Genomic DNA, 123,308 nt, shown 5'->3' with positions numbered 1-123,308 from the left:
CTGCTAGGGCCCCTCCCGGCGGGTCAAAGTTCCAGCGCCCCCTCGCACGCCCCCCCACCCCCGGCATCCCCGAGCTAGAGGCGCGGTCACTAGGCAGCAGGGTCAGAGAAGGAAGGCCCCCAGCACCCAGCGGGGGGACCGGGGGCTGACCCCTGCCGAGGACCACACTGCCTGCCCGAGGGGGCCGTGCCGGGAACCGGGGATCGGGGCAGGAGAGGAGCCCAGGGCAGCAGCGACGGGACGCACAGAAGCCCAACGGCAAAGGACCCCCTGAGGGTCTGGGAGCTGAGGGAGCTTGGGGTGTTGGGTGAGGAGGAGGCGAGGGTCCAGGATACTGGAGCCGCCGGCAGGGGGCCCAGGACGCAGGGCCGGCTCCATACGGTTGTCCAGGTTGTGCTCTGCACCAAACTAGGACCAGCGCCCCCAGGCTCCACCCACCAAGCACCCGGCCGCGGCCAGAGGCAAGTCTGCCTAGAGGCGGTGGCTTTTTCCAATCGTACAGAGGCACCAGGCGAGCTGGGCTTCCCTAGTAGCTCAGACGGTAAAGCATCGGTCTTCAATGCAGGAGTGATCCCTGGGTCCGGAAGACCCCCTGGAGAAGGAAATGGCCACCCACTCCAGTATTCTTGCCTGGAGGGTCCATGGACAGTGGAGCCTGGTGGGCTGCAGTCCATGAGGTCACAAAGAGCCACACATGACTGGGCAACTGAGACACACTCGGGGAGCTAAGCTGGCTGTAAAGCCATGTGGGTTAAGGATTTAAGATTTTTATCCTGAATTGAAGAAAAGCTCCAGGGAAACAGAATTAAGAGGATTTTCCCGCCCCCCCATCTGTGTGTGTGTACAGACATACAGAGAGAGAAGAGTTGGTCCATGATACTCCAGAGGCTGACAGGGCCCCAGGCTGCAGGATGGACTGGCAGGCTGCAGGCCCAGGAAGGGGGCACAGTCCGGCTCCAGAGGCTGGCTGCTTGCAGAACTCCCCATTTATTGAAGTCAGCCTTTTTGCTTTTCTGGCCTTCACATGATTGGACGTGGCCCACCACACCATGGCAGGTCAAGCAGATGACCATTTATTTCAGTTAGTCTCATCTAAAATATACCTTTACAGAAACATCTGGAATAACATTTGACCAAATCTCTGGGTACCATGGCCTAGCCAAGTTGACACATAAAATTAACCGTCACACTACTGAAGACTGCTCTTCCTAGGACAAGCTGGGCAGACTGGTATGAGTGATTGGCACGGGGAGGGTTGCAAAACAAGGGAACCACAAGAGACAGTATCCAGACGAAGGGTGACAGGACCTGAATTCACCCTGTGGCTTTGGGTGGGGAGGAGATGGGGGGAGTCCAGAGCTACCTGGGGGTGAGACCTGGCCTGACTCGTGAGTGACTTACTAAAGACGTGGTAGGAGGAAGGGGAGGAGCTGGGGTTTCCCAGGTTTCTGGCTTGAGCTTAGGGTCAGGTGAGATCATTTCAGGCCATGCGTGGTGATCAGGAAGGGCTGCAGGAAGGGCTTGGCAGCCACGGCATGGCCGCAGCTGCTGTGCCGGGTGAGACCGCCCGGAAAGGGTGCACAGGATGAAGAAGGACCAGCGGGTCAACTCCAGGAACGCTTAAGGGGGGAACAGGTTGTAAAGTACCTCCAGTGGTAAGCATTATTGTTATTTTTTTGTGGTTGTTACCAGTTTGGGCCCATCATTTTTATTTTTATAGTTGTATTATTTTTTCTTCATTAAACTTTTTACTTTGTATTGAAGTATAACCAGTTAACAATGTTGAGATAGCTTCAGGTGCACAGCAAAGGGACGCAGCCTAACATTTACATGTATCCCTTCTCCCCCAGACTCCCCTCCCATCCAGGCTGCCACTTAACACTGAGCAGAGTTCCCTGTGCTGTATAGTAGGACCTTGTTAGCTATCCATTTTAAATAGAGCAGTGTGTAATGTCCACTCCAGACTCCCTAGCTATCGCTCCCCCCAGACACCTGAGTTTGTTCTCTAAGCCTGTGAGTCTGTTTTGTAAATAAGCTCGCATGCGTCACGTCTTTGCGGATTCCCATGTAAGGGATGTACTAAAGTATTTCCCCTTCTCTGTCTGACTTACTCCACTCACTATGACAATCTTTAGGCCCATCCATATTGCTGCAAAGGGCAGAATTGAATTCTTTTTAATGGCTGAGTATATTCAGCTGTGTATGTGGGCCTCGTCTTCACCTGTTCCTCTGTCGATGCGAGTTTAGGCTGGTGAGCGTTATTGTTACTCACACAACAGAATGGTTTGTTGAGATGTTGCTTTGTAGCCCCACCACCACCGCCCCCCCCCCCCCAGTCACCTTAGTCATTTCTCTGGGTGGGACGCAGTGGCCTCCTGCAGGCTTCAGCTCTGAGCCCACTGGGACAATGCCAGGGGTCCTGAGGAGCGAGGGCAGGGACATGGCTTTGAGGGGAGATGGACTGTGAGCAGGAGCGAAGATGCCCTGTGCTTCAAGCACCCCGTGCCTCCCCGCGTGGTCCCCGGGAGAGGACAAGACCCCCACAGGGATGGGGGTTGGGAGGTGGGCCCCAGATTGCTGGCCTCCAAAGATTCTTGCCCTGCACCCATCCAGGGTGCAGGAGCCCCAGTTACAGAGACTCCGGCGGGCAGAGCAACTGTGAATCGGATGGCAGCCCTCCCTTGCTTCCTGGGCTCCCCTAAGCCTTCAAGGACATTGTATGAGAAAACAGAATTTTTTGCCATCCCAGCAGGCCCAGGACAGAATCAGACTGGTTTAATCAGAATAGGAGAAAAGTGGAAGCAGTGACAGCCTTTATTTTGGGGGGCTCCAAAAGAACTGCAGATGCGACTGCAGCCATGAAATTGAGACACTTGCTCCTTGGAAGAAAAGCTATGACCAACCCAGACAGCATATTAAAAAGCAGAGACATCACTTTGCCAATAAAGGTCCGTCTAGTCAAAGCTATGGTTTTTCCAGTAGTCACATATGGATGTGAGAGTTGGACCATAAAGAAGGTTGAGCGCTGAAGATTTTATGCTTCTGAATTACAGTGCTGGAGGACTCCAGAGAGTCCCTTGTACTGCAAAGAGATCAAACCGGTCAATCCTAAAGAAAATCTACCCTGAATATTCATTGGAAGGACTGATGCTGAAGCTGAAGTTTCAATCCTTTGGCCACCTGATGTGAAGAGCTGACTCACTGGAAAAGATTCTGATGCTGGGAAGATGAAAGGCGAGAGGAGAAGGGGACGACAGAGAATGAGATGCTTGGACAGCATCATCGGTTCAAGGGACATGAGTTTGAGCAAACTCAGGGAGACAGTGAAGGGCAGGGAGGCCTGGTGTGCTGCAGCTCAAGAGTCAGGCACGACTGAGTGACTGATAACAGCAACAGAAGAAATAAAGGGGGCACCCCGGGGGTCTGGTGGCGAAGGAACGCAGGGGGTGCAGATTCAATCCGGGATCAGGGAGCTAAGACTCCACATGCCTCATGACCAAGAAACGAAAACTTAGCAGCAATATCGTAACAAATTCAATACAGACTTAATTGCACAAAAGAAATAAAGTAGTAAGTGTGTCTTGAGAACCCGGATTTGTAGGTTGAATTTATAGCAATCCTGTCATCTTCCTTTACAGATAAGGAAACTGAGGCCGAGGGAAGCTGAATAGTTGAGTTAAAGGCACACAGCAGCCAGGGGCTGATGTGGGACTGGAAGGTGGGCGTCTCTGATGCGAGAGCCCTAACCTGTGGCTGTAAAACTCCAGACGTGTAAAGGGACCCGAGACGGAGAAGGCAGGGCTGCGGTCTCCAGCTCAGCCACTTGGCGTAGGGGGCAGCGGAGGGCAGGGCAGCGCAGCAGCGCCGGTGGAGACATGGCGAAGTCGAAAACTCAGGCTCTGTCTCAAGGGGTCCGGCACCGCAAACGTGGTCCCGAAGAAAAGACAAAGCGGGAAACGCACATTTCCCGTGTGAAATCAAATGGTACGCCTTCGGTTATCTTATTAAAAATCCAGAGGAGGCCTGGACCTGGGGGTGGGAGGTGTTGCTCCGCCCCGCCGCCCTAGGAGCCCCGAGCACCCGGAGACGCTGGGCTTGGGAGCAGAAAACGGGTCTCCCCGGGGCCTGGCCCGCTCAGCCGTGGAGGGAGGGGCTGCCGCTTGGGAGAGACCGCGAGCGGACCGTCCGCCTTCGTCCCCGCCCACGTGGGTGAAGAGGCGGGGCGGGCCTCCGTCAGATCAGGGGGCGCCTGGTGGCTGGGCGGGGCCCGTCTGCACCCCGACCCCTCCCAGCGCGCCCAGTGGAGGGGCCGGCGCGGCCCCGTAGACTCGGCCCTGCGGCCTCAGGCCCTGCGGAGGACGAGGACGGGGCTCGCCTCCCGCCCGCCACGGCGGCCCAGACGGTGCCCTGCGGGCGCCCTCGCCTAATCCTTTTGGAGACGCCAGGGTGACTCGGAGCCCAGGTCCCGGGTCGCCCCGGACCGCGTGCGGGGGCGCTGCCAGAAGCCGGAGCCCTCGCCGGGGAGTGACTCCGCACAGAACCCTCCTGGGGGTCAAGCCCGGGGGCTTCATTCCTTTTATTCTCAAGGGACGGGAACCGACCTGCGGCCGGACGCGAGGCAGAGCCGCTGCGAGTGCGGGGCCGAAGGGGCGGGGCCGGGAGGGAGCCCACCGCCCGGGGCGCGGCAGCCCCGCGCCGGGTCCAGGCCCCGCCCGGCCGCCGGCTCATCGCCGGCGCCGCCTCCCGTCCCCCTGCCCCCTTCCTCTCCCGGCCCTGCATCCGCACCGCGGGGTCTCAGCACCGCCTCGGCCCCGCTCCGCCCGCCGCGACCACCGGGGCCGACGGTTCCCGGCCTCCGTGCGCCGCGGGCGGAGCGGGATGGGGCGCCTGCCGGTCCCGGCGTGGGCTCAGCCTCCCTCCCCGCCCCCGGGACCCCGGCCCCCGGCCCCCGCCGCCCCTGCACCTGCCCTGGGACCACGTGTCCAGCCTGCCCCGCCGCCCTGGCCGCCCCCTCTCTCCTTTCTAGAGACCCGGAGAGAATTGGGAACTCGAAGAAAAGAGAGCGCGTTGCGTTAAAAGTAAAACAACCGCAGACATGAAGCTAAGCAGCAGCGCAGGGGAGGCGGGCGTCGCGGGGGTCTTTGCACTGGAGACCAGCCTCCAGCCCCCAGGACGCCGGGCCCTGGGGCGGGCCCAGAGGACGCTCTGCGCAGAGCTCCCCCCGTGCCTCCCGGTCTGCACCGGGAGCGCTGTCTGCGTCAGCCGGCAGCTGGTGGACCCTGTCCCTCCCGATTACTCCCGTATGGGGGCGGGGGACGTGGGGACAAGGCCCTGGGGGCAGACCCCCGCCACAGAGCCTCCGGGTGCTGCCCCAGGAAAAGGCTGAAGACTGGGCAGCTGGGCGGGGCGGGGGTGGGGGGAGCTGCTGCTGGATGTCGCCAGCACTCCAGGGACCTCCGCCTTTCTCAAAGGTCTGGGCTGGAGGCGCCTCTAAAATAGACTGGACGCCTCCCCCCACCCCCGCCCCCAGGGCTTTTCATCACTCCACCGCCAACTGAGCAGCTCAGGTTCTCAATTTAGGAGAAATGTTGAAATGCATGTGTTTTGGAGTCGAACAGCCTCAGTTTCTTGCTCTGTAGAATGGGGGTGATGGGATCACTCGTGTGGTGGTGATGAGGGTGAAGAAATCATGCGGATGAAGCGTGCTCTGCTCACAGTAAGGTCCCAATAGAAGGTGGTGATTTGTTAAAAGACGTTTTCTCAACGCTCCGGTGGTCTTGCCTGGAGAATCCCAGGGACGGGGCAGCCTGGTGGGCTGCCATCTATGGGGTTGCATAGAGTCGGACATGACTGAAGCAACTTAGCAGCAGCAACATTCTTATCTTGAAAAAGTTTTTCTTCTTTCTCACACTCGAGTCTCAGGAAAAAACTAACAATATTTCTGCACGATAATTGCATTTTCATGTTCCAAACCTGTTTACCGGTGGCCAGGTTTCACTTCCTCTGGTTTAGCAGCTCCAGGCTTCAAAAGGCAAGCCCCCTCCAATGACCAGGCCACCGGTTTGTGGCTGTGGCAACGGCTAGCTGAAAACAGGCTGGTGCGTCACCCGTTCGGCGCCTCTCAAACTACCCAGTGATGAGGAAGCAGGGGAAGGGGTGTTCTGAAGGGAGGGTGTTTTGAATTGAGGTCGAACGCCATGGAGATGGTTCTTGAAGGCAGCTACATGTGACCTTTGCCCTCCCGCCCCAGAGCTGTGGTCCCAGCTGCTCCTGCCCCCAGCCTCTATGACTGGGGGAGCAGGGCGACACATCTCCATCGATTTGTTCATATACATGCTCACCAAAGTGTTCTGGGTGGTGTGATCGCTCTGTGGGGGGCTTGTGGGTTCTGAAGAGTGGCGGAGAGGCCCCAGACAGGCCTAAGGGTGGTGACATGACATGTGATGAGCAGAAGCCCCCAGGCTGGGACCAGAAGGGGAGGATGTCCAGTGTGTTCAAGAAACCTCAGATGCTTCACTGTCGCCTTGGATGCTGAGTGGTGGGTGGTTGCCACGTTCTCACCTGCTGTGAGGAGCTGGGTGAGAAGCAGTGCCTGTGCGTCCAGAGGGCAGTGAGGGGTGGGGGACGCAGCGCCTGAGCTTCGCCAGGTCTGCGTGAGCTCGGGTTGCGAAAATGTACTCTTGTGTATGTGCAATTTCCGAGTAATTAAAATAGTTCAAAACCTAATGAGAAGATTTCCCAACGTTAGTAAAGCAGAGTCAATTAATAATATAACAAACTCCCATTTATCCATCATCTATACTTAGTAATTACTGGCATTAACGTTTGTTTCCACAGTTTATTTTGTCTTTAGTGAAATATTTTAAACAAAATCCCAGGCTTCGTAACTTATCACTTCTAAATGTTTCAGAGTGCATCTCAGGAAAAAAAACCAACCTGGACCGTTTTCTTCTATAGTTGTGTGACTGCACCACTGGTCCTCAGTGCCGCCCAACCACGTCTGTTCGGAGTCCTCCAGCTGCCCCACCACTGCTCTTTAAAGCCCGCCTGCTTGTGTCCAGATCCAGTGCGGCCTGCGCGTCGCATTCTTCTCTCTTAGGTTTGTGCGGGCCCCTCCCCGCCCTGAGCTTTTGCTCAGTGGTGTGAGTGGCCTTTGCTCCCCGCCCTGAGCTTTTGCTCAGTCGTGTGAGTGGCCTTTGAAACGACTGCTCCTCCTCGTGTTGCGCTTAGCTCGTTCCTGACCCCGCGTTTCCCTCAACGCGCAAGTTCAGCCTTGACTAGGATGCTGGCTTCTGTTTCGGGTGAGAACACCTTGGCAGGTGACCTACAGCCCCGAGGTGGAGCTGACCAGGGAGTTCCGGGTGACGGCGGTCCTCCACTGTCCACTGTTTCCCCCTCGTCACTGGGAGATAATCTCACTGTGAGGCGGCCTCGGGGCACCCAGCCACCCTCCAGCTCCTGTCAGCTTCCACCGCACGGCTTCAGTATCTGTCCATCTAACAAACACCCACCACTGTGGTCTGAGTCATTTCATTAGCGCCTGCAAAAGGAGATTTTCTATGTCTATTTAAAATAATTTTTTTCTCTTAAGAAGTGATAAGCTCCACATGATGTGAGCAATTGCCTTCTTAGTGGCCCGTTCCCCGTGCAGACTGTGACACAGGAAACCCCCCAGAGGACGTCCACACTGGTTTGTTACGTTTCACAATAACCTCCCTGTTTGCACCACACAGTGGGGCACCCTCGGCAGGCTCTGCTGATGTGTCTTTCCTGGCACAAGTCTGAGAACACGGGGTGCGTGTGATCTCCCGGTGTGGGACCCAGAGAAGCAGCTTCCTGAATGTCAGCATTTGTGAAGCGGCAGAGGCGTGAACTTTCTTTGCAGACCCCTTGTAAGTTGTTTGTCTTTCTCTGGCCTCCTGTAAGTGGGCTTGTTCATAGCAGTGGCTGGTATGCTTGAGTTTGTGTGTATCTGGAGAGTTTTGCCTTGACATTAATTTTTAATGGATGGATATATGGTTTTACCCTTTGCTGGGTGCATTTTATAAAAGTTTATATATTTAAATATATATAAGTAAATATATATCATACATGTAATAAATATATATTTAAATATTTATTTTTTAAGAGCAAAAACTAGGTAAGTCTCTGAAGAACAGGCTGGGCGCCCATTATGGGATTGTGGGCTCTGTGGGCTGACAGGGAGCAGAGGGGTCCCCTCACCAAGCCCCCCCGGGCTGGGTCTTGCCCACAGCTGCCCGGCTGTCCAGCAGTGGACGCAGCGCCTCGGCAGAGCAGTGGCCACAGGGAGGCCCTCTGTCTGTCCCACCGCAGGGGCCGCTCTGGCCTCTGCAGGACACTTCAGGTCCCAGGGACCACACGTCCTGGGTCTGCTCACAGGCTTGCCTGTGAAATCAGTGATGTACAAAAGTGACTCGGTCACAGGACAGACTGCTTCGTATGATTTTCAGTTTCAAGAAAAAGAAAAACAGAGCTTTAGCCAAGTTAAAGGTCCACACGATTTATGTCCCTCTTTGATGCCGTGAGTTTACAGCTCTGATCTTTCTGTGTATGGGGCGGAGACTCAAGGGATCAGCTTGTCCTGAGGAGGGGTGGGAGTCTTTAATTTCTCTAGTCCCGTGGTCTTGCACACAGGTTGGCACATGGTAAACGAAAAATAAAAACCCGTTGAATCAGTGATTTTGAGAAGAGAAATCCCAAACTGAGGTATGACTCACTTCTATCTAATGAATGTCTTTCTTGGGTTTTTTGTTCCCAATAATTACAGCAAGCGTACAGTGCTCACGCTGGGTCATACTGCCCTTCACAGATGAACAGGACTAGCTCTCACACTCCCTTCATGATAAAAAGCACTGGAGGTGAAAAGAGATGAATGGCAAAGGCGGTGAGGAGAAGACTGAGTCTTGGACCCACGGAGCAGCTGGTGTGTTTCATAGTCAGTACCTTGGGTCTAAAATAATAATAATTCAGATTCACAGTCTATTTGATTTTCTGACAATCTACCACCTATATGCCTGAAGAAAAGGAAATTGATTTTCTTGTGCAATAAATGAGACAGGGCAGATTCATCAGCCTCTACTCTGCTACTGTAAATGGATGACTTATTTCTACTCCTGCGATAGAGAAAGAGGAGGACCTGCCAGTTACCAGCGTTTTTATGGGTTTTTTTTTTCCTGGCTACAACAAATAAAGTTCCTGAAACAATAAACTGAAAATAGGCAGTGAAGCAGATGAAGCATATTAAGTCCCGACTATCTTTTCCTGAACTTTCCTTGGTTAGCAGCTATCTAGCTGTAGTTGTACAGAACTTCTTTTTCAAATTCACATTCTAGAACACAAAATTATACTTAATTTTTCTCATCATTTTATATGAATAAAATTTGAAATGAGTTTAAATTTTGGAAAACAAACAATAAAACACTGATGACAACTCTGATGAGCGCTTGGTTACGAGGCTGTTGTGCTACGTTTCAAAGCGCTTTGTTGTTGAAACTGCTGCTACCGGAGGAGGTGGGGGGGTTTCCCATTAGAAGGAGCAGGAGGGTGAGATGGGTCACCCCGGCCCGAGGGCGGGAAGCCCCGAGGAGGGCCGGCCGGGGTGGCCTCGGGACCCCTCACCCAAACCAGCCCTGAAGTGGGAGGAGGGGATGCCCACGGGCAGCAGACACCGCAGAGCGGGCGCGGCCCTGCGACCATCTGGCTGTGGAGCCCTGCTCGCTACACGGGGCAGCCTGGTCCAAACGCCACGGGGACGTCCACGTGGCAGCTAAGAACACGGCTCATGACACCTCCTGGAGAAGGAAAGGCAGAGACCCTTGCAATGGCAGCATCGTGACCCGGGACCATAAGGGAGGAGGGCCGGGGGGCAGTGAGACCATGAACACAGCGCGGTCAGGCTGCAGGGACCTGGGCCGGCTTTTACCCTGCATGGGCCCTCGTCTCTCGTCAGGGGGATCACAGGCCTGGGAAGGTCTGAGGCAACAGCTCCTGTAAAAACCAGAACTTTGAAAAGGCGCACTAATTGAGCCTGCCCTCCAGCCTGCTACAATCCCAGCTCTGTGACCCTGTGGGCACAGGACTGGGCATGGGGACAGCCTGGGCGCAAGCAACTTGCTTTAGGGTGTCTGGGCGCTGGGAGATCGGAGGGGAGACAGCAGTGCGTACACCAAAGACAGTCATTCTCAGAGCAGGGCGGCTAGATTAATCACCCCCCAACCCCCCACTGTCTGGCACCTCTTCCTGGGGCAAACCACAGCCTCGCAGACCTGCAGCTGCTTCGCAGGCAAAGCCGAGCACCTTCTCCCGCTCCCCCCCAACCCCCAGCGGGAGAGACCAGGGCAGCGAGGGGTGGGGTGGGGGGCTGGAGGCACCTGCCTCTCCCAGGCCTACCTGACCCTGCCCTCAGCACGCCTGGGACGAGGCCCACTGCCCCTCTTAGTCGGCTGCCCAAGCAGTGTCTCCTGGCGGGGGGCAGGGAGCGGGTTGTATTGGTTTGCGTTGCTCAGAGAAACAGGATATACACACAAGACACTTATTATAAGAAACTGCCCTCGCGGTCACGGAGGCCGGGAGGCCCCAGGGTCTGCACGCGGCGGGCTGGAGGCCCCGGAGGTCCCCTTCCCCGTCCGGCGGGAAGCAGGAGAGGCCTGGTGTCCCAGCTGCGCGACCGCCTGGTGGAGGGCCGTCCGCGCTCCTCAATCTTCGAGTCAACTGTCATCCGAAACACCAGAACAGCCTGTGACCATGCGCCTCTGGCCCAGTCAAGCTGACGCGGGAAGTGAACCGTTCCGCTGACCTTCTGAGAGCAGCGGCAGGTCCAGCGCGGTGGCCTTCCCCCCGGGGCACCCTCTGCTTCAGTGCTGACGGGTGAGAAGCAGGGAGGCAAAGCTGGCAAGCCAGTGGAGGCGGGCATGGGCGCGGGCGGTGGCCCAGGGTGTGGGCTTTGAAGTCCTGCCCTGTGCGTCTCTCTGTCGAGTCAGCAAACCTTGGCCTCTGAGTTCCCATCTGTAAAATGGGGGTAATGATACAAGTCCGCAAGGCAAGTTCCCCGAGCTTTCCAAGCCTCAGTTTTTTTGTCTGGTGAACAGGGAGAATGCTACTGTACCCGCCATAAAGTTGCTGGGAGGGTGATTAGGAGACCTAAAGCCCTCAGCACCTCTCCTGTGGTGTGTTCTCAGGAAATATTAGCCATTATTTTAACACCTACTTCAGAGCAATATTGTAATGATACATTGTATAACAAAGGTCTTTGAAACAATATGATAAGATGGTCATACTGTATTTTTTTTTAAAACTTGGGAAGACACCAAATTGGCAAATACTATTTTTACGATAATAATGCCTGCTGTTTGTTAAGGGTGTGGTGAGCAGGCACTCACAAGCCTCCAGAGAGAATGTAATTTTTTTCACAATTTGGCACAATGCACCAAAGTCTCAAATTGTTCATAACATCTGATGAATAATTTCACTTCTAGGAGTTTGTCCTGAAGAAAGAATCAGAAATGAAAATAAAGATTTTTGTACAAGAATGTTCATCACAGAATTACTTAAAAGAGTGTAAAATTAAAAAAAAAAAAACTTTGAGGGCTTGTTAAATAAAGGTGGTTATATTTCATATGTCGCCAAGTGCAGGCCACAAAATACTATATACACAGCATACGTTCAACGGGACTTCCCTGGTGGCAGAGACCCAGTGCTCCCAACGCAGGAGGTCCAGGCCAGGGAATCCTGCACGCAACAACTAAGGCCACATAAGTAAATAAAAATAAATATTTAAAAAAGATGTATTCAATAAACCATTACTGAACTCCGATTTTGTGCCAGGCACTCTTGGGCACTCAGCAGACCCAGTGTTGAGTCCCACATAGATTGATCACAATTTAGCTTGGAAAAAGCTTACCTGTGTTTTATTATAACGTAATGTAAGGTGCTCAGTCGTGTGTGACTCTGTGGCCCAGTGGGCTGCAGCCTGCCAGGCTCCTTTGTCTGTGTGTATTATTAAAATACAGAGAAAAAGAAGGTACATTTTCACGGTGGAATAATGAGTGTTTTCCATATTTTTCCTTTATATTTTCTTATGATTTCTTTTTTCAAAAAACAAAGAACCTGTATTACTTCAAAAGTCAGGAGGAAGCTTACACTTTTTAAGGGAAAGGCCAGGCCTAGGTGACCAGTGGTGTGAGCTGGGTGTCACACGGGAGGGGTGGCACGGCCGGGCAAGCCGGGATGAGAGACAGCACAGAGGCTTGAGCTGCCCTGTGCTTCTCTGTGCCGCTGACCGAGCTGCTTCCAAGCCGGGTCCCAACGAGGGTGAAATGAACTGATCACTCCTGCCTGCCCCCGGGTCAGGAGGACCAAGGAAGCCCCCTTTGTGTGCCTTTGACAAACACCTGCCGTGCTGCAGGACCCCAGGGTCGCCTTCCCCGGCCTGGCTCTCCCCATCCGCCTCTTGGAAGAAGCAAGCCTTGGCTGGTGATGGGCGCATGCAGGGGTCTCACGCCCACTCTCCCGAGATGCAAGATGCGAGGGCGCCTTCAGTGAGCCCTCCGGTGATGGCAGGAGGGAGAGCGGTCGGACCTCCTCACCTCCTCCTCCCGCCCACCCAGCACCTCTGCTTTCGGCTCCTGGGGGTCTTTCCACCCTTTGCCCCCTTGGACGGAGCTGGGGGTCTTGGCGGGGGCAGCAAGTGGTCAGTAACTTCTTGCAGGTACCCCAGCCGAGGCAGGGCAGGATCTAGACCCCGCGGCTCTGACAAGCGGGATGTCCCCACAAGGTCCAGAGTGGTGCGGGGCTGAGTCATATCACCGAGCCGAGCTTCTCCCGCCCTGCCATTCCCGTGAACTCTTCAGATCACTCATCCTGGGCCTGGCGACCACACGGTGCCCTGAGACAGGGCCCAAGAAAGCCCAGAATTAGTCACCAGCTCAAATCAGAATCACACAAGCCAACGTGCCCGGCCTTTGCCCAGAGGTTGACCTTAAAAAAACCCAGAGATGCTCCACCCCATCTCCGCTGCAGGCCACAGCTGGGGGATGGTGGGGGGCAAAGGGCGGGCAGCAGGCCGGGACCGGCTCACCCCGAGGGCAGGGCTCCTGTGGTCTAAACCCGCAGCTCACAAAGCGCGTTCGAGGACACGGCTTCGCTTGACCCGTGAGGAGCCCGAGCAGAGCGGACAGAAGCGTTGTCCTCCACGTGAAGAAGGGGGGCTGGGGGCGTCTGGCCGGGGTGCCCCAGGAAGGCCCCACTGGGGTCAGGCCAGCTCTGGCCTGGGTCCGCCGTTAGCCTCAGCCTGGGGGCACCGTGACTGCTCCTTGTTCACTGCCCTTAAAGAAGGCTCCTAGAGGGGCTTCCTGGGGGTCCAGTGGCCGAGAGTCCGCCTGCTGGTGCAGGGGACGTGGATTTGACCCGTGGTCCGGAAGACCCCATGTGCCTCGGGGCAGCGGGGCCCGTGTGTCCTGACGACTGAGCCGGTGGGGCTGAGCTCCGCCCCAAGAGAAGCCCAGACCGCAACTGCAGAGCGGCCCCCGCCCTCCGCAGCTAGAGACAGTCCGCGCGTAGCAGCAAAGACCCAGCTCAGCCGATAAGCAATCAATAAAACTGTTTAAAAAGCTCATAGAAAATTTCCAGACAGAGAAGTGGAGGGGCCTTCCTTTGCTGTTGCCCTTTTGCAGATCAGACAGGCAGTGCAGCACCCGCCCCCCACCCTTACCCTTCCCACCGTTTCTTACGATTTCATATTACAACGGGATCATAACGGTCACTCCCCCGACAGGTGCTTCATGCATGTCCCCTTCCCCACCAGGCACAGGGGCCACAGCAGGGGCAGACATCCTCCCTTGACTTATGGAGCTCACGTTCTGATGCGAGAGACAGACAGAAAACAGACGGCTTCCCGTTAGTTGAGAAGAGACACCCATGGCACTTAGCTTGTGCCAGAGAAAGAAAGAAACAAAAGGTGGTTTTACCCAAAGCACTCTGCGGTTCCTAATGTTTTGCACCAACAGCACCAATGCTAACAATGATTTTATGTCCTCCAGGCTTGAAGTGCGTGGGTGTGTGCTTAACTTGAGCAGTCGTTACCCTCTTTTTTGTTTCGCTTACCAGCATTTTCCAGTCTCCCAGCAGTGGGAGGGAAATGCTGAGTTTTGATAACTTCTGGTGAGGTAGGGGGTTGGAGGTGGAGAAGCTTCCTTTCCGTCTGTCTTTGGGGAGCTTGGTGTACCAGCAAATCGGGAGAAGCAAGGTGGCAGGCCTTAAGATGGGGGCTTCGTTGGAACAGCCCAGGAGAGCAGCTCTGCTGTGAGCTGGGGCCTCGGCATGTGACTCGGTCATTTCTTGTCTCAGAGAGTGACGGGGAGGGTCCGAAGGGCCACGGTGCACTGACCTCTCCAAGACTGAAGCGTCTGGAATCAGTCCTGCCAGCCCGGTGACCCCACGGCTGCAAGGCCTGCCTCCCTTGAGGTGTGGGGGGACAGGCCTGGGTGTGTTTCTTCCCAGTGTTACCTCCTAGGGCAGCAGATGGGCGGTGTGAGTCTGCTCTAACCCAACGGCCCCAAAGGCTGCCCTCCATGCCTGGAGCAGGCCTGGTGAGATCGGCTCTCCAGGAGAATTTCTGAGTTCTTTCCTGCACTGACTGACGTTTCTTTAGGCCATATCTGCTTAAAATATAAAGGCTGAATTCCCAACCCCTCCAGAAACCCCCAAGGATGCCACAGACTCAGAACACGGACGCCCTTCAGCATTTGTCCTGGACGGGCCCAAAGGGAGTGAGGAGAAAGCTCCACCAGGATTTGACAGCCACAACGCCACACTTCCGCTTTGAAGTGACACCTGGCTGGCAGCTGCGCTCCAGTCTTTTTCCCCTCCCTCTCTCTCTGAAACCTCCAAAATGGGAAACATCCTTTAAAATAGGAAGAAGAGAAGACAGGCTGCCCTCCCCGGGGGCCCACGGTGGGGCCACTGTTCTTAGCCCAACTTGACACCAAATCCCCACCGCTTTGAGGTCAGCCTCAACTCCTGGATTGAGTTTTGTCTGACCCAGTGATCAAGTGGCCCCCTCACACTCATTTCAGTCCCTTACACTCAAGTAAAGGCAGACACAGCTGTCGGGTGAGGGCAGCAAGTGTTTATTGAGAAAGGGGAACTCACACTGCGGGGCCCAGTGTCCCAGCCGGTCAGAGCATCCGAGTGCCCGGGGACAGATGCTGGAACCCTCTGTCTGCAGGGAGGCACCCGCCCAAGTCCTGGGTGAGTCCTGCGGCTTCTTGGGAGCTGGGGAGATGAAGGATGGGCCTCCTGGGGTCGCTGGCAGCAGGAAGGGGTGAGCGCGACAGCACCGTGCTCCCCACGTTGTGGTGAGTGTTGAAATTGAAGATGCGGACGCGTGACCCAGCACAGCCACCAAGACGGCAGAGCGCAAAGGTCCGGGATTCTTTGGAGAGGAGCCAGAGAGTTCGGCTTGGAGAAGGTATTTCTCAGCAGGCAATGGCAACTGTAGGGACCAAAGGTAACGGGCCGCCGAGACGAGAGTGGCCTCTGGGCGTCTCTCCCAGGGCGCAGAGCAGGGAGGCCACTTCCCTTTCCGAGCCCGGGTCGGTGTGGCAGGTCCATCTCGCAGGACGTTTACTGCGCTGGAGACAAAGCTCAGGTGCGCACTGGGCGGAGCAGGAGGAGAGCGGGTCTCGGGAGCCGGGCCGGGGGTGGAGGGGGGGGGGGACGCTGGAAGAGCTGAGATTTTGGGAAAGCTCGTGAGGGAGACCCCGGGAGGCCCCGCGCACCCGGCGAAGCAGTCCGCTGCGCTCGGGGAGGTGGGGAGGCAGGCGGCGGTGGGGGGCGGCCCGCTTCGCTTCCCTGCGCCACCCGCAGCCCGCGGGCCGAGCAGCTATGGGCCGACAGCCTTGGGGGCGCTCGCCGTCTGGGCTCGGCCGCCCGCGCGGGCCGGGCTCCTGAACGGGGAGCCGTCGTCGCCGGAGAGTGATGACGCCGAGCTGCTCCAGCGCGCCGGGCGGTCGGCGCGCCCGCAGGCCCCGCGCTGCCGCAGCTGCGCGCGGAACGAGCGGTCCAGCAGCAGGTAGATGAGCGGGTTGGCGCAGCTGTTGACGAAGGCCAGGCAGGTGGCGACGGTGAGGCCCCAGCGCAGCGCCAGCAGCAAGTGGCAGGGCAGCGGCAGCGCGCCCAGGCTCGCCAGGTGGAAGACGGCGCGTAGGGCGCAGAAGGGCAGCCAGGAGCCCACGAAGGCGCCCTCGACAGCCAAGATGATGCGCAGCGAGCGGCTCCGGGCGCGGCCCAGGTGCGGCGGCCCGCGCAGACGGCGCGACACGCGGCAGTAGCAGACGACGGTGACGGCCAGGGGCAGCACCAGGGTCAGCAGCAGCAGCAGCAGGCTCAGGCCCTGGAAGGCGTCCGACGGCTCCTCCCCGCACTGGCTGCCGAGGCCCCCGCCGGGCAGCGGCCGCAGGCGGCGGAAGGCCAGCGACGGCAGGCCGGCGGCCAGCGCCGCGGCCCACACGCCCGCGCAGGCGGCCAGCGCGCAGCGCCGGGAGCGCGGGGAGCGCGCGGCCAGCGGGCGGCCCACGGCCAGGTAGCGGTCCACGCTGAGGCCGGCCAGCAGCAGGGCGCCCGCGCAGCGCGTGCCGGCCAGCGCGAAGCTGCTGAGCTTACACAGGCCCTCGCCGAAGGGCCAGCGGCCACCCCGCGCCGCCGCCGCGGCCCACAGCGGCAGCGTGAGCAGGAAGCCCAGGTCGGCGGCCGCCAGGTGCTGCACGAAGGTGTCCACGAGCCGCCGCGGGCCGCGCGCCCCGGACAGCAGCCACAGCACGAAGGCGTTGCCCGGCAGGCCCACGGCGAAGGCCGCCAGGTAGAGCGCAGGGATGTAGGCGTGGCTGTAGGGCAGGTCCCGCGCCGCACACAACTCCTCCGGCTCCAGCTCGCCCGGTGCGCCCGACCCCGAGTAATAGTCCCAGGGCGCCGTCCCCGCGCTGGGGCTCCAGGGCTCCGTGGGGCGCATGGCCGGGGACGCCGGGTGGCAGACGCGGGGCCAAGAGGGAAGGTGGCTCTTCACGGCCCGTGCCCAGCCCAGCACCTCCCTTCCTGCCGCCGCGGGCCGAGGCGAATGGGTGGGCAGGAAAGGGTGGGGGCGGGGGAGGGGCGGGTGCCTGGGAAGAGAGGGGGGCGAGATTCGCGGTGGGGCGGAGGGCGGGGGACGTGGCTTCCCAGCTGGGTCTTTGGAAGAAAAGCTCTCGGCTGGATCTCCGCCCTGCCTCCCGTGGGAGCCTGACCTGTCCCTCATCAGTCACTGGTTTTATTTTAACTAGGAGTGTCAACGGTTTCAGGGCAGGGAGGCCCGGTAGAACAGGCGCTCAGAGCGTCAGTCCCTCTCACCCCTTCTTGGCTCCCGGCTACTGTCTGTCTCTATCTTAGGATTTTCCCCAAGGAGGTGCCAGCTGCCAAGATTCCCCTGGCCTCTTTGCAGAGCCGGCGGGTGGAGGGAGCCTGCACTTGGGGGCCTCCCTACAGTCAGGGGCTGAATACCAGACTCTCCGATGGCGTTAGCTCCCTGAGCTGCTGGGTCTGGTGTCTTAGCCCAGGGTGGCATTTCTGACCAGCTCAGGTTCTCAGGGAGCCACGGGGAGGGTTTGCACCTGAAGAGGGAGGGTCAGCCTGTCCAGATGAGGCAGCAAAGCCTGGAATCTAGACCCCAGCCCTTCCCCACCTTCCTTCCTGGGCAGAACCTACCTATGGAGCCTATGGGTGCTAGGCTCGGAGCGCAAGATGGAGCAGGACTCAGCGGCAGAGGCGTTGTCCTCAACCAGGAGTCGGGAGTTTCAGAGGAGGACAGGATCCCTTGTGGACCGAGAGGCAGGAAGGATTCAGAGAAGGGTGGGCATGTAGCCTGGCCTTGGAGGAGGCAGTGGGCCAGGGACAGGATGGGGGCAGGGTTCCCGAGGATGCTGGGCATTCAGTCGGGCCCCAGCTCCTCTTAGCACGTCCTCCCGAGAGCTGCTGCAGTGAGCTGTGACAGTGAGTCCTCCACAGAGCCGTGCCTCATTGTCACCAGGAGTGGATGAGCGGTTGGGTCATCTGGCGTTAAAAATTCGAGGCGGGTTATTTTTCCATTTTATTCCGTTCAGCCCTGTTACAGCAAGCGCCTCCGTGTGGCAGGCCCCGTTTCGGGTGTCACAGGAGATGCCGGTTTTGACCTTGGAGGGTCACTAATCAGGCCCCAGAGACAGATCTGTGTGTCCCACGTGCAGTGGCCGGCGTGCCAGAGGTCACACGTCCTGGTGTGAAGGTTAACGAAGTCCCCCTGGAGCTTGGAGGAGGGGGCAGCCCCTCTGATTGAGGAGGAAGTCCTGAGTCTTTCCCGGCACCCGGCACCCGAGGTGGGGACTGAGAGGCCCCTGGACACGCGGAGGGGGCAGAGCCCACCTGCGCCCCCAGGGCAAGGCAGTGCCAAGCTGTGGAGGGACACGCAGAGGCCACAGCGGAGCCCCGAGGTAGGCTGCCGTTGCGTGTGCAGGGGACAGGGAGTGTCAGACAGTGGACCGGCAGTGGGGACAGAGAGGAGCAGACCCACCCCAGAGGCCCGAGGCGCGGGGCTCTCGTAGCCGAGCAGGCGGGCAGGCCTGAGCGGCCGGCGGGAAACGACGCAGGCACCGTCCGCCCATCAGTCCACTGAGGCCGGGGCCGCAGAGAGGCGTGTGTGTGTGTGTGTGTGTGTGTGTGTGTGTTCTGTTCTGTGTTGATTGGAGATGGGTGACGGAATAATTCCTCCACGCCAGGCCCTTCTGAGGGCGAAAGCAGCATTAACGACCGTTGACCTGGGCCATCAGGCTGGCCTCGGCCGAGCAGACGGGGACATCATGTCTCCCTAGCTACAGCTCCTCTGTCTGTGAGACACCCGGGGGAAGAAAATGCCAAGGGGCAGGAGGGGTGTGAGCACACTGTCCCCAGCAGGGGTTACTGCACGATGGGAAAGGCTGTCGAGGGCCGAGGCCGGGCTCAGGCGGCCTTTGGCCTGCCCTCCCCACCCCCAGGCCTGGGTCTTCCCTGAAGACCCCCACTCGCAGGGTGGAGACCGGTGGGCTGCCTTCTCAGGTTTGGTCAGGCTGCTGGCGAAGGACACTCTTGTCCTGGGAGGCCCTGCAGCCTCTGCCCCTGGAAGGCCAGCCCCGGCTGCGCTGCCTCGCCTGAGTGGGGACACGTGGGGGCCGCCAGGGGCAGCTGGGGACAGGCCCCATGCCTCCTGGGCACACGGCAGCCCAGGCCCGGGGCGTGTGCGGTTCTGAAAGCTCGAGATGAACGCCCAGCTGCCGCAGGTGGACGAGAAGAGCAGCAGGGCACCAAGAGGGCCGTGGAAGCAGGGCTGGAGGGGGGGCAGACCTGGGCTGTTTATTAGAAACATCAGGCCTCACGCTTCCGGGGCCGTGGCCTTGTGGTCCCGAGTGCGCGGCAGATTCTCTCTGCTGGGGCCTGGGTGGCGGGCCTTTCTACCTTTCTCTGGGCGGCAGGAAGCCACGGGGGCCTGGCCTGCCACGTGCCCAGCCTGGCTTCAGTGATCAAAGCCAAATCCATGATGCTGGCCTCTCCGCCCCCTCAAGGGCTGGAACCAGTCCCCTCGTGGCGTCTCATCCTAGTGAGCTGAGAGTCCAGGCCCCTGCAGACGAGCATGGAGCCCGCAGGGAGGAGACGGCCTGCCTCTCTCCAGTCGCACCCCAGGGCCCTCCTAGGCCCCCGGGGCTCCGGCCGTCCAGAAGGAGAGTGGCCTGGTGAGCTGGGTCAGCCTTGCCCCGAGCACAGGCTCATCAGCTCCTGGGTTCGTGAACAGGGCTCCCTGTCACTGTGCTTGGCACAGGCCTGTGTGAGATGAGAATACAAACACAGGAGCATCCAGGGCTTTGAACTAGATGGTCTCTAGGAGGAGGTTTTTCCTTCCCAACCCCTTTATGGGCTGTATATTTAAGCTCTTACCACTGTCCCCCTTAATGTTGGTTTTTCTGTCCGATCATCTTTAACTCTTTGGGGAAAATTTTGAAAGTTCTCTCGCCTTCTTCATCACGAAAGCCTTGGTCACAGCGCAGAATGTGAAATAAGAAAAGGCGTTCTGGCCCTCCGGCAGCACGACACACCGGTGAACCTTCCAACCAGTGAAGGACATTTTCAAAACAGAATTCGTCTGTAGTCCCGTTGCTCTTAAGTTTTCCGTTTTGTCGACATCGCGTCTCAGATATCCTCCATGTCCGTATTCCTCGCACACCTGCTTCAGAGGCGAGTTTGCAGCCAGATGGTGCAGTTTCAGGCTGCCTGTCTCAAGTAATGCAAATCCACGGTTTCCTATGTTGCTGAATCTTCCGATTCCTTTGCTTTGGTCATTTAGGTTGGTTGTAGTATTTTTTTTGCAGTATTATTATTTATACAAATTTGTAATAAATAACAGCACTTACCACTTTTTTCTTCATACTGTTCTCTGAGTATAAACGCCTTTGTGAAGGACAAAGGCTATCAAATTTTTTGTGGCTTGATACAATTGCTTGCAATGATCGCTAATTGGCATCATAGGAGAGCATAGCTTCAACACAGTCTTTTAGAGATACTCATTGGTAAAATGTCTTTCCACTTTAACAGGTAATGAGGTAAAGTGGTAACTCACTTCAATTTACATTTCTTTGAAAACAGTAAGACTGAAAATGTTTCCAGATGTAATTCCTCTCATGTGAACTAATTATGTCCTTCACACATTTGTCTATTACAATCTTTTATGTGTCTAATAATTTGTATCAACTATTTATTTAGAATAAATCATTATTCCATTTGGTTCAAGTACCTTTCCAGACTTTTTCCCTTAGCTATTTAAAATTTTTGTTTTACTTTTTCATAGTGGAATTCGTTGCTCTAAGCAATTTCAGAGTTTAGAATGTTACTTTCTCTTTGATGATCTAGAAACAGTCACTTTATTTTTTGAATGTATTTATTGGGCTGCACTGGGTCTTAAGACGAGGCTTGCGGGATCTGGTTCCCGGCCAGGGGTGGGGCCTGAGCCCCCTGCACTGCGGGTGCAGAGTCAGCCACTGGACCACCAGGGAGGCCCCTTCAATCTTCTTGTTAGAAGTTTGTATCATCTTTTTAAATCCACATAAATGGTTTGTTTTTTTTTTAGATTTCTAACTTTTCCAACACCATTACATTAAAGCTATTTGTAGGAACCCCGCTGTGCCATGATGTTGAGTTCACTGTGCACACACCCACCATGCTGTGTCCTCGTGTCTGCGTGTGTTCAGTGAACAAACAGGTGGGGTTGTTGGTGGGAGAGGCTGGCGTCCATGTCCACTTTAGAGCTTGACTGCCACGTGCAGCTGGGCTCCAGCTCCCGTCTCAGAGCAGGCAGGAGAGGGCCTGAGTGACAGGGGAGGATCCCGTGGACAGCGGGGGGGGGGGGGGGGAACACCCCCACAGCAGCTCTGCACCCCAGTCCAGCCCTGCCCCCCCTGGGGAGCTGCAGGCTGGGCTGCCCTGTCTCCCCACTCCCCCGCCCCAGGTGTCTCTGCTTACAGTGGGTGCATGGTCTGAGATTGTCCTGGATACCTCCTGAGAGGTCATCCCCACCTGGGGGCTTTTGGTTTGGGCCAGCGCAGGTCCCTGGGGCTGGGGTCTCGGTGGTGAGTGCCACAGGTGAGGGGGCTTCTGCTGCAGAGCTGAGCGGGCCGAGGCATGAGCTGGTGGCAGCACGCGGGCCTGCGGCCCGTGGTGGCAGAGGCGGGTGTGTCCTCAGCCTTTGGACGGCGAGGGCGCTAGAAACGGGGGCCTTGCCTTCACTCATGGCCATTGACCGGGGGTGCTTCCTCACATACCACGCTCCCGAGCCCTCCGTGTATGTGCACGCGCGTGTGTATGCGGCTGTGCGCGCACGTGTGCCGGCATGTGGAGCGGGGAAGGGTGTCGGGGAAGGCCGGCAGTGGTCCCGCCCCCACCCCCGCCACCGCAGGCTCCCCAGCCCAGGGCCGGCCCCACCCTGGGTGCCAGGGGTGGAGCAGGGTTTCAGAAACTCTCAGGGACAAACGAGACCTGCGGCTGGGAAGGGGTAGGACGGCTCAGCGTCCCTGGGGAAGTGCTTTGGTGACTCAGAGTGAAAGTGTCTCAGGGCCGCAACCTCACTGCTGGCCTGGGGGCGGCGGGTCAGGGGTGAGAGGAAGAGGGTGGCTTTCAAGGAAAGTGAGATTCCATCTCCTGCTTCGGGGCTGGAGCCCGAGGCGGCAGGAACCCGAGAGGAGAGCAGCAGGGAAGTCCCCTGGCAGGACAGGGCCCCAGGGCGTGTTTGGAGAGGAAGTTGCAGGTCTGGGTGGTGATTACTCAGCCCACAAGGGTTGCTTGCCAGCACTTCCCAGTGGTCTCAGCCCGCCTCTGGTCACCGAAGCAGGACTGGCGGCTGGGAGGGGGCGCGGGGCGGGGGCCAGCCCCTTCGCTGCCGTGAGCCTGCCCTTCCTGCCTGGGTCCTGCCCGACCCTGCCCTCCCCACGCCATGCTGCCCATCCTAGCAGGGCGGACACCCCGCCTGTCAGTGAACAAAAGACAAGACGACGACGACGACGACGGGGTGCTTGCTCTCCAGCCGCCCCCACCTTACTGGGGAGCACGTTTTAGCGCAGACCCGGCACCATCCCAGTGCGGCCAGGTCGGCCTTGAGGCTGTGTCCGGGCACTGTGGTGAACGGGCGACGTCTGGGGTCACCCTCCCAACTCGGCACAAACGTGAGGAGCCGGGGAACCTGAGAAGGTCCTGATGGCTGGGTTTTTCTCACAGCGACTTTGTGACTTATCTCGAAATGCCACACATGCCTGAGTTTCAGTGTCTACTGGGGATTCCCCTGCCAGCTGCTGTGACCGGGCCGGGTAGGCCCGGGAGGACTTCAGTCACAGCCGGGCTGAGCCGGGCTTCTGCAGGGGTGCAGGGGCATCGGGACCCCGGTCCCCCCTGCAGAAGAGACGTCCTGGCGACTCGGGCAGGGGTTGAGGTGGATGGAGGCTAGGGGGGTGCAATGTGCGGGGACTCCTGGCCCGGGTGCCTCGGTGCTGGACCGGAGAGAAGGGAGGGAGGCCCTCAAAGGCTTGGCCTCGGTGGCTGGCGGCTGCTGGGGGCGAGGACCTGTCCAGAAGGTCGAGGACTGGTTTCTGAGCTGGCTGAGCTGTGGAAGACCGTGAACTTCTGGGTGAGGGGTGAGACAGACAGTGGTGGTGGGGAGGCCAGGTTGTATGGAGGTGTCTAGGCCTGGCAGAAAGCGCAGGGGCGGGCAGGGCCTGGGGCAGAGCCCTGAGACTCTGCGTGCAGGAGAGCTGGGGCCAGAAAGGAGGGGAGCAGCCCACCCTCAGGTAATAGCAGTCTGCAAGCTCGAGCTGCCCCCAGGCCCCAGGGACAGTGTGCGCCACCCAGAGGGCGTTGCACCAGAAAAGCCGCCGCAGCGCTCTTATTTTGAGGGCAAAACTATCTTTAGTTGGAAAGTAGGGGTGGGTTTCCCTGGTGGCTCAGGTGGTAAAAAAAAACCTGCCTGCAATGCAGGAGACGCGGGTTTTCAATCCATGGAAGACCCCCTGGAGAAGGGAATGGTTCCCCTCTCCAGTACTCTCGCCTGGGGAATCCCATGGACAGAGGAGCCTGGCGGGCTCCAGTCCAGAGGTCACGGGGTTGGACACGACTGAGCGACTAACGCTTTCCCTTCACACACTTGTTAGGTTTTTCTGTAAGTGCTCTGGTCTGAATGAGGAGAATCTGCAAAATCAAAGCGAAGCTTATGGAATGATTGTCGAGACCTGGCTCCCACTGCTGCCGGAGCTGGGCGAGCTCAGCAGACACTCACTTGTAGAGGCGCAGAGGGTTAATTCTGGCATTTTAATGATCAATTCACCAAAAAAAGGAAGAAATACAGGCAAAATTAATGCAAGGTGAGCACAAACGTTTCTGCATCACTGTGTAGAGCGTCTGAGCTGAGAACAGACAGCGACAGACTTTCCACACTGACTAAGTCAGGATTCAACTTCTAGTATTAATCACCTCTCCTGAATACCTCACTTGTTCAATTTAAACAGAGGTTGAGAGACAGGAAAACCAAGTGATGCGTTTGCCCAGGTTCAAATATTAGCCCCAAGACCCCGTATTTTAGTCGAGAAACAGAAAAGGACGTTCGGTGCCATGCTTTTATTCAAATGAAAGGGGAAGAACTACACTGCACCAGGAAGCAGCAAATGTGACAGTATCTTACAGCACAGCATCGTAAAAAACCTGTAAGCCACGCTCCCGCGCGGACAGGCAGCACACCAGACACTGTACATCGCCCCAAGTGTCCACGGAACCACAATTAAAAAGCTGGGTTTGGCTTTAAAAACAGCCAACTGAACTGTAACAGTCATAACACAACTGAGGGGGATGAAAAGCTTCCCAGCGCCTGTCGCACGGCAGAACCTGACAGGCCGCATTGGTGACGGCGACAAGGGTCTGGCAAACTCAACTGAGCAAGTATCCAGCAACGTGGCCTCCAATGAGGAGAAGCACCAACGTGTTTCCATAAGTTGATGACTATCTCCAGACTTTACGAAATAGCATAATTCTCATTTGTATAATTTTAAAAACATAATTTAAAAAAATCCACAGACTTAAATATATCCATATTCCTTCCGCATGAATAAAGTAAGCCATCATACTGAGAGCAAGGAACTCTTGTGGCGGTATTCACATTCTACCTTTAGACCTTACAGACGTCACTGGGCACACGCAGACTTGAGAACAAAGGGTGGTCCTGTCTGGTTTCACACAGTTACTTCCTCCATTGTCTTGCATTCAGTTTAAAAAAATTTAATGGCCAAGTAGTATCACCAAGAAGACTGCTTTGATAAGGGCAATTTCGTTGATTAAAAAGAACAAATTTAGTAATGTTGAAGGCTTGTTAACTCTCCTTTTGACTATTACCACATTTTGATTAGGTTCACTATTTTTTTAAACTAGTCAATCTATTTGACAATCATTTCCTTCTAATTGTGACCGAAATGGTGGTCTGAAAGGTAAAATGTGCAATCCCTCAGTTTTAATCTTCATATATTATATACACAGTATGTATACACTTAAAATAGAAGAGTTACATATATCCTGGTCTTGTACATGCAAACAGCAGATCACAAATAGTTCTGAGCTACACACATTATCTTCTTGCACAGGTACTGGAAAAAGATCTGTGAAATTTTCTTTTTTACAGTTTAAACAAATATACATAAATATAAGAACATAAATTACAGTAAAATATTGACAGCGTTTGAGAAGATGCTGATAGCCCAGACGCACTGACGCCGAAGGCCTTATAATAAGAGAGAAGTACAGTCCAGGAACACCTCACTCCTACTCTCTTTAAAAAATAAGTGGATACATCATCATATGAGATATTAGTTAATTTCTCTGAACTCAATTAGAGAAATGTATATATTTTTGTCTCTACTTCCCATTAAAGAAAACAGACTATGCATCTCATATACGCTACAATACTGTCTTTCCGTCTAAGTTTACATGTTGTCACAACACTGAAACATAACAAGGTCACAGAATCATTCAAGTCTTTTCCTGAGAATGAAGTTTTTCCCCAACTAACCCTCTGGTATGCACTGTTAAAGGAACAAAAATCACACAGGGAAGAGTTCAAATGTGTACTTAATCTAGGCTGTCCCACTTGAAAAGGATGAAAAAGAAGAAAAACTCAGAATCAGTGAAAGAATGTGAAGCTATTTTAAAATTAAAACGTAGCCCTTTGTACATGTTTAAAAACTCTAAATATAACTTTTGCATCAGTTATAAATACAACGGAAAGACCTCTCGAGAGCATGTGGCAGGAAGTCCTCCATCTTCAGGCTCAGACTACTCAAAAGTGTCGCTCATTTCTGCCAGCTTATAAAGTGACATGCTTCAAAAGAGACAGAAGGCCTTTTTGTTAAAAGAACAATCTAAATTATTCCGAGCTGGCCAGAAGTGGTGTAAAAACAGCTCTGATTTAATCAGCAACTTCTTATAACATCTTCTTGGTTAAGCTCACGTGGTTTCAAGTGAACTACAGCAGCTCTTTACAACTCCTCTTGTTTCATAGGAAAACGTTAATACTTGAGTGAATAATAAACACAGACCTGTAAGTGCTTCGCAGGGTCATTTGGCCAATGCGCTGACACTACTGAAGCACGGGACTAGTGTTTCTCTCCGAGTCCTAAGAACGGCGCGAGGTGTCTCCGCAGGCCTACTTCCTACTCTTGTGATCTCCACATGAAACCAAATACAAACGTCATCCTGGAACAAACTCCCAGGGGAGAAAAACAGCCAAATAAACCATCTGAAGACACTCATGTACATTAAAAAGTAAAAAAAAAACAAAAAACCAACAAACAAAAACACACAGCCGATGATCCTGGCCACACGCCAACTAGTGTGCGCGTGCAAGAACTCAGCACTTTGCTGCATCGAGAACCCAGCAGGCAAACCTGCACCAGTGAGCCGGACACCCGCCATCACCTGTCACCTCGGTGTGTCTCCAGCACTGCGGTCTACATTCCAGTTGTCATGACAACAGGGCTGAACGTCCAGTTTCAATGACTAGAAGTCTGTTGGCAATTAGAAAGGATTTCTATAGGCAGGAGGGATGAAGTGCAAACTTACCATGAACGTTCAGAAGCAGGTATCTCCCAGCTCCTATGCTTTAGTGGGTAGCAGTTTTTTGGGCGTCACTGGCCTCTTGGCCTGCCACAAATGGCTGTGAATGGTGATCGCGTCAACACTGGCAGAGAGAGTTTTAGCAGGTATGTGGCTGAACTGTTTCCTGTCAGAATTGTACTTGTAAAGGCCCTCGATCATCTTCTTGGTGACAGACTTCGGGCCTATCCCAGTCAGCTTACTGATCTCTTCAGTGTCTGGGCAGTAGGCGTACAGAGACCGGAACTGGCAGCCTGAGTCCCGGAACAAGATCAGGAAGTTGTTGGCATCTGACTTCTCCATTTCCTTCAGGATCACAAACAAAAGCAAAACAACAATGAAAGCCCTTAAACGTTCTGCTGAACACGAAACGTTCACATAGCTGTGCTGCATTTCGTGACGTGTAATTTAAAACAGAAACTCCTAAGCAGCTAAAGTGAGGGGCATGTAATGCAAGCCCAGCACGCTGGGACTGAAGCGTGTGCAGGCCCCTCACGGCTGAGGACCTGCTGGCTGTGCTGGAATCAAGACCCTGGAGGAGCTTCAAGGTCTGCAGGATCTGCTAAGTCCCTACCACTGACAGCCAGGCACTGGCCATCTCCTTTGTGACACAGCTCCATTTTAAAAAAGGCAAATCACGTAATCTACGCTTATGAAACGTGACTGAGTGACTCTGGGGAAGAAATTATTTTATAATTTTATATTTTCATCTTAAGTCTATGCCTAGTCTTGAATGAAATGTGCAGTCTTCCAGAATCCCATCTGAGAGTTAAGTCTGTCTAATAATGTAAACATAGTTACACACCCTTCATATGTGGCTGAAATTCTAGGAGTCCCTAAGGAGTGCTTTTTCTTGAATTGAAAGAGAAGATTCCTACAATTTTAAGACATTGCCCAACCTAACTTTCATGCAAACATGCTTACCTCCAGTATTTTTTTCTTCTGACCTTCATTTACTTTTCCAGCCAAACAGCAATGAGCTAAAGCATTTTGTATTATGTGCTTATTGGATTTTGCACTGGGTTCTTTGAAGAGCTTTGGTCCTATAAGAATTTAATAACAATAACAGTAAAAATAACTTTGCTAAATCAGAAATACTACTTATTAGTACTATTTGTGTAGCATTATTAAATGATACAATTGTCTCCACATGATCAAACTCTAACATGAAGGCTCTGCCCTGCTACGTCAGGACACAGTTTTATCTGCGGGGTTACAACTCGTGGTCTCCTCCAGCCTCCTGAGGTGGCCTGGAGGGCAGCACTTTCTGCCACTTTCCTGGAATGCTGGCACCTGAGAAGGCCCCTCCTCCCTCACACTCACCTCCTCAAGGAGGCCTTCAGTAAGTATGCAGAGAAACCAGTTCTTTGGAAGAGAAAACAATTAGCCCTGATTTGTCATGTTTACCTGTATCTGGAATAAATTACTCCCACCATGGCTGACTCAGAGCTACCAGTGGTCCTGCAGCCATGTAATTCCTGGAAGGTTCACTGTGTGTCTGACAGCCCCGCAGGTCTGGGCTCCCCCGGGGCCAGCAGACACGGCTGTTGCACTGACCTTACAGGCTGCTGGGCCGGCTGGAGCCACAGGGTAGGGAGGAAACAACTCTGGGGAAGTCAGCAAGCTCTGTCCCCTGGGCCTTCGGGGACCACTTGGGGGTCAGCCGGATGCCAGTGGGATGCGGGGGGGCCCCCGTCACCTCTCCCGCCTACCTCTCCACGGCCGTTCCCATTTTCTCTTCTGCTTCGCTGCTTTAGTTCTCACCCACATGGTATTCTGCGTGCTTCTCCTGCGACAACGCCTCCCCCAACAGAGAGAGACCAGGTGCCTTCCTGGACCTAAGGCCTTCCTTTATCTTTCAGAGCCTCTCAACGCTTGCTCCAGACCCTGAAGGCCCTCATGAGGGGAAGCACTTGGCGGAGCCGAGCTGTTCCCCGCACTCATGACTGATGTGGGGCGGAGGGACCTCTGTAGATCAAACTGAGACAGCCCCAGACCCAGACTACAACACAGAGACGGGCAGGGTTTCTAAGGGAGAAGCGGGGGGCTGAGGGCTGAGGGCTATTGCTATTTTTCTGAAGCTAATTGAACTGGGACAAGTCGCCACCACTGACTGGAAGCGTATCACAGACACTGACTTACCTGAAAGAGGCCGCCTGCCTTAGCCACCGTTTCCGATCGGCCCTCCGCGGGCAGCGCGCCCCGCACCACGTCTCAGCCCCCGCCCAACTGCTTCCCAAGGATGGGCGGGCACTCACCTGTGTACTCTGTCCCTGAGGCCACGGACGACGTGGTGGAGGCGTTCTCCCAGTCCTTCTCGCCATTCCGGCTCCCACAGCGGCTCGGAGATAAGAAGCCTTCTACAGACTCTGATCTGAATGACATAAGACATGCCCTGTAACGTCCCATATAGAGGAGAAACATCTGGGGCTCAGGAGGACGAAGGTGAGTGCCAACCAAACTCAACTCAGAGGCTTAAAAAGAAGAAGATGGCGGTCATTCTGTCGTGTTCACAGCCGCAGAGCTGAGACCTCAGTGGGCACCCCCCTGAGTACCTGTGGAGGACAGACAGAGGTTCCCACAGGACAACCGACAGTACCTGACGACCTTCACTAGGAACCTTTTTTTATATGGGTGCTATGTTATAACATGTTTCGTAAGACCAGGAAATACTGATTTTTAGCTTCTAATACATATACTGGGTTGGTCAAAAACTTCATTCTGTTTTCTTCCATAAGGTGGTTTGAAACCTCAAACTAACTTTTCGGCCAACCCAACACAACCTTGAGAAAGAGGGAGCGTACAAAGGAGCTTTCCTAAGTCACAAGAGGGGGAACCTAGAGCGGCTGGCGCGCTGCACACGAGGACGCTCCGCTTCAAGCTCGGCTGTAACACAGCCACCACAGCAGCGGCTGGCCAAGTTACGGGCACTATCCTACCGATGTCATTACTCTCAACCGAAAAGGAAAAACTGAAAGACGAATAGACCTCTTCATGTATGTATTTTTTATAGACACTCAGACTGTCCTAGTCAGCAAAGCTTACAACCGCCCATGATTATGGTGCATTTACTGAGAACGCTATGTTCTCAGGAAGACACCTGCGCTGTGACTCACCTCGGGGTCCTCTTCCCTGAGTGCAAGCTCTCATTATCGCCCATGTTCAGTGACGCCAGAGAAAGGCTCGAGACTGCAAAGACACAACAGATTTGTGATCCTGAACAAAAATTAGAAATTTAAAAGGGGCAACTAGAGAAGAGTGTTCCTTAGGTAACACCAGTGTATGACAATTGAGCTTGTACAGTTTCCTTTCCCTTTTTAATACATAATATGTTTGCATGCATGTATGTACAACTTATTTAAAATGGGCAAGGAGCCTACTTTTGAGAACTAATGAAATAAGTGCAGGGGACTGAGAGGTACAAGCCTCCCGTTACGAGATAAATGAATCAGGCAGCTGATGTGTAACGTGTGGGGAGTGCAGTCAGTCACTACGTAAACTCTGTGCAGTGACAGATGACAACGAGATTAAGCCTGGTGATCACTGTGAGTCACTCTGCTGTATAACAGGAACTAACAGTGCTGCAGGCCAACTGTACGTCAACAACAAACAGACTCATAGAGAACGAGATCAGATTTGTGGCTGCCAGGGGCAGGGGGAGGGGTGCCTGGATGAAGGGGCATCGTCTTCAGCACGTAGGCCTGGGGGCGCGATGACAGCAGGGTGCTCCGTCTACCATTTCCCTGACGCTGCTGTGACACACCACACGAGAGCTGCCGAGAGACGGACCCTAGGAGTTCTCAGCACGAGGAGAAAACGTGCCTTTCTTTTTTGGAGATGTTTTATCTATTCAAGATCATGGATGCTCAGCAGATTTACTGTGGGCACCACTTCACGATATATGTAGATCAAATCACTAGACTTTGCATCTTAAACTTACAAAGTGCTAAACGCCAATTACATCTCAACAAAACTGAGAGAAAAAAAGCATAAAATTAATTATTCCAGAATAAAGTGGTAATAAATGAGTGCTTATAAGAAAAAAAACTAAAAAAAAGAAAAATTAACAAAGAAACTAACAAGAATAATAAAATATATTTTAGGAATATCTAATTCCCAGGTAACGCTGGACTGGATAAAGCACAAGCTGGAATCAAGACTGCTGGGAGAAATATCAATAACCTCCAATATGCAGATGACACCATCCCATGGCAGAAAGCGAAAAAGAGCTAAAGAGCCTCTTGATCAAAGTCAAAGAAGACAGTGACAAAGTCGGCTTAAAGCTCAACATTCAGAAAACTAAGATCATGGCATCTGGTCCCGTTACTTCACAGCAAATAGACGGGGAAACAATGGAAACAGTGACAGACTTTATTTTTTGGGGCTCCAAAATCACTGCAGATGGTGACTGCAGTCATGAAATTAAAAGATGCTTGCTTCCTGGAAGAAAAGTTATGACCAACCTAGATAGCATATTAAAAAGCAGAGACATTACTTTGCTGACAAAGGTCCATCTAGTCAAAGCCATAGTTTTTCCAGTAGTCATGTGTGGATGTAAGAATTGGACTATAAAGAAAACTAATACTTCTGAACTGTGGTATTGGAGAAGACTCTTGAGAGTCTCTTGGGACATCAAGGAGATAAAACCAGTCCATCCTAAAGAAGTCAGTCCTGAACAGTCACTGGAAGGACTGATGCTGAAGCTCCAATACTTCAGCCACCTGATGCGAAGAACTGACTCATTGGAAAAGACCCTGATGCTGGAAAAGACTGAAGGCGGGAGAAGGGGATGGCAGAGGATGAGATGGTTGGATGGCATCACCGGCCCAATGGATTTGAGTTTGAGCAGGCTCCAGGAGTTGGTAATGGACAGGGAAGCCTGGCGCACTGCAGTCCATCGGGTCACAAAGGGTCAGACACAACTGATCAACTGAACTGTTCCCAGGTAGCAAGTCAATTTGTTCATTTCAGCCAATACTAGGTATCAAAACTTCTGACTACAAAAGGTGGCGTTCTCTTTACTTTTTAAATTGAAGTACAGTTAATTTACAATGCTGTGTTAGCTTATGGTTTAAGCAAAGTGATTCAGTTACACACACACACACACACACACACACACACACACACACACTTCTTTTCCAGACTCTTTCCCATCATAGTTCCCTGTGCTGCACAGTAAGTTCTTGTTGTTTATGTAATTTATAGTCATGTGTATATTGTAACCCCAGCATCCTAACACTTACCACACCCCAATACCCTCTGGCATCTGTTTTCTCTGTTTTATTTTTTTAAACAGTTCTCTTTAAATAGTGTTGCATTATTTTCCTTCAGTTTCAGAATAACTATAGGAATTCAGTATAGAATTCAGCATATAAATCGGTATAGAATAAGTACAGTAATTCTTAAGTGTCAGAAGAACTATAGTGACAACCCAGGGAGATGGTATGTGAGGGCGAGCACCCACCGGGCTCGTGTTCAGGCTGGATGTGAGCACTCGGGTGTGCTGTCGGCCATATGCACGCACGTGTAACAGGCTCCACTCACAGGAAGCTTTCCTGCCCAGCTCAGCGCCCTCTGCGCCTCCGTGCCACTGCCGAGCTGGGGTCTGCTCTAAGCCGCCTCGCCACACGCCCATTACCTGGGGGGCCTTTCACGGGCGTCTTGGGGGACTCGAGGTGGTCCCTGTGGATGGACTTGGGCCGCTGCTTCTTCTGCCGGGCCACCTGAGGCCGGGGCTTGAGGACGGCGTCCATGTCCTGCATGAGCTTCAGCTGCTTGCGCCGCAGGTACTCCTGCCGGATGAACTCGCGGCGCGCCCGCTCGTCCTCCTTCTTCTGCCGCTCCTCCTCCGTCCTGCGCCTGGAGAGCAAGCGGGCACGGCTTACTGCGCACGCACGGGGCGGGGGGGGGGGGGGGGGGGGGGGGGGGGCAGCGCGGAGGGGGGTTAGGGTTAGTGTTAGGGTTAGGGGAGGTGCGGCGAGGGGCGGTGAGTGCGCGTGAGGGGGTAAGGGGGTGAGCGTGCATGGGGGGCGGTGAGCGTGCGTGGTGGGGGGGCGTGAGCGTGGTCGGGGGGCGGAGAGCGTGTGTGTGGGCGGAGGTGAGCGTGCGTGAGGGGGCGAGCGAGTCAACACCTGGAAAATGCTCCATTTAAAGTGTGCCTGGGACAACTGCGGTCATTAACTATATCATTAATAAATTACTACTTTCAAAAATTGTGTGTGAGAAAAACCCAGGAAAATTATTTTAAGTTAATGTTTCAAGCTTGGGATAAAAACATGCAACCAATACTTGAATAAATGAACTTCTAAGAAGCACCCCAGATCAGCACTGACTCCGCAAAGGTTTCCCCCAGCGCCCGGCACAGAGCCGGCAGGACACCCTCCCCTGGCGGCCCCACCTGGTCTCCTCCTTCTTGTGCTCCATCTCGGCTTCCAGCTGCTGCTTCCGAAGCTGTGTCTCCCTCTCCCTTCTTAATCGTTTCTCCAACAAAGCTGCCCGTTTCATGGCCATATCATTTTCTGCCTTTTGATCATCCTAGGGAATGAATTTCATTGAGGAGGAGGACATTTAGGTACCAATGTCCTCATTTTCAATGGCTGAGGCCACAGGTAGTGGTTACTCTTAGAACTGAGAATCCAAATTACCTGCTGAATCTTATTCCAACCCCACCACAAATGGACATGTTCCGAAAGGACGAAGGAAGAAATGAGCTAAAGAGGCAATACTTTCACAAATAACAAAAGACACAAACTTCTTTGATTACATGTTTTCGAAACTTAGGAAGTCAGCAAAGAACACCATAAAATGGGGGAAAAAATGAAAAAGTTTTCTGGGCCCTGATAAATAATTTACAGAGTGGAGAGCTTCTCCACACATTTTAAAACTCCATTTAAGTTGTATTTAAAATACTCGCTTAATGTAGAAAAGAAAAAAAAAAAAAGCACCAAAAAAACAGCCACCCAAAGTTGTATCACATAAACAAAATTCCTGCTGCACCATTTTTTAAAGTGGAGGTTCTGACAGTTTGCTCGCTGGTTCTGCACTGCACTGCGGGCTCTCCCACGGAAGAGGAGGCGAGTGTAATTATACTTCTGACCCCAGGACTAGCTAGAAGGTGGGCCCTGGGCCTCCTGGGCCTGCCTGGCTCCTAAGCAGACTCTCAGGGCCTGAGTTCTCAGAAGTCAGGAGGAACCAGCTGGAGAATTAGTTCTGACACATTCCCAGCACAGTGTTGGGCACAAAAGACACGAACAGGGAAAAAGACAGGGCTCCTTAGGTGAAGGAGCTTCTAGACCCCTACCAGCTGGGGGGAGGAAGGGGCACAGCAAGGCGCTGGCAGAGACACTCAGCCACAGCTGTGCTCAGAATGGAGAGTCAGAAGACAGCCTGTGAATAGCCAGGCCAAACACACACACGTCCGCGCCAGACACGCTGCGCACACTCTGCGGGTGAGAAGACACAGCGCCTGCAGGACTTCACGGTCTAAGAGAAGCTGTGGCAGCAGCAGCCACAAGGTGGCTGGGGAGGCCGGGCCAGCAGCTACTATGAGAACCTGAGGGTGCAGGAGACCCGGGAGGACACTCCATCTACCCCCAGAACCACGCAGGGCTGCGGCACACAGGAGGACCAAAGCGAGCCTGACAGGACATTCGGAAGGGAGCTATGGGGAGAGGGTGGACCCGCAAATTAGCGGATTCCTCTGGGAACGCCCCGATCGCACGCCGAGGGGCTGCACTTTATCCAACAGGCATCTCTAAGAGGTCCCGTGGACTTCCACTCCCGAGAGCCGGTGTGAAGAAGGGACCAGGCAGACGCGGGGAGCCCGTGATGAGCTGCGACCACGGTCTGAGGGCCGAGCACCAGGCGGTAAAGACAGAGTGAGGAAAGGAGGGCACGGGTGGATACCCGAGGACCACCTCTGCTCTCCTCTCGGAGGGAGCAGAGGTAGCAAGGTCTCTACACATCAATTACCGTCTACAGCAGTAGTCTGTTAAAAAACATTAACAGCAGTCTCACACAGTTGGGAAACAAAAAACACAACTCACATTTAAGTTTCTAAACATTAAAAAGGGCTGAGAGGGTCATCTCTCTACAACCAACTTCAAAGTAAGTTACCCATTCCCAGTATTTAATGATCCAAAGCAAGCGATTGTAACCACTTCCGAATTCTGACTCCAACAGGACTCCAGAAAATCTGCAAGTATAGACTTTTGCCACTGAAGGCTGTCTATCTACATTCTAAACTTGGGAGGATTAGAAATGGTATCCCTTGGTCTCTTAACCTTTTAAGAAAAGAAACATGAGCAGCACACGTACATGTTTCTGATAAAAAACCATTCTTCCCTGTACAGTCTGGAAAACACAGAAAAATATAAAGTGAGAAAAAGGATGACAGGAGAAAACCTTTAACACGAGGCCTTCATTGTTCTAGCACCGATGGTGCGTGTCCAGATGTCACCATCACAAGGTGATACTGTACAGGACTTGGGTTAGCTGGCTCAGTAGCCTGTAAACGTAGGTCACATCAAACACCAACCTTGAGGTTGGGGTCGTCAGCTACGCTCTCTTCAATGCTCCCAGAGCTGCTCCAGGGCAACTGCGCAAACTGCATTTCTAACGTTTCGTCTTGCAAGATTCGGTCTGGTCAGGTTTTAAAATTAAAAAAAAAAAAAGTGTATGGGAAGATGGTCAATACCAAGGAAAAAAACAGATTTGGGGGCAATGCCAACATTTTTATCAACTGGCAACAGAGTATCTTTTGCAAGAGTGAATCACTTGGTTCTCAAAAGGCTTTGGTGAAAAAGACACACAAACGGGGGCAAAAACAGCAGGTCTCCCCACGTTCAACGACGGGATGAAAGACTGCTTCAGAAACCAGAGTGCCTGCCCGGAACCGCAGTCCACAAGGGTCGGACCAGGACACAGCCCAGGATTACGGGCAGAGCCTAACAGAGGTCCTGCTCAAGAAGCCTGCGCGCGCACCAGAAGCATGGAGTAAGAGGCCCAGGGCCGGGCAGGCGGTTTTACCTTAAAGAAGAACCCGCAGCACACTTTCTGGTCCTCATCCGCTTGTTCTTTATCACTTTCTCCATCGTACTTTTCAACAGATACATCAGCCTTTTCAGGGGGTTTCAAATCTGAGAGGGAGACTTCAATCAGATTAGCGCTCTTAGGAGCAGCAGGCGGCACACTGGGTTTGGAAGGCAGCTGGGCGGGCTGACTCGCGGGGTCCTCGCTGGGTGAGGGGTCCGCGACCTCCGAGGCCGGGGCGGCCGGGCCCTCCGGGGCCGCGGAGGGCGGGGGCCGGGCCTCCCCGTGCTCCGGAGGCCCCGCCGACCCCTCCTCCTCCTTTGCCCCGTCCTTGCGCCCGGACTCCTGGGCCCGAGGCTCTCCATCGTCGCCCAGACACACGAAGGACCGCGTCTGGATGGGAACCTGACTCGGGGAGAACCTCCGGAGCCGCGGGAGGCTGTCCACAGACCGCGGGGGCGTCAGTGTGCGGTGCAGGGGCGTGATCTTGAGTTCGCTGGGCCTGGGAGTCCTTTGATTTTTGACGGAGAAGGACGCGCTCTTCCTGGGCGCAGCCTGAGGGGACGGGTGGGCCGGGCGGGGCGCCTCGCGCGCAGGCCGGTGTGGGGAGGGCGGCGGCGGCGAGATGACCCAGGCCTGCTGCTCGCGCATGTGCATCAGTGCCTCCTGCTGCAGCGCCAGGCGCCGCATCTCCCGCTGCAGCGCGTGCAGGGATGCATTGAGCCTCTCGATGGAGCGTGTGTGCTCCAGCAGCTCGCCGTCCTGCGGCGGCTCCTCCGCGGGCCCGGCCGGGCTCCACCGCCCTTCGGGGTCCCCGGGCGCACTCGGGGCTGGCGGCCACCTGCCCGCAGGGCTCTCCGAGCCCTCCTTGGGGTCCGCCGGGGACTTGCTCCTCGGCCCGTTCGCCTTCTGCGGCTCCTTCTCGCGCGGCCGCTCCGTGTATACCTTCTCGTCCTCCGCACCGGCTGCCTCCTCCCGCAGCGGGGAGACCCCGTCGCCTTTCTTCTTCACCACGGTGAGGAAGGCTGTCCTCCCCATCTTCTGCCTCTGCCTGGTGAACGCGGCCTCCATCTTCTTCTTCTGGGCCTCGATGGCCCGCCGCTTCTCCTCCAGCTTCATCCTCAGGTGCACCACCTCGGAGGCCAGCAGCTGCGTGGTGTCCCGGCTGTGCGGGAGGCCCCCGTCCTCAGGGGCCGGGGCCCAGGCCACCACGTGCGGAATGTTGAGCTCAGAGCCCTCAGGCGTGGTCTTCTGAGAGCTGCTGCCGCTGCTCTTCCCGTCTGTGTGGTTCAGCTTCTTGAACTTCTGCTCGGCAAAGCTGGTCATCTTCACCCCGGAGCTGGAGGAGGCGCTGCTCCCGGGCTGGGACTTGGTGCTGACCGTGCTGGGACAGGGGCTCAAGGCCTCTCTGGCGCTGCCCGTCCGCACGTCGTAGTCCTGCAGGAATTTGGACGCGTCATCCATGTCAGAGTCCAAGCTCACAGTGTAGTCTCTCAGGGACGAGTCCTCGTCCATGGTTTCTGGAATGTCTTCCGAGGGCACGTGGATGCCTGTGTCCACCTCCGTGGTGTCTGTGACAGGACTCAAGGCCCCTCGCGTGTCCCCCACATTCTCGGGACTGGACTGGCTGCGTGGGACGCCGGTATTCAGGAAGCTCAGCTCCTGGCTGTGGAGGAAGAAGCCGTTGGCAAGCTGGTCGGGCCTCGGGGTGTGGGCGGGCTTCTCAGTGTCATGGATTATCTGCAAGGCCTCTTCAATGCTCGGCGTCCCCACCTGGTTGCCGAGCTCATCGAGAAGCACGCTGTTGGGCAGTGCTCCACTGGGGAGCCTGTAGTGCGTCTTCTCGTTGGAGTTCAGCGCACCTACGCTCCAGGGCGCGTAGGTGGCCAGGTCACCGTGAGAGCCCACCCCATGCTCCTCCCCGTCCACTGGCTTGAAGGCCAGGTTCTTCCGGGCATTCCTGGCTGTACGGTGGTTGCTCAGGGCGAGCCCGTCATTGCTAAGGGAGCGAATGATTCCTCGGTTGGAGGTGGATCTCTGCACAGGATTTTCTTTATCAAAAGAAATATCAAATGAGACTCCATGCACTGACGATCTGAAAAAAAAGAGAAGGCTCTTAACCCCGGAAAGACAGGATCTGATATCACTGAGAAGTGTGACTTCTTCTCGCCCTCACTGCTCACAATCACAGCCTCCTAGGAGGGGCGGGGGGCGGGGAGTAAGGCTGTCAGGACACCAGTCACCACGGCCCTCCGTCACCGGGCTAGCAACAGGGGTGGTGGGACGGGGAAGGAGTGCTTCTCGCTAAGGCGAGGACACTGAGAGTGAGCCTCCTGTTTACCTTTTCTCCTTGGGCCAGGTCCCTATGAAGCCGTCGACATAGGACATAGACGAAGACCTTCTTATTCCTCCTTCAAATGCATGAGAAGAAAAGTCACTGGCATTGTGTAAAGCAATTTTAACTTACAACATTTGAACAGATTTCACACAAGGTAAAGAGATACACATGGAGAAATGAGGATCATCTTATTAAGAAAAGCAAGCACAGAGAAACAGAAAGCCTGCGGTGTGTATACGGAACACTTTTTATTTGCGTTTATTCTCAATCACTTTCTTGTTAACCACTCACACGGCACTTTCCGAGCTTTCTCAGACGCATTACCTGAGGCTGAAGGATGAGGCTGGGGCTGTAAGTGCCTGGAAGGCACATGGGGACCAGAGCATGTGAACGCAGCTCCTTCCGCACTGCAACATAAAGACACGCAGAGCGTCACACTTTAACTCTCTCAGACAAATCTCACACAGCAGCCGCAGCCACAGACACACAGCAGCCGCAGCCACAGACAGCACTGCCACCTCCGCCTCTCCACCCTGAGGGAAAAAGTAAGGAGACATACTGTTTAAACCGAAGAATGGCTGTGATTACTTGAACCTTTATGTATTTTATGTTTTTTTAGCCCAGGAGCTTGAAATACTACTTTCAAGTACAACTCAGTGTCCTTGTGAGATAAGATATGGCACATTATTTTCATTTTATAAGCAGAAAAACTGAGAAAGAAGCTAAATGAAAACCATCAGCTTGAAGTACTTTGGTCAAATCTAAATTTCTAAAAGTACAAGTATGATCACTTCTTGTCAAAGAGCCTGACACCTGCTTGCACACGGACCTGTGTGTATGTCTCTAACATACTTACATTTGTCCTTATTTAATTCCACCCTATTCCAGTCAACGCAGGGGATTAGACAGTCTGTTTCTCAGTTCATGATGACATTTGGCCAAAATTTAATCGTTTTCTTCCTACATTTTTAGTCCACCACAGCTGACCTTAGTAGGTGAAACTCAGCACGCCCGTCAGAAGGGCTGAGAACAAGCCAGGGGCAGGGCACAGTGACCTAGCTCTCTGTGACCACACTGCCTTTCAGCTAATGCAAACCGAGGAGATGAGCAAGCACCGATGGATTCAGAGGCAAACCTCACCGTGCATCCTACTGCTCAGCGAGTGCTGCTGCACAGAGCTTTCCAGAAGCAATGCCCGCAGCAGGCACACGGCTCCACTCTCTCATTGGCTCCCTCGAGCCCACCCCACCCCGCACATCACGTGTCCCCTCACCCGTGTCCTCGGTAACAGGGAAGCTGAGGGACACGGCCACGCTGCTCCCCATCACGGGTGTGTCTCAGCTCCTCCAGTGGCCTTCCCAAGCCTCTGCTCTTCTTACACCGACTACTGAGTGTGTCCTCAATGAGGCACGTTGTTATTAAATATGTTCACTCTTTTCTTCTTCCCCAAGTGCTGGCTAAACTGTTATATGTTCCTGTAACTGCCTCACTTCACGTCTGCATGGAGGGTTTGGGTGTGGACACGCTAGTGGCCATGTGTGGCCATGTGTGTGCAGCAGCTGCTACAAATGTCTTGCTTTGCCATCTTCTTCGACTGTTTACTCGTGAGATCACTCTTCAGCCGTGATAACACTTGTACACGTGGCTGCAACATTCTCAGGAAGAACAGCATTCCTTGAATCCCTCCTCAAAAGTTCTACAGTGGGAGAACTCACATGGGCCACACGGAAACTCACAGACATGAGAGGGCGACACAGTGACCCACTGAGGAAAAGAAGTCAGACAGTCATCTGGGCATTAGGAGTTCTGCTGGGAAAAAGGAGAGAGGTGGCCACTCAGACACCTGAGAGGAGAGAGCCGAGCCCTCCCGAGGGAAAGACACTCACCGGCGCCGGAGACGCAGACGGCTGTCTGCCCAGTGGCTACAAGCAGCGGCTGTGGAGCAGCCCAGGCTTTTAGTGGAGAGTTTAGAAGGTTTCAAAGATTTAACAGGACAAGAGACATGACCTGGGATATTGAGTGTTTTCTAAATTTCAAGGCAGGGAATGTCACAACATAACCAACCCCAGAAACCACTGAGGAAGTAACGTGTAGAAAGAAATCTCCCATGGGACGCCACAGAGCAGCTCCTGGACCAGTCACACTCCAGCTTCACCCCTTCCTTCGTGGTAAACCTCAGGGACGAGTACGAAACAGGGAACTTAACGGAAGTAAGAAAATCCATGGGGGTAAACCCGAGGGCAGGGGGAGGAATGTGCTTTCCTAACTCACAGGAAGTGTTTACAGGGCCCTGAGGTTCACGGTGATGAGAAGCCCTGTGAGAGCAGTAAGAGGGTGGTGACACTGTCCACACTGGTCAGGACACAGTGGAGAGAAAGTTCTCAGATGCGAGGCGGAGCGACGGCTTCGGTACGTGTTCACATTTTCAGGTTAAACCAAGAATTCGTGCAGAAACTATTTTCAATTTCTTACTTATAATTTTAAAAATGTATTTTAAATAGATTGGCTTGAATTTCTAAAAAAAAAATCACAAAGTGTTTCGGTTTTAAATAAAAAAAATCATATATTAATAAATTAGGGAGTTCAAAGTCAATACACATTTTAGGTTCTAAAAAAATATGCATTAAAAGTGCTTACAGGATCTGCTAAAAAACACTTTAAAACAAATTAATATCTCTATCACATACTTGGGTCAGAAGTCAGGATTATCCTGATATTAAATGTTTACCTGGCTTTGAATTCAATTCCTGATATTAAGAACTAAAGCATTAACTATTCAATGGTACAATAAATATTCCCTTGTGACCTCTCAACAGCTGCAGTAACTAGCAAACCAAACAGGGAAAACTGTCTCATAGATTTAAAAATCTCCCCCTGAGGCCTAAGAATTACCGATCATTTGAGCCTCATATGATCTCAATTATAAACAAGGTGTGCAGCAAGAGTTTAGTTTTCCGGTGATTATTTGGACCTTAGGATAATATTCTCCCACTTTTCAGTGTGACTCATAAAAGCCTATTTATGAAACATTCAGTTCATGTAAATTTCAATGACACTGACCTAAAAACAGGCTTTAATAGGGTAAGTTAATTTTAACTTATTCAGTTCAAAGTTCAACTGAAACTGTAAAAACGCTCATGAAATGCAGTAATACTCTTTATCTCCTAAGTGACTGGGATGGCCGTCCAGACTCACCCTGGTGTGAGGTCAGAGCTGTCCAGGGCGCCTTCCTGGGCAGCATTCAGGACAGGAAGTGACGGCGGATCCTCCACAGGCTCAGCTATGGGAAAGACAAAAACCTCAGAATTAATTTTTTCCACCACCGCTTCAAGGATTCTGAACTGCAAGTAAATGTTTACTCTCAGTTTTCTTATTCCTTATAGAGAATCATAGTATATTTAGTTTTCTCCTTAAATAATTTTTCAAAAGGACAAATCTTTAAATACTTCTTGGAAGTGTTCTGGCCTATAAAATTCACTTGATTAAGGCTAAATGGGGGGGGGAAGGCTTAATATAAAATAAATACAGATAATTAAACGAGTATTCAATTTTGCAAAAGCTTTCACAGAGCTGTTACACATGATCACGTTTATGTCCACGAAATAGTTGGTGTTTTGGTAATCAATTAAAGAGACAGAATTTTGTTGGTTAATAACTAAAGCACAGCTATAGTTTACGTTTTTGCAAATAACTCTCACTTAGCTTTTTGCTTTTGAGACCTAATATAACAACTGTCGAATATTTTGAGTAGTGGGCTTCACAGACGAGACCACACAGAGCACCGCATGTGAAAACTGTGCTAACAGTAAGAGGTGTAGGACTCTGGTTGTGATCACCACAGAAGACCCTGGCTTTCCCGAGTGGCCTTCACAAGGGGCTCGGCGCGTCCACAGGCCTGCCCCGTGGCGTGATGCCTCCCCCCGGGCAGGTTCACACCCGTCACTGCGTGTCCTGCACACGCGGCCTGGGCGCAGGGGGCGCTGAGGGACGCCGCTTCTCCTCACTGGAGTGAGTGCGGAGTTCGCCCCCAACTTCTTCCTTCTTCTCTTTCCTCTTTTTTTCCTTTGATTTTTTTTGAGGAGGGGAGCGGGTGGGGATTCGGACACATAAGGGAACATACAAAACTGCGGCAGCAAGGAAAGCAGGCAGCGGGGAGGCAGAGCAGTCTCGGGGGCGTGGGGCGGCAGCAGCCGAAGCCCCGCCCCGCGGAGGGAAGCCCTCCCGGGGGTCAGGCCCGAAGCTGGACTTGTTCGTTCCCCATAGAGAGAAACCTCTGGTTTTACCACGGAAGCCAGTGGAAAATCTGGTTTGCTTTACAGAAAGTGTAAGAAGTTTTTCCTTTTTTTCTGTTATTTCCAGAGATCTTTATGGTAACTCACCCCTTTATTTCTTGTTAGTGTCCTTATAATGAGCAATCAATAGACTGTGATACTGTAACAATCACAGAACTTACTAGGTTTAAATATGTGTGTGTGTATACATATATATACACCCAAGCGTTTTCATGGCTTAATGGCAAATTCAGATTACAGATGAGAACCAAGCCATAATTTGAATGGCTTCTGGCCAACAACATTAAAAAACAAAACATTAAAAAACAGGGAACAAAAACTAAGGGTGGGAATAAAAGATGCAAAGGGAAGAAAGAGGGAAAACAGTTAAAGCTATAAGTTCCACAACATAAGCCTTCGAATTCAGGGCTATTCTCGTCACCTCCTTTTCCTCCCCTAAGGCGTGTCTCACTCAACAGAGAACTAAATGGCTTTAAATATTAAAATATTCAGAATTTATCCAGGCTAACAGCTAGAACATGAAACAGTCACAGGCCTTCCTGTACAAGAACATCAGGCGAGGTTGTTTTAACTCTCCATTCTGTCTGTTCACAGGAACACTGATCACCTCCTTGTGGATGAGCGACGCGGGGCTGGACGAAGGAGGGCTTCACGACCTCAAACCACCAGAAGAGCTCGGCCATGAACACCAGGTAGTTACTCTGAAAAGAGGCAAGAAAGTCAGGAGAAAAATCAGGTAAAGCTTGACCAGCAAGCAATGATAAGGAGAATTTTATTCTGTGTTACCTATGAAATACAGCTTTAAATATCAGTCACTCACCGAAATTTGTGATTAAAAAAAAAAAAAGGCAATGAGAACGCTTATAGCCTCTATGGGCTGCGTTGTGTGTTACCCTCTCAGCAGCTTTCATTCTCAACTATATTTCTTTCTCCGACACATTCATTCTCCCCCTAGGCTGAACCCGCCCTACTTGGCTTTTAAACAAGCTCAGGAACTGCCTGGTGGTGCAGTGGTTATGACTCTGTGCTTCCAATGCAGGGGGCTTCGGTTTGATCCCTGGTTGGGAAACTAAAATCCCGCATGCCACGCAGCATGGCCAAAAAACTAAAAACATTTAAAAAGTAAGCAAGCCTGCTCCAGTCTCTCCTACCGAGCACAAGGCACACGCTTCACCCGACTCCACTCCTCGGCCGCTCTCGGCCGGCCGGGCCCGGCCCGCCCCGGCCCCGCCCCGCCCCGCCCCGCCCCGGCCCCGCCCCGCCATCGGCCAGGCCCCGCCCCGGCCCCGCCCCGCCCTCACCCTCACCTCCGCACAGGCTTCTGTCACGCGGCCTCCCCCACCAACCCGGTCCCAGCCCTCCACTCCCAGGCCACTCCCGCGTGGCACGCAGGCACAAAACTGCATCTGCTCAAGTCGCCAACGACTATGTACTAAATCGAACAGATTCTGTAGCCTCCCTTGAACCTGACCTCTCAGCGGCACCAGATACTCTTGGTGTGTCTCCTCTGTGAAGACTGCCACCCGCCCGTCAGGTGACTCCGGAACGCGTGACTGTCCCGAGACAGTGGCCTTCGAGCATCTCCTCGTGTGTTTCTCTGCCTGCACCAGTCCTCCTCCCCACAACCCTGCTGCACTTCCAGCCTCACCTCCCTGAAAGACAACCGCCATCGCAGGGAACAAACCAGAATCCCGGGGGGCACCCCGTGCCCCCTTCTTTCTCCCATCCCATACCAAGTCATCCTCAGGGCTGCAGAGTCTGCACCCTAAACATCTCTGAGCCCACCCACTTCTCCCCATCTTCATCATAATTACTCTGATTCGAATGTTTTCACCGCTTGGATGGAATACAATCCCCTTTTCTTTGACTTATTAAGTCAAACTTCTCAAAATGTAGCACCCTTTCCCCCACTTTCCCCACCCTTAGGGAAAGACTGACTACAGGTTACAAGTAGGTACTTGATCAGGGCCCTCCTCAATTTCCCCAGCTTCATCGAATACCTATTCTCCAGGCTTCCTCCTCTTACCCGGCTGGCTCTATGGTAAAAGGACAGAGCCATGCTAAGCACTCTATCTTCAGTGTTCAAGGCAGTGCCTGGTACATGACAGATGCCCCCCGAATATTTACTGAATGAATGTGTAAGTGAATAAGTAAACACATAATAAAAAAGGCCAGTCACAGGCAAAACACTGACAGGGAGTATCTCTGGGCAGTAAGATGACTGTGATGTACATTTATCCTTTATACTTAGCTCACAGCACACTTTCTAAAGCCAAAGCGTAAAATTATACTTTAAGTACTAGGGCTAGATTCTACTCTGCCAGCACAATTAACTGAAAGCTGTGTATATGTTTTGAAAAAACACTTGTTAAGTGCTCCATAACTGTCTGTTATAGGAAATTAATAAATATTTAAGGACCTTGGTGCTCAACAAAACTACTCATCATCAGGAAAATGCAAATCAAAACCACAACGAGATACCACCTGGCACCTGTCAGAATCGCCATCCTCAAAAAGGTAAGCGACAGCAAGTGCTGATGAGGGTGTGGAGAAAAGGGGAGCCTCGAGCATCACCGGTGGGGATGCAAAACGGTGCAAGCACCACGGAGGGCAGCACGGAGCAGTGCGGAGGCTCCTCGAAGAGTGAGACAGAGCCACCACAGAACCCAGCTGTCCTGTCTGGGTACATGCCCAAAGGAAATGAGAACAGGATCCTGAATAGAGATCCAAACGTCCATGCTCACTGCAGCTAGGACATGGACGCAAGCTGGGCGTCCACAGCGGGTGGGTGGATGCAGACGTGATGCCCACACCCAGTGGGGTACTGCTTAGCCCTGAGCAGAGGAGGGGAGCCTGCCATCTGCAAAAACACAGCTGGCTCTTGAGGGCGCTGCAGTGAGTGAGAGGAGTCAGACAGAGAAAGAGAAAACACTGGGTGGCGTCACTTGCACGTAGAATCTGAAGAGCCAACAGAGAGCAGAGTGGGGGGCACCAGGGGCCGAGCCAGCCCCCGACTACAGAGTGAACAGGTCCTGGGGGTCTAGTGACTATGGTTAATGACACCGCATCACAGGTTTGGAAGCTGCTGAAAGTAGATCTTAAATGCTCACAGCAGAGAAAGGGTAATGATGTCAAGTGATGAGGGGGTCAGCTGCCAGTTTGTGCGTGTCAAATCAACACACTGAACACCTTAGACTTCTACAATCACGCCTTCCCTGGGGGCTCAGTGGTGACAAATCCGCCTGCTGATGCAGGGGACACGGATTTGATCCCTGGGTTGTAAGATCCCCTGGAGGAGAAAATGGCAACCCACTCCAGTATTTTTGCCTAGGAAATCCCATAGCCGGGGGCCTGGTGGGCTACTGTCCGTGAGGTTGCAAGAGTCCGACATGACTGAGCGACTATATATACCTCAATAAAGCTGGAAAAATTTTATTTCAGGCACCCTGGTCAGATAACTATCCTAGTAATATAACTGTACTGTGTTTGGCCAATGATTTCCCCAGTAACTGAAGTTTATGAAGAGAATTCCTTTCTGAATCTGCAAAGATTAAACAGCAACAAATCTGTCACCATATTCTAGGAATGATACCAAATTAATTTCATTTAAAAGCTCTTCTTTTAGTTAAAAAGTCACGCAGCTGTACATTAACATTCTTGAACTATGTAAACGATATCAAAGAATACGAATACAGAGTAAAAAGTGAAAGGCACACACTCCTCTCGCCCACATCCCAACACCACAGTCAGAAGGAGCCACTGCTAACAGTTTGTGTCTCTCTCCCCGCAGACCTTTTCCTGTGTGTCTATACCCACGTGCACATGTGCACACTGACAGAAACAGCGTTTTAAAACCAGGTATAAATCACATCACGGTATACATAATGCGGGCGAGCCGGTGCTTCTCTTCGTAACTCTTGCACACTTTCTGCCTCCTTCCCTGAAACAGCTCAACTACATGACGGGACACTCCCACCGCGGCCCTTCCCAGATGAACTGCCCCTCACTGTCACCCCCCAGGAGCAGCACTGACGCAGCCTTCTGTGCACTTTCAATCTGGTTAGATGCCACCAAAGTGCCCTCTAAAAAGGGCACACCAGTGTACACATCCAGCATGGGGGGAAAAGAGGGCTCATTGCACATGTCCCCACAAATACTTGTTGCTCAAGTCAACACATGATGGGATGCCCAGCGCCACGGACCAAGCAACTTCTCGAGGATGCGGAATCTTAAAACACTCATTTGAAGACAAAACTGTGGTTCTGAGAATTTAGCAGAGGACCAAAACAGATAAAGTGACAGTCTTCTCTGCAGATAATTATCTATTTTTTAAATGCCTCATTTAAGAAAGTATCTTTATATCTGGATTATGCTCAAAGTAAGTTGATCTAAACATCAGGGTTACATTTTATTTATGGGAAGTCCAAGGTATACGACTGAAGCAAATGTACTCTTACAGTTAAAATGAGATGATTTTTTTCCCTTATAGTAGTGGCATTTAAAATTTTTAATAGGCAAGAATCAGAAAAAGCATTAACAAGATAAATATGAAAATATCTTCCAACTTCCATTTTGGTAAAAATGGTGTAACCATTCGAAGTCAATCAAGGTCTTTCTTCGGACATGTCGGACAGCGGGGAGTGGGTGCTATTCTGGTCAATGGGCAGTGGCTTGTTCTGGAAACAGCTGGACGGCTGGCTGTGCCCCCTGCCTTGTGTGTAAAGGAGAAAGGGGCACAGGATAAAGAGGGCAGAGAGCAAGGAGTGCAAGCACACGGGCGGCAGCGTTACTCCGGGAGGCCCACGGCGGCCTTTAGGGAGGTGGGCACCTCGAATACGGCCAGGCGTCAAGCCTGACACAAAGCTGTTTCTCTCTGACATTACACAGGAGTGGCGAACTTCAGGCAAGGGCACAGGAGGCGGGAAGGAATTCTGCAGCTGCCAGGAATAGCAAGGCATCACTCCCACCACGGAGCTCTGGAACCTGCAGCTCAGAAGCCATCACGCCTGAGAGACGCGTCTGTCTTCACTACAAAGTAAGCTCTCAAAGGACACGGATCTCTGATCGTCTGCTGATTCCCCCAAACCACCTGGAACAGTGCGAGGTGCTCAATGAATAGCCCTTGGAAGAAGCGCACAAAGCAACGGCGTGAAGCTAGGAGGCCCTGTGATAGCGTCCCGAAGCAAGGGACCCGCGCACGGCTGAGAAAAACAAGCACTTTTATTATCTACTAAAAATCGTGTATTTATGTACTGGCTGCACTGTGCGGCACGCAGGATCCCAGCTCCCTGACCGGGGGTCGAACCCACACCCCCTGCAGCGGGGACGCAGAGCCCCAGGCACTGGGCCACCAAGATATCGCCAGGAGTCACTTCTTAGAAGGCTCGTTTCTAGGCAACCTTGGTATTTCCTTCCCCCTTTGTTTCCCGAGGTTGCGCCTCAAGCTCTGGGATAGGAGGACCCTTTCTTCCTGGAGCCCGCAGCCCTGCTGAGGACCCAGAGACACTTGGCGGCTGCCTCTCCACTTCGCTAACCACTGCAGGACCACAGATTAACTCTTTGTATTGCAAAAGACACCTGTAGCTAACAGTGTACGTTACAACGAAACAAAATCAGCAGGAAAACCTAACAAAACTATTTTGAGTGAAATTATGGTTAACTAGACTCTGTACCTGGCTGTGTGTTCTTCCCAACAACCTTAGAGCGAAGGGGCCAAGGGCGTACCTTTATGGAGGCAGCTGCGTAGAGCATGTCTTCCAGGGTGAAATGGCAACACTGGTTCAAATATTCTTGGCAAAATTCTTGGATCAGCTGCAGGTTATAGAGGCTATCAGCCAAAGACATGGTTTCTTTCAAGCAAATGTCTTCAGATAAGAAAAGAACAAGGATTAATTTTGATAATGCACACTTTGGACTCACTTTATAATTAATAGCTTAATACCAGCACACAACTACGCTAGAATCTGGTCATCTCTCTCACACACACACACACACACACCTATAAATGTAGCAGTCACTACACAGAAAGACTTAGAAATCAAGCATTCACCTCCTAGAATGACATAAATGTTTTTCTTAAAAAAAAGCCTTCATTACTTATTAGATATTACCATCTTAAATATCTGTTAGGTCTGTCCACAGTTGAGAAACATTTCACTGGAAAACTTACCCTCTAACCTGACAACACCAGGACAGTAAAAATGAATAAGGGCAGCGAGCGCGCAGCCATCCGAGCCGTCTTTCAACAGATTTTCTACCAACGGAATGCAAGGCAGTTGCTTGAGCAAGGTCTGCTCCTTCCTATAACGAGCCTACAATGTAAAAAAGAGATGAAAGTAAGTTCTTCAACATACAGGAGAGACACAGTACCGTAGGTCCTGTGTCGTAATAAAGTGTAAGTCAGCAGAGACAACAGCTACTCAGCCACATCCTTCTCTCCTGAACAGCACTACTAGACCCGTCTTTGCCAACAGCACTACGGTTCTGAAGCTGAGTGGTTAACAGAGCGCCACAGGGCTCATTTATGTGAGTTCACTTAGCCCAAGAATTTAAAAAAAAAAGCATCACAGAATGGATTTTGGACATTTGAAACGTCCAAATTATCAGTCCTGTGGCTCTGAAGATGATAAAATTTGCTTTAATGTTAGACTTAACTTCGACGGCACACTCTTGTGTAAAAAGATTAAGACTGGAGCTTAAAGACTGAGGAATCATCAGCGTCAAGGGACAGCCAGAGGAATGTGAAACTACTCCTAAAGGAGGCCTTGCGATACGAACCGTCACTCTGAGGAACTGGAATCAGACCACAAAGAAATCCTGGCTTCTCATCTGAATGCTGAGACAATGCAAATACAGTGTACCGCTCTGAAACCGAGAAAACCCGCCCGGATGAGGTTTCATTAACCCCAAACGGAGCAAGTATAAGGGTTTCTGCTCCCTCTCAGAAAAGCAGCAGCTCTTGTTTCTTAAAGACTGGCTGGTGCGACTGATACAAATTTGTAAGACAGTTCCCTAAAAATGAGACCTGCTGTAAAACTGAGAGTTTATGAGGAGATTCTTAAGTCAGACTAAATACCTGGGCTCAAATCCTGCTCCTGTCACTTCTCAGCTCTGGGATCTTGGACAAGTAACCTAAACACTCATCTCCTGGTTCCTTATCTGTGAAACGGGATAATCACAGTGCCTACTTCACAGGATGTGGAGGACTAAGGAAGACGATGAACGTCAAGTGCGATGTGCACACAGGCACACAGCGAGCAGTCACCAGAGGTCAGCTGCCTTCAGCCACGAGCTTTCCTCAAGCCACGAAAAATCATGCTGAAGCCTTAATGGAAACGCACACTGAACTATTTCATTACAAGATTTATAGTCACAGTGGTCAGTGATATTTAAAAACAGGTTTTTTTTTTAAAGAAATCAAAGCTAATTTTTCTTCTATCTAAATCGATCATCTCTATTTCATAATTAAAGTGTAATTATGAAATATAATACTCTGGTGAGAATAAAAAGAGAAAAATAACTTACTGAAAGAGACTTACTATTTGGTGGTGAAGTCAGATTTCCTTTAAATGACTTTCCCCAGAAAAGCACACACATTCAAGGGTGACTATTCCTATATCCCCTCACTGGCTACTCAAGAACAAGGCTCATGAACATTTTCCCTTGTGAAGAATTTCAGAGGAGATCGTTCTTATGAATCAGCAGGGACTATAGTCCGGATTTAATGGTAGAGTGCACCTATATGCAAAAAGGTCGCATCCGTGCACCACAAAAATTGTTGATTTTGTGTTATGTAATCGTTAGTAAACATCCTCAGTGTGCTGCTGGCAGACAGTTCAGAACTCAAGCACGAGAATCAGGAGTGAGGGGGCGTGGCAGCCGGGGCCTCGCCAGCCTTCCGCTGCCCCTCTGGCTTCCTGACCCCCCCAGCCCCGCTTCCTCGGGCCGGGGAGAAACAGAATGCGGCCTCTGGAAGCTCGCCACAGTGGCTGGCTCCGTACCAGACTTCCCGGACCTCCAGGGCCCACGGCCGGAAGTGGCCGGAGCCGAGCGCCCAGGGTCACGGAACAAAGGCCTGAGCTGTGTGCTGTGCTCTGCCGCGGGGCGGGGCACGAGCACACGCGCGCACACACACGCGCACACAGCTCCCCAAGGCTGCGGCCACGAGGCCTGCGGTCTGGACCAGACGACCCACGGCTTGAAAGTGGCCGGCCGCAACATCTTCCTGAGGATTACATCCTAGAAGGCCTACCAGGGAAACCAACTTTCAATCTTGAAGTCGTGTGGGTCTCCCAGAACTTCTGGAGCGTGCTCGGCAGTTTACAAATGCACCACTCTTTCTACAAAGTGAGACATCTGGCATTTAAGAGGGATGTATCTTCGATCTTTCAACATTGTGGTGGACTTCTAAGTTACATGTCTGTTTCTGAGAGTGAAAAACACTTAAGTGGTCGAACCCCTAGAGTTCACCCTGAAAGATCAACTCTTGTAGTCAAACCAGAACTGAATCTGTTAATAGTTTAGATTCAGTAATGAGAGGGACACAGAATCTGCCACTTTTTAATTACACAAACAGTATCCTCTATAGGTCAGGCCAGAAGGAAATGATTCTTTCAAAAAGATGACTTGATAATACAAATAATTTACATGTGCAATTCATACTCACGTCTACTGACATTGTTAAAACCAGTATGAACCTCTACCCACACTCTCTTCTTACCTGGTTACTTATGGTCTGCAAGTCGTGACAGACCAGTTCACACTTCATCTTTAAAGCGTCTAATCCAAATTTTGGCTAGATTTTTTTAGGTCTTTCTATTGTGTACTATGATCAAAGACCTTACAATCCAATCTCCACTTGTGACTAATGGAATTACATGAAATGACTGTATCAGCAGGACATGAACAACAGTGACACTCTGCATTGACATCTCTGGAGAGTGAGCTGAAGAAGCTGGGCAGACTTACAGGAACCAGTTTCCAAAACCATTTGGAAGGAGACTTCAGAGGAGGCAGCAGGAGAAAAGGGAAAGTGAAAGGGAAAGTGCATCAGCATTTTTTAAAATTAACAAGTTACAGTAAAGTTTCTGTTAGTGGAGCTCCAAATTTACAGCTCTCAAAACACTTTTAAACTGTTAATACTTGAAATTTTAGCTTAAAATATAGAGTTTCCTCGTGATGAAGACCACCACCTTCTCCCCCAACTCCCCTCCCAACATGGATATGTGCTTTTAGGGTGCCCTGGACCTGCTGCATACTTAGGCAGCAGAGAATTCTATTTCACAAGAGGGAGTAAAAGACTCTAGGGCTGGACTTGCAACCACTGAAATCCTTAGACATTAGGAAGCCGAGTCTTTGTCCCAAAAGGAAGAGAAGACTGTTCCGTAAGTGCGTGAGTAAGAGCAAACAGCAACGCAGAATCGAGCATGATGGTGGTCTCCCTTAATGGTGCAAAGAGTTCCTTTCAGTTAACAGGAAAGAAGAACAGTTGGCAATTCCTATCAATTAATATTTTCATAGAGTTTCTAAAGCAAGTAGCTACTAACGCAAAAAATATAAATGTTATTATTTTTACTATCCAGGGGTGTCTCAAAGAATATACTTTTATGTCTTCAAGAAGGTTAATTTAATAAACTCACAATTTCAGATAACTGAATAATTTGTGGTTGTTTATATTTCCTAGAACCGTTGTTTGTTTTTTTTTCGGGGGGGGGGGCAGCCCTAAATAAATATTTTTTAAAATGAACCAAACTAAATGGGATCTGAGTTAAAATTTGTACTAAACTTTTATGCAGAAGTTTTTCTTACAGAAATTAACAGTAAAAATAAGACTATTTGGAAAAATAACCTAAAAAACATATATTCAAGAACTTAAAAAATCTGAAAAAGTCTTATCAAGAATCAGAAAAATACCAGCTTCCTACAAAGAGATAACATTTCCAATCAAGTTTTCTTGCTGCATCAGGAAGAGTAACCTCAACACTTCGGTCACATGTATCTTAACCTCTCATTCAACCAAAGTCTCTGGCAGCTGCGTCTGCAGGAGTCGCGAAAAGCACACAAGCAGGGCAGGAGGCCCTGGGAATGCGTCGGGGTTCCCAGTGACGAACAGCAATGTCAAAACGGGAGTCTTCCTGTTTTTGATACTAGAAGAATCCATTGCATAGAAATTACTAGGGATTATTCAAAACAGGTGGTAAGCAAAGGAGTTAGTCTATAGTTCTTGTAAAATATTCAGTACTTGAATTTTTTACTAATTCAGAAAACTATGACACAGCTCCCAATGACTGGAGCTGGGAAATCTGAACAAGTTAACACCACAGACTGGTTGTAACCCCAGGACACACACGTACACACACACACACAAGTCCAGATTGCTACAAATAACTGACTGAAAGATGTAAGGAAGTGGACAGGACACAGTGTCCCTTAGAGGAAAGTTTCAAATGATACAGGGGCTCGACCCTTCAGGGAGGGAGCTAACTTCTCTCTCCTGCAGCGTGGGCTAGACTGAGTGACCCACTTTCAAAGAAAACAGTGCTGATGGGGAAAATGGAAACTTTACAAGGAGGGATGCAACTTTAATGAACGGAGTGATCACGTGGACACCATCAGTGACGAGCTGTGTTCATGGCCTGCGCTCCCTGACGCGAAGTGATGAGGCATGAAACCACCTCTGCTGCGTTCTTCTCTGAAAGCCCACACACTGAAGTCTCACCACGAGACACAGGAGACAAACCCCAATTCAGGGATGCCGGATAGAGCACCTGGGCAGAACACAAACTGGTGGGCTCTAAAGAAAGCCTGTGGCTTAGTCAGTATTAACACTCCACCAGTGTTACTTTCCTGTTGTTGACAAAAGGGCCGTGATTACAATAATAAGATGTTAACATTGCGGCAAATTGGACAAAGCTGTACTATCTTTGGGATTGCTCTGTAAACTAAAATTATTCCTCAATAAAGTTTATTTCAAAGATAAACACACACAAAATTAGATGAGGGTTGTCAAAAGGTACAAACTTCCCGTTAGTTATAAGATAATAAGTAGTAGGGATGAAACATACAACATGTCAATCAACCCTGCTCATGGCACATATGCAAGCTGTCAAGGTAGACCCCAAGAGCTCTCGCCACAGGGGAAAGCGTTTCTTCTATTTCTTCAATGCTGTGTCTCTGTGAGGTGGCGGAGGCTCACTAAGCCTGCTGCGATCCTTTCATAATGCGTGTAAGTCGGACCGTGATACTGCATACCTTCACCTTATACCATGCTCTGTGTCAGTCAGATCTCAATAAAACTGGGAATGAACAAATGAACAGGTGAATAACTATGGACGGAAGTACCTGCATTTAAAAGAAGAATCTATCAATTCATACAGATAATAAAGAGATGATAGACTGATAAACAGATGAGCTCAGATTTGCTCACAGTACCCTAACAAACGTGGAAGAAATGATGGGGATAGAAAACTACCATTTCGTAGCCACCACAGTAACTGAAGCAGGTGTCATCTCTACATGCTAAATCTAGGATGCAGGGAAATGCTGAAGAGGAACAGGGTATTTACAGTCTCAAAGCGTCTCCTCTCAAATTACTACAAAAGGAAAAATAATAACCATGCAGTCAAAAAAACCAAACTATATTAGCCAACTGATCAAAATTATTTTCATCTAATAGGGACAAATGGCTATCATGTGCCTCTGGATACAATCTTGTGAGAAGGATACACCTTACATCCTATTTCAGTCTTAAAAAGAATAGCTTAATCTATCTGCAAGGAAATGCCAGTAAAAATATCAAATTGAAGGATACTGTATGAAAATGCCCTGTATTCTTCAAAAATGTTAAGGTCACAAAAAAAGAAAAGCGAGGGACGGTTCCAGATTCAAAACAAAAAAGATACACAATTAAATCCACTATATGATCTCAGCCTAGATCCCAGTCTAGAAAAAAGCATAAAGTATCGATACAATTGGGATGACTGACAAAACTAAAACACAGGCTGTAAGTCTGATCCAAGCACAATACTGACACTCAGTTACCTGTCCTGGGGCTGTGTAAGTGAATAGCTTTGTTCTTAGGAAATACACACCAAAGTATTAAGGGGCGAAGGGCCATGACATATGCAACCTTGTTTCAAATGTTTCAGAAAAATGTATACACATCTATGTTTGTGCGTGCAACATGTAACACAAGGGCACACATGCAAGCACATGAAATGCTACAAAATGTTACAAAAAGGGCATACAGGGTTCTTGCAGGCAATGCTGGCAACTTTTTCTAAGTCTGAAATATTTCAAAATAAATGTCCTTAACTTAGCAAGTTCTATTAAGTCCACACCAATCCAAATCTTTGTAGGGTCTGTGTCCAAATGCACAAGACTGATTTACAAAGCTGTTAAATCTGATTTTTACAGTCCTCTTAGATAAAGATTAAAATCATGGTATTAGGTTATCTAACTCATATATAAGTTACTTCAGACCAAATCATCTTTATAAAATATTCCTTGGAGAAAAAAAAGTCATGGTGCCGTCTTTGAATTTTTAAAATATTTAAATATATATATATATATGAAAGTTTATGATAGCCAACTACTCACTATTTCCATTACCCTTTCGAGTCCCTTACATTTACTACATGTAAACTGAGCATCACTTTAGTAACAGAATTTAGGAGCCACTCATCCAAACTTTGAGTTTTTGCAGACACAGGAGATAAGGCCCAGGGTAGTGAAGGGCCCTGGGAAGGGCAGTGGCAGGACTCTCCTGGATCAAGACCAGGGCCCACTTCCCACAGCACTCGGGACAAGCTCCTTAGGAGAGTGAACACTGGACTTCATGTCGCTTAACCCCTAGAGATTGTTAAAGTAGGGCTGCCAGATTTTGCAAATAAAAATACAAGATGCTCATGCAGCTTATACCAAAAAATTATTTATCTGAAATTCACACTTTAGAATCAAAAGGAGTAGCAGAGGCCAAAAGAGAAACTTGAAAGAAAATAAAGAAAATAACATCAGCAACCTGTTTAATCAAAATATTTTCCTAGGACACTATTTAAAACGCCTCCCTCTTAAAGCACCGCCCAGTCCAACAATCAGAAATAGATGGTCAGACGATGGTCTAATAATCTACTGAAATGGCTTTGGAATTTAAATTTTGGTCCAACACTAATAATATACAGTACAAGTATCCCTCAACAGAGCATGTATTTTACCCAGAAGATAGATGCAGAAAGAAGCTTCATAAAATGAACGCTACTGAACATCTGAGCAGAGAATCGCTGGACAGGACAGGAGATCAGACAGTCCCCATCCAGCAGCCCAGGCTCCATCCATGGGGGAAGTGACAGAGCCCAGGGCTGGGGACCTGGCTCCTGCCTTGTGAGCAGGAGCTGAGGGGGCAAAGGGCACGGCAGCCTCTTACCCACGGTACAGCAGGGAGAAAGAGCAAACCACTTGACCTCTCTTCCCTAAAAGGAGCAAAGGGTGAAGCATTTGCTTTGCAAGAATGAAAATCAAGAATAAAGTGATTCTGTTTCTAGCCATACGGTTCAAATGCTGAAACTCCCACTGACAGGTAAGAGCAAGACTCCCTAACCGCATCTGCGTTTGGCCATGTGTTTCTTCATGACACCTGTGCGGTAAGACGCGCGAAATGAACGGCTTCCCACACATCTTAACAATGGGAACAAGGATAAAATTCATTTGAAAATGAAGGTACTGAACCTAACACACGGCACAAATCAATCTATGAAGCAGAAACGGACTCACAGACACAGAGAACTAACCTGTGGTTGCCAAGGGGATGGGGGGCAGAGGGGTGGCCTAGGGGTCTGGGTTGGCAGATGCAGACTATCACAGGCAGGATGGGGAGGAACAAGGTCCTCCTGCGCAGCACAGGGGCCTGAGTATGCAAGATCCTGTGATGAACCATAATGGAAATAATAGAAAAAGCGTGTGCGTGTGTATGACGGAGTCACCGTGCTGTACAGCAGGATTTAACACAACACTGTAAATCAACTTCAGTAAAAAATTAACACAAAAATAAAAGGCAAGAAAAGGAAATGAAGGCACAAACGCTGTGCTCGTGCTGAGTAAGAACGCGCAGTAAGCCAGATGCCTAAGTGAGCTGCACCGGTTCACTCGCTCACTCGCTCACCAAATCCTGGCTGTGAAGTGTGCAAGTGCAGCTCCATGGGACCAAGCGCCGGGAAGTCAGAGCGGTGCCCAGCTGTGTATGGACCCCACACAGTTTGCCTTTCTTAGAGGCCAGCGAAGGGCAGGAAAGCTCGGCGTGCTGCAGCTCACCGGGTCACAGAGTAGGACATGACTTAGCAACTGAACACCACCTCCATCTGCAGCTGACCGGAACACAGAGCAGTTTCCACAGAAACGACGTTTACTGGATCCTCTGTGATCACAGAAAGCCGTGTAGCTCATAACGTGCGTGCAGCACTACAGCACCAAGCCACGGCACGTGACCAACGGGTCTCCGCGGGAGCCCTGGGACTCGGGATGGGGCTGATCAAAGCCAGGAGCAAGACAGCGGGCAGGAGTAGATCTGTCTCCAAGGCCAGGGTTTCTACTCCTGAGGGAGGGAGAGAGTGCGGGGGCAGTAAGGGAAAGGGCTGGGGGCCGGGCCGGGCCGGGCTGGGGCAGGCAGCGGGGGGCCCCACCTCCACTAGGGAAAGGTCGGCCGCAGGAGCAGGAGGGCGAGAGCGGGCCAGGGCGATCCCAACACCAAATTCAGGCAAGGCTGCTGGTCTTTGGCAGAACCTTCCTAGCAAGGCTGGTTACACACAAACCGGCCCTCCCTGCCCCTCCTGTTACAGAGCATCAGCGGCCAGCAGCCTTTGTCCAAAATGAAGAGAAGTGCAGCATAATAATGAAGATGCTCAAAATAACCCAAATGGAAAATGAAGTCTCTGAATAACAGAACTTCTTATACCTCAACTGAAATGCTGGACAGTGAGTTTCAAGGGCTCTCCCTATAACATATTTTAGAAAGTGTAAGATATACTATATTGCAGGAGATATACTCTAGGTTTCAGTACACAACAAACACACACGTCTTCAGAGAAGAAACCTCTAAAAGCCTGTTCAAGAATTTTTAAATAATAAATCCACATCAGTGTTTCTTCTTCCTTCACAGAATAACCATGTTACAGCTTACAATTCCCAGAATAATTTTAGAGGCTGGTCTTATTACAAGTCATTATAAGGCTGATACATTAGAAACTGTTTTCTTGTTTCATAACTCTACCAAACTAAGGCAGAACCATTATTTTTGCCAAAAGAACCTCAGAAATTGAGCTCTAATCGTTAACAATCTTCCCTAAACACCATCATCCAGCTGACCTCCATTCTGCACTTCTGCTTGCCTGGCAGTCACGGCAAGGCTCCCTAGGGCACAGTTAAGACCACCAAAAATGATCTGATGAGCACAGCCATGAACATTTCCCCAAACAGCACACACCTGTGAACACAGGCTCTCATAAAGGCACTTTTTCCCCCTTAGGAACATGTATGTACCTTTTGACCTCCTAGAGTTTCCACTGCGTGATGGTCTTTCAATTTCTGTTCTTGTTCCATTATATCCTTCAAATGTTCATTTACCTTAAAATATAAAAACATTAATTTTAATTTATAGTCAAATATAACAATAAAATTACACATACCTTAAAATGCCTGTGTTCAGGTCTCTGATGTCAAATATGAGTGCCACTCAAATGAAGAGAACTTCATTTTCTCAACCAGAAAAAAGTATTTTACAGTATTTACAGGTGTTTAAATTAATTCATTACTTTACCAAATACTTGTTGAGTACCTACTACATGTCAGGGGCCAGCTGGAGCGCCTAGGAGAAAGGCGCTTGCCAACCTCAGCGCTGATGCTCGCCGTTGCTTAGTCACTCAGCCACGCCTGACTCTCTGCGACCCCATGGACTGCAGCACGCCAGGCTTCTCTGTCCTTCACCATCTCCTGGAGTTTGCTCAAACTCGGGTGCATGGAATTGATGATGCCATCCAACCATCTCATCCTCTCCTGCCCTCTTCTCCTTTTGCTTAGGAAACAAGACAACTATTTTTCTGTAAAAATTTTCACAATCTCTTTTAGGGCTAATAAGTGAAAACTATTTTCCTCAAAATTAATGTTTTCATTATCAGTAGAAAACACTTTGTTTGGATTAAATTCTTAACCTGTGATTTCCTAGGCATGTCCCTGGATCATGAGTGGGGTTTAGAGTGGTCACAGGTCACAGTTAAAATACATGAAAAACTTTTGTATATAGGAACTTCTCAAGGAGAAGGTCTAACTTATCAGATTGCTCAAACAGCCTATAATTCAAGATGACTAAGACACAATCTGTTGAGTGCATAAAATATTTCTTGAGAATAGTTTAGATAATTTTGGATTTTGAGTTACTGATGTTACGGTCATTCCAACAACAGTAAATAAATGCTCAAATTAACTGATAATGGCAAAATGTGAATGCCATTGTCAACCACTGTAACTAAGTCAGCAGGTTCTTTAATTCTGCTGCTTGAAATTCAGTTCTGTGCTTAAAAGAAGGACTGACGGGTTTTAATTTATGGTGACTTGGTCCCATCACTCCATGGGAAATAGACGGGGAATCAGTGGAAACAGTGTCAGACTTTTATTTTTTGGGGCTCCAAAATCACTGCAGATGGTGACTGCAGCCATGAAATTAAAAGTCGCTTCCTCCTTGGAAGGAAAGTTATGAATGACCTAGACAGCATATTCAAGAGCAGAGACATTACTTTGCCAATAGAGGTGCATCTAGTCAAGCTATGGTTTTTCCTGTGGTCATGTATGGATGTGAGAGTTGGACTGTGAAGAAAGCTGAGCACCAAAGAATGGATGTGTTTGAACTGTGGTGTTGAAGACTCTTGAGAGTCCCTTGAACTGCAAGGAGATCCAACCAGTCCATTCTGGAGGAGATCAGTCCTGGGTGTTCATTGGAAGGACTGATGCTGAGGCTGAAACTCCAATACTTTGGCCACCTGATGCAAAGAGCTGACTCATTGGAAAAGACCCTGATGCTGGGAGGGATTGGGGGCAGGAGGAGAAGGGGACGACAGAAGCTGAGATGGCTGGATGGCATCACTGAATCAATGGACATGAGTTTGAGTGAACTCCGGGAGTTGGTGATGGACAGGGAGGCCTGGCGTGCTGCAATTCATGGGGTTGCAAAGAGTCGGACACGACTGAGTGACTGAATTGAACTGAAACTTGGTTAACAGTTAACTAACAGTCTTCTCTACCCATGACTCTACCCGAAGCGTTACAAGGAATTAACAACACACAGACTTGCTTTGGTGTGTGAGGTTACTGCATGCCAGATCTCAGAGCATCGACTCACTCAGCTGTGTAAAACACTCTTCCTGAGAGACAGCAGAAGCAGAAATGAGCTGGCTCTGACTCAGAATCCCCCATTTACAAGCTAGGACTTTAATAATTTGTTGGTATCCGTGAGCCTCGGTTGCCAGTTTGAAGGAAACCTACTTCATGTGTGGTTTGGGGGATGACGGCGCTGAGATGGTCCCCAGTGATCCAGTGAGTGTGGGCAGGGCTGAAAATTTGCTTCAGACCCACCATGGTCGACATGCTCACTTCCACTGAGGGCACGAGCTCACTGTGGTCTGCACTGAGGTCAGGGTCCCAGCTTCCCGGAACCGGCAGAGCCACGGCCTCATCCAACTGCCTCGAGGCCCAGAAGCCAACGAGAGGCCAGCGAGGCCTGCAGGCCAACTCAGGTCTGCCACCTGCCAGCTTCCCTTTCCTTCTCTAAGGCTCAGCTTTATGGCACAAGCCTTTCTAACTACATTATTTATTTATGGTCTTCACATGTCACTCAAGCAAACCTAAAAATCATCTAATTGGCAATATGAGAAACTTCTTTCATTCCTGCATGCAAAAAAAGTTTACGGAGCACCCACAGAGTACATTCCCTGCTTCGGAGTGCTCTGAATTTTGTACTAGTCTGATATCAACTCGGTTCATCATAGACTGTAACGATGGATATTGCGGAATACATGAAAGCTCTCTCCACCATTTCAACTTCAAGTCTAAAGGGAATGGGAGCTGTTAAGGCTGCGTGACTTTAATTCTCACTTTGACTTAAAACAAGAGAGTCATGGAGTCTGTCTTAGTCTGATCAGGCGGCTACACCACCACCACCAGAGGCAGGAGGCCTGTGAGCAACGGAAACCTATTTCTTGGGTTCCGGAGGCTGGGAAGTCCAAGGCGCCAGCAGACTGGGCCTGGCGAGCCTGGCCCCTCTTCCTCAGAAGGGGTGAGGGGCGCTTGGGGTCTCTCATGAAGAGAGCAACCCCGCTCCCACTTGAGGGCCAGCCTTCAGGACCTCCGAACAGCAGCACACTCGGGGTCACGACGTCACAGCCAGCTCTGTGGGAGCAGACTTTCAGCACAGAGCAGGGAGGCACGGCGTCCATGGCTCTAAGACCGCTGCTACCCAGGGGCGCACCCACCTTGTTGATCCAGTACGCGACGGCGTCCTCGATGTCGTAGGGCAGGTCTGTGGCCTGGAAGAAGGCCGAGTACTGCTGCGCACAGGCAGCCACCTTCTCCACGCTGACCATCTCCACGGTGTAAGCCATCATGAGGGTGTCGATCATGGCCAGGTGAGCGCTCTGGAGGCAGACGGAGAACGACCGTCAGCATCCCACTGAGAGACGGCTGCTTTCAGCATCCCACTGAGAGATGGCCGCTTTCACACTGTTAAGTGTCACTACCACTGCCCAACAGACGGGAGTGGAACGAAACGTTAGGAACAATAAGCCTTGATAAGAGAGCATAAATGGTACCCACAGGCCGGGGTGAGCTCAGGTAGCCCAACCAGTTTATCACTCAGATGCTCACCGAGGATCTCCATTCAAGGTGCTCATCATCTCCTACTCAGAGGAGGCTCCTTGTCCTGCTTTTCCTGGTTTTGAGAAGGTCACGGTCATTTACTCAACGAAACGACTGCAGACTTCAGCGTCATCTCTGAGCAAGCTCTCTCCTCTGGTCCACAGGGAGCCATGTACAGACTCCACTCCTGAACTGCCCCTCGAGTCTAGCCTCCTGGTCTGCTCACCTCCATTCCAGCTCAGACTCCACCACTTCTCACCCCTGAACAAGGCCAGTAACCCTCTGCTTTTCCTGGCTGCAGCTTCTTCCCCACCCTCCGCATCCATCATAGGACTGCTTTCCTTTGCTGCTGTTTTTCACGAGAGGTAGTTTCATACAGAAATGTTACACCACGGCGGCGGAAGGCGGCGGGGGGGCGGTTCTTAAAATTTCCCAACATTAGGAAGTTCTTAGTCGAAAGCACCCTGTCGCCCTCCTGCTCCCCAAACAGCGTCCATGGTTTGGAACGTATTCTCACCGAACACTGTACTCCCCGCCGCCCCGGAGTAGACACTCGCACCGCCTCCTGCCCTGTGGCGCTGCAAACACACCACCACCCTGCATTTCTCCAGGGAGGACTGTCACTGCGGGGCTGCTGGGCCCAAGGGCAGCCACATGTGCAGTTCTGAGAAACCGACACGGATCTGCTCGTTAGAAGGGTGGGGCAGCTTCCATCCCACAACCCCCCGCCCCTGCAGTGTTGCCAAGGGTGCCTGTTTCCCCACATTTTTGGTCCATATTAGACATCATGCACTTTTCATCATCTGTTATCCAGTCTGGAAGTTAAAAACCTTCCCTTGTTCAGACTGCACATTTCTCTGATTAATGACGATGGGCATATTTTCATATGTCTAGCAAATATTTGTATTTTTCCCTCAGAAAACTGCTGGCTCATATCTCTGGCTTACATTTCTCTGTGAGATGATCACCTTTCCTTTTTTATTTCTTGATTTGTAAGATTTCATTATATATTAGGTGTCATTTCATCATCAAATACCTTTTTCCAGCTTATCTTTGGACTTTCTACTTTATTTGGAATGTAATATTATATTAGGAACCAGAGATCAAATTGCCAACATCCGTTGCATCACAGAAAAAGCAAGAGAATTCCAGAAAAACATCTACTTCTACTACACTGACTACGCTAAAGCCTTTGACTGTGTGGATCACAACAAACTGGAAAATTCTTCAAGAGATGGGAATACCAGACCACCTTATCTACCTCCTGAGAAATCTGTATGCACACCCAGAAGCAACAGTTAGAACCAGACATGGAACAACAGATTGGTTTCAAACTGGGAAGAGTATGTCAAGGATGAATAATATCACTCTGCTTATTTAACTTATATGCAGAGTACATCATGAGAGACGCTGGACTGGATGAAGCATAAGCTGGAATCAAGATTGCTGGGAGAAATATCAGTACACTCATATATTCAGATGACACCACCCTTATGGCAGAAAGCAAAGAGGAACTAAAGGGCCTCTTGAAGAAAGTGAAAGAGGAGAGTGGAAAAGCTGGGTTAAAACTCAACATTCAAAAAACGAAGATCATGGCATCTAGTCCCATCACTTCATGGCAAATAGACGGGGAAACATGGAAACAGTGGCGGACTTTATTTCCTTGAGCTCAAAAACCACTGCAGACGGTGACTGCAGCCATGAAATTGAAAGACAGTTACTCCTTGGAAGAAAAGCTATGACCAACCTACACAGCATATTAAAAAGCAGAGACATGACTTTGCTGACAAAGGTCTAGTCTAAGCTTTGGTTTTTCTAGTAGTCACGTATGGATGTGAGAGTTGGACCATAAAGAAAGCAGAGCGCCAAAGAATTGATGCTTTTGAACTGCGGTGTTGGAGAAGACTCTTGAGGGTCTCTTGGATTGCAAGGAAATCAAACCAGTCCATCCTGAAGGAGATCAGCCCTGAATATTCATTGGAAAGACTGATGCTTGAAGCTCCAATACTCTGACCATCTGATGTGAAGAACTGACTCACTGGAAAAGACTCTGATGCTGGGAAAGACTGAAGGTAGGAGGAGAAGGGGACGAGAGAGGATGAGATGGTTGGATCGCATCACTGACTCAATGGACATGAGTTTGAGCAAGCTCCGGGAGTTGGTGATGGACAGGGAAGCCTGGCGTGCTGCCGTCCATGGGGTCGCAAAGAATTGGACATGACTGAGTGACTAAACTGACTGAACTGAATATTATATTGCAGAGAAGGTCTAAATATTGAATATTTACTTGGTAAAACCTGTTAATCTTAATGTTCTCTTCAATGCCTGCAATTCCTCCCAAGTTTACAAAAGGCTCCACACCCCCCAAGAATATAAGAATACTATGCTTTTTTTTTAATATTACCTTAAATCCATGTGGAGTAACTTCTGAAGATGTTATAAACTGGGGACTATTTGGAAACTGATGTTTCCAAATCAGAGATGCCACCATCTCACGCTCCCATAAAGTCGGCCACATCTTCTGCACTGTGAAGCCTAAACTCCTTAAAAAGGGGAGCACGTGTGACTAGCTGGCTCCACCGCTCAGTCCAGCTTCACAGCCTGCGTCTCTCCCTTTGGAGCAGCCACGGCAGAGCTCCGCTCTCCCCACGCCAGGCGGCCTCCCGCACCCCCACGTGCAGGCACGTCCTGCTGCTGGTCCGAGTGCCGCCCTCTGACCCCCTTTCCAGCTCGCTCTTCCCACAGAGGGAGGCCAGCTCCCCACAGAGTGCTGTTCGCACGTGCATGAAATCTGCTTCTTTTCCAGTTTTACTGAGATGTTACTGACACAGCACAGTGTGTGAGTTTAAGACTGGACACGCGACCCTGTGAAATGATGAGCACAATAGACTCAGTGACACGTGTGCTGCGTCCTGACCCACTACCTGAAGGGGCCACAGGCCACGGCGTCTTCACACAGCTCCTCAGACGAGGCTAGTGAGCAGCTGGCTAAGGACCACAGACTGGCTGGCCGCAGGATGGGCACTGGCTCCCAGGTGAGACAGTGAGACCCCAAGGGCAAGGGCATCTTTGGAGGTACCTTCGCATTCCCTGCACCAGACACAGCGCCTGGCAACAAACAGGGGCTGAAGGAAGGAAAGGAGCTGACCTACCACTCACTGTAATGACGGAAGCGTGAGCTTGACTCTGGAGGTTAGGACCTAGGTTTGACTTGGAGGTGGGGACCAGGGCACTGAACACTCAGCAGTGTTGACAGGAGGGCAGGGGCCTGTCCGAAGCTGCATGCTTGATGACGGCCATCAGAAAACCAGTGGTGACTCAGATGCTGTGCTGAGTACTTTTTACTAACATACCAGCTCTTCCATTTCAAAGCTGTTCTGAAATAAGACTGGAGATAACACACACCTTTTATCACCCTTAAAGCTCAGAAGGAAGCATCACTCACGCTCTTCACGTGAGGAAGCTGAAGCTCCGAAAAGCAAATGGTCGGTCCCAATCCGTGCGCTCCTTCTACTGCGTCATGCAGTTGGCAGAAACTGAGTCAGCTAGTCAGGCAAGAAAAATGCTCTGGAAATGACAGACAGACATCAGATGCAGGAAAGAAGCGCAAGCATGACCGTTCGAACTTCAAGTCGTGTTTTCCCACACTCTGCCTCCCTTTCAGGCTGCTACTGTCCGGGGACCCTGGGTCTTCCCTCAGACTCAGGGGGACTCGGTGTCCACCCTGTGCGCCCTTCACGCAGGGGTTTACGTGTCCTCTCCATTCACCTGAGCGCCAGGGAGCAGGTCCCGTCTCTCTCACCTCTGCTCCCAGCACGAGGGTTAAGAGGGAAGCCCTGAGTAGGAGGATTTGACAGCATTCTAAAGCATAACTCTTCTGAACAAAAACGTGGAAAAACATCTTGAGAGCCGTAAAGCCATTCACGTCCTCTTCACTAAGACTGTTTCTCTTGGCAATTTACTCCACAGTTAAGAGTTTAAGAGAGAAAAAAAGAGCTGCATGAAGGAGACTGACCGTTACTCAATTATAGGCAACAAGAAAGGAAGCAATGGTACAGCCACAATGAAGAATGCATGCTCTCCTAAGCTATTTAACAACAGGAGAAAATGTGCTCCACGCAATACTGAGTGCAAAGAGCAGCAGCATACTGTAATGATGTTCACAAGACATGCACGCACATGGGCAGACACACGAGTGTGTGCACACACATCTTGAATACACCCGTAATACACATAAGACAGGAAGAGAAAGGAAAAGAATAAAAGTAAAACTTGCTTAGAAACGACCTTATAACAATATGCAGATCATTACACAGAAGTATAATCAGGAATATATTTTCAGAACAAACTTCACCTCACTGATTACTTCAAAATATTCCTAAATTCAAGAACAAATTTAAAAAAAATTCCACTACTTTGTTTACAGATATTTCCATAAGATGTTCACCCACTTTTAAACTAAGAATCTTCAAATCTGAGCATGATTTTTTTTACCCCTTAACTCTATAATGTGTGGAGAATTTAAAAATCATGTTTAACAGAAACTGTATACACGATGAAGCTAGAAAAGATCAACAGTGGAAAGTGAACGGTAGGCTACCCATCTGGACTGATTTATGTCTCTAAATACACACATTCCATTTTCTACCCCAAGCATTAAGGTCAAATAGCAACAGCAGCAGCCCTCACCGAGAGTGGCTCCCCAGACAGCGTTTCCAGCGGCGCTGAGACGCACTGTCGCCGAACCTGCGCAGCTCAGAGCAGGGAACCGCCGGCGCGCGTGAGAGCGCCAGGGGGCGCCCTGCCGTCGGGCTCAGCGCCCAGGCGCCGGCCCGCAGCCTGCAGACCTCTGGGCGCGGCCGGAGGGGCCACCAGGGGGCAGCACAGAGCCCGCCCGGGAGCAGCGGCGGGAAGGCCGGCTTCGGAAGGAGAGGCAGGCGGTTCCCGCGTCTCAGTGAAAGGCGAGGACAGGAGGCCCGCAGCGCACCGACTCGCTAGCAGCTTCCAGAGCTGGGTTACAGGGTCACGTTACCTCCGACCAGTGGAGTCCGGACAAAAATCGGTCACATGCGTGTATCAGAAATGAAGGTTAAGGCCGCTAAATTAAGAGCACTGAAGTGCTGCTGGCGAGATGGTGATCAATGAGCCTCCCAGATGATGAGACCCAAGTTCTACCACTTCACGGCTGTTGACATCCTTTTATCAGGTGTAGCTACAGGACTAAGCAGGTGTTTCCTGACCTGGACTCCGGCCCGCGGCGCAGTGCCAGGGCCCGGAGTCCACGGCCCTGCAGGGACACGGGGGCGGGCAGGCGCAACAGAGCCGCAGGCGCACGGAGACGCGGCACGGCCCGCTCTCGAGCCGGCGCGCAGCAGCCTCCGCACGCCACACCAGGGCGCCAGCGCCAAGTCCCAGGCAGAAAGCGAGACTTTACACGTCGTGTATTTATATGAACAAGTTTTCCATAATCTTCATCTGCCCTTGACTTAGAGGCGCAAGGAAAACAGCACTTAAAGCCCTACTGAGATGCCACTTCCCACCAGGAAGGCTGTAATTGCCGTCAGGCGACAGCAGCCTCCGGCGAGGCCGTGCGGCGGCAGGAGCCCCCGCGCTCCGCGGCCGGGGCGCCACACACGCAGCCGCCGCGCGAGCGGCGCCCGGCAACCCCGCCCCGCGCCGGACGAGGAACGAGGCGCGTCCACACGAAGGCTCTGCACCAGCATCCACAGTAGCGTTATCCGTGGTAGCCAAACGGCCACCAGCGGGCTGGGAAAGCAAAAATGACACATCCATGATATTCCGAATGGAGTGTGCCCTGGTAAAGACCGACAAGCGCGGGAGCCTGGTAAACAATGCTGAGCAAAATGCGCCAGGTGCACGCGGCGCGCGCGCGCACACACACACGCACACACTCTCTTACTCCATTGATATAAAACGTCCAGAACGAACCACTAGAGAGACACAGAGCAGGTCAGGGGCTGCGAGAGCTGGGGCTGGGGAGACAGTGCTGCTTTCTGATGACACTGTCCTAACAGGGACTGTGGTCATGCTTACCCCGCTGAGTACCCCAGGCCAGCGCACGGCACGCCCGGAACGCACGCACGGCACACTCTGCAGTCACGCCGCAGCTGCTGCCCCCCAATCAAACTAACCCCTGACGCTTCCCTGCCTCCTTCCCAATGCAAACACCTCATAAACCACCTCAGCTCTGAGGCAGGCTGTTAGCCATATCCATGTGTTTGCAAAGTGTCCTTAGAAGGACTTCAAGGTGAAGCGACACTGATTTTTCTAGACAGCCTCGTATTTTAGACATTGTTAAAAAGTGAATTAAATGTTTATTTTCATGAGTTTGCTTTCTATATAACTTTAAGTAGGAAATATTTATGTATGAGCTGATGATAAAAGTAAATATGCTAAATTAATTCTAGTTTCCTCCCACAGATATTTATGTTCACTTTCTTAAGGCACTAGCTCACTGGATAAAAGGTATACACAGTTTACTTGAAAAGATTATCATTTATGATTTTTCTTAGATAAGCTTAATTATTTTAATAGCTAGAATGAGACATAGGTTGCTATAGTTGGTATGAGAATAGAAATTTTCCAGAATAAATTTATTTCCAATCATAGTGTCTGTCCTCTTGTATGACAAGATCCTAGCACACCAAAAGCTCAGCCTGTCGTGGGAATCCCCAAGCAGCCAGCAGGCAGAGCTCGGCACAGTCACTTCCACAGCCCTGGTTCAATTCCTGGTCAGGGAACTAAAATCTCACAAGTTTAAAACGAAACAAAAAACAACTGGCCTATCAAAAGTAGGTTAGTCCTAGGGGCAGAACACACTGGCCTTCAAACAAAGGCAGGGTACCACTGAGCAGCCCTCAGACAGAGGGAGAGGACCGCCGGGCGGCCCCCGGACAGAAGGAGAGGACCACTGAGCGGAGAGGGCTGAGCTCTAACTGCAGCAGGATCGGGGCTGTCCCAGGGACAGCGATGCTGCCTCCAACCTCCAACCTGGACGAGCCACAAAGGGGGCGGTCGCTCTGCTACACTGCGGGGAACACAGGCGCACCTGGAACCCTGGCGAGGGAGGCCCCGTCCGAGAGAGCTGAACCCTTCATATGCATTTGCTTGTGACCACACTGAACTGACACGGCTATTTCACCCAGACCCTCCTGGTCAGACATGTGAAGAAAGAGCGAAGGGTAAACAGTAGGGTCACCAGGAGATAACTCAGCACAATGACACCCGCTTAGCGGCCGTTTAATTTTGCCTCAACTGAACAAATACCCTGTGACACAGAACAGGGCAGCCGGGGGCTCTCTTTAGCCCATGTCTGTAAGGGCACGTGAGCTGGTTCCACTCAGTCACTCCCATGCGGTGATTCTGATTATCACCCAGGGGAGAACTGTTTCCAAGATAATGTTGAACCAAACTGAGATGAAGCTTTACTGCAAAGGGAGGTATGCAAGACGCAGCCCAGCCCAGCTGTCTTCCAAAACGCAAGTCCCAGACCAACGAGAGACGGTGTCTCCGGAGCGGCTCCAGCACTTCCTCTGGACCACACTTAACCTCCAGCGGGACTTCCCTGGCGGCCCAGTGGCTCATTACTCCTTCACCCAGCGCAGGGGTAGAGTCTGATTCCTGGTTGAGGAGTGAAGATCCCACACGCTTTGTGTGGGAAAACAGAAGCAGTACTGTAGCAAATTCAGGGGAGACTTTAAAAATGGTCCACATTAAAAAAAAAAAAATCTTAAAAAAAACACATCATTCAAAACAACCAACCAACCTCAAACAGCAAGTTACGGATGTTAACTAGGCTCTATCAGGTGGACACAGACAGGAACTGCACGCCAGCAGCAAATAAACATGGTAAACAAAGGATGTAGTCTACAGCGGCGGTTCTCAGTGTGGCCAGGCATCGAAAATCACGCCATCTCCGGGTCCCGAACCTCAGAGGGCCCAGGCCAGCCTCCTAGCAGGAATCTCGCCTCCACAGCCCTTCATCACAGCAGACTGACCGTGCCATCACCCCCACAACCAAGGCCAACGGGGGCTTCCCAGAGCCCGGCCCGCACCTCCTCCGGTCCAGCAGCGCCAGTGACAGCAAGACGAGCGCCGGGGCTCAGCCCTGACTCCGCACCACGACGCCATCCCAGACAGGGCCCGCGGTGTCCCTGTGTACAAGGGCGGTGAGCCGCCGCCGATCCCATCACGGGGCGGGCCCCGGGTGCAGCCGCAGTTCTCGGATGGCGGCTCGGGCTCCAGCCCCGGTGCGGGTTCGGCCACCGCCCGGCGCCGAGGGGACACGGAGGCGTGGGGACTCGGGCCGGTGGAGGGGCACTGGGGGTGGCGCGACTGCCCCCCTCCCCGAGAGCTGCGTGCGGCTGGCGCTCGCCGGAAGACTGAAGCCGCGTGTCAGTTCCGGGTGACTGAGTGCTCCTGCGTGTATGTGGATGTGCTTCCAGCCCTCGGTGCCTCAGTCGTGTCCGACTCCGTGTGACCCCAGGGACTGTAGCCCTCAGAGCTCCTCTGTCCAGTGGATTCTCCAGACGAGAGTGGGTTGCCATGTCGTACTCTAGGGGATCTTCCCGACCCAGGGATCAAACCCAGGGCTTGGCAGGCGGAATCCACACCACTGAGCCACCTGGGAAGCCCTGTGTCTACGGCAGTGTGTTTGGACGAGATCGGGTGCGTTCAGGGTGGTATGGCTATGGACGGCCATACATGATCAGGGTTCAGCAGCCCCCTTGGGATCTTGAAGAAAGGGCCTAGAAGCAAGAACACGATGAATGGGCCTGTATCCAGATCCTGGTTTCTTGGAACGGCTTGTTCCAAGTCAGAGATAAGAAAAGCACAAAGAAAGCTTGGAATATCTAGTTGTGTCAGAAAGAAAAAAGGATTTAAAAACTGTCAAATGGATATAGGAACCGGCCTAAAGGGGCCCCCACTGGCCAAACACAAGCCTACATGAGTATAAAAAAGATTAATGACAAGAATGAATCACAACACAACCCAGTCCATTTGTCCAGTCACAGGTGGACAAGGGATGAGAGAATTCTTAAATCACAGCATCACAACCACCAGTGCAGCCACTGATTCCGGCAGAGGCCACCCCGAGATGCTGAGACTGCTGGGGGAGCCAATAAACACCAAAGCATCAGCCCACATGATGCCGTGGCTTCAAAGGAAAAGCGGTCACCCTCAAAGCCTCCAGTGACGGGACACAAGGAGACTGATTCAGCACCACCCCTGTGTATAACACACACCACCTACCCATGTCACGGAATTCATGTCATATACCACACCACCTATTCACGTCACGACATCCATGTATATAACACAGACACACACACACCTATTCATGTCATAGCGTTCATGTATGTAACACAGACACACCTATTCATGTATATATAACACACACCACCTACTCATGTCACATAACTCGCACCCCTATTCATGCCCAGAGGCTGCAATCTGAACCTCATCATGAGGAAACAAATCAGGTAAATCAGGATCAGGGTATATTCTAGAAGCCACCTTGCTTGCATTCCTCAAAAATGTTAACGTCATGACTGAATAATAAAATAAGGGGGGAGAGGCAACCGTTCTAGACGCAGATGAGCAAAAAAGGCAGGCGGCAAGAGAAGCGGACGGTCTCTGACCGGCTTCTGATCCGGAAAGGGCTGGAGAGAAGCTACGAGGGATTCCGGGCACACGGCTGGGGAACTGAGGCTGCAGAGCGCGTGCTGAGTGGCAGTGCAGCTGCATCTGCATTCTCCGTGTGAAAAAAAATAAAATAAGTTCTCAGCGTGCCCACGGTATTCTGGCTATGCAGAAAAATGGCCTCGTTTTCATAAGATGCTGAAAGGAGAGTGTGTGTGCAGACAGAGAGCTAGGAACGGAAGAGGGAGGAGAGAAGCGAGTGTGGGAACATCTGAGTGTCCGTTATTCTTTAAGTCCAGAAGAATGAAAAGCGGAAGAAAAGGCGGTTTAGAAGCAAACAAAACCATATTCCTTTTCCACAGAGCTGAGGCAGTACACTCACACACGCAGCCTTGTACAGGCTACACCTAAGTCAACCGAGGTCCAAAGATGAACATACAGATCTTATATCGGTATCTTTATCTCACAAAATACTGTGTGCAGAGTAAACTTTACGTGATACTCAGCCTAAACAGGAACTGCTTATACACACACAGAATAAGCTGTTTCCGTTTACCTTTTTAACACCTAAGTAATTGTTGGTGGCTTTCTTCTCAAACCATACCTCATAAAGAAAGCATTCCAAATATCTGTTTGTCCATTAAGCAAGTCATCAGAAGGGGACAGGGGAGCGTACGGCCTTCATGGAGTTCTAATTAAGCAGTGCTTACCAACCCTATTGCTACAATTAGACAGAGAAACTGAGGAGGTCTCAAGTGAAAGTGAAAGTCGCTCTGTTGTGTCCGATTCTTTGCGACCTGTGGAGTCCATGGAATTCTCCAGGCCAGAATACTGGAGCGGGTAGCCGCTCTTTTCTCCAGGGGATCTTCCCCTGGGACTGAACCCAGGTCTCTCCCGCACGGCAGGATGTTTTACCAGCTAGCTGAGCCACCAGGGAAGCCCATGAATACTGGAGTGGGTAGCCTATCCCTTCTCCAGCAGATCTTCCCGACCGAGGAACTGAACCGGGGTCTCCTGCATTGCAGGCAGATTCTTTACCAGCGGAGCTACCAGGGAAGGCCCCAAAAATCAACATTAAAATCTTAAAGAATGAAATGCCTTCAGCTGAGGTTTCAGAGCAAACACAGCAGTCCCTGTAACGATCCGCTGGTACATGGAGCTCAAGGACATAAGTGCTCTCCAGTTAGAACACCGTCCAGAGGAGGCAGGCCTCTCTGCAGCACCCCTTTCAGAAGCAAGTCATGCCACAGAAATGTTAGGATCTGGAGTGACAATAAACTTTACCTTTGTAGTCATTATTCTGCTTTACGACACATTTACTAAACACTTTTAGAACAATACATACTTAAATATATTATTTTGAATTAATTCATACACTAATATTCAGTTTAGGAAAGACTCAGGAAGAGAAACGGGACAATAGAAACTGACCACACTTGCTAAAGCTTACCGACCCCTCATCACAGGTCAAGCGCTGTATCTAGAGAGTCCTCACCACGTGCAGGGCAGACGGCAGGGTCCTTCCTGACACAGCGGAGAGAATGGAGCCAGAGTCTCAGAAGCAGTCCCAAGTCAGAGGCGTGCTGCTGGCCGAGCCTGTCCTGCTCTGCAGGCGCAGGGCCCCACAACCCCGAGGCTGCCTCACAGAGCTTCTCTGCTCCTTTCAATCTTAAAAACCCATTCCTCACAAGCTTTTGTAAATTAAGCTTTTTACTAAGTAATAATTACAAGTTCACATGCAACTGTAAGGAGTAACAGAGATGCCACCAAGTCCTCTCCCAACCGTAAAGTCACCCCAAGAGATGGACACTGATGCAGTCAAATCGTCACAACGGCCTCTTACAGCCACGTCTACTTTCCTCCAGCCCTCCGTCTCCTCAGACCCTGATCTGTTCTCTGGTTTTATAATTTTGTGCTTTCAAGAATGTTACACAGATGTCATTGATAGCTTACGGTGAATGATGTCGGATTTGTAATCTTCGAAAAAGAAAATTTATCTCCGGGACTAGGGACCAGTCTTCATCACGCAGAGCTTTTGTGTGGAGAAAATTGTATTACAGTGAAAAGGACTAAGAAAGCTTCTGACAAAGACAGAAGGGGGACGGACAGTGCCCCCTCGCCGGCCTTATCAAGGCTGTATATACTTTTACCAGACGCACTCCCACAACATACATCTTCAGCTAACAAGATCAGAACTAACAATAAATACAGGAAGGTCTTATCAGACCCACACTCATTTCGCATGCTAGCAAAGTGATGCTCAAAATTATCCTCCAAGCCAGGCTTCAACAGTACATGAACCGTGAACTTCCAGATGTTCAAGTTGGATTTAGAAAAGGCAGAGAAACCACAGATCAAATTGCCAACCTCTGCTGGATCACAGAGAAAGCAAGAGAATACCAGAAAAACATCTACTTCTGCTTTATTGACTAGGCCAAAGTCTTTGAGTGTGTGGATCACAACAAACTGTGGAAAATTCTGAGAGAGATGGGAATACCAGACCACCTGACCTGCCTCCTGAGAAATCTGTATGCACGTCAAGCAGCAACAGTTAGAACGGGACATGGAACAACAGACTGGTTCCAAACTGGGAAAGGAGTACGTCAAGGCTGTGCACTGTCTCCCTGCTGATTTATCTTATATGCAGAGTATATGAGAAATGCCAGGCTGGATGAAGCCCAAGCTGGAATCAAGACTGCTCGGAGAGATATCAGTGACCTCAGATATGCAGACGATACCATCCTTATGGCAGAAAGTGAAGAGGAACTAGAGAGCCTTTTGATGAAAGTGAAAGAGAGTGAAAAACTTGGCTTAAAACTCAACATTCAAAAAACTAAGATCATGGCATCTGGTCCCAGCACTCCATGGCAAATAGATGTGGAAACAGGGACAGACTTTACTTCCTTGGGCTCCAAAATCAGTGCAGATGGTGACTGCAGCCATGAAATTAAAAGACGATTGCGTCTTGGAAGAAAAGCTATGACCAACGTAGACAGCATATTAAAAAGCAGAGACATCACTTTGCCAACAAAGGTCCATTTAGTCAAAGCCGTGGTTTCCAGTGGTCATGTGTGGAGGTGAGAGTTGGAGCATAAAGAAAGCAGAGCACCGAAGAACTGATGCTTTTGAACTGTGGTGCTGGAAGACTCTTGAGAGTCCCTTGAAGCAAGGAGATCAAAGCAGTCCATCCTAAAGGAAATCAGTCCCGAGTGTTCATTGGAAGGACTGATGCTGAAGCTGAAACTCCAAAACTTTCGCCACCTGATGCAAAGAACTAACTCACTGGAAAAGACCCTGATGCTGGGAAAGACTGAAGGTAGGAGGAGAAGGGGATGAGAGAGGATGAGATGGTTGGACAGCATCACCGACTACAATGGACATAAGTGTGAGCAAGCTCGGGGAGTTGATGATGGGCAGGGAGGCCTGGCGTGGCACAGTCCAGTTCAGTTCAGTTGCTCAGTTGTGTCCGACTCTTTGCAACCTGATGAATCACAGCACGCCAGGCCTCCCTGTCCATCACCAACTCCGGGAGTTCCCTCAGATTCACGCCCATTGAGTCACTGATGCCATTCAGCCATCTCATCCTCGGTCGTCCCCTTCTCTTCCTGCCCCCAATCCCTCCCAGCATCAGAGTCTTTTCCAATGAGTCAACTCTTCACATGAGGTGGCCAGAGTACTGGAGCTTCAGCTTTAGCATCATGCCTTCCAAAGAAATCCCAGGGCTGATCTTCTTCAGAATGGACTGGCTGGATCTCCCTGCAGTCCAAGAGACTCTCAAGAGTCTTCTCCAACACCACAGTTCAAAGGCATCAATTCTTTGGCACTCAGCCTTCTTCACAGTCCCACTCTCACATCCATACATGACCACAGGAAAAACCATAGCCTTGACTAGACGGACCTTTGTTGGCAGAGTAATGTCTTTGCTTTTCAATATGCTATCTAGGTTGGTCATAACTTTCCTTCCAAGGAGTAAGTGTCTTTTAATTTCATGGCTGCAGTCACCATCTGCACTGATTTTGGAGCCCCCCAAAATTAAAGTCTTCCACTGTTTCCCCATCTATTTGCCATGAAGTGATGGGACCGGATGCCATGATCTTCGTTTTCTGAATGTTGAGCTTTAAGCCAACTTTTTCACTCTCCTCTTTCACTTTCATCAAGAGGCTTTTTAGTTCCTCCTCACTTTCTGCCATAAGGGTGGTGTTATCTGCATATCTGAGGTTACTGATATTTCTCCCGGCAATCTTGATTCCAGCTTATGCTTCTTCCAGCCCAGCGTTTCTCATGATGTACTCTGCATAGAAGTTAAATAAGCAGGGTGACAATATACAGACTTGACGTACTCCTTTTCCTATTTGGAACCAGTCTGTTGTTCCATGTCCAGTTCTAACTGTTGCTTCCTCACCTGCATATAGACTTCTCAAGAGGCAGGTCAGGTGGTCTGGTATTCCCATCTCTCTCAGAATTTTCCACAGTTTATTGTGATCCACACAGTCAAAGGCTTTGGCATAGTCAATAAAGCAGAAATAGATGTTTTTCTGGGACTCTCTTGCTTTTTCCATGATCCAGTGGATGTTGGCAATTTGATCTCTGGTTCCTCTGCCTTTTCTAAAACCAGCTTGAACATCTGGAATTTCACAGTTCATGTATTGCTGAAGCCTGGCTTGGAGAATTTTGAGCATTACTTTACTAGCATGTGAGATGAGTGCAATTGTACGGTAGTTTGAGCATTCTTTGGCATTGCCTTTCTTTGGGATTGGAATGAAAACTGACCTTTTCCAGTCCTGTGGCCACTGCTGAGTTTTCCAAATGTGCTGGCATATTGAGTGCAGCACTTTCACAGCATCATCTTTCAGGATTTGAAACAGCTCAACTGGAATTCCATCACCTCCACTAGCTTTGTTCGTAGTGATGCTTTCTAAGGCCCACTTGACTTCACATTCCAGGACGTCTGGCTCTAGATGAGTGATCACATCATCATGATTATCTGGGTCATGAAGATCTTTTTTGTACACTTCCTCTGTGTATTCTTGCCACCTCTTCTTAGTATCTTCTGCTTCTGTTAGGTCCATACCATCTCTGTCCTTTATCGAGCCCATCTTTGCATGAAATGTTCCCTTGGTATCTGTAATTTTCTTGAAGAGATCTCTAGTCTTTCCCATTCTGTTCTTTTCCTCTACTTCTTCGCAATGATCGCTAAAGAAGGCTTTCTTATCTCTTCTTGCTATTCTCTGGAACTCTGCATTCAGATGCTTATATCTTTCCTTTTCTCCTTTGCTTTTTGCTTCTCTTCTTTTCACAGCTATTTGTAAAGCCTCCCCAGGCAGCCATTTTGCTTTTTGCATTTCTTTTCCACGGGGATGGTCTTGATCCCTGTCTCCTGTACAATGTCATGAACCTCATTCCATGGTTCATCAGGCACTCTATCTATCAGATCTAGGCCCTTAAATCTATTTCTCACTTCCACTGTATAATCATAAGGTATTTGATTTAGGTCATACCTGAATGGTCTAGCAGTTTTCCCTACTTTCTCCAATTTAAGTCTGAATTTGGTAATAAGGAGTTCATGATCTGAGCCACAGTCAGCTCCTGGTCTTGTTTTTGTTGACTGAATAGAGCTTCTCCATCTTTGGCTGCAGAGATTATAATCAATCTGATTTCGGTGTTGACCATCTGGTGATGTCCATGTGTAGAGTCTTCTCTTGTGTTGTTGGAAGAGGGTGTTGGCTATGACCAGTGCATTTTCTTGGCAAAACTATTAGTCTTTGCCTTGCTTCATTCTGTATTCCAAGGCTAAATTTGCCTGTTACTCCAGATGTTTCTTGACTTCCTACTTTTGCATTCCAGTCCCCTACAATGAAAGGACATCTTTTTTGGGTGTTAGTTCTAAAAGGTCTTGTAGGTCTTCATAGAACCATTCAACTTCAGCTTCTTCAGCGTTACTGGTTGGGGCATAGACTTGGATTACCGTGATGCTGAATGGTTTGCCTTGGAGACGAACAGAGATCATTCTGTCGTTTTTGAGATTGCATCCAAGTACTGCATTTCGGACTCTTTTGTTGACCATGATGGCTACTCCATTTCTTCTAAGGGATTCCTGCCCGCAGTAGTAGATATAATGGTCATCTGAGTTAAATTCACCCATTCCAGTCCATTTTAGTTCACTGATTCCTAGAATGTCGACGTTCACTCTTGCCATCTCTTGTTTGACCACTTCCAATTTGCCTTGATTCATGGACCTGACGTTCCAGGTTCCTATACAAGATTGCTCTTTACAGCATCGGACCTTGCTTCTATCACCAGTCACATCCACAGCTGGGTACTGTTTTTGCTTTGGCTCCATCCCTTCATTCTTTCTGGAGTTATTTCTCCACTGATCTCCGGTAGCATACTGGGCACCTACTGACCTGGGGAGTTCCTCTTTCAGTATCCTATCATTTTGCCTTTTCATACTGTTCAAGGTAAGAGAAACCCAAGTAAGATGGTAAGTGTTGCAAGAGGGCATCAGAGGGCAGACACACTGAAACCATACTCACAGAAAACTGGGCAATCTAATCACACTAGGACCACAGCCTTGTCTAAGTCAGTGAAACTAAGCCATGCCTGTGGGGCGACCCAAGACGGGCGGGTCATGGTGGAGAGGCCTGACAGAATGTGGCCCACTGGAGAAGGGAATGCCAAGCACTTCAGTGTTCCTGCCTCAAGGACCCGTGAACAGTGTCAACAGTACTGCTGAGCAGCGCTCCAATAAAGCTCTTCAGAGACTGATTGCCTGGTATTATGATCATTAATACTCTTATTTTTTTAATTATTTGGCTCTTCCAGGTCTTAGTTGCAGCATGTGGGATCTAGTTCCTTGACCAGGGATCGAACTTGGGCCCTCTGCACTGGGAGTGAGTCTTAGCCAGTGGACAACCAGAGACGTCCGATAACTGATACTTTTGTGCTGTAAACACATCACCTCGCTTAGTCTCCACTATGAGTTTCTCCCTGTCCTCTCAAGCCCTGTATCTGAATGCCTTGAACACTCGGTTCCCCTTCTCAGTTACTGCCCACTTGCATCTCCTGAATCAGTCTTTCTGACTGGCTTCACTGAGGCTCCCCCCGCCCCCTGCCAGGGAGCTGCTGCAACTGCAGCCCTAGGTGGACCCTCCCGGGCTCCACAGCACGGAGGCACCGCGAGCCTTGGTTCAGGAGGGGGCTCTGGGTCAGGCTGCCTGGGCACACCGGGGCTCCAGGGATGTGCTGCCACTGACAACGGGGCCCTCCAGGCCTCTGCAGCTCGGCTCCTCACGTATAAAATCAGGGATAAAACACTGCAGACCTCAGACAAAGTGTTGAGGACAACACGCGTCAACAGATGTGAGGGCCCAGAGCAGCGCCGGCGCCTGGTGTCTAGACGGGGCCCACTGACAGCAAAAACGGCTCTCAGTCACGAAGGGCAACTGGCTCAAGACTCGCCCCCTGCCAGAAACAACTGCAAAACTGGGAAAACACAGAAAACTACTTTCAGACACTGGCCTACAGATGACACAGGGGTGTGATTCCTGAAAGCAGAACCACACACACACACACACACACACCCACACCCACCACACCACACACACGCGCGCACACACACACACACACACACGTCCAGACTGCTACAAGCACTGGCCTACAGATGACACAGGGGTGTGATTCCTGAAAGCAGAACCAACACAAGCAGCCCCTCCACAGCACATGCAAAGGTGCTTCTGGCACACCAGAGCAGGAGAGTGAGCCCACGCTGCGTGTGCTGGGCTCGCTGAGCTGAAGACTGGAGTCTGGGCAGGAAGGCGGAGGCAGCGGACACCTGTGGAGCAGACTAAGGAGGGGAAGCTGCTCAGAGCGATCTGCAGGGGGCGCCCTCTGGCAGGCCACTCACCTGCACATGAGCAAGGCCGGACTGAGAAAGGCTGGACAGAAGCCAGCTCCCAAGGAGAGGACAGCTACGGAGGCCTGTGGGCAGAATCAACCCCCTCGGCTCACTGAAGCTTGCAAACACTCCACTTCCAGACAGCAAGATGGAGAGACCACACTGCCTGTCCAGGATACTCAGACGAGACTCCAGAAGGCCACTGAACAACAACTGGCTTAAAATAGCAAAGGTCACTCCAGACCTGCCCTAACAAAGGCCAAATACAAGCTCACAAGGATCAAGATGATCTGCAAGTAACTTAACTGCCTACCAAAAAAAAAATTCAAAACTTAAAAAAAATTATTTAAAAATAATTACAGGTTCACAAGAAGCTTACCAAAATTCAACCCTTTTTAAAGGTGGGAAAGATTCAGACCCTGAAAAATATGACAGCTACAATGTCTACCATTAAATTAAAAATTACAAGACACAGCAGCAGGAATATGTCTCATGATCAGGAGAGGAACCAGACAGATTTAAGAAAGATGATGGAATTATCACACAGACTCTAAAACAATATAAAACATGAACATATTGAGGAAACAAATATATTGGTTTTTTTTTAAAGGAATTTGTAGAGCTTAAAAACACAGTATTAGAAACAAAAGATTCACTGGATGAGCTTAACAGCAGATGAAGCAGAAAGTGAGCCTGAAGACACAGCAAGAGACACCATCAGAACTAAAGCCCCAGAGAAACAAGCCTCACCATCAACAACACCAAACACCAGAGCAGAGAGCCCCAGCGACGAGGAACAAGCCTCACCATCAACAGCAACAGACACCAGAGCAGAGAGCCCCAGCGACCTCGGGAAAACAGCAGGTCGTTTTGTAAGCAGAGCCCCAAAAAGCTGTGGCGTGGGGGAGGACACAGGAAAAGAAACAAGGCCTCAAGAACTTCCTTTATTACTCTGAAAGAAAAAGCTGTCAACCCAGAGTTCTATAACCAACAAAATGTTCTTCAAAAAAACTGGAGATGAAATAAAGATATCTTTAGACAAACAAATATTGAGAGAAGTTGTCACACAAAAAAATGATGAAAGAAGTTCTTCAGGCTGAAGGAACGTAACATCAGATGGAAACTCGTCGAATCAAAGGAGAGGCACCCAAAGAGCATACATGTGCCATGACTGTGGGGGACTTCGCCTTCTCACTTTTTTTTAACTTAAAAAACTGACTTTTAAAGCAAAAAAAATTCACTTAAAATTTGAAACTGATACTAAACAACAAAAAGGCAAACCACTCTATTTAAAAATGGGCAAAGAATTCAACAGACGTTTTTCTGAAGCAGACACACAAGTGGCCACCAAGCACATGAAAAGACACACGAAGTCATTAGTGAAACGGAAAACAGGATCACAGCGAGACTGCCACTTCACAGCCACTCAGGATGGCTACAGTTTTTAAAATGAGAAGGATGTGGAGAGTTTCCAGCCCTCAGACACTGCTGGTAGGGGGTAAGATGGTGCAATTCCTGTAGAAAATTCTTCACAGGCTCCTCAGTGAGTTAGACACAGAATTACCACTATGACCCAGTACTTCTCCAGCTAGGTACATACTCTAAAGAACTGAAAACAGGTATTCGAGTAAAAACTTGTAAATGAATATTCGTAGCAGCCATTATTCACAGTAACCAGAAAGTGGAAATGTCTGCCAACTGACGAGTGGATACGTAAACTGTGTCCTAGCCCTGCAACAGGAGGCTTGCTGGTGATAAAAAGGAGTGCAGTGTGGCCACAGGCCGCAACACAGGAGGGCCGTACAAGCACTATGCACAGTAACGGAGCCACAGGGAAACTCCACATTCTAACTGGAGCAGTATTCACATTAGCATCAGTCAGTGCAGTTCCCCGGTCAGGTCCGGCAAGATAACTATTTACTTTAAATAGGTACATTTTATTTAAATAATACCTTAACAAAGTCACTTAAAAAAAAAAAAAAAAAAAACGCTGACTTGAAAGTCACTCAGACTTCACTGAACGCCCTTTTCTTCATCTATCAAATGTGGGTAATACTTACCTTCTCACCCCACAAGACATCAAATGAGATCAGTCAGTCAGTCAGTTCAGTTGCTCTGTCGTGTCTGACTCTGCGACCTCATGAACCGCAGCACGCCAGGCCTCCCTGTTCATCACCAACTCTCAGAGTTTACCCAAAATCATGTCCACTGAGTCGGTGATGCCATCCAACCATCTCATCCTCTGTCATCCCCTTTCCCTCCGCCTTCAGTATTTCCCAGCATCAGGGTCTTTTCAAATGAGTCACTTCTTTGCATCAGGTGGCAAAAGTATTGGAGTTTCAGCTTCAGCATCAGTCCTTCAAATGAATATTCAGGACTGATTTCCTTTAGGATGGACTGGTTGGATCTTCTTGCAGTTCAAGGGACTCTCAAGAGTCTTCTCCAGCACCACAGTTCAAAAGCATCAATTCTTTGGCACTCAGCTTTCTTTATAGTCCAACTCTCACATCCATACATTATTACTGGAAAAATTATAGCTTTGACTAGACAGACCTTTGCTGGCAAAGTAATGTCTCTGCTTTTTAATATGCTGTCTACGTTGGTCATAACTTTCCTTCCAAGAGTAAGCGTCTTTTAATTTCATGGCTGCGGTCACCATCTGCAGTGATTTTGGAGCCCCCAAAAATAAAGTCTGACACTGTTTCCACTGTTTCCCCATCTATTCACCATGAAGTGATGGGACCAGATGCCATGATCTTCGTTTTCTGAATGTTTAGTTTTAAGCCAACTTTTTCACTCTCTTCTTTCACTTTCATCAGGAGGCTCTTTAATTATTCTTCGCTTTCTTCCATAAGGGTGGTGTCATCTGCATATCTGAGGTTATTGATATTTCTCTCGGCAATCTTGATTCCAGCTTGGGCTTCATCCAGCCTGGCATTTCTCATGATGTACTCTGCACAGAAGTTAAATAAGCAGGGTGACAATATACAGCCTTGACGTACTCCTTTCCCAGTTTGGAACCAGTCTGTTGTTCCATGTCCAGTTCTTACTGTTGCTTCCTTACCTGCATATAGATTTCTCAAGACACAGGTCAGGTGGTCTGGTATTCCCATCTCTCTCAGAATTTTCCACAGTTTGTTGTGATCCACACAGTCAGAGACTTTGGCATAGTCAATAAAGCAGAAATAGATGTTTTTCTGGAACTCTTTTGCTTTTTTGATGATGCAACACATGTTGGCAATTTGATCTCTGGTTCCTTTACTTTTTTAAAAACCAGCCTGAACATCTGGAAGTTCACAGTTCAAGTACTGTTGAAATCTTGGAGAATTTTGAGCATTACTTTACTAACGTGTGAGATGAGTGCAATTGTGCGGTAGTTTGAGCATTCTTTGGCATTGCCTTTCTTTGGGACTGGAATGAAAACTGACCTTTTCCAGTCCCGTGGCCCCTGCTGAGTTTTCCACATTTGCTGGCACACTGAGTGCAGCACTTTCACAGCATCATTTTTCAGGATTTGAAATAGTTCAACTGGAATTCCATCATCTTCACTAGCTTTGTTCATAGTGATGCTTCCTAAGGCCCACTTGACTTCACATTCCAGGACGTCTGGCTCTAGATGAGTGATCACGTCATCATGATTATCTGGGTCATGAAGATCTTTTTTGTACAGTTCTTCTGTGTATTCTTGCCAGGTCTTCTTAATATTTTCTGCTTCTGTTAGGTCCATACCCTTTCTGTCCTTTATTGTGCCCATCTTTGCATGAAATGTTCCCTTGGTATCTCTAATTTTCTTGAAGAGATGTCTAATCTTTCCCATTCTATTGTTTTCCTCCATTTCTTTGCACTGATCACTGAAGAAGGCTTTCTTATCACTCCCTGCCATTCTTTGGAACTCTGCATTCAAATGAGTATATCTTTCCTTTTCTCCTTTGCTTTTCGCTTCTCTTCTTTTCTCAGTTATTTGTAAGGCCTCCCCAGACAGCCATTTTGCTTTTTAGCATTTCTTTTTCTTGGGGATGGTCTTGATCCCTGTCTCCTGTACAATGTCACGAACCTCCGTTCATAGTTCTTTACGCACTCTATCAGATCTAGGCCCTTAAATCTATTTCTTACTTCTCCTATATAATCGTACGGGATTCGATTTAGGTCATACCTGAATGGTCAAATGAGATCAAAGTACATCAAAGTACCCTGAATGTTCAGTGACATAGTGAGTTACAGTGGTTTAATACCTCAGGCATCAGTCAGTGTATGACTCTGGGTTTAGCCTGCAAAGCAGTTTATCACCTGAAGATAATCTTCGAATTTCATTGTAATCATTTATTCTTATGTTTTCCCAAACGAATGCTACATGGATCAACAGTTTAAGGCATCCAATCGGGAGTGTGCCCGGCTGACTCAACGTGGACCTGCAAGGAGCCAGCACAGACGGCAAGCAGGCAGGATGGCCGCCACCACCGGGACAGCAGAGCCTGGGCTGCTTCATGGAGATCCCCGGAAGCAGGTGATAATATCCAGCCCACCAAGATTTAAGCATGGAACGTCTGTGGCTTTCAGATGTCCTAACCGCGGTGACCTGGGCAAGTTTGATTTATAGGACAGTTTATATGTGGCAGCTCAGGCGCGTCACCAGCACTCAGCATAATTGCTGCCACCTCATGCCAGAGCCCTAAAATGACAGCTATGTTCTTTCATTTGCTAACCAGTATGACATCCCTCATATAGTTGAACCAGTCACATATGGTGTACTTCAAAGTGTGTTTGTGTTTCATAGCTTTCCAGATTTGAAAGTTTCCCAGGCATATGGATCCTCAGCCAAAAACTGTGCTTCAAATCTCAAAATCTAAGAACGAGTTGCACAAAATACACTGAAATATGCTTTATCATATAAAAATAACCATCAGGAAAAGCTCCAGTTAACACTCAAAAAACTGCCTGAAAAGAAGTTTGTCAGCAAATTTCTTTCATCTGGGTCTGTATGAAAAATGCGCCTGACAGTACTAGCTTTACCAGAAAAAAAAAAGAAAAGAAATTGAACCACACGAGGTTATGACATAATCATAGCTGTTGCAACCACGCAGGCAGGGTCCGTCTGCCAAGCGCTGTCTGTGGAAGAGAGAGAGAGGAAGGTTGCAAGGTCTCCTTGGCGACATGGGAGGTCACCACCCAGGTTTCTGGAGACTACAAAGATGAGTTAAAGCCGTATAACAGCAGGCAAAATTTCACAAGGTTTGAACACAGCTATGGCAGAAACTCCATCAGCAAAGTAAGAAGTGGGAACACCGTTCCTCCCACCTGCCAAGCACCCAGAGGTCACGCTCCTTCCCGGCTGAAGGCCTCTGGGCAAGCAGGCACAGCAGCAGAATTCAGAACCCGAAGTCGCTCAGGCCGGCATCAAGGCCTCTCCACACAGATGCCAGCCAGAGGCAAAGAGCTGTAGACCCGCGAGGCACCACACCAGCTGGCTGGCTGCCAAACGAATGCTCACGAGGAAGCCGTCTGAGCTCGTACAGGGGTCGGTGCACACAGCACGGGCGCTGTCAGCCCCCCGAGCCCCACACAGCCTGGTTGACACGGCCCGCCAGAGACGCTCCTGCCCACAATGACACGCACATCTCCACTCTGTCCATTCTAACCAAGCTGAACAAATGTGTGAAGGGATCAAAAGACTGTCAAGTTTTTTTTTATTAACCCTCTGAGCCGGTAATACCTTAAAGAGCATTGATTTTTCAAACAGTTGAGAAGTAATGTCCACGTAAAACGCTCCCTCTATAATTTTGGTAGACCATAACATACATTAACTCTTTTAAAACATTGATTTTTAATGAATCATTAAATACTGACATTATTCAAATCCAAATTCTAATTTAGATCATGAAAAATACTAAGAAAGAATAATTTATCAATAACAATGCTGTTTAACAACAAAAAAGAGATTTTTAAAAACATCAGTTTTCCTTGCATTTTCAGACCTTCAGTAAGATTCTCATCACCACACGGGAGCTAGGAGTGAGGGACAGACCGCAGAGGGGGAGGGGAAGGCCGACTATAGACAGCGGTGCCACAGAGTGCTGCGATGAGTCAGCTGTCAAAGCAGCCAAAGCACTTCGGAACCCCCGTGCCTCACCATCATTTTAAACGAAACTTTATGAGAAAAAAGAACAAAACTGGAGGTGTCACGACCTTTGACCTCAGACTTTACTACAAAGCCACAGTCATCAAAACAGCGTGGTGCTGGCACAGAAAGACTCGCAGACCAACCGAACAGAACAGAGCCCAGACATAACGCCACACACCTACGGCCAACCGGCCTACAGCACAGGAGGCAAGGAGACCAATGGGGGAGAGTCTCTCTGAGTGGCACCAGGAGCACCGAACGGCCACACGTAAAGAGAGCGTGTTCTTACACCATACAAAGAAATCACCTCAAAATCGACTGAAGGCCTAAATGTAAGGCCTGAAACCACAGAACTCCCAGAAGAAAATATAGGCAGTGGCTCCGATGGTAGAGAGCTGGCCTGTGATGCAGGCGGTCTGGGTTCGATCCCTGGGTCGGGCAGATCCCCTGGAGAAGGGAGCGGCAGCCTATTCCAGGACTCTTGCTGGAGAATTGCACGCACAGAGGCGCCTAGCAGGGGCTGCTGTACATGAGGGAGCAAAGAGTCGGACACGCCTGAGCAACGGCTTCCCTGGTGGTTCAGACAGTAAAATAAATTTACTCGCAGTGCGGGAGACCCAGCCTCAATCCCTGGGTTGGGAAGATCCCCTGGAGAAGAGGATGTTCAATCCACTCCAGTACTGTGGCCTAGAGAACCCCATGGACAGAGGAGACTGGTGGGCTACAGTCCATGGGGTCACAAAGGGTTGGACACAACTGAGCTACCAACATTCAAGGGGCTAATATCCATAAATAAAGAACCCACAAAACTCGAATCAAAAACAAGCTAACCCCCCAAAATATATACATATTAAAAAATGGGCAGAGGACCGGAATAGACACTGTTTCCAAAGAAGACACGTGGATGGCCAACAGGCAGCATGGCAAGATGCTGAACATCACTAACCACCTTGCTCACGGCCAATCTGGTGGCTCTTCCCAGTTCCTGAGACATACCTGCAGGCCACTATGCCTGCTGTCTCCGCTGCCTGGAATGTTCTTTCCCAGGAGTCCTTCCAGTATTCAGGCCTCAGCTCAGGCATCAGTCCTCTGGACTGGCCTTCGCTGACGCCTGGGCGGGAGACAGCACACTTCACTCCCTCTGCCTCTTTCTTCTTGATTTCTTTCCTTCAGAGCGTTCACCACTATCGGAAACTGTTACAGTCTGTTTAGCTTTTTACTGCTCATCCACTTTGCTACAGTGTTAGCTGTGTGAAAGCAAGGCTCTTGTCTTCCCATCGCTGTCCTGTCACCGAGGCCCCAGTGGTTCTCAACAAGCACTTACTGAATCAAGTAGCTCACATCGCACAAAGCACAAAGTAACAAGTGTAGCCCCCAAACCTCAAATTCCAGAACATGTTCCCTCCAGGAAACTCTCCCCAGGAGCTGATCATCCCGACGTGAGGCTGACTTACTTGGTGGCCTGTCTCGTTCGCTGTCGGGGATGCTGGCCGCCCCGTCTCGGCCTAAGTGGCCCCTGGTGGAGAGCTCTGCTCACAGCCGCCCTCCTGGGTGAGGCTGCCCCAACCCTCCCACCCAGGAGCGATGCACACCGTCTCCTCAGCTTGCTCCATCACATCCTCCCACTTTCATTTTCCTCATGGCCCTCATCACTCTCTAAAGTCACCCTTTTAATGTTTACTAGGTGGACTATTTACCGCAAACTAAAGATCTGAGCTTCAGGAAAACTCAGAATCAGCTCAAACCTCCAAACTCATAATCAGCATCCTTAGATCCCAGCAAGTAGAGCAAGAGGACTTCCTGAAAGACAGGCCCCTGGGACAGCTTCGCAACACGGCCACTCTGTGCCACAGCTCATTCTAACCCTCTTTTCAACGCAGAACAGGGCATGCTCAGGAGGAGTCCGAGCACTACAGAGATCCTCTTCTATCACAGAAGCTCTTTGATCCAGGTGTCTAAACACAGGCAAGCATCCAAATGGAACGGTTTCTACAGTTTTTAAATAATCATCTATTCTCCTTAACTCTCATCACTGACATTAATTAAAAACAGTTTGCTAAACTATTACAGTCTGCCAAGCTAAAAAACAGCTCGGTATCATGGGGACGGGGTGCGCGGTCAGTCTGTTCAACACAGCCTGGAGTGTGGACGACCACAGACCACCGTGGGCCCGTGCCCTGCTCACAGTGCTGGCCGGGGCTGTACAGATGGGAAAGTCTGATCTCTGCACCACACCTGCAAAAGCAGCTCAAACCCAGTGCTCCAGCCATGTATGTTCAGATGCAAGCGTGTAAGCTAATGCTTGCGAGGAGCTGACTCTCTGGAAAAGACCCTGATGCTGGCAAAGACTGAGAAGGCAGGAGGAGGAGGGGACGATAGAGGATGAGACAGTCGGATGGCATCGCTGACTCGATGGACATGGGTCTGGGTGGACTCCGGGAGTTGGTGATGGACAGGGAGGCCAGGTGTCGCAGAGTTGGACACGACTGAGTGACTGAGCTGATGCTAATGCTGTATGTTATTTAAAGGAAAAGTACCCTCGACAGCACTGGTTCCTTAAATTTAGTAATCCACAGTGGATAGTCACCTTTTCTCTCTTTAAAAGATGAAAAGTCTCAGTTAATATACATTTACTTCACCTTCAAAAATCATCAAGAATTACTGCTGGCAGGTCTATACTATCAGACAACTCTCTAAATATTTAGCTTTTGCCACTTTGAATACGTTATGAAGGTGAGATTACCAACGAACAATACAACTTTCACTATTTACAAGTGAAACTTATTTTACAAAGTATGAAGTAACCATACTTTGGAAGTATATCGTTATATCATACTGTAGAAGCTAGCTCTGAAAAGTCAAATTTTTTACCAAAGAATATGCAGATGAATCTGCAATATATACTTAACTTCAAATCAAATGAAATGACTAACATTTTTTAATTGGAAAGTAAGACAGGTATCAAAGTATTATTTCAGGAAAATTAATCTACTAGAAATATGCCATTGAAATTAGATAAAGTAAATCTTTTTTTTCCTTGGCCACGCTGTGCAACTCGTGGGATCTTAGTTCCTAGACCAGAGATTGAAACTAGACCCACGGCAGAGAAAGCGCCAAGTCTTAACCACTGCAAAGCCAGGAAAGGCCCTAGATAAACACACCTTAAGGTGGCAAGTCCACACACAAACTCCAGTCCCACGGTTTCCTTTTTTTTTTTTTTCATTAAATCAGATACAAGTTGGTAACTTATAGATTAAAATACATTTTTAAGAAAAATATAAGTATGGCATCTGGTTTTCAGTACCAACACTGTCACCTTACCACTCTTCCCTGTAAAAAAACAACTAAACAAGTTATTTTAAATGTGTGTTTATAACCCATTTGTGGGTCAAGCATGAAGTAGGCTCCATCAACCACAATCCTCATGTTTTGCAAACAGAACAGGAAACAAGTCAGGTTACAAGGGTAACTGTCACGTGTGGCAGCAGCTAGGCCAGCTGCAGGTCCCGCAGCACAATGCATCCATGAGGGCCTCAGTCAAGAGAATTCCAAAGCTCCAGCCCAGACGGCGGCAAAGGCCTCTCTCCACGCCAGACTCCACTGCTACGCAAAAGCTGTCCGCGGAGTTAACTGGAACACAGTTAAACTGGGACAAAGGAGATGGGTGTCTCATTCTTTACACAGTGTTTCACGACGTTTCTTTCAATGGCAGACAGTGGTCTCTTGAATAAGGTGCTAATTTAAACACCTGGGACTTACTGAGGGGACACTGAGGCAGGGCACAGACTCTGGGAGATGGGCCAACTCAGGACAGACAGACGCGGAGTGCCCCCAGGCCTGGCAGGGTGCCCGTGAGCTCTGCCTCTGCCTCCATCCCCATGCTGCCCACACAAGGCAAGCAGCCTCTGCCATCAACCCCTGGGTAAACCAGCAGCGGCAGGGCACAGAGCACAGACGTGGCCTCTGGCGGTAAGCTCTCCACCGTCCCAATCGATCGGAAACATCTGATTTTTATGGCCAGAAGTCAACATTTCGTTTTGTAAGTACTATGTATTAGGCATACTACTTGGTTCAATATGATAAATATACGCAATATATGTGCATATTAAAACATTAAATTGTACTGCTTAAATATATGCAGTTTTTATCAGTAAAACTGGGGGAAATGAGATATATAAAACATGTTTTCAGTAGCTAAAGGAGACTGCATTAAGAGCAAGTCTTTTAAAATAATGAACATTACATTAAACATTGCAATAAACACGACATTTTTCATTTCACATAATGTATTCTTGAAAACTTAGGTTACTAAAAGTCATACTTTTCTAAATCAGTGTTATGAAAATGAATCCTGGTATAAAACACTTTTAAAATTTAAAAATTATTTTGCAAAGCGAAACACTTTTTAAAAATCTGTTTTTTAAAGTCAATTGTCACTAAATGAGACGTCCCTATGCAAGAAGAGTACCTGCTGAGATCTGAATGTTTCAGTTCAGTTCAGTCGCTCAGTCGTGTCCAATTCTTTGAGATCCCATGGACTGCAGCTCACCAGGGCTCCCTGTCCATCACCAACTCCCAGAGTCCACCCAAATCCATGTCCATTGAGTTGGTGATGCCATCCAACCATCTCATCCTCTGTTGTCCCCTTCTCCTCCTGCCCTCAATCTTTCCCAGCATCAGGGTCTTTTCCAATGAGTCAGCTCTTTTGCATCAGGTGGTCAAAGTATTGGAGTTTCAGCTTCAGCATCAGTTCTTCCAATGAACACCCAGGACTGATCTCCTTTAGGATAGGCTGGCTGGATCTCCTTGCAGTCCAAGGGACTCTCAAGAGTCTTCTCTAACACCACAGTTCAAAAGCATCAATTCTTCGGCCCTCAGCTTTCTTCACAGTCCAACTCTCACATCCATACACGACTACTGGAAAAACCATAGCCTTGACTAGATAGACATTTGTTAACAAAGTAATGTCTCTGCTTTTTAATATGCGGTCTAGGTTGATCATAACTTTCCTTCCAAGGAGTAAGCGTCTTAATTTCATGGCTGAATGTTTGTGTCCCCCTAAAGCTCAAATGTGGGAACTAGAAAGCACCAGGTGATGGTGTGAGGAGGGGGGCCCTGGGAGGGGATGGGTCAGGAGGCAGGGCCCCAGGGAGGCTCCCTCCCTTCCCCCAGGAGGTCACAGCAGGAGACTGGCAGCCTGCAACCCAGAATCGGCCTTTAGCAACACCCGGCCATGACGACTCCCTGGCCTTGGCCCCTGCCTCCAGAGCAGGGCGCGAGGGATGAACTCTGGTTGCTTATAGGCCAGAGCCTGTGGGACTCTGCTGAGCCCAGAGAGGCCTGGCCCATCCAGCCAGCCTCCCCTGCGCTCAGTCTCCCATCTGCTCCTCTCCCCACGCTCCTCGTGGCTGCCATACACCCTTCTCACGGAGGGACACCCTGCTTCACGCTGACAGTTCCTGCCAGGCTCCCAGAATCGACGCAGAGCAAAATCCACAAGGATGAGAACAGGGGTGGCAGCACGGCATGTGCAGGAAGAGCACGCACCAGGTCAGGGGTTGGGGCGGGCCGGGGAGCCGCTGCACCGCCAGGGGCTAGTCTCCAAAGTCTACCCAGCTCATGATGCAGCTCAATACCGAAGGAACAGACACCCAGGCAAAAGCGGGCAGACGGCCTACATAGACGTTTCCCCAAGGAAGACACACAGATGGCCAAGAGGCAGATGAAAAGATGCTTAACCGCGCTAATTATTAGAGAAATGCAAATCAAAACTCAGTGAGGTGTTACCCCACGTGGGTCAGAGTGGCCATCATCAAAAACACACAAGCGACAGAAGACGCAGAGCAGGGAGCCCTCCCACGCCGCCGGCGGGAATGTGAGCCGGCAGCCGCCACCGGCCGCAGCATGGGCTCCTTCAGAAACTAAGCACAGAGCGACCGCAGGGCCCGGCAGCCCCACTCCCGGGCGTATAGACACCTGGAGAAAAGCTTCGTTCAAAAGGATACATGCACCCCAACATTCGCAGCAGCACGACACACCACAGTCAAGACACAGAAGCAACCCAAGGTCCACCGACAGACGATGGATAAAGAAGATGTGGGACGCACAACAACGGAACGTGAGCCGTTAAAAGAACAACATGACGCCACTGGCCGCAGTGCGGGTGGACCTGGGGTCACCATACGAGGGAAGCCAGGCAGAGAAAGGCAAGTATCACCTGACAGCACTTATATGTAGAATCTAAAAAAATGATCCAGATGGACAGACCGACAAAACAGAAACAGGCTTGGAGAATGAACTTACAGTCACCAAGGCGGGAGGGTGCAGGGAGGGACGGACAGACAGAGTCACCTCGATTCCACCTCAGCAACGCTCCTCCGGCACCTCCACAGCCGCCATGCTCACTCCCCCAGCAGAGTGACCGTCTGCAACGCGAGCCCAACGCTGCCCTGGCTGCTGCAGAGCCATCACCTCCAGGATGAAGGACACGCGGGGTCACTGTGCCCATCCCCGTCCAGTGCTCCGGCCTCAGTGCTCGTCGTCTCTGGACACGCACCCGGGCTGAAGCTGCACTCCGACGGCACGCGCCCACACACCAGCTGCACCTCTGTGCCCGCCCGGAAGCCCCTTCAGAGCCGTCAAGACTCGGCCCAAGAGCAGGAGCAAGTCTGGAGCCCCTCCACTCCTGAAACACACGTATTATAAGTTGCTTGTTTCTCTAACCCCCAGGAGAACGCGAGTCTCTGGAGGACAGAGGCTCCTCCCAGTCACGGTAGGTGATACAGAGTATCCGGCAGAAGTGCTGTCAATAAACTGGAGAACATTAATAGATGGCCTGACTTTAGGTTTATTATAAACATAAAGGTTTTGTGAGATCATCCGGTAAAATGAACACACATTCAACAAGTTATTTCTAGAAGAAAGTAATCTGGAGTTCTAAATAAAATAAACGCTAAGTCAAATGTTAAAAAAAATGGTTATATCAAAAGATAATGTGACTTTGAGCCTTGAAATACTAACGGAATCCAAACCAAGTCCATGATTCATGGAATACCCAGCACTATGCATGAAGAAAATCCTGTTCAACAAATGCCGGAAGAATTTAGAATAATTTTTCACAGATAAGCTCTGCTCATAGTTTCCAAGACATTATTCTACACGGGTGACTAGAAATAAGTCCTTCCTCAGCCACTACTGTAATAAATCTCACATTTATGTAACCCTCTTTCGCTAAAGGGCAGTTTCTAAACTTCTTACATGGGTCAGTGACTGAGTTCCAGCGACGGTGGCGCCCTGGGGACCCCAGAACAGCAGTGGGGGGCGAGTGTGCTGCAGGGGGCAGCAGCGAGGAGGACGGGCCGGCGGGGTTTTGCTCTTTTGTTTGTTTGATGCAGGCAGGATAGAAACGACTCCGCGCACCACTGCTGCCACAGCAAACCCCCAGGAGAGCAGCACGGAAACTCACTCTGTGATCCTGTAACGCACAAGAGTTAAAAATCCCAACTCGGGCTCACAGCCTCTTCACAGTCGAGCCAACCGGTCGATTCCCCGGGCTCCCCTCACGTGTGGCCCCCGTGCAGGGGGCGGTATCACTGGTGACGCACAGCACGCCTGCACAGCCCAAACTGGGTCAGGACCTTCTTTAGCCCGCCGCCTCTCACCGATCCCGTCCTACCCACGGAAACAGCGTGAATCACTCAGCCCCGACGCCCTTCCTCACCGGCGGGCAGCAGTCACCACACCCGCCTGTACGATCCCAGTGCTACGGCTTACACTCCCACGAGGAGCACCGATTTCATGCCAACAAGCATTTTCCTCTTTCTTTCTGGATTCTTCTTTCTCTCTGGATTCTAAGGTTCACATCATCCAAGTGCAGGCACCCGTGGTCAGGAGAATGCAGACAACAAAATGCGATAAAGCCACACCCCTTTACTTGCAGGAAGAGCCTTCCTGAGGGCAAACAGATGCTCCCATCATCCCTCTGCTTTAAACACAGCTTCACTGACCTTATCCTACAGCAAGGCAGGGTAATGGATAGCGTGTGTGTGTGTGAGAGTGAGTGTGTGTGTGAGAGTGAGTGTGTGGGAGTGTGTGTGTGAGAGTGTGTGTGAGAGCGTGTGTGTGGGAGTGTATGTGGGTGAGAGTGAGTGTGTGTGGGAGCGTGTGTGTGGGAGTGTGTGTGTGAGAGTGAGTGTGTGTGAGAGCGTGTGTGTGGGAGTGTGTGTGTGTGAGTGAGTGTGTGTGAGAGCGTGTGTGTGAGAGTGTGTGTGTGTGAGAGTGTGTGTGGGAGCCTGTGTGTGAGTGAGTGTGTGTGTGTGGGAGTGTGTGTGTGTGTGAGAATGAGTGTGTGTGGGAGTGTGTGTGAGAGCGTGTGTGGGAGTGTGTGAGAGTGAGCGTGTGTGTGGGAGTGTGTGTGTGAGAGCGTGTGGGAGTGTGTGTGTGAGTGAGTGTGTGTGTGGGAGTGTGTGTGTGAGTGTGTGTGAGAGTGTGTGTGTGTGAGAGTGTGTGTGAGAGCGTGTGTGTGGGAGTGTGTGTGTGTGTGTGAGAGCGTGTGTGTGGGAGTGTGTGTGTGAGAGCGTGTGTGTGGGAGTGTGTGTGTGTGTGAGAGTGAGTGTGTGAGAGTGTGTGTGGGAGTGTGTGTGTGAGTGAGTGTGTGTGTGTGAGAGCATGTGTGTGTGGGAGCGTGTGTGTGGGAGTGTGTGTGTGTGGGAGCGTGTGTGTGGGAGCGTGTGTGTGAGAGTGTGTGAGAGCGTGTGAGTGTGAGTGTGTGTGTGGGAGTGTGTGTGTGAGTGAGTGTGTGTGTGAGAGTGAGTGTGTGTGAGAGCGTGTGTGTGAGAGTGAGAGAGAGTCGCTCAGTCGTCTCCTACTGTTTGTGACCCCGTGGACTGTGGCCCACCAGGCTCCTCTGTCCATGGGCTTCTCCAGGCAAGAGTGCTAGAGTGGGCGCCATGCCCTCCCCCAGGGCATCTTTCTGGCCCAGGGAGCAAGCCCTGGTCTACACTGCACACGGATTCTTTATCGTCTGAGCCAGCAGGGAAGCCCTAAGGGGCAACACGAGAGGCGCATTATGATTCTTCAGCTTATACTGTGTGACTGCCCCAAGCATCCATCATAGCAATGCTGATAGTTCACCAACAGAACGTTTCATGCCTTCCTTATCAAATGATCGATCAGCACACTTTAGTTCCCATTGAGCAAACAGACTACTAAAGCTCTTTCTGGCACTCATTAAAAGAAACACTTCAAAATAAAATTTTTCTTTATATGACTGCTTCAGAACAAGATCTGATTAAGTAATAAAGGTTATTTTATAAATCATACATGGAAATCAATCTCATTATTTCATATCACACATACTATATACATATACATTTACTTTAATAGAGCTTTACGAATACCAACTCTTTTTCCTATACATGCAAACATGAGTGGAAAGCTGATTTACAACCAAGAGTTTGATTTCATAACCAGTCTACAGTTTACATAGCATGAATCCAAATATTTAAGTGCTCAAATTTGCTTTGGATTACAGCATTATAAATTAGAAAGTCACAGTTTTAGCTCATTCAGATTCTAATTCTAGTCTTGCTACTAAATAATAGTGCTGCTGCTGCTGCTAAGTCACTTCAGTAGTGTCCGACTCTGTTCGACCCCATAGACGGCAGCCCACCAGGCTCCTCCGTCCATGGGATTCTCAAGGCAAGAACACTGGAGTGGGGTGCCATTGCCTTCTCCAAATAACAGTGCTACCCTAGCCAAATTGCTTAACCTCTAAATTCTAAGTATTACATATGTGAAATGACTCTGGAGTAGATAAATTTCTCAGATCACATTCTTGATCATAGAAGTCACTCTGAACACTTGTTAAAAATACATGTCCCAGGGACTTCCCAGGTGGTCCAGAGGTTAAGACTCCATGCTCCCACTATAGGGACATGAGTTCAAACCCTGCCTGGGGACCCTGCATGCTTCAAGGTGCCTCGACCCCTGTTCTAAGGCGCCCTGCTAGCAGCTCTGGAGGGCCAGGAAGTCTGTGTTCAAAGTTCCCCTGGACTGTGTTCCCCAGGCTGCTCCCGGCTGGCAAGTTTTCTACTACACACAGGTCAGCTCTGATCTCTAAGGCTCTTTCAGTTTAGTTCAGTGCAGTCACTCAGTCGTGTCCGACTCTTTACCACCCCATGAATCGCAGCACGCCAGGCCTCCCTGTCTATCACTAACTCCTGGAGTTCACTCAAACTCATGTCCACTGAGTCGGTGATGACATCCAGCCATCTCATCCTCTGTCGTCCCATTCTTCTCCTGCCCCCATTCCCTCCCAGCATCAGGGTCTTTTCAAATGAGTCAACTCTTTGCATGAGGTGGCCAAAGTACTAGAGTTTCAGCATCAGTCCTTCCAATGAACACCCAGGGCTGATCTCCTTTAGGATGGACTGGTTGGATCTCCTTGCAGTCCAAGGGACTCTCAAGAGTCTTCTCCAACACCACAGTTCAAAAGCATCAATTCTTCGGCGCTCAGCTTTCTTCACAGTCCAACTCTCACACCCATATATGACCACTGGAAAAACCATAGCCTTGGCTAGACGGACCTTTGCTGGCAAAGTAATGTCTCTGCTTTTCAATATGCTATCTAGGTCGGTCATAACTTTTCTTCCAAGGAGTAAGTGTCTTTTAATTTCATGGCTGCAATCACCATCTGCAGTGATTTTGGAGCACCCCCCCCCAAAAAAGTCTGACACTGTTTCCACTGTTTCCCCATCTATTTGCCATGAAGTGATGGGACCGGATGCCATGATCTTCGTTTTCTGAATGTTGAGCTTTAAGCCAACCTTCTCACTCTCCTCTTTCACTTTCATCAACAGGCTTTTTAGTTCCTCTTCACTTTCTGCCATAAGGGTGGTGTCATCTGCATATCTGAGGTTATTGATATTTCTCCCGGCAATCTTGATTCCAGCTTGTGCTTCTTCCAGTCCAGCGTTTCTCATGATGTACTCTGCATAGAAGTTAAATAAGCAGGGTGACAATATACAGCCTTGACGTACTCCTTTTCCTATTTGGAACCAGTCTGTTGTTCCATGTCCAGTTCTAACTGTTGCTTCCTGACCTGCATATAGGTTTCTCAAGAGGCAGGTCAGGTGGTCTGGTATTTCCATCTCTTTCAGAATTTTCCACAGTTTATTCTGATCCACACCTTCAAAGGCTTTGGCATAGTCAATAAAGCAGAAATAGATGTTTTTCTGGAACTCTCTTGCTTTTTCCATGATCCAGCAGATGTTGGCAATTGGATCTCTGGTTCCTCTGCCTTTTCTAAAACCAGCTTGAACATCTGGAAGTTCACGGTTCACGTACTGCTGAAGCCTGGCTTGGAGAATTTTGAGCATTACTTTACTAGCATCTGAGATAAGTGCAATTGTGCGGTATTTTGGGCTTTCTTTGGCATTGCCTTTCTTTGGGATTGGAATGAAAACTGACCTTTTCCAGTCCTGTGGCCACTGCTGGGTTTTCCAAATGTGCTGGCATATTGAGTGCAGCACTTTCACAGCATCATTTATGACATTCATAGAATTTAAGATTTTATGACACAGATCAAATCCATCAGCCCAACCTGATGATATCAAACGCAGTATACATGCAACTTCATTTTGTTGCAGAGTAAAGCTCAAAAGCTACAAGTCCCATCTGGCTCCACTTGCCAGAAGTCCCTCAGATTCCAAGTCCTCCTACGTACCAGTACTTGTGTGGACAGAGAGCCCAAGAGGTGACCTGACTCGGGTTAGGACACACTACGGCTCCAGGGCGCACAAGTCGCCGTGGGTTTAACGCCGACTGGAGCAATGACGTCAGGCCTCAGAGCCTGTGCCTCCCACCCGGCGACTATGCACGCGCTGCATCTGGGCCTGCGCATGGACGTGGGCCAGGCACGCACGTGGGCCAGGCACGCACACGTCCCAGTTCAGCCCTTCCGCCAACCTTACAGACTACAACTATGTGCTGAATAACGGCTAACATACATCCCATTGACAAACACACTTCCTGACAATACTTTTCCATTGATGTAGATACAGAAGAGCATATTTTGCAGGCTGTACTCCCACAATCTCTCTTTAAGTGCACTTGGATGGAGAGCAGAGATCCCCAACAGGCGTTCTCACTTTTGCCTGAAAAAAAAAAAAAAGGCATTTCCTTCAACCCCTACCCAGCCCAAGCTGATCACCTCTGTTTAGCGAGCCCGCCTCACCCTCACAGTGGCGTTTCTGCTGCCCCCGCGTATTTCCCCAGAGGCTGCGAGGCGGCGGCAGAAATAAGGCTCCAACCAAGATAGCTGGGAGGCGGGAGGCGTGGTGGGGCCAGCGCAGCCGGTGCAGTTAAGACACTAGTTTTCACCGCACTGCTCAAAATGCAGGACACGGAAGGACTCTCACTAGCCTAAAACCAAAACGAGTGATTTCTCAAGAAACAAAGTTTTTACTAGTACTCGAGAAATTTTCTCACACAGGTTTTAGAAAAATAGTAACAGTACAATATCATCAATCAAAACTTCATAGCAACTGAAAAACCTTAAATCAAGTTGTAAGAAAGACTGAAAGTGTACAGTGAGAACACGGACCAGTAGGTGTGACACAGCAGGGGGAGATGATGTGGTCCAGCATGAGTGTCTGAGGCCCACAGACAGAAGCCAGACCCAGAGAAGCAGCGCCACACCCTTGACATCACATTCCTTAAACCTCAGCTCCTGGAAAGCGAAAGTGAAGTGAAAGTTGCTTAGTCGTGTCTGACTCTTTTTGACCCCATGGACTATATAGTCCATGGAACTCTCCAGGCCAGAATACTGGACTGGGTAGCCTTTCCCTTCTCCAGGGATCAAACTCAGGTCTCCCACACTGCAGGTGGATTCTTTACCAGCTGAGCCACAAGGGAATCCCAAGAATACTGGAGTGGGTAGCCTATCCCTTCTCCAGCTGATCTTCCCGACCCAGGAATCAAACTGGGGTCTCCTGCAATGCAAGCGGATTCTTTACCAACTGAGCCACCAGGGAAGCCCTCAATTCCTGGAGTCAGATTTACTGGCAAGATCAATGCAGAGTGAAAGCAGCCTGATGGGAAAGCAAAGAGTAGTCTACCAAACCTGCACCTTCACACACACAAGCCTCACTAGGAAAAATAATGAAGGAAGTGTGGCAAGTCTGTTTCATTCTTATTAGAGAGGACCTAAAATAGATAACCTTCTCTGAGGATGAGCAGGTCATGTGACGTGTACCACTGGTCCCTGAAAGAATTGGCACTGGGCACACGCAGACGCAGACTCAGCACCATGGACATGCTCTGTAAACATCCCCTTGGCCTGAGCAGTGGAAGCAGAAGCAGGCAGAGCAGGAGTGTCCGCCCAGCGCAGACTCGAGAGCACGGACGGGGAGCCGCTGCGGGGCCCCTGAGCGGAGTTCTGCTCAGCCCTGGGGCCTGCAAGCTGCTCATGGGCGCCATGCAGGCGTGCAAACCTCAGAGGGAACCGTGAGGTGAACCTGCAGCCGTCAACAGAAGGCCAAAATCTCCTATCTGACAAGAAACATTCTTAGTTTTCCTCAATGATTCTGCAGTTTAATAAATCTGTTACTAGATTCATTAACTAAAGTTTTCTCGAGATGTTATTCCTCATTTCTTGAAAATAATAAAAATAGGTTGTTTTAAAGAAGGAAAACGGGCAGAAAGCAGAGGCAGGTCAATCAGCTCTTCTAGAGCTCTATTTGGCAAACTGATTTTCCCTCATCCTTCCTCAGCCTCATAATTTCATATACTCTTCCACACACGCCCCTCTCCCCTCCTCCAAGGAAGACACCCAGTCTCATACGAGAGCCTGATCTACCCCAATGCGCGAATGAGTCACTGTTCCAGGGTCGTTCTCGACACCCAGGATCTTGTAAACGTCAGTTCCAGCGGTACCACAGACTGACACCGGACACGGGGAACCCAGCACTTGGTGTCCCTGGAGCTGCGGGGAGGAAGGGCACGCCTGCTCGGCCCAGGCCAGCACCCGGCCCTGCCCTGCGTGTTCTCCACGAGAATGCGTTCGCGGTTGTTAAATAAACTCAAATACCGAGCACACAGAAATCGACCAAGAGGTCATTCACGCCGATAAACGAACACTCACAACTCCCATCACTTCCCTAAGAAGACAAGGACCCCTTACATCTCTTCAAGTCTCTGGGATGGAGAAAAGTAAGCTTTTAAACTGAAAAAAAAAAAATCACTTTAGTTGGAAATTATGTGATTGTTTCTCCCAAGTATTAGAATGGCACCAAACATTCCAAAATAGTTCATTAAACTCTTCCTTAATTGGATCGCTCTGCTATACACCTGAAATACAACACTGTAAATCAATCATACTTCAATTCTTAAAAAACACAAATCTTCAATTTGAAAATGAGGTTTATGAGGAAAAAGATAATTTTTAAACTCCAGGCAGAGATGACAGTGCAACTGTAAAGCCTAGGTCCCTCTGCTGGGTAACACACTTCACGCTCAGACGCACACATGTCACATGCCGTCGGCACGGCCGTGGGAGACGCACCATCTGGATGGGCTTCTTGTGTAGGTCTCGCTCCGTCACCAGCTTCTCTTGGTCGGTGACATAGAGGCCCTTCTGAGCTAAGGCCTGGATGACGGCGTCATGGCCCAACAGGGGCTTCGCAGCATCGCTCCTGAGGATGAGGCTCCCGGCGCGGCAATACAGCTCGGCGGAGAGCAGCAGGCCGACCACAGGCGGCTTGATGTGCTCCTGGTCATACTGGTCCGTGTAGAACGGCTCTCGCAGCTCCTCTGGCACGTTCTCTACAAAGATTAAGGGGGAAACGTTCTTATAAGATTTGTATAAAAGAAACACAGTTTATTTAATAGCATCACTTATATCGTAAAAGATTTCTTTTAGAAACAACAATAACCCTTTAATGAACAGATGGTTTATTTGACCACTGCAGACAGTCTGGAATGAGAAAGAGAGAGAACTTTCCTTTACAGAAGATAACGTCCGAGAACATCACGAAAGCCACCGCGGATGATCAGGGAGAAACGCCTCCTGAGCCCAGCACCTCGGGGGAAAGCGCTCCCACATGCGCACTCGGACACGCAGGACGAGGGCAAGATTCCCCAAAGCCCGTGTCTGAATCCTCTCCCATCCAAGCGGCCAACCAGGAAAGGCGGCTGACAGTCACTTCAGGGACCCCAGGCCTCGACAGCTGAGAGTGTAACATCGTCTGCCCACCGTCCACGGTCCCCTTGCCTCCCCACGCTGGCCTCTCCCGCCCTGCTTGGCCTGTTGAGGGCCAGTTAGAGCTGAGGTTCAAGGAGAACCACCCTCAAACATCCCGAACGCCAGAAAACCCTGTTACTACACCACCCCCGACCACCTCCGTCCGACCCCACTGAAGCCCTCCTGGGTGCCTGACCGATCTGCCCCAGGGAGACAGACGGGCAGCTGAGCAACGGGACCAGTCTCTGGGCATGTCTCTGGAGGCCAGGCCACTCCCCGGGAAGAAGGCCCGGCGAGAACGAGCGTCGGCGCCGCCCCCCCCCCCCGCCCCCCGCCCCGGAAAGGCGGGCATCTGAGCAGCAGGCTCAGGTGGAGCTTCAGCCACAGGACCCAGGCGGCCGCCAGCCAGGCCTCGTCCGCCTTCTCTGGAGAGTCAGGGCTCACGGCCACTCACTGCCGACTTCAGGAGCTTCGAGAAGAGGCAGCCTCACTGTAAGCTCAGGAGCGCCACGGCATGAGCAGAAGTGCAAAGAGCATATTCACCAGCAATGGCACACTCCGTAGCAATTCTACCTTAAAGCTTTGGCAGAGTCCAATCATTTAGAGAAAGATCTTCATCAACCAGCGGTATTACAATTACTGCATGCTCATTTTACATACCAGTACGGGTTCTGGGGAATTTAAGGATTTAGAAATAATCCCTACGCCCAAGGACCTAATAATCTACAAATGGTCTAGACAGATCAAGTTTGTCAATTCGGAAACTGGAGACGACGGTTTAAGCAACAAACGACCCAGCACAAAATGAGAGAGACCAAGTGTGTGCTTCAAGTTCAAAGCAGTAGGCACCACGGCAGGCTGACCCAACTGCATCCAGAAAAACAGGAGGGAGAGCAAGCAGAGACTGCAGTCAGACAGGGTAAAGAGGGTCTCTAAACAGGAGGGGGAAGAGGAAGACAGAAGACCCGACAACTCGGGCAGAGAAAGGGTTCCCGTAGGAGGACAGAAATGGTATGGACCCAACAGAAGCAGAAGATACTAAGAAGAGGTGGCAAGAATACATAGAAGAACTGTACAGAAAAGATCTTCACAACCCACATAATCCTGATGGTGTGATCACTCACCTATAGCTAGACTTCCTGGAATGTGAAGTCAAGTAGGTCTTAGGAAGCATCCCTACGAAAAAAGCTAGTGGAGGTAACGGAATTCCAGTTGAGCTATTTCAAATCCTGAAAGATGATGCTGTGAAAGTGCTGCACTCAATATGCCAGCACATTTGGAAAACTCAGCAGTGGCCACGGGACTGGAAAAGGTCAGTTGGCATTCCAATCCCAAAGAAAGGCAATGCCAAAGAATGCTCAAACTACCGCACAATTGCACTCATCTCACATACTAGTAAAGTAATGCTCAAAATTCTCCAAGCCAGGCTTCAACAGTATATAAACCGTGAACTTCCAGATGTTCAAGCTGGTTTTAGAAAAGGCAGAGGAACCAGAAATCAAATTGCCAACAACCGCTGGATCATCGAAAAAGCAAGAGAGTTCCAGAAAAACATCTATTTCTGCTTTAATGACTATTGCAAAGCCTCTGACTGTGTGGATCATAAAAAACTGTGGAAAATTCTGCAAGAGATGGGAATACCAGACCACCTGACCTGCCTCTTGAGAAACCTATATGCAGGTCAGGAAGCAACAGTTAGAACTGGACATGGAACAACAGACTGGTTCCAAATAGGAAAAGGAGTATGTCAAGGCTATATATTGTCACCCTGTTTATTTAACTTATATACAGAGTGCATCATGAGAAACGCTGAGCTGGAAGAAGCACAAGCTGGAATCAAGATTGCTGAGAGAAATATCAATAACCTCAGATATGCAGATGACACCACCCTTATGGCAGAAAGTGAAGAGGAGCTAAAAAGCCTCTTGATGAACGTGAAAGAGAAGAGTGAAAAAGTTGGCTTAAAGCTCAACATTCAGAAAACAAAGATCATGGCATCCGGTCCCATCACTTCATGTGAAATAGATGGGGAAACAGTGGAAACAGTGTCAGACTTTATTTTGGGGGGCTCCAAAATCACTGCAGATGGTGACTGCAGCCATGAAATTAAAAGACGCTTACTCCTTGGAAGAAAAGTTATGACCAACCTAGATGCTGCTGCTGCTAAGTCACTTCAGTCGTGTCCAACCCTGTGCGACCCCACAGACGGCAGCCCACCAGGCTCCCCTGCCCCTGGGATTCTCCAGGCAAGAACACTGGAGTGGGTTGCCATTTCCTTCTCCAATGCATATTAAAAAGCAGAGACATTACTTTGCCAACAAAGGTCCGTCTAGTCAAAGCTACAGTTTTTCCAGTAGTCATGTATGGATGTGAGAGTTGGACTATAGAGAAAGCTGAGCACCAAACAACTGATGCTTTTCAACTGTGGTGTTGGAGAAGACTCTTGAGACTTGGACTTCTTGAGACTTCTTGGACTTGCAGTCCCTTGGACTGCAAGGAGATCCAACTAGTCCATCCTAAAGGATATCAGCCTTGAATATTCACTGGAAGGACTGATGCTGAAGCTGAAACTCCAATACTTTGGCCACCTGATGTGAAGAGCTGACTCACTGGAAAAGATGGTGATGTTGGGAAAAACTGAAGGCGGGAGGAGAAGGGGATGACAGAGGATGACATGGTTGGATGGCATCACCGACTAGATGGACATGAGTCTGAGTGAACTCCGGGAGTTGGTGATGGACAGGGAGGCCTGGCGTGCTGCAGTCTATGGGGTTGCAAAGAGTCGGACGCGACTGAGCGACTGATCTGAACTAAAGGATCTGCCGACAGTTTTACAGAAGGAAAGTGACCCATTATGACTGATGTCTGGGGACAGTTAATCTAGTATTCAGTACTGACGGTGAGGCTGCAGAGACCAGGAAATGACACGGGAAGGAGGCAGGGCAGCGATGCCAACAGGAAGGGAAGGACAGGGACAACCCTGAGGGCCCAGGCACAAAGCAGCGAGAAGGGGTCAGACGGCGCCCAGAGGTGATCAAGGCAAGAGGCACGCCACCAACAGAGGGAGGGAGACCAAGGAAGCATCTGCTGCAGAAGCAGGACTGTGACTTTAGCTCCAGACATGCTGAGCTTGGAACAACAGCAAAAACACCCAAGTGGAAATATGCGAAAGGCAACTGGGGATACTGGACTGTGGAAAGAGGTCAGGAGTAGCTGGACCAATTTGGGATTTTGGAGACATCTAAAAATATCATCCTCATTTAATAATTGAAAATTCTTCCCTTCCTTCAGAGCCGCATTAACCAGCTGTGAGCCAGCCTTAAACGTGACAGACTCCGCAGGGTGATGGTAAGCTTTGTCATAAACTACAGAATGCAGGGTCAGTGTCCATTTAAATTCTTGTATCCCAGGAACTAAACGGAAGCTACTAGTAGAACAAATTTAAAAGTGAAATCATTTGATTTTAAGATAATTATAAAATGTATACATGATAGACTTTTTTCCTACAACAATGAAAAGTGAACATCACAGGTGACTTGGTACCCGAACGCCAGTTGTACAAACTGACTGCTTGTCATCAGCCTACAAACTTTCCACCACACTGTACATCCAATCACATCTACACACTGCGTTCACATCCTTCCCCACCCATGAGCTTTATCACAACTTGGTAAAACTGTCAAACCAGACAATATACACATAAATATTAGGACTGTGTTAATAACAGAATGGGAAAGATTAGAGATCTCTTCAAGAAAATTAGGGATACCAAGGGTACATTTCATACAAAGATGGGCTCGATAAAGGACAGAAATGGTAGGGACCTAACAGAAGCAGAAGATATTAAGAAGAGGTGGCAGGAATACATGGAAGAACTGTACAAAAAAGATCTTCATGACCCGGATAATCATGATGGTGTGATCATTCATCTAGAGCCAGACATCCTGGAATGTGAAGTCAAGTGGGCCTTAGAAAGCATCACTACGAACAAAGCTAGTAAAGGTGACGGAATTCCAGTTGAGCTATTTCAAATCCTGAAAGATGATGCTGTGAAAGTGCTGCACTCAATATGCCAGCACATTTGGAAAACTCAGCAGTGGCCACAGGACTGGAAAAGGCCAGTTTTCATTCCAATCCCAAAGAAACGCAATGCCAAAGAAAGCTCAAACTACTGCACAATTGCACTCATCTCAGACGCTAGTAAAGTAAGGCTCAAAATTCTCCAAGCCAGGCTTCAGCAATATGTGAACTGTGCACTTCCAGATGTTCAAGCTGGTTTTAGAAAAGGCAGAGGAACCAGAGATCCAATTGCCAACATCCGCTGGATCATGGAAAAAGCAAGAGAGTCCCAGAAAAACATCTATTTCTGCTTTATTGACTATGCCAAAGCCTTTGAAGGTGTGGATCAGAATAAACTGTGGAAAATTCTGAAAGAGATGGGCATACCAGACCACCTGACCTGCCTCTTGAGAAACCTATATGCAGGTCAGGAAGCAACAGTTAGAACTGGACATGGAACAACAGACTGGTTCCAAATAGGAAAAGGAGTACGTCAAGGCTGTATATTGTCACCCTGCTTATTTAACTTCTATGCAGAGTACATCATGAGAAACGCTGGACTGGAAGAAGCACAAGCTGGAATCAAGATTGCCGGGAGAAATATCAATAACCTCAGATATGCAGATGACACCACCCTTATGGCAGAAAGTGAAGAGGAGCTAAAAAGCCTCTTGATGAACGTGAAAGAGGAGAGTGAAAAAGTTGGCTTAAAGCTCAACATTCAGAAAACGAAGATCATGGCATCTGGTCCCATCACTTCATGGCAAATAGATGGGGAAACAGGGCTCCAAAATCACTGCAGATGGTGACTGCAGCCATGAAATTAAAAGACGCTTACTCCTTGGAAGGAAAGTTATGATCAACCTAGACAGCATATTCAAAAGCAGAGACATTACTTTGCCAACAAAGGTCCGTCTAGCCAAGGCTATGGTTTTTCCAGTGGTCATATATGGCTGTGAGAGTTGGACTGTGAAGAAAGCTGAGCGCCGAAGAATTGATGCTTTTGAACTGTGGTGTTGGAGAAGACTCTTGAGAGTCCCTTGGACTGCAAGGAGATCCAACCAGTCCATTCTGAAAGAGATCAGTTCTGGGTGTTCATTGGAAGGAATGATCCTAAAGCTGAAACTCCAGTACGTTGGCCACTTCATGAGAAGAGCTGACTCCTTTGAAAAGACCGTGATGCTGGGAGGGAATGGGGGCAGGAGGAGAAGAGGACGACAGAGGATGAGATAGCTGGATGGCATCACTGACTCGATGGATGTGAGTCTGAGTGAACTCTGGGAGTTGGTGATGGACAGGGCGGCCTGGCGTGCTGCGATTCATGGGGTCGCAGAGTCGGACATGACTAAGCGACTGAACTGAACTGATGCTCACTAAGGGCTTTTCTGTGCAAGCAGTGTGCACGCATCCTGTCTTCAATATGAACAATTCTCTTATCCCTGTTCTACATATAAGGAACTCAAGACAGGTATTGTGCCAAAGGTACACAGCTGATAAATACAGAGTCTTAACTCTAAACCATGTAGCTAAACAGATTCAAAAATGACGATGGTCTGCCAGGATCACGAAACTGGAAGGTGGAAGAGGACAGCTTAGGGGCTATTTTCATTGTGCTGTGATGTACCCACAAGTCTAAGTTATGAAAGTGTAAGTTTCAAAAAATTTCAATGCAAGGAAAAGGGAAAGGAGCCATAGCAAGTCCCAGAATGTTTTAAGAATATGACAAAACCAGATCATTCCATCCTTAAAGAATGCAAAACTGCGTACTGAGTATCGTAAAGTAGGTCCCTTTTAAGAACAAGACTTCAAGAACTGCATATGCTGAAAAGACAATGTCAGAAGTGTCTATCATTTTGCAAACAGTACAAAACTGTCGTTCTTCAAAACAACAGTCTGGAGTTGTATCACTTTTTAAATCAAATGAACTGAAACTGCATATTAGAAAATAAATAGGCAAAATCAAAGGTAAGAAGTTTCATCCTCCCCCTCATCTCCAGAGTACAAGAAGATAAGACATTAATACTTGAGAAAACTGAAACTCCACTCCCAGAATTGCAACGGAGAAGAGACAAGTTTTTCTCGTGTACCAGGACTGAAGCGAGAACCTACCACGCTCATGTTACTATAAATAAACCCTGGCTAGAGCAAAGCTTTGAAACTCACAACCACCTGAGAGGCTTAGGCACGGGCAGAGAGCACAGCAACAGTCTTGCTCAGGGGCCTTCCCCACAGAGCTGAGTCAGCACCAGTAACAGTATGAGGGGAGTGCATTTCAGAAATGTCACTACTCAGCCAGGGGAATGCTGCCTTAATTTCCGAATCTAAAAACGGTGTCTAAGACAATTACTAAGACAGAATCTGTGAGTATCAAAAACTCCAAGTGAAAGTAAACCCTAGAGCTTGAACTCTACATCAACCAAAAGACACAAAAATGATCAGTAACCTTAAAGAAAAAAAAATCCTAGTACCAGTAATCAAAGATTAAGTTACAAAGAGTCTGCCTGTCAAAATGACGGACAGTTCCTAAACCCACTGTTGACAAGGAGGGACTCACCCAGGCCCAGGCCTCTTATTCCCACGACTCACACCGCAGCAGCTCAGTGCCCGGTGCACGCAATGGGCATCTGATGGTTGGAAACGTTACTGTGTAAAATTTTAGTCACTGGCCTTGTTCTAAAGACATGCACAGATTTCAAATTTCCCCTCAAGTCCCAGACTCTGCACTAGCAATCCCGATTTAGTCCTCCTCTCTGCTTTGAAAGCCCTGAGAATTCCCTCCAGGCCACCTGACTTCTGCAGCAGCATTCCCTCTCAAAACCTGAGTGGTTTCCAGGTAGCCTAATTCACCAGCAGCAGGAAGCAGCATGGCAGAGTTGGCAGAGTGCTGCCACGCTGGCGCTGCGGAGCCCTGTCTTGCTTGATGGGGGTCCCTGAGTGCAGTCATCCTCTCCCCGAGTTCAGGCCGTCCCCCGCTGCCCACGTGTGTCAGGTGTCTGCCTCCCCGGCTCTGGACCTCACCCTCTGCCCCTCCGGGCCGGCCAGTGCGCCACAGACACTGAGTCTCTGGGCTCCACAAGGCCCAGTCGGCCCTCATCCTCCCGCGGGAGCTGTGAGCCATCATCCCCAGACCCCTCTTCCCGTCGGTCATCCTGTTCTCATGACTGCTGCCCCATGATATCCGGGTCTGCTATTCCCTCCACGCCACAGCCTCCAGGAGAGCGGGCCTTTCCCCATCCTCGGCATCGGCACCCAGAAGGGCGCCCGGAGCATGGCATGGGCAGGGGCTCCCCGTCCCTCCACGCTGCACCCCAGGCGGGAAGTCCCCACCCCACCCCTCCCGCTGCCCTGAGAGACACAAGGGCCTCTTCCGAGCTGCAGATCCTCACCAGCCTCCAGGACGCTGGGGAACCTCAACCCCAAGCCCAGAGCCAGGTTCCTGAGCGGCAGGGGCAGTAACACACAGGGCGAGGGGAAGGTGGAGCCGGCCTCCGATAGGAAGAGTCAGCGTGAGCACACGGCAACTGCCACACGCCTCTGACGGCGACAGAGCACCTGAGCCGCAGGTCACGTCTGCTGAGCCCTGGCAGCTGCCAGAGCGCACCTCCATCCTGGTCTCCAAGACCTCCCACGAAAGCAACCAGGACTCCTCAAGAAGCGGCTGCTTCCTCCCGAGCTGGACGAGCAAAGCACACGCTCAGCTAAGAATACGTGCATGCGCATGCCAGCAAATGTCAGAGCCAACAGGGGCCGTGTCAGCTCGCAGGACTCCACTCAAAGGAGACTCCAATCAGCCAAACCTAAGACAATCTGAACATCAAATAAATAATCACAACAAGCGATCATAACCCGCGTGAATGAACGAGAACGTCCATCCCGATGTAAGCAAATAAATAAGTGTGTGAAAGAAAAAGAAGGGAAAACTCTTCCTTGTAGCAGAATACCAACTAAAACTGGGATACAGTAAACGGGGTAATAACTGACTCAAGCAAGAATCATTGTGGGTGCTAAGTCAGTGGGCCGAAGTTTGATGAACAGGATGTTTCAAATTATCTCCCCGCAAACTGCTTCTTAATTAAAAATGGAAAATAATCATCTCACAGTGGAGAAAAGTAGCAGATACCACCTGAAGCAAGAGGTCAAAATCTGGAGTTGCCTGGTGGCACAGTGGATAAGAACCCACTTGCCAATGCAGGGGACACGGGTCGACCCCTGGTCCGGGAAGATTCCACACGCTGAGGAGGAACCACTAAGCCCTGCACAGCTCCTGACGCCTGCACGCTCCAGAGCCCTCGAGACACAACCACTGAGCCCGCGCACTACAGCTACTGAGGCTCGTGCAGCGAGAGCGCGGGCTCCACGAGGGAAGCACCGTGACTAGAGCGCCCACAGGCAGCAACAAAGACCCAGTGCGATCAAAAAGAAATAGTTTTTTTTTAAAGAGAGAAATTAAAGTCCACCTCACCAACTGAATGCACATCGTGTGCCTCTGACACGACCCACTGGAAACATAGCGCCGCTTCTGCGGTCACCCTGCCCAACCTGCGGGACTTGACTCTGTCATGGAGACACGTTTGACAGATCCACATCGAGGGACCTTCTGTAAAATAAGTGGCCTACAGTTTTTCTAAGATAAAAACACACTTTAATAAAGGAAACAAACAGACACTGCAGGCTCAGACATGCCAGGGGTGCTGAGAGCTGGGACTTCCCACGTCTCCCCCACCCCTAGCCGTCCCATCCTGGGAGGCCAGAGGGTGGGGGACCAGAGGGCGGGGCTGCCCGGTGGTTCCCCTCAGGTGCCTCCTGGGTGTCCTGGGCCAGGCCCCCAGGAAGGCAGGGGGCACCAAGGTGCACCTGCCACCAGAGAGACAGGGAGGAGAGCAGAGGCAGTGGAGGGGGTGCGGGGAGGGAGGGAGGGGAAAGAGAGGAGACGTCGGAGAGCAAGAGGGAAGAAAGCCAAAGACGACGGGCTGGCAGCAGGTGCCGGGAGGGGTGCAGGGAAGCGCCTCAGCCCCCGGGCCTCCACTGCTCCTGTCCGGGGCAGGGCTCTGTGCACTGGTTCTTCTTACTGCCTAGGGGCTCCTGCTGGGACCCTGCCAGCGGCCAGACCCCGTCACGGGGGTCAGAGGACCAGGGGGCGGGGGCCGCCCTGCGGGGACCAGCCTCCTCGTGCAAAGAGACAGCACCCAAGGCAGGGACCTGACGCCCACCCCCGCACACGGCGGGGTGGCAGGCTTCACCACGCCAGCATCATGAAAACAAGGACAGACTGACAAGCCAGCCGGGTTACAGAGCTGACAGAGACAAGCCAGTTAGACACGGTGCATGGTCCCGGGCGGCTCTGGGCAGAGAAGAAAGCAGCAGCAAAGGACACTGAGACAATGGCAAAGGGGAACGCAGGATCAGATATAACGTCAAGCTAACTTTCCCGATTCTTAAAATCTTCAGATTATCTGAGACTTACTGTTCATCTTAGGAGACAGCCTGAAGCATTTAGGGGTGGAGGACACAGTGTCTCTAATTCATTCTCAAACAGTTCAGAAAATATTATATATATATGTATATATACATACACACACGTGTACTTGTGTCAGGGAAAAGGGAAAGAATCACAGAACAAATGGGACAGAACATCCACAACTGATAACTCTGGGTGACGGGTGTTGGGGAGCTCCTACTATTTTTAGACATCTGAAATTACGCTGAGAAAAGTCATGAGACCTCCAAGCGCCCCAGATCAGTCTTCTCCCCGTGTTCCTCACATCACAGATCCACAGCACCTTCCAAGTGCACAAGCCTGGGGCCTGGGTGTCATCACCGGCGCCTCCCTGTCCCTCAAGCCCCAGATCAGACCCGTCACCACGCCCAACACAAGGCCCTCCCTTCCCACAGTCCCAGCACACACCTCCAGTCCCGCTCTCAGGACTCTTCGTCTGAACTACGCCGGTTGGGAAGGTCAGTCTTTCGCACTCGGCGTCAGTTCTCTCCCACATCTGTCTCTGCAATGTCGCTCTCGCCCTGCTCCAAGCCACTCTCTTCTGTAGTCAGGGTCTGCTTCTTTCCCGTGGGCAGACTTGACCAGGTGACACACCACACCGAGCCTCAGGGCTTTCGATGATGTCCAACTTCTGCAAGGATCCAGCGCCTTCCTCTGACCCCCAGGAAAGCGGCCCAGGCCTGCCTGCATCCCTGGATTGCGCAGGGCCCCTGCTGGCCACGCAGCCTCGGGACCACGCTCCTGTCCCCTGCATAGCCTCTGACAACCCGGTCGCCACAGCTCAAAGTGTTCTTTCTCCCTACTCTTCACTCCCTTCCAGATTCTCAGGGGCCACTGACCCATCACTTTGGCCCAATTTCTCCTCAGTAAACGGCAAGAACCGAGCAGTTACCCTGCCTCTCCTCTACCTTAGAAGATGCATTTTTACTTTAAAGACTACTCAGTTCTACTAAAAAATGCATACGTTTGTTAAGATAGATGCGAAAACTTTAAAGATACCTGAAGTATAGGTCACTACTAGGAAATGGAAAGCCTGTTAGCCACAGACAGAACTCAAGGAATGTACCGCGTAAAGGGAAGTGGTAAGCAGTGTATGTACACAGAAAGGCAACGTTGTTCACTCGCTCGGTCGTGTCCAGTGCTCTCCGACCCTGTGGACTGAAGCACACTAGGCTTCCCTGTCCTTCACTACCTCCCAGAGTTTGATCAAATTCATGCCCATCGAGTCAGTGATGCCATCCAACCATCTCATCCCTCTGCCGCCCTCTTCTGCCTTCACTTTTTCCCAGCATGAGGGTCTTTTCCAATGAGTTGGCTCTTTGCATCAGGTGGCCAAAGCATTGCACTTAAGCTTTAGCATCAGTCCTTCCAATGAATATTCAGGACTGATTTCCTTTAGGATTGACTGGTTTGATCTCCTTGCTGTCGAAGCGACTCTCAAGAGTCTTCTCCAACACCACAGTTCAAAAGCATCAATTGTTCAGTGCTCAGCCTTCTTTATGGTCCAACTCTCACATCCGTACATGACCACTGGAAAAACTATAGCTTTGAAGTACACAGATCTTAGTCAGCAAAGTGACGTCTCTGCTTTTTAATATGCTGTCTAGGTTTGTCATAGCTTCCCGTCCAAGGAGCAAGTGTCGTTTTTAATTTCATGGCTGCAGTCCCCGTCCACAGTGATTTTGAAGTCCAAGAAAATAAAGTCTGTCACTGTTTCCACTTGTTCCTCTGCTATTTGCCATGAAGTGATGGGACCATATGCCACGATCTTAAGTTTTTTAAACGTTGAGTTTTAAGCCAGCTTTCTCACTTGCCTCTTTCACCTTCATCAAGAGGGTCTTTCGTTCCTCTTCGCTTTTTGCCATTAAGATGGTATCATCTGAGTCTCTGACGTTTTTGATATTTCTCCCAGCAATCTTGACTTCAGCTCGTGATTCGTCCAGCATGGCATTTCGCATGATGTACTCTGCATCTAAGTCAAATAAGCAGGGTGACAGTACACAGCCTTGACGTACTCCTCTCCCAACTTGGAACCAGTCAGTTGTTCCACGTCTGGTTCTGTTGCTTCTTGATCCACATACAGGCTTCTCAGGAGGCAGGTAAGGTGGTGTGGTATTCCCAACTCTTAAAGAATTTTCAATGAAGCAGATGTTTTTCTGGAACTCCCTTGCTTTCTCCATGATCCAACGGATGTTGCCAATTTGATTTCTGGTTCCTCTGTCTGTTCTAAACCCAGCTTGTACATTTCAAAGTTCTCGGCTCAGGTACTGCTGAAGCCTAGCTTGAAGGATTTTGAGTGTGCTAGCATGTGAAATGAGTGCAACTGTACCATCCTATGAACATTCTTTGGCAGTGCCCTTCTTTGGGACTAAAATGAAAACGGACCTTCTCCAGTCCTGTGGCCACTGATGAGTTTTCCAAGTTTGCTGACATACTCAGTGCAGTACTTTAACAGCACCATCTTTTAGGATTTTAAATAGCTCAGCTGGAATTCCATAAATATTTATGATAATTCAATATGCATGAGACTAAGCAAACAACAGGCAATGAACGCTACATACACATGAACGCCTCACAGTCTGAATGCCTAAGCGAGCCGCCGTTGGTGAGGCTCACTCTGGCCCAGGCATCCTCTGCCCCAGAAGCCTGAGGCCCACGCCGATGCAGCAGGCTTCCCGACACGCCTGGCGCGCGGGGAAGCTGCGGCAGGCATGCTGTCCCTTGCCTCCCTGATGGAGCGAGTGTGTGGCCTGCGTCACTGTGGGCCTCTGTGTTCCAACCTCGGCTCCGACTGCTGTGACCACACCATCCCTAGGTGAGGCTGCTACAGCAGAAAGCGATGGGCAAAGCTCAGGACGGAGGGCAGGGGGTCCACTCTGTCCTACACGTGTCAACCCACCCCACCTCTCCCCTCGCTTCTCACTGTAAACTGATTTAACAAACCATGTGATATAAGCACTTTGATCTGGTTTGTGAGCTTTTCTGCTCCATGACCTTTGGGGTGGGTGCCTGGCAGTGCACCTGGAGGCTAGGGTTCATCGAGGACATTTCCCCCCAGGGTAGCCAGACACTTAATTCAGGGAAGAATATTCCAAGTAACAAATGAAGAAGTCATGACAGAAAGAGAAATAATGAGACATTAAGTGCCTCCTGGTGGAAGTACAAAAACCTATGAAGTATGCAAAAAAAAAAATCCAACATGAATCCGTTTAATTTAGCTGTCAGTATACAAGAAACACAGGGGGCCAAAAAAAAAAAAGGGAAGAGAGAGATGTGTGCGTTGTCAGTCGCTCAGTTGTATCTGACTCTTGCGACCCCATGGACTGTAGACCACCAGGCTCCTCTGTCCAAGGGATTCTCCAGGCAAGAGTACTGGAGAGGGTTGCCATTTCCTTCTCCAGAGAGAGAGAGAGCAAATGGCAAAGACGGCCCTGATCCGACACTGACTGGGACAAATGAACTGGGAGACAAAGGAGGCGAAAGCATGAGCGGTGACGAGGAGTGCGAGACGATGGCGAGGCTGCAGTCGCGTGTGAGCAGGGAGCCCCTCCACAGCAGACGACACACGCGGCCCAGCGCGCACGGCCGCGCCGCTCATGACGGCCAAGGCACAGACGCAGCCCAGATGTCCGTCGACAGAGGAACGGATCAAGAAGACGTGGCCCGTATATCCCAGGGAGTACTACTCAGCCACAGAAAGGAATGCGGCTGTGTCCTTGCAGAGACATGCGTGGACCTAGAGACCATCACACAGAGTGAAGTGTCAGACAGAGAAAACGCCGCACCGTGACGCGTGTATACGGGATCTAGAAAAACGGTGCAGGTGAGCCTAGCTGCAAAGAGAAACAGACACAGACAGAGAGACACACACAGGACACTGGGGGGGGGGGGTGCGTGAGCTGGGAGGCTGGGATGGACACCCACTATGGGCACCACACATGAAGCAGGCAGCGCTGAGGCCTTCGGTGAGCACACGAGCTCTGCCAGGCGCTCCACGCATAGCAGGAGCTAACGCAACACTGCCAAGCAACTAAACGTCAGTAAAAAAAAGAAAGGGAGCCCCGACTTTTGGAGACACTCGTACATTTATTGATGAAATGACTGGATGGCAGGGATTTGCTTCAAATAACGGGCAAGGGGACAGATAAATCAAGGTTGGCCATGAGCTGTTGACTGTGGAGGTTGGGTAAAGAGTACATGGAAGTTTACTGTTGATATGTATATCTGAGCTCTCCTATCATTGAGCAGCTTTGTCTATTTAAAGAGAAAGAAGGGTGTAAGAGAAGAGCAGAGCACCTTCTGTGATGCTGGGGAGAGCCCTGGCCTGTGTGGGACATGAGAGAGAGGACCCTGGAGTAGGGGCCATTCCCGAGTTAAAAAAAAAAGAAAAAAAATCACTCTTAACACTCCCCACAATATCATCTTTCCTTCTCTGTGTCTAGGCGACTTCCCACTAAATCCACCTTCTGTACCTCTGGACTCGTGAATCTATGCCTGTCTCACCTCTTCAAATAATATGAGGTGTCAAAAGTAAAATTTCACGGACTTACAGTCAAGCCCTCTAAAACCAATTTAAAAAAAAGGCGGGGGGAGGCAGACAGGTTTAAAAAAAAAAAGATAGTTCTGCTGTTTCAGAATCTGTTACAATACAAAATTCTACAAAATGCACCAATCAGAGAAAAATTTACAAGTCAGCAATCTCGTAATTTGAATGTCATTTAAAAAAAAGGGAGAGAGAGAATGGAAAACAAGAAGCTGAAAGAGAATCTTGAAAGAAGCAGTAAAATGCCAGCAGAAAAAAATGAAACCATCTACTTTGAAACTTTCCTTTGCTGAGGACAAATGTCATTTCAGATATATTTTACTTCAAGAGCCTAAAGTACTTAAAAATTAGCTCACACTCCCCATTTCAGAGCTAGAAAGTAGTCTGAAGGAACGAGCTGGGAGTGGGTGCTGCTGAACTCCTATGACGCACAAGCTGCTTCCCACAACAAGGATCCAGACAGCCGTGCTGCAGCGGGGGGCCCTGCCTCACAGTTGCAAATGAAGAAATATAGTATCTACTTAGTAGGGTCGTTCTCAGAATTAAAAAAAATAATGCATATAAAATGCTCAAAACTATATCTGACACAAAGTATGTGTTCAATAAATTATAGTGGCTTTCTAAAAGAAATCTAACGTGCCTAGGATAATTTACTTATCTACTAAATAAACACCACATTCCTTAGCATGGCCCCTCAAGCAAGCCCAGCTCACCTTTCAAGCTAGATCTCCTGCACTCAGCACAGAGGCCTCCTGCAAGCTCAGCGGACACACCCAGCTCTGGGCTCCCTACCTGCACACACACCATGGGCTCCGCCTGCCGCGCCTACTCTCCACTCTGCCTGCCTCCCTCCCCGCCCCCACCATCTCCACTGCCCCGGCTTTCTTCACAGACTGCTGAGAAAGCCAGCGCCCTCCACGGCGTCCCCAGCGCCTCCCCTTCCCCAGGGCCCTGGCCAGCTCCGCAGCTCCAGGGTTTCGCCTGAACCCTGCGATGGTCACACACTGACCGCACCTCTGCACGACAGCACAAGCTCTCAGCAGACAGGCCCGGCTCACACACCTGCAGCCTCTGGCCCAGCTAAGAAGACCACCTACTGGAAACGTTCCCCTTCCAGGGTCTCAGTGTTTTTACACTTTCTTACCTCTCCTCCTAACTCGGATTGCTCTAATTCTGACTTCTCTTCTTCAGCCTCTTCGGAAACAATTCTCAGTGTTCGCTACCCTAGATTCTGTCTCAAATCCTCTCTCCCTCTGTCTCATCTCCTTCCCCATTCAATGACACTTCACACACAGAAGATTTCCAAACTGCTATTCTGTAGCCTCACCTGGTCAGCCTTCCTCCATACCCACATTCACAGCTGCCTACCTTATTGGATTCCTCAGATGACATGTTTGGCCAACACATGAAGTTCAAGGTTCCCCAGAACAAAGGTGACTTCCCCTTCCCACTGGCCGCTCCAGACACCGACAGCAAAGCTCAAGTAACCCGTTCTCCTTACAACTTCAGGTGACCGTGCCCCCCACCCAGGCCTCCCAAATCCAGCCCTTTAGAAACACCAGGGACTAGATCTCGGCAGTGTTTTTTCTACCTTTGCCTCTTTTCCCTTAATCCGACTCCTGGATTAACCGGAACAGTGGGCATACAGGACAGTGGTGAAGAGGGCAGCTGAACACAGACGCAGAACGCACAGCCGTACGCTGGGTGGTGTGGGGCGAGGCGCTGAGCCCCTGGGCCTCGTGTCCTCATCAGCGGCCCTGCACAGCTTCCACCTCTCAAGGCTGTTATGAGGACCAAAATGAGAAGGAACACAGAAAGAGGCTGACACATGGGGAGAACTCCATGAACATCACCGGTGTTTCCATGCTGCCACCTCAGCTCTCACGACCTCATGCCCAGACTCCTGCGAGAACTTCCCAAACCGGCCTCTCTGCTCCAGGCTCCCTTCACCACAGTGCTGGCCACTGAGATCACAACTTCACACGTGCATGAGAGTCAGGTCTCATGCAGGATTTTGACAAAATGTACTGAGATATATAAAGAAACATAATAAGGAGTATTTATAGTATCAGATAAAAAAGCATATTAAATAAAAATAGCAGATAAATAGCATATTAAAAAGCAGAGACATTACTTTGCCAACAAAGGTCCATCTAGCCAAAGCTATGATTTTTCCAGTAGTCATGTGCGGATGTGAGATTTGGACCATAAAGAAAGCTGAGCGCAAAATTGATGCGTTTGAACCGTGGTGTTGGAGAAGACTCTTCAGAGTCCCTTGGACTGCAAGGAGATCAAACCAGTCAGTCCTAAAGGAAATCAGTTCTGAATATTCATTGGAAGGACTGATGCTGAAGCTGCAATACTTTGGCCACCTGATGTGAAGAAGTGACTCATTAGAAAAGACCCTGATGCTGGGAAAGATTGAAGCCGGGAGGAGAAGGGGACGACAGAGGATGAGATGGTTGGATGGCATCACTGACTCAAGGGATATGAGTTTGAGTAAACTCTGGGAGTTGGTGATGGACAGGGAGGCCTGGCGTGCTGCAGTCCATGGGGTCGCAGAAAGCTGGACACGACTGAGCGGCTGGACTGAACTGATAGTAGCAGATGGGCCCCCAGGCAGCATCAGTGGTGAGGAGCTTGGCCTTCAGCGTAAGAGACGTAAGAGCTCCAGGTTCAAGCCCTGGGTCAGGAGAGGGCGTGGCAGCCCATTCCAGCATCCTGCCTGGAGAACCCCACAGACGAAGGAGCCTGGTGGGCTGCAGTCCACGGGGTCACAAAGCGCTGGACACGTCTGAAGTGACTTAGCACACACACACATTAGCAGACGATTTTATGCTCTGCTATATACACTCTGTAGTTCACACCACATACTGCATGGTGCGAAAGGGAGAAAGACAGTTGATAAGGTTGAAATGATAAAGCGACCCCAGGAAGGGGGTCTTAAGTTCTACGTGAAGAACAAACGCTGGCAATTCCCTGGTGGTCCAGTGTTAGGGTAAAGAAGTGGCATTTTCACTGCCATTGCCCAGGTTACACGACCAAGAAAAAAGAACTCCAAATGTGAGAACTTTGCAAACTTAAAGCAAAGTTATACCGCTGCATAGATGGGTGAAGCTATTCAGATACACCAGACACAGCACAGTTCAACTTTTCCTTCTGCAGTTTGCTTAAAGTAAGCATCTTACCCGCTCACTGAATAAAATTCACCTAAACAAACTTGTTCTTCATTTGATCGAAGCTGTATCTGCCTCCTCCCACAAAATAAACTATTAAGATTTGGGTTATCTGGAACATTTTCAGTGTAAAGAAAAAGAATATGATTCCAAGCTCGAATTAAGTAAATACTCCATCTGCTCTCTAGGTATTACAATGCCAGTGCTAAGTTCAATAACTTCATACTATGCCCACAATTGATTTCCAACTATCATCTTAAATGAGTTTTCCAATATATAGTTCTAAAAGTTAGTATGTCAAAAGGTAAAGTTTCTCACAGGAAAAGACTAAATCAGCACCTGAGAATCCTACATGCCATCGTTAAAGAAGGGATGTTCATAAGTCATAACTTAAAAGGGAGCTAGTGTTCTGAATGATTCACTGAATACCACTAGACAATACCTCTGAAATATGCTGTCTGCTAACACCTGTCATAAAACAGTGTCTGCAGCAAATGCAGAAAATTTACATCCAAAGAAATGAAACCTTACCTTTTTTCTACTCATCCCATATAAGTTTATACTTTGAAAGACTGTTCAATAAGAATAAACAAAATGTACATACATAACCTTCATAATAATACACTAATTTCTCCTTACTAAGTGACTTTTGCATTGGAGAAGGAAATGGCAACCCACTCCAGTATTATTGCCTGGAGAATCTCAGGGACAGAGGAGCCTGGTGGGCTTCCGTCTAGAGGGTTGCACAGAGTCAGACACGACTGATGGGACTTAGCAGCAGCAGCAAGTGACTTTCTTATGGTTTTTTAAGCTTGTTTTTCATTCCATTTTGAATCTGACTTTTATCCATGCCAATCGCTGCCAAGACAAATATAAGTGCCAACGTCATTCATCTAAACCATCTAAGAGTAATATCTGCCGTTATTTAAAGACAACAAATAAGCAAATAAGACTTTTAACACGTACTATACGGACATTTTGCACACCTGGCAGATAAGAGGCTTATTCTGCAGAGTGGCGGAAGGAGGAAAGACTTGCAGGACCCGCCAGATGTTTACTCTTGGGCGAACAGGTCTGAGCTTGTTCCCTCATCTGTGAAATGAGAACACTGTCCTTCCAGAGGGATGCTGTGGGACTAACAGAGCAGTGTGTTTGAAGCATCAGACACAGAAGAGGTGTGCCTGCTCCACCCACACCCAACCCTTTAGAGTCAGACACTCGAGTCAAAGCTCATGTCTGCCCGTATTCAAAGTGTGACCGTGCGGAAGCTGTTTAAGCTCTCTCTGCACTGGGGACCTTGCATTTTTAGATGAGGAGCAGGCTACCTACATCAGAGCTGCTGTGGGCCCTGAGCGTACAACAGAACGCACAGCATCTCACAGGTCTCCCGCACACAACACATTCCACGGGTGCTCTGCTTCTTCCTCTTCTCTTCTCCTCCAAGCAGGTTCAACGCCTGCTCCTCAAGAGGTCCAGAATCTAGTAAACCTGCCCGACATGTGCCCAGAGAGCAGGCCTTTTTCTGGTCAGGAATCCTCACGAATCCAGGGCAACATGGCCATCTGCACTACAAGATTCTTCTCAGTTTCAGGAGGAAAGAAAATATCTTGCTATCCCCTGGGCATTCCATTTTGTACACACTGCTTTTCCACAGAGGTGGAAATGTAAATTTCTCTTATTCCATCTTTTCTAAGTACTTAAATAGCTTCCATTTCGCCTCTAAATGGGTATTAGCTTCAGAAAACAACAATACTCTAACACTTTGTGTTTCCTCCCAGGTGCTACTCCACACGTTCAGTTTCAACAAAATCTCTAAGATCTGAATTATTTCAAAGTAAATTTTTTACTGTATTTACTCCTGATGCCAGTTTTAAAACCTTTAACATCTTTCTACTTCAATACAAAGCAGGAGAATTCGAATAAAACAAAAGCTGTCATAAACATCAAATCCCAGTAAGGTGAAGTTTCCCGCAAAACTAATTCAAATAATTTTCTAAATGCTGAGATTCATTCGCTAACTAAATATGCAGTCCTGCTAGTCACCTGTGTATGTATTCAGCTGTGTATGTTTGAACAGTTAAGAATGAATTAAACCATTTACCCACATATTTTCATGGTCCTAAAACTGCAAATAAGCCATCCTCTCACCCTCAAAAAAAACAAGAAAAAAACCTGTATTTAACATCTGGAGAAAAGTCTGTAAATACTAAGGAACTTTTCAAAAGATATTTTACATATCCAAAATTTATTAACTAGGGCACAGAAATCTTACAGAATGAATCAAAGCTATCAGACGACACCACCTTCATGGAAAACTCTCCGAGTGAAACGCTAAAGCTTTCAGAGCTCCACAACAGGGGCTGCTAAAGCACCAGTCAAGGAATTGCACAGGAGGCCCTTTTCCTGTTATTTTGCAAAGACTGAGTTAAGGTGGGAGTGTCTAACTTCCACTGTGCTATAGTTTGTGTCAACAGCACATGCCCTCAAAAAACTCTTCCATTAAAAAAAAATTTAATCCCACAGTAGGGAGTTGTTGTTTCTCTTAATTTATGAAGCCAAAATGTTTGGAAAAAGGAATGTGCCTGAACACGAAATGAAAACAGTACGTGACAGTCAGCAAGCTAAATACTGGGTTTAAATAACTGGTCTAACAGAGCCTGGACCGTGTACGGGAGGACACAGGCTTAAAGAAGGACCACAAAAACTAAAAACCTGCACTCGGCCGGGGGCCACCGTACAGCCCACGGAGCCTGACTCGCAGCCATGGTTACAAATGTCAGAATCAATGTCGTCTGTGTGCCAGCCACCTCCTTCCAATAATAACGAAACCAACTCAGATTTCTCGGCGCTGTAATCACAGCTATGACTGCGGGGGAAATGAACGCAGCACAATGAGGAAAACACCACAAATGAAAACCACCCCGTGTAAAAACGTGACAAAATTGGTCACTGGAGGGGGGGGGGGAACACAAAAAACAGCAAACATCCACTTCTGCTGTCCAATAAAAAATCTGGCGCACCCCACCTGCCCAAACCGGAGGCTCTTGACCGAAGAGCAAGCCGGCGTTACCCCCCCCCTTCTCCTCCGCGCATCGCCCATCGCGTCCCCGAGCCAGTGCGCCGAGCCAGGCGAGGAGGGGGGCACCAGAGGCCGGAAACAAAACCGGGATGCGCGCAGCTGCGGGGGAGGGAGGCACGGGGCGGCCACCGCCTACCTGTCCCGAAGGCCTTGGCCACCAGCCAGGCCAGACTGCAGGCGATTTTGGCCCTGGAGAAGTCGTAGTGGTCGAAGGGCTTGATGGCCGGAACAATGAACGTCCTCCTCCCGTCCCGGGGGTCCGCGGCATCCCCCATCCTCACGCGCTCCGGGCGCCCGCCCACCCTTCACATGGCGCGGCCGGCCGCGGGGCCGGGGGTTCGGGGTCCCGGCCGGAGTCCCCGGGCCGCTCAGAGCATCGGGCAGGCCCCGCGCGCCCGGCCGCCCCGCGAGCCGCCCGCGAACGCGCGTGCGGGCGCCTCCCCTTTGTCTCGGCGCGGCCGGGCCCGGGCGCGGCGGGGGCGTCCTCAGCGGTCACGTCGCGGGGGCCGTCCAGCCATCGCGCCGCCCCGCCGGCCGGAGCCCCGCGGCCTCGCCGGGGAGACGCGGTCGGGGGACTCGGGCGGGCCCCCGCCCGGCGCCGACGGAGCCGAGAACGCCCAAGTCGCTGCGGCGCCGGCGCCGGCAGCCGCCCCTCGTCGCGCTCGCCCTCCGCCGCCGCGCGGACGCCGTCAGCCCGCCGCTCGGGCCCCGCCCGGCCAGCCCCGGCCCGCGCCCCGCCCGCGGCCGCCCGCGCGCTCGCCGCCCCAGCCGCCGCCGCTGCGGCTTTTCCCGGCTGCCGCACCGGGACCGCGCGGCGGCGCCGCCTGCGCACGCGCCCTCGCGCGGCCCGCCCCGCCCGCCGCGCGGCGGGGTCCCGGCGACCCGCGGAGCATGCGCGGAGGGCGCGGCCGCGCGGCGGGGTCCCGGCGACCCGCGGAGCATGCGCGGAGGGCGCGGCCGCGCGGCGGGGTCTCGGCGACCCGTGGAGCATGCGCGGAGGGCGCGGCCGCGCGGCGGGGTCCCGGCGACCCGCGGAGCATGCGCGGAGGGCGCGGCCGCGCGGCGGGGTCCCGGCGACCCGCGGAGCATGCGCGGAGGGCGCGGCCCGGCGTCCGGGCCCGGCGCGCGGCGGCCGCTGGCCCTGCGGGCGCGCGGGGGGAGGAAGCGGGGATGCGGGCCTCGCTGCGGCTTCCGGGCTTTCGCGACACTGTGCTGAGGCACAGAGAGCTGATGGTTATAGAAATACTTGTTCGGGGACGCGCACTTCGCGCCCCGTCTCGTCCTCGAGGGGCCCCTGGGGGTGGCTGTCGTCGCTGGCGGGCCGCAGAGGTACAGAGCTCAAGTGGGGTGACTGGGCGCTTGACCGGGGTCGAGGACTCGGCTCTCTCCGCTTCAGCGGCCTCCCTCGGGGGGGGGCGCAGCCTCGGCGCGTCGGGACCCGGCGTGCCAGTTCCCGCGAGCGCGAGGCGGGCGTCCGCAAACCCTCGTGGCTCCATTTGTCAGAGAAGAACGGGCTCCTGTCAGACGCCTGCCTCCCGGCTCTCTGTGCTCCCTCCGGAGCCTCGGCTCACACCCACACGACCCGCCCGTCTCGCAGGAATCACCTCCTGCTGGAAGCCCTCCCGGACGGGGCTGTCAGGCGGGCGCTCCCCTCGTTCCCCCCACACACACCCAGCACCGTGTTCTTGTCGTCTGGGCACCGGCTCCTGCACGCAGTCGTCTCTTTCCCGCCGGTGACAACGTCTGTCTCCCCCACGCGCGTGGGGCTCAGCCCATAGGAGTTGCTCAAGTGATGTTCATGCATGTTGGGCTTCTTAAATTCTTCATTTCTCTCAATATCTCCTTTCAGAACGTTGTCTAATTTTTAGTTCAATTCAGTTGCTCAGTCGTGTCCGACTCTTTGCCACCCCATGGACTGCCACACGCCAGGCCTCCTTGTCCATCACCAACTCCCAGAGTTTACTCAAACTCATGTCCCTTGAGTCAGTCATGCCATCCAACCATCTCATCCTCTGTCGTCCCCTTCTCCTCCTGCCCTCAATCTTTCCCAGCATCAGGGTCTTTTCTAATGAGTCGGTTCTTTGCCTCAGGCCAAAGTATTGGAGCTTCAGCTTCAGCATCAGTCCTTCCAATGAATATTCAGGGCTGAATTCCTTAAGGATTGAATGGTTTGATCTCCTTGCAGTCCAAGGGACTCTCAAGAGTTCTCCAGCACCACACAGTTTAAAAGCGTCAATTCTTCCGAGCGTCCAGGCTCAACTTTCTTTATGGTCCAACTCTCACATCCATACATGACTACCGGAAAGACCATAGCTTTGGCTAGACAGATCTTTATCAGCAAAGTCAACTCTCTGCTTTTTAATATGCTGTCTAGGTTGGTCATAGCTTTTCTTCCAAGGAGCAAGTGTCTTTTAATTTCATGGCTGCAGTCACCATCTGCACTGATTTTGGAGCCCAAGAAAATAAAGTCTGTCCCTGTTTCCATTGTTTCCCCATCTATTAGCCATGAAGTGATGGGACTGGATGCCATGATCTTTGTTTTTTGAATGTTGAGTTTTAAGACAGCTTTTTCACTCTCCTCTTTCACCTTCATCAAGAGGCTCTTTAGTTCCTCTTCACTTTCTGCCATAAGGGTGGTGTCATCTGCATATCAAGGTTGTTGATATTTCTCCCAGCAATCTTGATTCCAGCTTGGACTTCATCCAGTCCAGCACTTCACATGATGTACTCTGCATGTGGTTAAATAAGCAGGGTGACAATATA

General features: G+C 50.2%; 2 protein-coding genes across 3 annotated transcripts; both read right to left on the bottom strand.

Annotated features, from left to right (window-relative positions):
* Positions 1-15,901: 15,901 nt before the first annotated feature.
* GPR25 (G protein-coupled receptor 25) lies at positions 15,902-17,026 on the bottom strand. The gene has a single exon (XM_052654273.1). It carries the CDS (start codon positions 17,024-17,026, stop codon positions 15,902-15,904), a length of 1,125 nt encoding a protein of 374 aa, XP_052510233.1.
* Positions 17,027-23,897: 6,871 nt separating this feature from the next.
* On the bottom strand, positions 23,898-120,820 carry CAMSAP2 (calmodulin regulated spectrin associated protein family member 2). Of its 2 annotated transcripts, XM_052653600.1 has the most exons (18): positions 120,682-120,820; positions 99,514-99,773; positions 60,894-61,055; positions 57,913-57,996; positions 51,352-51,384; positions 48,554-48,695; positions 48,109-48,248; positions 42,992-43,085; positions 41,288-41,372; positions 38,417-38,499; positions 38,096-38,165; positions 35,752-37,849; positions 33,122-33,258; positions 32,363-32,583; positions 29,841-29,913; positions 28,983-29,098; positions 27,649-27,767; positions 23,898-27,030 (listed from the first exon to the last, which is right to left on the bottom strand). In XM_052653600.1, the coding sequence occupies exons 1-18, from the start codon at positions 120,818-120,820 to the stop codon at positions 26,725-26,727; spliced, it is 4,362 nt and encodes a 1,453-aa protein (XP_052509560.1). In that variant the 3' UTR covers positions 23,898-26,724. The 2 variants fall into 2 exon arrangements, with proteins under 2 accessions (XP_052509560.1, XP_052509561.1); XM_052653601.1 differs by lacking the exon at positions 51,352-51,384.
* Positions 120,821-123,308: the final 2,488 nt, after the last annotated feature.

The sequence above is a fragment of the Budorcas taxicolor genome, chromosome 16 (genome assembly GCF_023091745.1).
Source record: "Budorcas taxicolor isolate Tak-1 chromosome 16, Takin1.1, whole genome shotgun sequence".
Classification (NCBI taxonomy): Eukaryota; Metazoa; Chordata; class Mammalia; order Artiodactyla; family Bovidae; genus Budorcas; species Budorcas taxicolor.
The sequence above is the reverse complement of the archived record's forward strand: the minus strand, read 5'-3'. Positions and strand labels throughout refer to the sequence as shown.

Coding starts and splice junctions, on each gene's coding strand:
- CAMSAP2 (XM_052653600.1), bottom strand. CDS start 120,820: ATGGGGGATGCCGCGGACCCCCGGGACGGGAGGAGGACGTTCATTGTT. Junction 61,056..99,513: donor ACAAGAAGCCCATCCAGATG/GTGCGTCTCCCA, acceptor GTCTGCCTCCAG/AGCGCTCACCTGGCCATGAT. Junction 41,373..42,991: donor CGTCGCTCATCCACAAGGAG/GTGATCAGTGTT, acceptor TCTTTCCCATAG/CTGAGCCTGTGGAGGATCCG.
- GPR25 (XM_052654273.1), bottom strand. CDS start 17,026: ATGCGCCCCACGGAGCCCTGGAGCCCCAGCGCGGGGACGGCGCCCTGG.